Source organism: Corythoichthys intestinalis, chromosome 2 (genome assembly GCF_030265065.1).
Source record: "Corythoichthys intestinalis isolate RoL2023-P3 chromosome 2, ASM3026506v1, whole genome shotgun sequence".
In the NCBI taxonomy this organism is placed as follows: Eukaryota; Metazoa; Chordata; class Actinopteri; order Syngnathiformes; family Syngnathidae; genus Corythoichthys; species Corythoichthys intestinalis.
In genome coordinates, this window is record NC_080396.1 from 47,320,869 (window position 1) to 47,465,047 (window position 144,179).

General features: G+C 40.8%; 3 protein-coding genes across 11 annotated transcripts; 2 read left to right on the forward strand and 1 right to left on the reverse strand.

Moving 5' to 3' along the window:
- The first annotated feature begins 342 nt into the window (after positions 1-342).
- On the forward strand, positions 343-51,796 carry LOC130908541 (kalirin-like). Of its 3 annotated transcripts, none has more exons than XM_057824075.1 (57): positions 343-821; positions 1,926-2,000; positions 2,093-2,207; positions 2,288-2,480; positions 2,629-2,852; positions 2,985-3,303; positions 3,394-3,516; positions 3,612-3,803; positions 4,383-4,514; positions 4,585-4,719; positions 4,796-4,888; positions 5,006-5,128; positions 5,209-5,325; positions 5,467-5,541; positions 5,607-5,729; positions 5,853-5,905; positions 6,119-6,266; positions 6,356-6,525; positions 6,607-6,704; positions 9,899-10,062; positions 10,167-10,286; positions 10,362-10,441; positions 10,758-10,896; positions 11,289-11,423; positions 11,535-11,688; positions 11,797-11,912; positions 13,052-13,174; positions 13,581-13,763; positions 13,891-14,015; positions 14,206-14,272; positions 15,842-15,951; positions 16,025-16,094; positions 16,188-16,277; positions 19,077-19,169; positions 19,240-19,351; positions 19,740-19,930; positions 20,017-20,118; positions 20,186-20,340; positions 22,465-22,567; positions 24,751-24,912; positions 24,994-25,165; positions 30,031-30,084; positions 37,353-37,456; positions 38,682-38,813; positions 41,713-41,826; positions 41,922-41,992; positions 42,079-42,145; positions 42,231-42,334; positions 45,710-45,779; positions 45,875-45,961; positions 46,078-46,170; positions 46,239-46,289; positions 46,365-46,442; positions 46,904-47,089; positions 48,181-48,352; positions 48,421-48,632; positions 49,382-51,796. In XM_057824075.1, exons 1-57 carry the CDS (start codon positions 767-769, stop codon positions 49,565-49,567), a joined length of 7,110 nt encoding a protein of 2,369 aa, XP_057680058.1. In that variant the 5' UTR covers positions 343-766; the 3' UTR covers positions 49,568-51,796. The 3 variants fall into 3 exon arrangements, with proteins under 3 accessions (XP_057680058.1, XP_057680073.1, XP_057680067.1); XM_057824090.1 differs by having other exon boundaries at positions 48,421-48,566; XM_057824084.1 differs by having other exon boundaries at positions 41,716-41,826.
- Positions 51,797-53,782: 1,986 nt separating this feature from the next.
- Positions 53,783-71,462, forward strand: bco1l (beta-carotene oxygenase 1, like). The gene is made up of 12 exons (XM_057829434.1): positions 53,783-53,846; positions 53,954-54,082; positions 54,263-54,392; positions 55,938-56,085; positions 56,151-56,298; positions 56,688-56,690; positions 60,746-60,966; positions 61,035-61,301; positions 63,221-63,326; positions 67,635-67,729; positions 69,423-69,534; positions 69,616-71,462. The coding sequence occupies exons 1-12, from the start codon at positions 53,783-53,785 to the stop codon at positions 69,768-69,770; spliced, it is 1,578 nt and encodes a 525-aa protein (XP_057685417.1). The 3' UTR covers positions 69,771-71,462.
- Positions 71,463-73,474: 2,012 nt separating this feature from the next.
- eif5b (eukaryotic translation initiation factor 5B) lies at positions 73,475-97,970 on the reverse strand. 7 transcript variants are annotated; one of them, XM_057820982.1, is made up of 26 exons: positions 97,660-97,970; positions 94,422-94,532; positions 94,286-94,349; positions 90,908-91,063; positions 90,343-90,820; positions 90,151-90,278; positions 89,987-90,064; positions 89,668-89,836; positions 89,519-89,611; positions 85,602-85,706; positions 85,461-85,520; positions 85,095-85,393; positions 84,920-85,027; positions 84,629-84,739; positions 84,477-84,544; positions 82,694-82,835; positions 82,500-82,631; positions 81,386-81,568; positions 81,153-81,314; positions 80,203-80,334; positions 79,996-80,127; positions 77,523-77,599; positions 77,239-77,403; positions 77,031-77,169; positions 76,683-76,844; positions 73,475-75,404 (listed from the first exon to the last, which is right to left on the reverse strand). In XM_057820982.1, the coding sequence occupies exons 1-26, from the start codon at positions 97,692-97,694 to the stop codon at positions 75,297-75,299; spliced, it is 3,597 nt and encodes a 1,198-aa protein (XP_057676965.1). In that variant the 5' UTR covers positions 97,695-97,970; the 3' UTR covers positions 73,475-75,296. The 7 variants fall into 7 exon arrangements, with proteins under 7 accessions (XP_057676965.1, XP_057676974.1, XP_057676983.1 ...); XM_057820991.1 differs by having other exon boundaries at positions 73,476-75,404; positions 85,095-85,390; positions 97,660-97,969; XM_057821000.1 differs by having other exon boundaries at positions 73,476-75,404; positions 89,686-89,836; positions 97,660-97,968.
- Positions 97,971-144,179: the final 46,209 nt, after the last annotated feature.

The following is a 144,179-nucleotide window of genomic DNA, read 5'->3' on the forward strand; positions in this document are numbered from 1 at the left end:
TTCGACTGCAGTTTTGTCCGGTGATTTTTATTTTTTTTTATTGGTAACATGAAGTTCCTCTATTAATGCACCTTAAAGAGTAATGATAGCAGCGCTACAGTGGAAAATGTCACTAGAGTCGCTACTACCCTTAATTTGTTTTAAAAGTGAGCTTAAGAATTAGTGCTATAACATACGTAGCCAATTCAGTGTCTTCAAATAGCGAATAAATGCTCTGACGATTTTGCCATACGTCGAAACGTCCACGGCATTTTATGTGTGTATGCGCGCGCACGTCCAGCAGCTGGTGCAGCCCTCGTGCACGACTCCTCGTTGTACGCATGCGCACTGAGGCCACTCGCCGACGGACCGAGCGAGGTTATCATCATCAAGAGAAAACCGAGTGGTGGGGAGATACCGGTTCGTGTTATGTTACATGCATAGGGTAACAGTAACACGGCCATTTACAATGAGGAGGCGTGAGATGTAGTGCCGTGAGGAGTCACCATAGTCAGCATCTCCATCATCATCGGCGAGGAGGAGGAGGAGGAGGAGGTGGATCGTCGAGGCTGAACGTGGAGGATGCACCATCACTGACCCACGGATCGTTACCGGGAGGAGGGGAACGTATCCGTCCCTTGCGGCGGACTAATATTAGCTTAGTTCGGGGGACCCCTCTGATGTGAAGCCGCGGATATGGACTGGTAGGCTGGGGAGGAGGCGAACGTTTGCACACAACGGAGGAGAGAGCCCGAGGACGAGAAGGAGTATAGGAGGAGGGAGGAGGATGAATCCGGTGGATGGAATAGGAGAAACGGGCCCGGACGGCCTGGCGACGGCAGGTAGGGCGTGTGAGCCGAGCGTGCGCGCGAACTGCTTTATCGCCATGATGCCTTTACACACACGCCCATTGACTTGGTTGAACGCGCGCGTGCGTGTGTAGTACGCTTATAGTACCATAGACATATGGTCATCGGTCACATGCCCATTTTCGAGTTTTTGTACTCCCAAGCCAATGAGAACGCTGCTGTCTGATTGGCTATAGCACATTTTAATTACCGTGTTGTTGCAACTGCTACTGACTTCGAGGTGATTTAATGAGGATCTCCTTCATTGATTTTAACACAGGAGGTTCTAACGATCACATTTAAACTGGACCTTGCGTATACGGAATGTTTGGCAGTATAATTTTGTCAATACTGCTGCAGCATCGTGGGTGGGCAAATGGTTAGTTTCTACTGGAGATGGTTTGAATCCTGGCTTGGGCCAGAGTGGATTTTACATGTTCTCACTGTGCGTAGGTCTTCTCAGGTTTTTCAGTCTTCCTCCCACATCCCAAGTTATGCATTTTTAGGTTGATTAAATCCTCTAAATCTTGCCCGTAGTTAGATCAGGAGGGAAAATAGTTGTTTGTTAGTTTCAGACTAAACCCTGACTCTCGCCTGCCTAATTGGGCTTCATCTCACCCATGACCTTCGTGTGGATAAGTGGTATAGAAAGTGGATGGCTAAATATTCAAACAGCCGCAGGCCACAGAATCCAAATCAGAGTCAGACAATTCATTATGGTTGTTGTGTAATCAGGGTAATGAGTACTGACAGTTAAAGCAACTTTCTCTGAAGGCCTCCACAACGCAGTTATTTTGGGCTCGGCACTGACTCAGTGTGCGTGTTTGCATGCATGTCTTACTGATGGAATGTGTGCTGCTCAAACTGACAGCTGATAGATCAATCAGGATGATAAATTAGTGTTTTGATGGTTGTTCCTCAAAGATGCATCCATGCTACAAACCTCATTCAGAATGAGTAATTTACTTCAACTCCCACACTTACAAGCCACCCAACTGCTCTAATTTCAGCCACAGTGTCCTGTATGGACCAGGGCAAAACCACATTTAGTGCACTAATGTCACCAGGGCAGCTAAACAATCTGTCTTGGATTTTCAGGGTCCAGTAAAACAGAGTCCGTCCGGGCAGGTGACGTCCTGACAGTGCTCAGAGAGAAAGTGGCCTTTGTGTCTGGTAAAGCTCACATCTAAAAATTAAAACAAATAATAAATTAAATGAATGGCGATTCTCTGTTTGGTCTGGTCATGATCTAGTTACATTTCCAGGTGGACGAGACAAACGAGGAGGACCAATCCTGACATTCCCAGCTAGGACCAACCATGAGCGAATAAAACAAGAAGATCTGAGTCGGCTAGTTACATACCTGTCAACTATTCCTAGGTGCGTTTGTTTGACTTCCAATCTATCTGAATGGTAGGTTGTGTTAGTTGATAGTGTATTTCTTGTTCTCTCTGTCTCAGTGAGGACGTGCGTGCTCGAGGGTTCACAGTGGTGGTGGACATGCGTGGTAGTAAGTGGGACAGCGTGAAACCAGTGTTACGCACTTTGCAGGAGTCATTTTCCTCTAACATCCACATCGCGCTGCTCATCAAACCGGATACATTTTGGCAAAAACACAAGACCAACCTGGGCAGTGCAAAGCTCAGCTTTGAGGTACTGATTCTATTTCTTTCTAAATTACTGCCAATATATTAATGTTCAATGAGAGGTACTTAAAATGATGGTACTGAAAAGTGATTACTTATCAAATATTGCTATATTTCTACTAAAGCAAGTTATGAATCCACTATTTTCTCTATAGACCAGTCTGGTGTCTGTGGAAGGTCTGTCCCGGTTAGTTGACCCCTCTCAGTTGACATCTGACCTCGGTGGCTCTTTGGAGTATGATCATGTGGAGTGGACAGAGCTGCGTCTGGGTCTGGAGGAGTTCTCAGGGGCTGCCACACAACTGTTAACCCAACTGGATCAGCTGGAGGTTGGGCTGACCAGCATACCAGAACCGCAGGATGTAGATGACTCCCGCAAGTGAGAAGCCCACTTAATCATTAGCTGCCTAAACATTGATAGTGTGTGGCAAAAGACAAATGGCAGGGTGGATGGAACATTTCAACAACAGCACCATATTCACTGCTGATGGTAACTGTCTCCTACCTCCAGAATCCTCGAGGAACACAATCGTCTCCGGAACACCATCGCTACAGCCCCAGTTGACGCCCTTGACCGTGAGGGGAAGAGCTTGCTTCAGCGCATGCGCTTGGGCCCCTCCCACGGGGACACATTGAATGAGAGTGGTGGCGGGAGCCATGGCAGCTGGCTGTCTGGCGGGGCTGACTTTCAAAGCGTGGCGCCAAAGGTGTCCTCCTTACTGGATCGTCTGCAAGTGGCTCGTAGTCATCTGCTGCAGAGCTGGAGCGACAGGAAGCTCCATTTAGACCAGGCTCTGCAGTTACACCTTTTTGAGCAGGATGCCACCAAGGTAGGCAGAAGCAGTTCCACCCACCACTGGGTAATAAGTCGTCTGTACATCATGCTCTGTCACATCATGTAAAATCTTGACCCCCATCAGATGTCTGAGTGGATCGCCCACAGTAAGGAGTTATTCGTGCAGTCTCTAGTGGAGGTTGGTCAGAACCATCAGCACGCCGTTGACTTGCAAACACAACATCAGCACTTCACCTCAAATGTGATGGTGAGTATGCAAATTGTGAAGTCACTCACAGTTGTGTTCAACTGTTCCAATCTTTGCTAATGTCCCTGTTTGTGTGGGGATTTGTTTATGTGAAGAACGGTAGTGTGAATGTGGACAGTGTCGTGACTGTGGCAGCCAGGCTTGCAGAAGCTGGTCACTTTGGGGCGGAGAGAATTTCCACAGTGTCCTCAAAGCTTCAAGAAGACTGGAAATCTCTGACCACCGCACTGGAGGAGCGTAGCAACACATTAGCAATGGCAACTGGCTTCCACCAAGGGGCAGAACAGGTGATTAGTCAATAATAAATCAATGATCAGTGCAGTAATACCTTGCTACCTTGCCTTGTGACATAGTGAAAAACTGAGTAAATGGGTCCCCCTAAAATGATTATATCCCCAATTAATGCTTAAATGTTCATTGTTTCCACTGATAGTTTACTGTGTCCCAAATATACTTCAAAGTAATTTAACTCATCTTACAAAATTGCAATTAAATATATACCTTACAGGTGATTTGATTGTGTAAAAGTGCACCACATATGTGTGCATGCACAAGTGCTGGAGACTTTAATTTACACAAAGAAACAATGCTAAACTTAGCTACTACTGACATTTTGATATCTCATTCAACTTGGATCACTTCATATATTTTCTTGACACCAATTACTGTTCTCCTTTTAAACACTGCTTTGGTGCCCTCTTTGCGGCATCTTAGAGCATGATCAAAAGGGCATAAAAACATCAATAGGCTCAGAATAGATTCCACAGAAAAAAAAACTTTCCGGAACAGCGAACTGTGACTGTACGAGGGCCTGCTGTAAATATTCATAGCCATTCCCTTTCTCTCCTTCCTCATGGTTTGTGTAGTTTCTTCAGAAAGCAGAGGCGTGGCTTCAAACCTATGCTGAGGCATCACTGCCATTAGTGACGACTGAGCTTGAAGAAGCTGTAAAAACACATCAGGAGCTGAATGAGGAGATCTCTGCCAACTACACCCAGGTACCTGTCTGTTTCATTGTGCCGGTACGAACATCTATTTGCTTGTCTATAAGCCCACCTGTCTGCGTAGGTCAGCGAAAGCGGCAAAGCCTTGCTTGAGGTCCTAAACCGGAGTGTGGCGACAGACAACAACGAATCATCGTCTAAACCAGACTTCACTGCCACCACACACGGCATCATGGGAGTTCTGCACCAGGTCATGCAGGTACCGCACATCACACCTCTTGTTTCATTATGAGTGGATGATTAGACAAGTGTAGATTAACTGAGCTCTGTTGCAGTGTCACCATGACCTGGAGAATGCATGGCAACACCGCAAGCTTCGCCTCCACCAGCGCCTTCAGCTGTGTGTGTTTCAACAGGACGTCAGACAGGTGCAAAGAGCGCATATTCTGAAAAATTGAGACCTGCTTATTTTATGGCTTCCAACACACTTTGTCTCACAATATTATTTCTATAAATCTGTTGGTCTTTACCTCCAATTGTGTCAGGTATTGGACTGGGTGGAGCAGCATGGTGAGGTTTTCCTCAACAAGCACAGCGGTGTAGGGAAGTCTCTGCACCGAGCGCGAGCTCTTCAGAAACGGCACGATGACTTTCAGCAAGTGGCTCAGGTGAGTACAAGTCTCACTAGCATCATTTAGAATGCATGAGGATTTGTTCACTCTACACGTGTGATTGATCTATGTGCTAGAACACTTACACCAATGCAGAGAAGCTTCTGGAAGCAGCTGACCAACTGGCTCAGTCTGGTGAGTGTGAGGAGGAGGAGATCTACCAGGCGGCCCGTGACTTAGAGCTTCGCATGCAGGTGATTTACCAGGATGTGACAATCTTAATTTTGCACATTGCATAAATATTCCTCCCAGATTCTCTTCCCAAATAAATTGCAGTTATTTAAAATACCACGAAAGAGCTATGCAGGTGATATGCTGTGTTTTGGTTTCTACAGGCATTCATTCAGAAGGTGGAACAAAGGAAAATGCTGCTAGACTTGGCTGTATCCTTCTACACACACACCAAAGAGGTAACGTTTGTAGAATTTGACTGACAAAATCTGATTCTAAGAAAAGCAATCCCCACTGCCCACAGCTATCGTCATGGATGGAAGGGCTACAGAAGCAGCTCTCCGCTGACCTCTGCAATGGATCTGAATCCGTGGAAGCTCTGCAGACACTAATGAACCAGCAACAACAGCAGCAGGCCAACACACAGGTAAGAGCTTATGTCTTCCCTCAGACCTAGACACTAACACGCTCACAAATATCTGGCATCCCTCCCACCTCTGACTCGACTTCTAACTCTCACATTAACCCGGCCTCTAACCCCGCACAACAGGAGGCTGCAATGAGTGTCATCAGAGAAGGGGAAGACTTGATACTACAACTCAGGTAGAGTAGAGAGCATGGATAAAGCTGATTCATGTCTCACTCCTGTCATTTCCGTGGTTATTGGAAAAGAACCTATAGTCCATATACAATAGGCTGGCTCAGGGTAGATTGTTTCTTAAATACTGGAGCTGGATTCGTTGGTTACCAGGTTGGTGCATGACGGTGACTGCTGGAGGTGAATTACAAAGTTAATGGAGTGTGCATTTGTTTTAGGCCCCAGGGCAGCTCAGTGGCCCATGTTGAGTCAGTGCTTCAACAACTGGAGGAGTTCCACGTTCAACTGGAGGAAGTATTCCATCAGAGGAAGATCCGATTGGATGTTTACCTGCAACTGCGTATTCTACAACAGTGCATCTTGGAGGTAAAATTTTGTGACATTGCAAAATTACTGTTAATGTTTTTTCAAACCTACTGGCTCTTGTTCAAAGATGTTTATGTGCTGTTTCCAAGGTCACCGGAGAGATGGATGCCTGGAAGCAAGAGCTCCAGAAACAATCCCAGGACCTCTCTTCTGAGAAGCGGCTCTCTGAACCTAACCAAGACAAGCAAACACTCGGGCCATCACGACTAGCTGAAGCTAGCCCAGAGGCACTTTCATTAGCACAGCAGCGAATTCACAGGTCAGTACTTTGGTGTTATGTTAAAAAGGACAACGTAGCTGGTATAGACTGAAATTTCGACTTTGATTGGTGAATATACAGGCACATGGAAAGGCGGCTCGCTGTGAACAATATGACCTACGAGGTGGTTCAGCAAGGTCACGACCTTCAGCAGTACATCACCGAGGTTCAGGCAACAGGTGAGTTACTTATTTTCTAGGTCATTTCCTTCTCATGTAACTGAAAGATGCAGTTGGACTGTTGGTGACAGTCCTCCAAGTTATTTTGGGTTTCGACATAAACACCCAGGCGAGCACTATACTATTAGCCGGAGTATGAACTGATGAAGACTGCTCTGCGCATATGAGTGGCAGATATTTCTAATATGCCAACCATAACCTTCGTATTAGGATAATTTAAAGTGACCTTAGAGTTTAGCGAAAGTTTTAATATTTGGAAAAAACAGAAGAAAAAAAATAGACAAAATAATCCAATACCTGAGTGATTCATTCATGGCTCCACAGGTTCGTGATGGGTTTTTCCAGATCAGTTCCTTAAAGGGTTCTGTTAACTTGGTCAGTACATGAAATAGTAAAAATTTCGTCTCTTGTGATCGCTTCATCTCTTCTCAGTGTTTCGGACTTTGTAACAAAACTAACAAGTCAAACTCCTAGTTGGTAGAAGTTGGCTCTCCTGTTATCAATTGATCTGTTCATCCATCTTCCAGACTCAAGTCGCCACTCATGTTGTTGTTCTTGTGGACACTATCTTTGAAATCCTACTTCTCTGTCATTCGTGAATCGAGCATCTTGAAACTTGGTAGCTATGTAGCATTGGTCAGTATCTATTGATCGTCGAGCCCGCTTTTTGATTTTTTTGTGTGAGGGCTAATAAATTTATTACTGAATTATAGTTAGGAGTTAGCCAGTAGAGGACAGCATTAAGCCTGTAATAGTACACACGTCCATGTTTTCTCTATCACATGTTCTTGTACCGCTGTAGCTGTTCCCAGCCAACATTCTGTCAGAAGCTGGGTACACACCAACGAGTGATTGTCAAACAGCCATTCATACTTAGATTTAAATAACTTAACATGCTTGCAAATGGTGCGACAGGAAAACTATAAATCTACCTAATGGAGATCATTACGACAAGGATATGCAGCCCAGGTGTAGAGGGTTGGTGTATTGCCTTCTCAACTAACAGCATAGGCGGATCTACTATTCAGGCGAAGTAGACGATCGCCTTAGGCCCCCAACCAGTAGGGGGCCCCCAACCAGCTGCCCTTGCCCCAACGAGCAATGGCTTGGGCCACCGGAGCCAGCAGCACCCCCAACTATTCATCATGTATAATTATGTCAGCATACCAAACAAACAAATAACAAAACAAAAAAGAAAGCCGTTTGAATGCTGCATTTATATTATCTCCCCCTCCCCCACACACGCACTACAATGGACTGTTCCACGATGACAGACTGAGTTTTAGTCGCTTAGCTTCATTTAGTGCTGTTTAGCATCGCTTAGCTCCGCTTAGCTGTTCGTTAGCTTCACTTAGCTCTCCCGCGGTTTTCATGCCACTAAGCTTGCTATTTTTACAGCTCACTTGCTACTTTACACGTCGGCTATCGTTTATTTCGAACACATGAGCGAACGTGCTCTCCATGAGAGCCAAAGTGCAGTGAGGGAGAAGTTGAGAACAGGCCTCTAATGCCTCTTTTAACTTTCTTCTTCTTCTTCACACTGAACATAAAATACACGACAGCACACCCTGTGGCGAAACAATGTAGTACAGTTCCAATCAGTCATACAATAACACTCAACAGCTGGTTAACAGCAAAAGCACGTCATGATCGTCATATAAATAATGATTTCTGGAGTTAATGCCACATACTTCAGAATTAATATTATAATATGTTGTGTAAATACTACATAATGCAGATTCTACACGAAGAATAGCTTTCAAATGACACTCTTCATGACAAATATGATTGGCAATGAATAATTATTATAATTATTATACTACTATTATATATAGTAGTATACTATAATATATATATATATTTTAAAGAATTGTTTTGAATAATGTTGGAAAGGCAAAGTCAGTGTTCTGAATCTGTTTACTTTCCGTTTTTTTGCACTAGTAAATGCGATCAGCATTTAACCTCATTGTTTGTGATTAATTATTGTTATTTACATGATTATTTGTACTTTAATAAAGAATTTAAGTGTTCCAAAATAGTTTTGTGAATTAGTAAGCGTCAACAAAAATTTCATTGCTAAATTAGTCAAAAAAAAAAGAAAATTATTAGATTAGTCGATTAATCGTAAAACTAGTCGGCTGACTAATCAGGAGAAAATTTGTCGTTTAAGACAGCCCTAGTGTACCAGAACATAATTCCTCCACATCCTTCTCACCTTTTTAACCCCTGACCCATGAAGAGGGCCCCTGGATATGTTCGCCTTAGGCCCCAAAATTGTCAAGTCCGCCACTGACTAACGGCATATACTTTTGGTCCTGTTGGCGTCATCAAACTGTTCCGTTCAGCCTTGGGGAGGTACTCGGCTAAGTACGCAAATCAGAGGGCTTGCTTTCAGTTAGATAGGTAAAGTTGCATGAAATAGGGCACTACCTTAGGGCTTATCTTTACCCTAGTGCAACTTAAGGAGTTTATTGGGGACAGGGAGGTCTGGGCCTCCTTGCCTCATTTGCTGCATCCGCTGTGTGGACACGGATAAGCACAAAATAATGGGATGTTCCCGGTGTACTGGTTCGTTCTTTAGTTTTAGTTCTTGAGTGACTTCCTGTCAATACCATTCTGAACGATCAAGTTTGCACCGCCTTACCTTTAGGATGAATTAGCAGCATTGTGTTTCTTGTGTTACGTCATTCTTTCCGGAAACGTGTTTATTTATCACTTCACTTGAGGAATGTAACAGGATGTGAGAGGTTAGGTGGGAGTTGTAAAGTACTATCCAGATTTTCAGTTTGGTGCTTCAATAAACTTGAAACAGCCATTCGATACCAATATTAGTACCCTTGTGGAATTGAATATAACGATATGGAGCAAAATGTGATAGAGCAGAATATGATACTGTCTCATACAGTGACTGATGTAAGTCCGGCAGCTTCTGTAACATACAGATGATTTAAGGGTTGGGGGCAGAGGAGGATAATGGGGGAGGGAGAAAGGGGGATGGTGTAGTCATGGAAACTGCACTCAGCTGGTCCCCATGGAAACCGGCTCATTGACTTTGTCATGGAGACACAGGCACACAAATACACACATACTAGGCACATGATTGTAGATTGCAAATTTGTATGAAACTGTATTTCGTTTGTGCAATTAATTTTTTAATATACATGTGCATGTGTGCGCTTGTATATGTGTGTCAGGAATTGAGCTTTCAGAGGTGGAGGGTGAGCTCTCTTCTCAGGTGGAGGAGCTGCAACGCCTAATGTTGGACAAACAGAAAGAACTGCAGCAAATCGCAGATCACACTCACACACACCTGGAACAGAATCTCCAACTTAGACACCTACAGAACCAGGTTAAACAGGTAACACACACAGGTCTGCAGATCAATAGGTCACAAATACACATATGCAAGCCGGCAATATGCACTGAGCACACTTTTCGATCGGATTCATGTGCGTCGCTTAGGTGCTGGGTTGGATCACGGAGGGTGAAGTCATGTTGTCATCCTGCATGCTGAACTCCAGCTGTTTGTCGGAAGCTGAACAGCTGCAGAGAGAACATGAGCGCCTCCAACAGGCCATAGAGGTTAATACACACACCACCATACAACCATAGGCATATCATCTGCATTGGGTAATGTCTAATTGATGATTTGTCCAGGGGCTCTTACATGCTGACTCCTTGCAGAGGACCCACCAGGTAGCTCTGGCTCTACAGCAGAGAGCAGAGCTACTAGTCAGGTTTGTCCCTTGGCATATTGTGTACGGTATTAAATGTTGGATGGTGGTATCATCGTGGGAATTCACGATGTTTTGCATAAACCGGCTTAATATACTTGTATTATCCAAAGAGTCAGCAAATTCCTTCCATAAAATAATGTTACAATGGCCATTGAGTGTACAAAATTTGGTACATCTACAAGAAGCAAATGAGCCCATCCAACATTGGAAGCATTTTCCATGTCTAATTTAGAGGTTAAATCAGCCTCCACATACAGTATAAGTCTTTGGGTTTGCCCCTATGTCAATTTGGCCTGTAACACTGAGCTCTCTTTAGGTCAGGCCACTATGATCCAGATGCTGTGAGGTCCTGCGCACAAACAGTGGCACTGCATTGGCAGACCCTGATGCTGCGGATTGAGGACCGACTCAAGCTGGTCAATGCTTCTGCCGCTTTCTACAGAACATCACAACAAGTGAGCACAAGTTTGTCCTACCAGTGTTGCAAAGTAACAAAGTACAAATACTTGATGACGATACAAGAGATCTGGCGGAGCAAGATCCATCTCATCCTAGTCATAGGTAAAGGAATAATCTGTGACAAAAAAACACTTTGATTGATATTGTGTAAATTCAATAAGAAATAAACAGATAAATTATTCCATTAATTCAGTGTGAAAATATCACTGAAGCATTTAAGTTGCGTATGTGGGCAAAATAAAATTTGGCGTCTCTGAGAACATTTCAGTATGGGTGCATTTCATGGGTGGTGTTTATTGGAGCGTTTCAGTGGTGCGGTTGAGAGGTAATCCTGAATTATTTCCTTGTCTGCCCCCCACATTGAACTGTGTGTGCACTTTTAATGCAGGTATGCGGAGTGCTGGAGAGTCTAGAGCAGGAGTACCGTAGGGAGGAGGACTGGTGCGTGGGTGGGGATAGACAGCCTGAACATCTCTTGCCCCTCATTAACAAACACATGGAGCAGAAGGAGGCCTTTCTCAAGGTGTTGTGTAAAGTACTTCTTCAACTGGGTTTCCTGGAAGCACAGGAAGCTGTAACTTTGTGGTCCAGATGTAATGAAACATCCATCACCATCTTGTCTCAATGGAAACAGGCATGCACACTCGCCAGACGGAATGCGGAGGTTTTCCTCAAGTACATCCACCGCAACAGTGTCACCATGGCGAATATCTCTGGCCACAATGTCAACGTGCCGGGGGTCACCGAAGTGACTGGGCATTCGCGGGTACCGGAGCAACAGGTCAAAGGTGACAGACCACGCACATCTCGTGAAGTAAAAAAATGAATGGCAGCCCCAAAAGACAAGGAACTGATTATGATTGCGTGTGTATGTGTGTGTGTGTTTGCATGTACAGGTATCCTCAGTGAGTTGTTACAGAGAGAAAATAGAGTTCTTCACTTTTGGACGTTAAAAAAGCGCCGACTGGACCAATGTCAGCAATATGTCATGTTCCAGAACCATGCACAACAGGTATTTTGTTGATGATAATGTACCTATTACTAAGATTGAACACATTTTTTATTGTTGTCGGTCTGGCACCTGTTTTCAACTTTTTTTTTAAATGTAGGATTAGCATATTCTTAAAAAATGTGTAAAATAATATATTAACATATGTGCTTGTTTTATATATTCTTTTTAACCCCTTCAGAAGCACGCTGCTGAAGGACGTGACGCGTTCGTGTCTGTAGACCAATAAATACACTGAATTTAATTGCTATTGCCACTTCTGGGAGATGATTAGCTGAAACTTTACCCATCGAAATCAAATCATGAGGTTTGGCACGCCCTCGTTGCTATTTTTTAGCTATTTGAAAATGGCTGACCAAACGCAACTTCAAAAAGGATCATGTAAAGTACTGATTCCTCATCAAAAACACATTAACATTAACATAAAAAAATAACCAATGAAAGCATGAAATATCACCGACTAAAGAATTGAACTCTGTTCTGGTGTTTGAGTAGAGTAAAAATCAGTGCAGATTTTTTTTTTGCCTAGCAGAAAAAATGCAGGTCTGAAGGGGTTAAATACTGACACGTGACAGGACTGTAATGTTTATTTATTCGTAACACAATTATGTTTTTGCAGAGAATTTGGCCAGTTGCATGTAGAAACAAGATAATAAATATAGAAACTGTGGAGAAAAAAATTTACCCAAGGGCGAAAAAGTGAGATCTTTTTTGCATTGCGCACCGGAAAACTGCTGTACCTAAATCAAGTGATTTGAAGAAGAAAAAAAAAACAAAAACGTATAATTGTTGCCCAGTGTAAATGACTCATTATTAACCCATATTGATCAGATCAATTTATATCTTTTTGATGTTTGACTGACACAAAAATAGCTTTATTTTACCCTGAGATTTTATGATTTCCTATAGTGACCTGCAAAAATGAAGCTGTATTTACCAATTTGCGTGTTAAATCAGAGAAAATGATGGGAAATTCAAAACATTTTTTTAAGGTATCCATACAGTGGTGCTTAAAACAGTCGCACCAAGTGTTTGAGTGTCTTCCACATTTTCACATCTTCTTGCAGAAACATCAATTGTTAGCATTTGAAAGGGCAAAGTTCAACGTTAATTCTGGACTCAAACATGTATTTTCCACACAGGCTCTGGATTGGTTGGCTCAGTCAGGGGACCATTACCTGGCCACGCACACGTCACCAGGGGCTACAGGGGCAGAAACGCAAGAGTTGCTCAACCAACACCGACAGTTTTGCGTTTCGGCCAAAGTAAGCGTGTCCAAGACATAAGCAAACTATTTTCAGTGTCAATTATTTATTTATTTTTGTTTGTTTTTGCGTTTTCATGAATAAAGAATTACTTTAGCTCCTCCAAACTGAGTGGCCCAGATTAACGGTACAAGTAAAGTTGGCCATCTCTTAAACTTTCTTGCAGTGATGTCATAAATGGGGAAGAAAAGTATAACATATAAAAGCTAAATGTTTGGATTAATGTTGGTTATTTAGGATTTGTTCTAATTACCATTTTTAGTGCATTTTTTACCTATTTTAAGTACTCAACTTCATGTATGATTATTTTTACAAACCATTTTTGGGATGCAATCTGAATACATATGTAACTTTTTTTGTCAGATTTAAATACAATCTTTGCTTAACTTGTCTCTCATGTCATCAGCATACCCAGGAAAAGGTTCACTTGCTCATCCAACTGGCTGAGAGCATGCTAACCAAAGGCCACGCTCACCGCATAGAGCTTCGCCGATGTGTTTCCGCCGTAGATAAACGGTATCGGGACTTCACTGTCAGGATGGGCCAGTACCGCCATTTGCTGGAGACGGCGTTGGGAGGCTGCCCACAGGTAAGCATTTTCAATCCCAAATTAGGAGTGCCAAACTTGTTTCACCACAAACCCCAAAGAAACATGTGAAATGGAAAATAGATGAATTGTTAAAGAACATAACCATAAGAGTTTTTTTTCCCATTAGGACAACAAGGACTTGGAGCTGGAGCTAATTCCCAACAGTCTGTCTGACTCAGATCCTGAAGTCAATCTATCAGACCCCAGCCACCAGGTCAGCGATGAAAAGAGACGCTCAGCCCGCAAGAAAGAGTAAGTATCGAACTGATAGTGATTCTGAAATTATAGTAGGCCTATGCGTATCATTATTTAAACCCTAACCTGCGTCTATACCTAGAATTCAAATTGGCATTTGAACCTTTGAGATGTTACTTGGCATAAAAACGTTAAAGAACCACTGCCTTCATGTACTGGAAGTCCACTTACAGGATTTTTGCTGCAGGTACATAATGGCAGAGCTGCTTCAGACAGAGAGGGTCTACGTCCGAGACCTTCAAGAATGCATTGAGGTATCACACAGTTGAATTGCACAACGATATCAGGTTTAAGCACAGGTGCCAAAAGTGCAATCATGCTTTATGAAGGACTATGCAGCATAATTTGAATTCAACCTCATTTCACAAGTATCACCCCCCTCAAGTCCAAAGTTGATGGTAGCCGATGCAGCCATGTTTGTCAGTCACGTGACTTATTTGTAATGGAGAGTTGCAAAAAAAGAAATGTTACCAATATTTGAGGTTAGGGTTACAATCATGTAACAATAAATGCGAAGTGATAGGAAGAACAGGTCTTTGTCTTCGTCTAAAATTTTACAACACTAGTAAACGACAACTGAAAAAATGTTTACTCAACTGTAGGGCTGCAGCTATCGATTATTTTAGTAGTCGAGTAATCGGTGAACTAGTTAGTTCGAATAATCGAGTAATCGGATGGGGAACACGAAAAATTAAAATACCTGAGCTGAGCCTCAAACGATATAAAAATAAACAAATAAATAAGGATCTATGTACAACAAAAGAACAATCGACTAAATTACAAAGCAAAAGTCAGTTAGCTTAAATGCTATAAATGCTAACTTTTTTTTTTTTTTTTTTTTTTACAATGCTCTTAACAAATGGTTCAGACACATATTCCCGCAAAAAAAAAAAAAAAGGCTAAATATACCTATAACTAAATTACAAATTATATGCATTAAAAGAAACATTAGTGCAAACAAAAACTTGGCATATGTTGGTCTTAACATGGAGCAGCTGGATTCAGCCATGTGAAATGAGGCAGACTAGAGGGCAGTGTATCCACCCAAATCAATAAAACTGAATGCGAACAATTTCAAAATAAACCATTACAACGCCACTTCAATTAAACGAATACTCGAAGCAGCAACATTTAATTCGAATTTTTTTTGTAATCGAATACTTGAGTTAATCGATTAATCGTTGCAGCACTACTCACCTGTATTCATTTTTATTGATTAGACGTAGAGGTTTTTTTTTTTGTAATGTTTTTTGGCACAAACGAAGTAGTCACTTTGAATAGTTGTTGTAGTCAACAATATACAACTATTCCCTCGCCATTATTGGCTGAGTACCTAATTGTATTTATAACTTTTTTTTCTAATAATGTGTTGCAAAAGAGCTTGCTGATGGGGTCATGGTACATTTAACTGACTTTGGTGCATAAAGCGTGGGATCGATTTCCACCTAGTGGCAGTTTGATTGTGAGTGCGATTGTTTGTCTGTCTCTGCATGTGCCCTACGATTGACTGGCGGCCAGTTTAGGGTTTAGTCCGTCTTTCGCCCAAAGACAGCTGGGATAGGCTCCAGCAAGGACAAACAATGCTGAAAATGGATGTTGCATTAAAAAGTATTGTAACAAAACAAGGAGTAGAAATTGCAGATATTGCTTTCAAATGTATGGACTAAATAGTTGTCTTGAAAATTGATACTCAAGTAATATATCAGAAAAATCTTTTTGCATACAGTAATAATGAAATATTTGAATTTAGTTACCTTGCACCTCTGTTTTTGTCATATCATAATGCTAGCGCATCACTGATTCTGTGACCTGACCATCTGCAGACATACATGTGGGAGATGACGAGTGGCTCTGAAGATGTCCCATCTGGTCTTAGCAATCGGGACGATGTGGTGTTTGGGAACATCCAGGATATATACGAGTTCCATAACAGGTACAAATGCTAAAAAAAAGTACTTTTGTCTTACTGTGTCTGTATTGCAATGACAGAGTGATATCTGTTTTAGCATTTTCCTGAAGGAGCTGGAAAACTATGAGCAGCTTCCGGAAGATGTGGGACATTGTTTTGTCACCTGGGTAACCAAATTTGCTTGGATAATAAAAACAACAAAAAAAGACAAATTGCATCATCAATCCCACCCTTAAATGTGTTTGTGTTCCTCCTCTCAGGCTGACAAGTTCCACATGTACGTGACCTATTGCAGGAATAAGCCAGACTCCAGTCTACTGATCCAACAGCATGGTGCTGGCTTCTTTGAGGTAATGTCTTTAAAAAGAATAAAATAAATAAAAAACCATTTTTAAAAAATTCACTCGCATACTTTAAACTTTTAAACAAATTACGTCACAATGAAAAAATTAGTGTCTGTAAATCAGTTATGGTTATCTACCTCATAACTATCGATTAGAGCTGAAACGAGTACTCGAGTTGCAAAAAAAATATATCGAGAAAAAAACATTTAAAAGGGAAAATTTATGAAAAGAAAATCTCGATCACTCCTTGATGTCTGCGATTTCTGCATCGCGACCCTCGTTATATTACCATGTTTCACCCATAAAATCCCCCAAAAAGTCCGGCTGTGGCCATTCAAAGCTGTTTCTAGAAACTCGGTGATACATGCTACATGGAGTTTTTTGATCGGACGTTGTTCCTGGTATCTGTTGGAGACATGCAGCCAGCTTGGGGGTTACTGCCCCTAGTGTCCCGATCACTACTGGCACCACTGTTGCCTTCACTCCCCACATTTTCACAACTCTTCCTTCAACCCTTTATATTTCTCCAGTGTTTCGTGTTCTTTTTTCCCGATGTTGCTATCGCTCGGGATTGCTACATCTATCACCACTGCCGTCTTCTGATGTTTATCCACCACCACTATGTCACGCTGGTTGGCCATCACCAGTTTGTCTGTCTGGAAGTCCCACAGGATCTTGGCTCGGTTGTTCTTGACCACCTTTGGGGGTGTTGCCCACCTTTACTCCGGTGTTTCGAGTCCGTACTCGGCATAGATGTTCCTGTACACTATGCCTGCTACCTGGTTATGTCGTTCCATGTATGCCTTGCCTGCCAGCATCTTGCACCCTGCTGTGATGTGCTGGACTGTCTCAGGGGCCTCTTTGCATAGCCTGCACTAGTCCTCGGCCTCCTTCTTTCCGCTTTGTGTAGAGCCTCAAGATGCTGGACTTAGGGTGAAACCCTTCGTCCATTGTAAGGAGCGTCCTTGTCTATATATATATATATATATATATATATATATATATATAGACAAGGACGCTATATATATATATATATATATATATATATATATATATATATATATATATATATATATATATATATATATATATATATATATATATATATATATACAGTGCCTTGCAAAAGTATTCGGCCCCCTTGAATCTTTCGCCACATTTCAGGCTTCAAACATAAAGATATGAAATTTAATTTTTTTGTCAAGAATCAACAACAAGTGGGACACAATCGTGAAGTGGAACAACATTTATTGGATAATTTAAACTTTTTTAACAAATAAAAAACTGAAAAGTGGGGCGTGCAATATTATTCGGCCCCTTTACTTTCAGTGCAGCAAACTCACTCCAGAAGTTAAGTGAGGATCTCTGAATGATCCAATGTTGTCCTAAATGACCGATGATGATAAATAGAATCCACCTGTGTGTAATCAAGTCTCCGTATAAATGCACCTGCTCTGTGATAGTCTCAGGGTTCTGTTTAAAGTGCAGAGAGCATTATGAAAACCAAGGAACACACCAGGCAGGTCCGAGATACTGTTGTGGAGAAGTTTAAAGCCGGATTTGGATACAAAAAGATTTCCCAAGCTTTAAACATCTCAAGGAGCACTGTGCAAGCCATCATATTAAAATGGAAGGAGCATCAGACCACTGCAAATCTACCAAGACCCGGCCGTCCTTCCAAACTTTCTTCTCAAACAAGGAGAAAACTGATCAGAGATGCAGCCAAGAGGCCCATGATCAATCTGGATGAACTGCAGAGATCTACAGCTGAGGTGGGAGAGTCTGTCCATAGGACAACAATCAGTCGTACACTGCACAAATCTGGCCTTTATGGAAGAGTGGCAAGAAGAAAGCCATTTCTCAAAGATATGTATAAAAAGTCTTGTTTAAAATTTGCCACAAGCTACCTGGGAGACACACCAAACATGTGGAAGAAGGTGCTCTGGTCAGATGAAACCAAAATTGAACTTTTTGGCCACAATGCAAAACGATATGTTTGGCGTAAAAGCAACACAGCTCATCACCCTGAACACACCATCCCCACTGTCAAACATGGTGGTGGCAGCATCATGGTTTGGGCCTGCTTTTCTTCAGCAGGGACAGGGAAGATGGTTAAAATTGACGGGAAGATGGATGCAGCCAAATACAGGAACATTCTGGAAGAAAACCTGTTGGTATCTGCACAAGACCTGAGACTGGGACAGAGATTTATCTTCCAACAGGACAATGATCCAAAACCTAAAGCCAAATCTACAATGGAATGGTTCAAAAATAAACGTATCCAGGTGTTAGAATGGCCAAGTCAAAGTCCAGACCTGAATCCAATCGAGAATCTGTGGAAAGAGCTGAAGACTGCTGTTCACAAACACTCTCCATCCAACCTCACTGAGCTCGAGCTGTTTTGCAAGGAAGAATGGGCAAGAATGTCAGTCTCTCGATGTGCAAAACTGATAGAAACATACCCCAAGCGACTTGCAGCTGTAATTGGAGCAAAAGGTGGCGCTACAAAGTATTAACGCAAGGGGGCCGAATAATATTGCACGCCCCACTTTTCAGTTTTTTATTTGTTAAAAAAATTTGAATTATCCAATAAATTTTGTTCCACTTCACGATTGTGTCCCACTTGTTGTTGATTCTTGACAAAAAATTAAAATTTTGTATCTTTATGTTTGAAGCCTGAAATGTGGCGAAAGGTTGCAAGGTTCAAGGGGGCCGAATACTTTTGCAAGCCACTGTATGTATATATATATATATATATATATATATATATATATATATATATATTCAATTTCACTGTTTTTGCAGGAGGTGCAGAGGAGACACGGGCTCACTAACTCCATCTCATCAGCGCTCATCAAACCTGTTCAGAGGATCACTAAGTACCAACTACTGCTAAAAGTGAGCTGGTGTCTGACAGCACACGGTGTTTCCGACATCTGGCTTCATTGATGCATGTTCATGTTTGTAGGAGTTGTTGGCGTGTTGTGAAGAAGGAAAGGGCGAGATTAAGGAAGGCCTGGACGTAATGCTGAGTGTTCCCAAGAGAGCTAACGATGCTATGCATGTTAGCATGCTAGAAGGTAACAGTATTTCCTCAGTTCTTTTCTTCCTTCACTTAGCAAAAAGTACTGACAACAATGACAACACCATTGTTTGGGTTACATTGCCAGTTTAACATACAGTATGGCCAAGTAGTTGATCTTAGTGCTGGGTAATATAGAAAAGAAAATCTATGATAGTATGGGCCATTTTATATCACGATAACAAAAATCATCTAGTGGCCGTTCCACCTCATTGATTTAAGTAATCTCACCAGAGTGGAGTTCAGTGTATTATTATAATACATGATTAAAATTGACAATAGAAGGCATTTATGATGATACATAATTTGCTATCGTTTTGGGGATGATATACTTGTACTTACGCTGGCCTGTTTGGAAGAGAATAATGATGACTTGTCATTATCAGGTCTCGAAGAGGGTCTAGAAGTGCAAGGTGAGCTCTTGCTGCAGGACTCCTTTCTCGTTTGGGAACCTAAGTCCCTCATCAGGAAAGGGCGTGATCGACACCTCTTCCTGTTTGAGCTGTCACTTATCTTCAGCAAGGAAATGAAAGATTCATCAGGACGGACCAAGTATATTTACAAGAGTCGCTTGAGGGTACTTACTTTCCATTACTCAGGCACATAGCGACACAATCAGATTAGGCCTCTGCTAATTACTCTTTTTTTCTCCCTCTATGTCAGACATCAGAACTTGGTGTGACGGAACACATTGAAGGAGATCCTTGTAAATTTGCGCTTTGGGTTGGCAGGACGCCAACTTCGGACAACAAGACAGTTCTGAAGGTAAATAATCAGCCTGTTAGTTCTGTTTCCGATTTGCGGTCCGACTCGGCTTTCGGCCTACCACCAGGCATCATCATTGGAGCTGAAGCAGGAGTGGGTCCGCAGTATTCGCCAGGTGATCCAGGAGAGGCGGGGTCACCTTCGGGGAGCGCTGAGGGAGCCCATCCCGCTTCCGAAAACCCCCAATCTCACTCTTGGACGGCAACGCAGCATGTCACGCAGGTCAGCATGCATGTGACAGTCCAAAGTGTCTTTAATGATCACCTAATCGAGGTTTATTATTATTGTTATTATTCATTCATTCATTCATCTTCTGAACCGCTCATCCTCACGAACGTTGCGGGGCTACTGGAGCCTATCCCAGCTAACAATGGGCAGGAGGCAGTGTACACCCTGAACTGGTTGCCAGCCAGTCGCACATAGAGATACACAACTATCCACAAACATATTCACACTTACTGACAATTTGGATTGATCAATCAGCCTACCATACATGTTTTTGGGATATGGGAGGAAGCCAGAGTACCCGGAGAGAACCCACGCAGGCACGAGGAGAACATGCAAACTCCACACAGGGTGGCCGGAGATTGGATTTTTCCAACAATCTCAGTACTGTGAGGCGGACTTCCCATTATTATTATTATTATTTTCAAATATTAATTTCAAAGTAGTTCATTATTATGACCACTGGTCTACTATGTTGTCCTCACTGCGAGAGAAAAAAGGAAAAAAAAACAATAATTTTTAAAGTATAAATACTGGCAGCTATGGTTACAATTTTTCAAAGAAACAAGAAAACTATAAAAACTGTCTAATAACAAACTACCATTTGAAAAAATCAATTTTACTTGTTGTTCTACTGCAAACACCTTTAAAAAAAATACAGTGGTACCTCGACATACGATCGCTTCGACACATGATCTTTTCGACATCTGACGTAAAATTTGACTCGCCATTTGTTTCTATATTCTTAATATGACGATTTATGACAGCGCCGCAGTTACTTTGTTTTCCCGCAAGACTGACGCACACCGGATTTTCTTGTGAGAGAAATCAACATGGGTTCCAAGAATGTTAGTGCAGGTGGCAAAAAAAGAAAAAAAGGAGAGGCTTACCATGGAAATGATACAAAAATATGAGCATGTTGGGCGCGTCCGCGAACTGACTTGACAATACCGCCGTAGAATGTCTAGAATCTCGACGGTCCTCCTCTGACCTCCTTCCGTCTTTATAAATTGAGGTGATAATTATTATTGTGGTATCATCGCCAAAAAGTCCCCAGCTTCGTCAGGTTTTTAATAATTTATTCCAGAACTTATGCAACAAAACATGCCGGTTGTCCGCTGCAGCTGGACAAAGTGAAAGTAATAAATCCTCCCTCACTCTGCAAAGTCAGCCACGCGGTGCGTTCAGGTACACCACGCAAAACACATTCGCCACATTAGAACCCCATTCCTTACATTATTACAGGGACTATTATTATCATTACTATTATTATATTATTATACAGATTTTTATTCATAACCTATTTCTTTTGCTCTGTGTAATTGCTATTTGCAGTAGTACCAGCAGCATTTATTAAGGATTTAGTGTAGGTTTTCAGGCTGTGGAACAAATTAATGGGATTATAATGTATTCTTATGGAATAAATCCTGCTCGACATATGACCATTTCGATTTACAAACAAGGTCCTGGAGTGAATTAACTTCGTATGTAAAGGTACCAATGTATATGCATTTGTAAGTAGTCTGATGGTAATGTCTTTGCGTCCCCTTTTTTATTCCTACCCCTCTCCAACTGGGCTTGAAATGACACCGTCAATGTGGTAGCGTGCCGAGCATGAGCTCTTAAGTTCTAAATGCACGTGGTTTGCAGTTGCTCAGCAGTTAGCATGTTTGACAAGATAACATTGGGGGTTTGAATCCTGATTGGAGATTGAGGAAAATAAATGAAGGCGCACAGTGATGTCACCACCATGATTACTAGTTACATAACTGTGAATTAATTACAAAATTAATATTATTAACCACGATTTTCATCATTTTAAAAATTCTATAACTATCTACCTTAAAACCTCCAGTTGCTGAAGCACTATACTGGTTTTTATGCGTATTTTGATTTGTACGTTTGTTTGTTTTTCTGGCAACCACAGTTGCCAGTATATTACAGTAAATTTGATGTTTTTGTTGTCTTTACAGTTTATTGCTATAAATGTCATTGCCGTGAGGGGATACAATGCGTCTATGATGCAAATTTCAGGCAATAACCCTCAGCCCTAAGTTCCACTGCAGGGAGACTACACTACACTCGATGTTTCACAGCATTTTTTTACTTTCCTTTTGACAGAGAGACCAGCGAGGATGCCGACAGCTTGGGTGACGCCAGCAGTCAGCCTGACACTGTCTCCATCGCCTCCCGAACATCCCAAAACACCGCAGACAGCGACAAGGTATCCCTCACTCACAAAAACTGTGTGATAGGCGTGTGTATAATGACATCACCACAACTGCAGCTGGGTGTGTGCACTGTGCGTGTCTGTTTGTGTGAGAGGGGGTTTCCTCCCTTGATGGTCTAACTCTGAGAAAGCTTCGTGTTGTTGCTCTTCTTCAGAGGTATGTTTCATTTCTTTGTGTGACTGAGCTTATATGACTTTGAAATTCACTGACTTTTAGATGCATTTACAGCAACTCATAATTGTTAAATAACCATCTGCAGGTTTTACTAATAACCATATATGAAATAGCTAAAATATAGTCTTTTTGGTATTATGCCAAGCAGATTTGGAACCTGTCCTTCACATGTAAATCAGAACCAGGGACGGTTTTACACTGAACGTTTTGCCACAAACTGGGTAAGGACGTATTAGTTGCAACATGCAGTTTATAGTTTAAATGGATATTTTCCTGATATAGCTGCTTTAGAGTGAATTGTTGTAAGCCGTGAGTGCATGCACAGCTTGGAGAGAATAGAAATTGGAAAGCACTTACTGTGTATGGCACTCTTACTTACACAATTACAATACCCAAACCATTCTATAGATTCACATTCACCCACTAGGTACTGCCATTACCATCATGAAAAACTGACACTTGTTACGGCCGCCCTAAATGAAAAATTCTAATAAAAAAGACAAGGCAAAAAAAGCAGATAGAAAAATTCCGACTTTGTAGCTAGCCTGGATTGATCACTCTAGAGCAGGGGTATCCTAATTGCGCCCGCGGGCCAACTACAGCCCGCTGCCCAGCAAATTATGAAATTACTGTATCATTGAATATGGTCCACGCAAGAAACTTAAAATTCAGCTTACATTCTATTGCACTTCTCAGATTTAACACTATATAGAGCTAGTCACGCCATTAGCTTGGGGTCAAAACCTGAAGTGTTCAAATCAATTTAGGAAACTGCAAAATTTCAGTATTCTGTTTTACATAAATAAATTATGCTGGTAGTCGAGTTCCGTTCCTAGGCTGGCGATGTAACCCGAGTTTCCGTGTATGTCGGAATTAACCCTTTAAGTACCCCCCAAAATACACCCGAAACCTCAAAATAACTGTTCAAAAACCTGTATTATATGTCATATCAAAAAGGTTAAGTAAAAAATAAAATACTGTAAATACCAACTATTTGTGCTTTGCTCGCGAGTGAGTCGCCTTGCTGAGAGAAAAGGGTGCTCTGGAAAGAGTAGGGAGGGGAGTTGGGAGTTATCATGGCCGCTCAGGTCGCCAGCGTCACCTCTCTTAACGTGAGCCCGCCGTCCGGACTCACACAACCGAATCAGGACTTGCAAGAAGAGTCGGTGCCGCGGGAGAAGCAGCAGCAGCATGAGAACAAGGAAATGGGACCTGACGCTGTAAGGAACTGCAGGACGGCGGTGACGCTGCTGGGGGAAATGGGGATCCTGACATGGCAAGAACTAGGTATTGGTTGCGCGACTACAAAAAAACCTAGAAACATAATGGCAGACGAGACTCCGGCGTCGTAAAGTCGAAATCACGTGAGTTGGGTACGTCTTAACCCGGGTACTACCTGTATTTAAAAAAAATAATAATAATCCAATGTGGTAAATTAAACTATCTTGGTTGGGATTTTCTTAAATTTTTTGCTTTCACTTGACATTTGTTCTATAAAATCCGTTTCACTAGCGTAATTATGAATATTTATATTGTGATACAATATCCCTATACAGTACCTCTGTATTATTTTGATGCTTCTAGCCCTTAACCCATTCACTGCCTTTGGCAGTTAAATCCATTTCAACTGAGGAGGCTGGCATTGAGTGATCATTTTTCACTGCCATTGACACCCATTGACATCCATTTTGACTGGGAGGGTGGCAGTGATCGTTACATAGTCAAATTGGATTGGACATCTATCGCGATCATGGCAGCCAGTGGGATAATACTTAATAAGAAATACATTTTTTTTTTTAAATGATCTTTTTTTTTTTTTTTTTTTTTTTTTACCCGATTCCGATCCTCTGTTTTAAAAAATAAAAGTGGAAGGATTTCAAGTTGGCCCTTGCTTCGGCGAAAAAAAGTTTGGACACCCCTGCTCTAGACTGATCCGTTCTGTCAGGTTCAGTGAAAAGTGTACATTGCAATAGTCCAACTGCATGTTTTTGTGTCTGTCCAGCTGTCGGGAGGCTGTGAGTTAGTGGTGGTGTTGCTGGATTTCTCCTCTGGTTCACCTGGAGAGCTGAGTGTCCGCTGTGGTCAGACTGTTGAGCTAGTGGAACGCTCAGCTGAGAGACCCGGCTGGTGTTTGGTCCGAACAACCGATCTAACTCCACAACAGGTAACAAGGGCAGGGGCACCAACATTCAAAGGGCTGTGAGTGTGCAGTGTTAAGTGTTAATTGCGAGTGTTTTCCCACCAGGAGGGGTTGTTGCCGATGAGCGCCCTCTGCCTGTCACATTCTCATAGTGCTGCCGACATGGAAACACTGGTGCCGGCTTCTCCTGCCTCTTCGGGCAACGCCCCCTCCTGCATCACCACTACCACCTCTTTCAGTGCCTCCAATTCATCGTCACTCACGAGCTCTGGGAAGGGTGAGTGTCATTTCACCTCCACACCCATTTCCCCCCATCTGCTCTCCCTTTCACTTCCTGTTGAGACATTCTGGTCAAGACGGCATGTATTTTGGTCCTTTCCTGTCTGTCGGTGTCCTCTAAATATTTCAGAGCAGCTCAACATGAAAGATTCATCATGCTTTGTCAAGATCTAACAGATTGGACACGAACATCTCATGTATGCCGTCCATAAAAGAGATAATCACTGATGATGGAAAATATATCCAAGTCTAGCCTTGGATCATGGCAATAATATGGGAATTCTTGTTGCCATTGACAGCAATAGACGTCTCATCCATTTTGAGTGGGAGTGTTTGCAGCGATCATTAGAAAACAGAAATAAATTCTCATGTGATTTTCACAAGTAAAAATATTAAATACAAAGTACATATGAATGTACAGTAAAGAACCTATCAAAAAATACTGTACTTTAAAAAATAAATGTTAAAAAGAGTAGTTTGAAAATTGCTCATGTGTTTTTTTTCTAAATTACTTGTTAAGATACATTTGAATAATGCTGCAACGATTACTCTATTAACTCGAGTAATTGGATTAGAAAAAAGCTTTGAATCAAATTTTGCTGCTTCGAGTATTCGTTTAATTAGAGTAATGGTTTGTTTTGAAAGTGTTTGTATTTAGATTTATTCATCTGGGTGGATACATTGCCCTTTAGTAGCAGCAGTGAATATGACATAACTTATTTAACATGGGTGAATCCAGCTGCTCACTGTTAAGACCAACAAGTTTTTGTTTGAGCTAATATATGTTTTATGCTTTCATAATTTAGTTTATGTGTAAATTTAGCCATTTTTTGTGGAATATGTTTTTAAACGATTTCTTAAGAGCATTAAACATAAAAAAAAACATTAGCAATTTATAACATTTAAGCTAGCGGACATTTGCTAATCAAGTCAGCCAATTGGTCATTTGTTGTACTTAAATGCTCATTTATTTAATTTTTTTAATACCATTTGAAGCTAAGCTCAGGTATTTTAATTTACTTTTAAATGAAAGTGCAATTCTGCATAGTTTAACTAAACACTGGGGATTTTATTTTGTATTAGCATTAAATGTTGAAAATGCAATCTTAGCAAGGCTTTGTTTTACATCTCCTAAAATTCATTCTGCAACGTGTTCCTAATCCGATTACTCAATTATTCGATTAATCATCACTACTAAAATACTTGATAGCTGCAGCCCCACATTCTATCACTTTATTTGAAACATTTTCAATATGTAAAAGCAGACTTAGAGTTTTTTTGTACAAGTTACTCATAAAATGACAAATTACGGCAAGTTACATTATTTTCCGGACTTTAAGTCGCACCGGAGTATAAGTCGCACCAGCCATAAGATGCCCAACGAAGAGGAAAAAAACATACGTATAAGTCGCACTGGAGTATAAATCGCATTTTTGGGGGAAATGTACTTGATAAAATCCAACACATAGAACAGATATGTCATCTTGAAAGGCAATTTAATCTAAAAAATACAATAGAGAACAACATGCTGAATAAGTGTACAGTATGATGTTACATGATGCATTAACAATGAAATGCGAATATACTGTCCTCACCAGGACGCTACGGTTCGTTCCTGGCTATAGACCCTACCCACCGACGTCACAAAATCACGTGCTCGCTGTATGGTTCCGCCCCCTTGTCTGTCATTTTGTGTCTGTATTATCAATGGTCTCAATTGATCGAGCAATTTATAATGCATTTCATGGAAGACCCGGTGCTTTCGGATGCCGTAAACTCACTTGATGCGTTGCATAAAAGGCGTTATGTGGAAAAGCTTCAGTTTATCCATTTGCCAGATCCATATTTGATGCCTAAATCGATGTTTTTCGACCCGCTGTCTCCGCCGTATTTGCCTGACATCTGCTAGCTACCCTGATATGTACAACTATCTTGTCCACACAAGATCAGCCTATTCTCACGAAAGTTTGAAAAACTTTAAGAGCTTGGAGGCTTATAAATACTTCGTTGCTGGTTGGGTGAAACAGGTCCTCGTCCACGAAAATTCGGCAGGAATCTATCTTGTGCTTGGAAAGGTGAGTTACGAAATTTTCAATTCAAAATCTTTTGTTATTGCTAACATCCACTGTCAAGTCTAATGTATTTCATGTCGTTTGTCAATGGAGTTAGGGCTTTTAATGTTTATATGGTTTAGCGATAGCACTCTCACTACATACATACGTGTATGTTGTCGGCGATTAGCCAAGCAATGATCTTAATTGTGGCTGTCAGCCCAAAACCCTCTAAATATATATTAAATGCATCTTACCAGATATAAAATGACTACTACATAATCTGTGGTAATCGTTCGGAGCCCAGTTTTCTCGTCGAATTGCAGCAGCCCATCTCGCTCTCTTCTCTCCGGGTCTCTCGGAATCCGGTAGAACTTCAAGTCTCTCAGTCTTCTCCGTCTATCTTCTCTGTTATTGCAACCGACCACCACACACGCCTTCACCATTTTGATTATTAATGTTAACGAGCAGAAAAACACGTCGTAAATAGGAGGAATGTACGTAGCCGTAACAGGTAAACATGATGTGTTGACGGACAATTGGGCGGCACCAATCAGGAGGAAGGAGTTGTGACGTCACGTGGGTAGGGTCTTTACAGTGAGCTAAACTCCCAAATGACGATGCTGGACGTCCGTATAATTTGCTGAATCAATTTCGTCCTCGATACCAAACAGGTTCGCATCAACATAAATAAATGATAATTAGGTGCTATTACAGCAATGACACGATCGGTTAGCATGCGTTCGCTAGCATTAGCACATCGTTCAAACAACTGGCTCTAAGTGTCCGATCGCGGGTGGAAAACACACAACAACAACAGAAAAGATGATACACACAGGCGTTGCCTCTGTACAAATATTTTACAAGCATAAACAATGAATGTAGGTTCGCAGCCGTCTCTCTCTCTCTCTCTCGCCCACTCGCTCAGAGTCCGTCTACTTCTGGCGTGTGAGCGCTCTTCTTCACGTAAACAAGTGCGAATGCGCCCCCACTTGGGCGTGAAAGCGCCACAAACTAAAAGCATGCATTTCAATATAAAAAAGTAATAATACACTTGAACACACATTGCTAAAGGCAGAACGCAAACGTGGCCATAGCTATTAAGAGTTATTTAGATAAATATAGCTTAATGAACATGCTAACAAGTTTACCAAACCATCAGTGTCACTCCAAAACACCAAAATAACATGTGAAAGGATATCATAATGTGCTAATAATTTCACACATAAGTCGCTCCTGAGTATAAGTCGCACCCCCAGCCAAACTATGAAAAAAAACTGCGATTTATAGTCCGAGAAATACAGTAATCAAAAAGACAACTGAGCTGAGAACGGAAATAAATTTCAGTGTTATAAGATTTTTTCAATTATTCAAAAAAATTGTATCATGTATTTATCACACTTTTTTTTTCAATTGAAATAGTAGATATTATACAAATAGGAATAACTTTGCTCTGTCACGGATAACACTAAGCAGAGTTTTAAGTTTAAATATGCTAACAGCTTGGTGAATATTAACTCACAGCATTATGCGTCTTTTTTTTTTTTTTTTTTGTAGAATATTTCATAAACACAAGATTAACTTCCGCGTCCTTCCTACCTTTTTCTATATATGGTCCTCATTGCAAAGGTGTGAACGCTAGTTTACCCTGGGATTGGCTGCTGATTCATCCTCTGGTTTAGCCCGCCTCTAAGACGAAGTCAGGTGTGATAGGTTCCGGCTCCACTGAAACCTCCTGAAAAAGAGCACTGTATTTCTGTATTTCTGAATTCATGGATGGATGTACGTATTTTACTTTTAGACATTAATATAAATCATCCCTCTAAAGCACTTTATTTGTCTTTTTCGCCCTAAACAACTAATCGGAAGTCAATAAAAAAGAAAACTCTAGAATCCTGCCTCTTACTCTTAGCCCCACCCCATGACTGGTTCTGTTCTGGACTTGTGTCATGCTGTTCATAACAACTGTGTAGCTTCTCTGTGACTCTGCGCTGTCCAAATGGATGCACGTTGAAGCATGCGGCGACGCACAAGTGCATGCTGGGATTGTTCTGTGGTTTGGGGTTGGATTACATGCCAGAACGGACGAGGTGGGTCTGATATAGGAGCGTTTTTTTTGGGGGGGCGAGTGGTTAAACATTGACAGTGAAAAGCAGAGAGTTGATCTCTAGCAGGAATGTTTAAGACATGTTAAACTGGACACGCAGGTTTCTTTCTGTGTGTGAACAATGTCACACATACACCTGATGTATATGGAATGTAGGTCAGCTTTTTTCCGCTTCTTTCAAATCATCAGATTTATTTGCCATATTGAACTTTCAGTGACCAGTATGAGAGAGTGTGGGGAGCAATAACGCCAAATTGAACACACCTGTTCCCCAATTACCTCTGAGACCTTGAAACCTAAGAGTTATATGGCGACAGGGATTGAATGTTGATAACTTGGACCATTATGGAGATTTTCACTTAGGAGTATATATCTTTCACTCACTTTTTTTTGCCAACAGTGTGAAAAGTATTGGTTATGCATTGTTTTTGTGAATTTGCTGTTGCTTCACAATTCAAAATCTTCAAAATTGAATAGTCACATTTCTTCATTGTATGTACAAGTATTTACAAAAACGGTTGTAAGATGTGTATTTGAACTAAGTGCTTTTGAGACCAATTAAGTGCAATTGGTTAATTTACCTGGAAATCATTCACAAAAAACAGGGAATTATTGGTTATGTCTAATGATGTGAGCAACATGCAAATAGGCTTCCCGCCTCTTTGCGCTTCAAGTGTATACATCTGTGTGTGTTTGTGTCGACAGATTCTGGACCATTAACCCCTGAGACAGCTGCTCTACATGTTCAACCCACTCAAAGTAAGATGCCTTACAAATTGCTACTCCCTAGTTACCAGAGGTGTGGAAATTGAGTCTCATGACTTGATTTGACTCATTCTTATCCTGCATGTTTAAGGACCAGGGATACTCTTGGTTAAAACTACAACTCAAATTGACTTACTTGACAAGTCTTACATGTGTCTATTTGAAAATCAGATTTTTCACGATTGTCTTTTTTAATGGGACCCTCCAACTTAGACTTGTAGTCTCTAATAAGCCGTAACTGTTTTCTTTTACAAAAATATGTTATTAGAAACATAAAATATTGCCATTGATTTTAAAAATCTATAATATTTAGTACATGTTTTGACCTACGGAGGGCGCCATGTTTGTATACCTGCAGTGGACACTCGGGGTAATGACGTAAATTGTTACTGTCACTTGGCGAATACTACCGGGTTACTGCAATTCCTTCGTCCAACACATGCGCTTATCGGTTAAAAGCGGCGATTACTTACTATATGAGTTTTTATTGAGTCTTTTATTACCTTCTCATTGCCTCAAACTCTTTTTACATGTGTTTCCCTCTAATACTTTTAAGCATTGTGTTTTCTTGTGGTAGCTTTCAAGCAGATTGTTGATCTGTTGACCACATTTGTCACGTAGCATATTGAAACCACCCTTATTTGATATTACTACATATAAGTATTTTCATAAGACATCTTTAATATCTTCTGTCTGTATGCATCTAAAAAACAAACAAGCTGAAAGGGCACGGTAGTACTTTGGGTGTCAAATTCGCCTCTTGTAGATGTTTCACCGGTGTAGCACATTTTGGCAGAACGGCGTTTTTTTTTCCCTACTCTCGTCTCATCACATCTCGTCTTTCCTGTTCATTTTACTTTTGCTGCTGTTTTGTGAAATATCAACGGTGCCATCATGCTCAATAGTGTTCTTCTCGGTTTCTAATTGAAAGGGTTGAACAGATGACATGTTTATGTCGCTAGTCATACTCTGGAAGCCCGACAGCGTAACCATGTGACGTCACCGCCCTGCGACGTCAACAACAAAGGCAACCTACTAGTTAAACAAATTTTACGAACTGTATAAAAATGAAAACATCAAGAGGGGTTTCTATGTCAAATTATTTCAACTCATAATAACGTTTATCTTTTAAGATCTACAAGTCTCTTTATTGTGGATCCCTTTGAAGGGTTTTTTTATGTAGTATATGCCAACCTGGAAACCAGCATCATTTAGGTATGGCACTTGTGACTTGTCATACCTTAAACAAAAAGTAAAAATTAAACAAAAAATGTTTCTAAAGCTACTCTTTTCTAGGGCGGTGCACGAAACCGTAGTAACAGACCAAATAAAAATGATTTATTTTCCACCTGCTTGTTCTGCTGTAAACATGCGTAACATCAGTAATGTTACCTACTTGCTACCGAAAGCAAAGCGAAAAGTGTAGCTGAGACACTGATGATTTTTATTGCGATTATTTTTTACCAGTCTTTGTCCATACATCAACAACCTAGCCAACTCCGCTTTGCAAACAGCACTAATTAGGAAGTGCACACTGAAATAAAAGTGCAACCGGATGGCACAATTTCATCAAAAATTCCAAAAGTAAAATACAATCGCCACTCTTGTGGGGAAATATGCTATTACAAAAAATTTGGCTTCTGTGTTTTGCTTTAATCGATTTTGATAGTCCTACTTTTACTTCTGGCTTTCAAGTTGCAAGTGTGACTCTTAAACCTGGCCAACAAGGCTGCACTTTGTAAAGGAGAACTGGAGGGAGGGAATCATTGACTGTAAAAGAAAAAAAAAAAAACACAGGCCAGTCATTGATTTGTTGTGATGGGCTTGTTTCCTCATCTTTCAGATTTGTCATTACTCATTCATCTCCACTAGTATACTCTATTTTTTGCAATATTATTTTATTTGATATGTATCTATGTATGTATCTTTCATTTTATATTTCATTTATTATATATTTAGATTTTACATGCTAATTGAAATTATACTGTTGAAAGATTAACTTTAAATTAATATTGTATACTTAATCCTATTCTTCTATTTAGTTACTCATCATGGATGACCATGTTGATGATGAAGACCTCCTGATGCATTGCAACATTTAATAATAATAATACATTTTATTTCTAGAGCGCTTTTCAAACCACACAAAGACGCTTCACAAGGGACATGGAATCACAGTACGATAAAAAAAAAGGTATTAAAAGGATAAAAGATTAAAAGCACAATAGAGAGAAGTAAAGATATAACAGAGCTAGGGGTTATGGTGGGTAAGAAAGAGTGAACAGGTGTGTTATCTGTCTCGATTTGAAAAGTGATAGGGTAGATATGCTGCGAAGATCAGGGGGTAGGGAGTTCCAGAGCTGGGGGGCACACTAACTAAAAGCTCTGGAACCAAAGGTGGAGAGGCGGACACGGGGGACGGAGAGGGGGAGAATAGTGGTAGAGCGAATTGGACGGGTTGGATTGTTTAAACGGAGTAGATTACAAAGGTAGGGAGGGGCCAGGCCATGGAGTGTTTGAAGGTGATGATGAGGATCTTGTAATTCTTTGTTTGACTGGAAGCCAGTGAAGTTGACGGAGGATGGGGGTGATCTGGCGTGTTGCGGGGGTTCAAGTGATGAGGTGTGCTGCTGGGTTCTGGAGGAGCTGCAGTTTCTGGAAGGACTTGTTTGGGAGACCGAAGAGCGGTGAGTTGCAATAATCGAGCCGGGAGGTTATTAGATTACAGACCAGGGTGGAAGCTGTATGGCTAGTGAGAGAAGGGAAGAGACGAAAAATATTGCGGAGGTGGAAATAGGCTGATCTGGTGATGTTGTTGATATGTGACCGGAAGGAGAGCATGCTGTCGAGGATGACACCCAGACTCTTAACCTGAGACTGCGAGATCGGTACATTGTTGATGATAATGGAGAACTTATGACATGAGAGAGCATTGCGGTGGTTCCAACTAGGATGACTTCTGTTTTGGAGCTGTTGAGTAGGAGGAAGTTAGAGGAGAACAAGGAGTTAATTTCATCTAAGCAGAGGATGAGGGAGGAAGCTGGGAGGGAGGCGGTTGGTTTTGAGGAGATGTAGAGCTACGTAACAGTGAAAGTGAATGTTGTGTTTGTGGAAAATGGAACCGAGGGGGAGAATGTATATGATAAAGAGGAGCGGCCCCAGGACAGAACCCTGGGGCACGCCAGCGGAGACAGGGAGGGAATTGGATGTATTGGGGCCAAATTTGACGAATTGTGTGCGGTTGGCTAGGTAGGAAGTGAACCAGGAAAGAGGTGTGTGGGCGATACCAATGGAGGAGAGTCGGTCGAGAAGGAGTGTGTGGGAAATGGTGTCGAAGGCGGTAGTGCGATCGAGGAGGACAAGAATTGATAATAAACCGGAGTCGGATGCTATGAGGAGGTCGTTTGTAATTCTAAGTAAGGCTGTTTCGGTGCTATGGAGAGGACTGAAACCGGATTGAAAGTGCTCATAAATGTCATTGGTAATTAGGTGGTTATGGAGTTGGGATGCAACGGTATTTTCAAGAATTTTGGAAATGAAAGGTAGGTTGGAGATTGGGCGGAGGTTATTGAAAATGGTGAGATCCAGGTTGGGTTTCCGCAGAATGGGTGTGATGGAAGCAGTTCTGAGAGATTGGGGAACCGTACCGGATGTGAGCGAGGAGTGAATGATAGTCGTGATGAGGGGGCTATTGAGGGAAGACAAGTTTTGATGAGGGCAGTGGGAAGAGGATCAAGGTGACTGGTAGTGGGTTTGGATTTGGTGATGATGTCAGGGATTGCAGGGATTAAAGGAAGGGTAAATGAGGAGAGGGTGCTGATGAGAGGAACATGAAAGGGAACAGGGTCAGTCCCAGAAACTGCAGCTCCGTGGTGAGTTAGGGATTGGTGAATGTCAGTGATTTTTTGTGGAGAAGAATGTCATTGTGACGAGAATGTCATTTGTCTGGTATTTGGTGATAATTATTATATACTCTTAATTACGTAAAACTTATGATCTATACTTAGCACCAGGGGTCGCGTGAACCGAATATTTTCCGTCGTTGACCGTTTTTTTTAAAACGGTGACGGAAAAAACTGAAGTCCATTTTGACAGGTTGCAATTCACACCCCAGACCACAGGGTGGCGAGTGAGCATATTAATTAGCTATTGTCTCTCTTGATGCATGCACGCCTTACTCGGAAAAATGTCAAGGCAACTGAGTGTTTGCCTGGCACGGCCAGACTGTTCTCCCTGTATTTTTCAAACACTGAGAGAAAAGTCAGGGACACAGCCTCTCGAGTAGGTACAAAATCAATCGACAAATCAGATTTGTTTATTTGCGTGACGTGTTCTTCACGAGCAACATCACTCTTGCGCGCCGAAAGTCGTCTCTACCACAACACGGATGGCGAACGGGAGAGCCGAGAATATGCTCCAATCCGCGGTAAATTCAGTTTTAAATGAGCTAAAACACATCGACACGAGACATTGACAACAGCCTGTCTCGCGCTAGCCATGTTGAATAAACTCCGTTCTCTTCGTATGTTTACTTCCGCGCGCAAGTCCCTCGTCCTGCCCTCGTCGCTTTGCTAACGGCACGTCTGCCCGTCGCTGATTGGTGCACTCCGCTGTCTGTTTGCCTCTTGTTATGCTTGTTCGGACAGAATATTAATTAAAAATGAATGAAAACTAAATACTATTGAATATGTCATTATTATCATTTTAAAAATGTAAGTGACGGGTAAAAATAGATTATGACCGGATTTTTATGACACTGTCAGTCAAAATGACAGACAGCGAAAAAGTCTAGCGCAACCTCTGCTTAGCACATTTCACAAATAGAACCTCATTTAAAAAAAAAAAAAAAACTCTTACAATGCCTCGTTTCTTTAGAATGACAATAATAACTTAAGGTCTTTGTTTCCACCGGCTTTTATTATGAAATTTCAACAATGCCTCGTTTCTTTAGAATGACAATAACAACTTAAGGTCTTTGTTTCCACCGGCTTTTATGAAATTTTAATAAATTTCGGTTATTATTTAATTAAAGTCCGTGCGACAGGATACAAAAGTCTTAAATAGCATTATTATGTGAATTTGAATCATATTTTGAGACGATTCAACTATATACAACAATTTGGGAAAGCGCAGATACCGAAAAATTAGTCTTTTAATCCGTTGTTTAGCCACGCCTACCTTTACAGGGGTCCAGCGTTCCCAACATGAGGATGACGTCGTCAGGGTCATGGTTTTATCTGATTTAGAATTCAGCCCATTGAGTGGGAATTATTCAGAACGAGGAAAACGCGACGAAGAGAGCCGCAAAATGTAATTGTTTCAGTCTCTCTTCTCCAATATTTTTACAGGATATTCTTTTTATCGAAGTATTTTTCCCCAATTGCTAAATAAATGGTATGGTCATGACAAATAAGTCTTGTGCTAAATGGAATATGAAATAATAAAAATGCATTTATTCAGTACGACATGGAAAAATTACTCCATAATAGTCAAAACGGTCGACTTTACCTTTACTCTCGCACCTCCCGAACGATATTTTACGCCACCATAGTTAGTCAGGCTTTTGTCATTTCCCTGCCCCGGCTTAGGAGAATGTAAACAGACCAAGAGGCTTGACACCTTGCCGACATGCTAACCCTAACCAAGTGACGTCTCAAAATCTTATTTTCGCTTTTCGGAGCGAAAAATCACACAAAACTAGCCCGGATCATATTACACGGCAGCGAGCAAGTTACAGCTCGTTCCCCTGTTACGGACTGGAGAGCTCGCCGGGGAAGCAGCTGAAGAGTACCGCCGGACAAACCGGCCGACATCGGAGGAGCGTGTAGCTGCCACATGGTCAGCACGAATATGGCATAAAATAATGCTTTACTACATGGCGAAGACGTAAACAGAGAGCAATGTGTAGTTGTTGTGAAGCTAACATGGCAGGGTGTGTCTGAGTAGAACTTTTTTTATATGTCGGTCAATGATCAAACGTAAGTAAATAGTCCTTTATTTAAAGAAAGTTTGTAGTGTTTACTTTGTAATCGCTGTATTCGTGGCCGTTTTTAACACAAAGTTGCAATTTCTGATGGGGTTGAAAATTTGACAGAACACCGGGCACACTGAGAGGCCAAGAAGCCGAGTATAGAGGGGGGTGTGCAAACAAGCCGCCGGTCATCGGCCGAGTGATATTCTCGGTGGACAATCAGCTACAAAATGCAAGCCACCTCTGTATTAAAATGTGTGCCATGATCCCAGTATTTGACATAATACAAAATACGATGTTTACTCACTTCCTCGTAATTCCAATGGTCCCACAGTAGTAGGTCCTGTTTTGGCCAATATCCGCGGTGAACAGGAAGCATTTGAAACCCAAAAAGGCTCACGCGCCTCTCCCTGGTGCAGCAACAATTTTTTGCAGCCGTTTGGCTGGCGTAATGCGAAAAATAAACAAATTAATCCGCAAAATCAGCTGAATTTGCAGACCATCTGCATGCTATTAAGCAATGCTGTATTGTGAGATGCTGACGCATGTAACGTCACATTCGCATTCGTCCTAAACCTGAGACTAAAGCCAGAAGTCACTCATTTTCATAGTGTGGGATTCAAAAATTGAATATATAAAACGATCGCTTCCACTTACATCCAAGCGGTCCATTTCCTTCAGGAGCATAAAACACCGCGGGAAATATGAAATGAACATGCTTTTTGGTGTAATACGCACTTAAATTATTCTAAGGTACCTTGCCATAATTTGGCTTTTGCTGAAATGACGCTGCTGCTGGCAGCGATCCAGTATGCTATTTGCAGAGTCCATTTGATGAAGCAAATATCCGAGAGAGAGTGTGACAGATGTTTATATTTGGAGTCAATATTTTTGTTGTTGATTAGGTCAAGTATAATATGATGGCAACACATAAGGTTGGCAACTGAAAAAAAAGGGGAAACAACATCTCTATTCCATCACTAAAAAACCCCACAATTACATAAAATTAGCAATATAGCTGACAAATACGGTGACTAATTTTTGAGCCATAAAAATATGTGATTAACACTAATGTTAACTGAGCAAGAGACACTTCTCCCAAATTATAACTGGACTTGATTTTGCCACAAAAATTTGGGACTTAATATCTAAGAGGTAGGATTTGAGACTTGTAGCGCTTTTACTTGCATACACAGTTAAAGCCAGATGGTTTCCAATGTGTGTGACCGATTCCCACTTCTGCTTTTTACAGCCGCAAAGCCTACCTATGTTTCTCTGTCTTCCCTCTAAGGTGGGACAACCACTGTGGTCTCCAGTCTGGGTGGAGCTCCAGCGGGTGCTGCCAGTTCACCAGCACCAAAACGTAGTGGCTCAGGGACAGGAAACACATTAAAGGTAATAAGGAATTGTGGTCAGTTATGGTGATACCAGTCTCCAGTAACTCGCCGAGTCGCCAGACAAGTGATCTAAGTCTACTTGATTCTTAGAATAGAGTAGTTCATCTCTGTCTGCGTTTATAGTTTTTATGAATCCAACTCAAGTATCAATTTCAAAATAATCATAAAATAAATTGATTATAGAATATTTGCAAGGTTTATGTGGGGTCTTAAAAAACATTAAATGTTTGAGGCATTAAAAATTATATAAACTTGGTTTAAAAAAAAGTTTTTACATAGGAGTTTTTACATAGTTGTCTGATATCATCGGGTGTCTGATATTATCGGGTAGCTGATAATATCGGCCGTCAAGAGCATTTTAGAATTATATCAGATAATATCAACATTGGTTTAGAGCCAATATGCATGTTGCCTTCAAAGTGAATATAGAAACCTTCTGCCTTTGTACAAGGGCTGGTCATATCTTAGCACAGCAGTTATGCAAATTGACCAATAGGGGTCTCCAAACTAAGATGCTTGGGATTTGTTATGTGTGTTATGTTTGCATTCATGGTGCAAAAATTAAATGAACAATAAATGATTGAAAAATAATGAATTATAAACTCATGACATACCTCATATACTGTACTGAATCTGTGTGACTTTGTTATTTTGAGCCAGAAGCACTGTGTGAGCCATATGTGATATGGCAGTCCCTTATTCACCCTTTGTACTCACACTTGATCCAAAAAACAGATGTTTGTATTATTTTGATTTCAACAATAGATATAGAAGTGAAATATAAGCACTTTTTCCCATAACTTCACTTAAAATTGTTCTTATATTTCACAGAATGTTTATTAGAAAACCTTGAAGTTGTTACATTTATCATTATTTAAGTATCCAATGGGGCATCAAAATACAATTAGCCATAATATGCTTAGTCCACGTTTGCATATATCTGTATCGGTTCGATATCTGTATCGGATTTTTGGAGTTGGACAATATCGGGAGATCTGTTAAAAAGCCATTATTGGACGACTCTACCTACAATTTTCATGTGTGAAAGTCTAGCATGAGCATTAAATTAGTTTAAAGTGGCATTGAAAACCATTAAATAAGATTTGCTGATACCTGTAGGAACCCTGATTTGATTTCAAAATTCCCCAGACCAATACCATGCTTGTTTAACTAGCATTAAATGCCATAATTGTAATGATTAACTTAAAGGTAATGTGTCACAGCGCTGGTTGACCAGTCCCGTTAGGCGGCTGAGTCAAGGAAAAGCTGATGGACAGAAGAAAGCTCCGATCCGCAATAGAAGGCGGGATAACCGGACAGAAGTGACCATGCCTCTCACGGGAAATTCAACAATGGTAAGAATGCAGACAAATAAGCATGTTTGAGCACATAATACAAAAATTGTTGTATTATTCTTACTTGGCTAAACTATTATATATTAAATACACGGATTTTGATTTTATTCTATTCAGCTTCAGTCAGAATCAGTTTGAGAATGTTTTTCTTTTATTTCTTTTGTCTATTGGCATCATACCGTCTTCACTCTCTGGGCCCACATCCTACAACTGAGACATACAGTGTCAGTGTACAGTACACACACTGTTCCCAGTGTATCATTGCACAATAGTGGTGGAAATTTTGAATGATTTTATTTATTTATTTTTGTTTTTGTTTTTGTTTTTTTAACTTTGATATTGTGCATTAACACTGAACAAGAATGATTTGTTTTGCTCTATTAATTCACATACACAAAGTGTTACACAAAAATATCTATGTAGTAAAACACTATCAGAAAGGACCATTATTTTTAAAATGTTTCTGTGACAGTATTTCACCCCTTCATGACGAAAAATAACAAATGGCAGATTATAACGAACTGTATAGGATCATTCAAAAATATTTTCCTGCGATGTAACTATTAGTGCCATTTACGACTCTCAACTTTCAAACAAGTGCCTGCGAACTGCGGCTCAGATCTGCCTATCATTCTTTTCATCCTTTTCCTGTAAATTTGAATTAGTCACTACGTAAATATACGCCCAGTTGCTGCCAGCTCTTGCATTAAGAAAGACTTGGACGTCTTTTGTCATCAATGGCAGTCAATTAGTTAGAAATAAAAACAAAACAAAAAATTTAAATTGAAATAAAAAATAGGTTCCTCCCAATCACGCCCCTCCAGGTCTCACTGTCATTGCCCACGTAAGTGTTAAAGTCCCCCAGGAGAACGAAGGAGTCCCCAGAGGGGGCGCTCTCCAGCATGCCCTCCAAGGACTCCAAAAAGGGTGGGTACTTGGAGCTGTTGTTCCGTGCAAACAACAGTCAACCCGTCCCCACACCCGAAGGCGGAGGGAGGCTACCCTCTCATCTTCCGGGGTTAACCCCAACGTACAGGCGCCAAGCCGGGGGGCAATAAATATGGCCACACCTGCTTGGCGCCTCTCACTGTGGGCAACTCCAGAGTGAAAGAGAGTCAAACCCATCTCGACAGGATTGGTACCAGAACCCAAGCTATGTGTGAAGGAGAGTCCAACTATATCTAGTCGGAATTTCTCTGCCTCACACAGCAGCCCGGGCTCCTTCCCTGCCAGAGAGGTGACATTCCATGTCCCAAGAGTTAGCTTCTGCAGCTGGGGGTTGGACCACCATGGCCCCCACCTTTGGCTGCTGCCCAACTCCCTACGCACCCGACCCCTTTGACCCATCCCACAGGTGATGAGCCCATGGGAAGGGAAAACCATGTTGCCTTTTTGGGCTGTGCCCGGCCGGGGCCTTAAGGAGACAGGCCCGGCCACCAGACGCTTACTTTCGAGCCCAACCTCCCCGGGCCTGGCTCCAAAGGGGGGCCCCAGTAAACTGCGTCCGGGGCAAGGGAAACTCGAGTCCATTTATTTTATTCATTATAAGGGGTCATTTTGAGCCATACTTTGTCTGGCCCCTCACCTGGCCCCAAAACAGGTTCCCCGATCAGAACCCGAGTGGTGTTCTGTAATTGGACTTCTGTGCTCATCATGGTTTGTCCATAACGAACACCATGTTCAAACATAGGGGTGTCCATATGTGTACTTGGCACCAGGACACACTAGGCCGTAGTTCGATGATCGACTTTGTAATCGTGCCATCGGACTTGCGGCCGCATGTTTTGGACACTCGGGTGAAGAGAGGGGCAGAGCTGTCAACTGATCACCACCTGGTGGTGTGTTGGCTGCGATGGCGGGGGAAGATACTGGCCAGACCTGGCAGGCCCAAACTTATTGTTAGGGTCTGCTGGGAACGTCTGGCAGAATCCCCTGTCAGAAAGAGCTGTAACACCCACCTCCAGCAGAACTTCTCCCTTGTCCCGGGGAGGTGGGGGACATTGAGTCCGGGTGGGCCATGTTCCGCACCTCCATTGTTGAGGCGGCCGATCGGACGGTTCCTGCCGTCGTGCCAATCCCCGAACCCGCTGGTGTCCTCCAGCGGTAAGGGATGCCGTCAAGCTGAAGGAGGAGGCCTGTTTGGCCTGTGGGACTTCAGAGGCAGCTGACAGCTACCGGCTGGCCAAGCAGACTGCAGCTTAGGCGGTTACTGAGGCAACAACTCTGACATGGGAGGTGTTCGGTGAGGCCATGGAAAACAACTTGGGACTGCTTCGAGGAAATTCTGGTCCACCATCCAGCGTCTGAGGAGAGGAAAGCAGTGCACCATTTCGGTTGTAACCGAAAGAACAAGAGCCCTGATACAAGCAGCCGAAATGAATGTCCTCCGCAGGGTGTCCGGGCTCTCCCTTAGAAATAAGGTGAGATTCGGTCATCCGGGAGGGATTCTGTGTCGAGCCGCTACTCCTCCGCTCTGAGAGGAGCCACCTGAGGTGGCTCGGGCATCTGATTCTGATGCCTCCAGGACGCCTCCCTGGAGAGGTGTTCCGGGCATGTCCCACCGGCAGGCGGCCCCGTGGACGACCCAGGACACGCTCGGCAGAGTATTTTTCTCGGCTGGCCTGGGAACGCCTTGGGATCCTGCCGGAGGAGCTGGTTGAAGTGGCTGGGGAGAGGGAAGTCTAGGCTTCCCTGTTAAAGCTGCTGCCCCCGCGACCCAACCCTGGAGCAACCGGAAGATAATGGATTAATGGATGGATGGATAAAAATAGGTGATATGAATCGATGGTTTAAAAAAAAAAAAAAAGATTTTATTTTATTTTTTGTCATTTTTGCCAATTTAAAGACTGGAAAAGGAATGATACATGACACAAAGAATGACTTGGTTTTCTGTGGACAGAAGGCAAAAAAGGAGGATGCGGGACAAAGTGGAGGGGAGGAGGAGCCAGAGGAAGAAAGTCACACCCCTTTACCACCACCTATGCAGATAATTAAAGATCCCAACAACAGTGGGGTAACAATAAATGATCGCTTTTTTTTTTTTTTTTTTTTTTTTTTAACCACTCCACAGTGTGTTTTTCTATTCATATACCTGTGGTTGATCTGCAGGCACTCGACTCTGACCAAAGTTCCAATGAGTCGGATAGTGAGCAGCAAAACAAAGCAATGAGAGGGCGCATGTGAGTCCAACGCACCCTTCAGTCGAGAAAGATTAATTCAGCACTCCGGATGTATCCAGCTGAACGTTGAGTGTCTCTGTGTTTAGGTTCGTAGTAAACGAGATGATTCAATCGGAGAAGGACTACGTGAAGGACTTGGGAGTAATTGTTGAGGTCAGACAACCAATATGTACCATGTAATTTAACAATTTATAGAAGCCATTCGGATAGTTGACAACAATGTGTGTGTGTGTGACAGGGTTTTATGTCAAGGTTGGATGTCAGGGGGATCCCAGAGGACATGAGAGGAAAAGACAAGATTGTATTTGGCAACATTCAACAGATCTATGACTGGCATCGCGAGTGAGTGTGCCATTTTGTTTTTATGTGTTTTCATGATAAAAGATAATAATCATCTAATTTGCGACAACCTGCTCAACAATCAACAGTAGCTACGAGTTCCAACTTTAGAATGTAATTTTGTAATGGGTGTTCAGGCACCTGAAAAATATTGCTTAGTAAATCTTATAAAATATAATTAAAGAGACGGACACAAGGTTTAGTATAAATGACCTTCATGTGAAAAATGGTTGCTCAAAATATATTTAAATATGATGGCAAATCATGAATTTGTGAGAACTGTGATAACTGAGAAAATAATTTGAAATGCAGAAAATGACACCGTTCAATGAGGGGCTGTAATTTAGGGACAATGTGATGTTAGTTTTACCCACGCTCCTTTGTGCTGCATGTAACTTACGCACTGCCAGTCGGTATTAGGCATGTGCCAGTATGAGATTCTGTCGGTATGATAACCTTGAGCAAAAACGTCACAATATCACTGTATTGCAATTAAAGCTCTAAAATGTGTTAGTTTGAGATGTCTGGGATTTTTTAAAAAAATTCCATTGAACAGGATTTAATTTTCAAAACATACTAGCAATTTGCAACATAATAATTTTAATATAATTTTAAAATGAAAAAAATTAACAAATATTCTAAATAAAATCAAAATAAATGCAGTCCTTTAGTTAAGAGTAAACCCACAACCACAGCTCAACACTATTATCATCAGTACAAAAATAATTGAATTTATTTTCCATAAAAAATACGTGTGTATGTCTCATGTCATGTTCACATTTTATACACGCTTTCTCGACAAAAAGTTGCCAAAGAGAAAAAAAACACATTTACCACCACTAGACACACTAAACACGCTGGAGTTAACTCTTGTAGCTGGTGGGAAACGTTCATGAACGTGTTTACTTACCTTTAATTTTGTATAAATGTAAAATCTCATTGGAGGTATTGCCTCCTCGGCAGCCAAACATGAAACATAAAAAATAGCTAATACCTAGGGACAGTATGACAAAAGATTTCTGCGGTTTTGAAACCATGACATTTTCATACCATGGTTAACCTTGAAACCAGTTATCGGCACATGCCTACTCGGTATATATCAGAATGCCATAGAAGGCTGTGGGTGGTGGTGTGGTGTGAGGCAAAATAAAATGGAGGATGAAGTTCCTGACTCAGATAGCTGAAATAATGAGTCATTCTCAAGTTAATTGTTGAAAAGCCAGAGCCATCTTCAGGCTCAGAGTTCGAGTCGAGGCGTGATGACCATTGAATTTCTTTATTAGGAGAAGAATCAGTGTGTCATCATAACCAAGCGACAAAGACATCAATGTAGGGACAAATTGTTTATCATACTTATGTACTTATATTACACATTGTTACATATCAATGGCAAAATTTCCTGATGTATGTGCATTCTTCGCAATAGGCTACAATGTTAGCAGGGACTGTTAGCGCACAGCACATAAACACTAATACTCGAACACATGTAAAAAGTAAAAAAAAGAAAATGTGCACTTTAAGATTTTCTGTTATTGTGCTTTGTTTTGTTTTTTAAACATGTTTCCCATCTTGCATGAAGACCAAGGCTGTTTCATATTTTGGCTAGGGCAAATTGCAACTATCCTCCTTAAACGAGCAGCCCTTTTCCTCCTTCGTCTTTTCTTTGCTCCCGTTTTTTCGGCTGGCCTGAACGCACTGTTTGACTTGTTCACAATCCACAATGAAACACTTGGGCAGAAAACGTGCCAAACAAGACTTTTGAGGCTTTGGTAGGCGTGAATAGTATGCAGACAACTCTTCAACAAGCCCTCGGCAAACTGAAAGGAAGGTTCGGGGCGGTGGACTACTATAGTTACAGCCGAAAGCCGAACACTATGACATACTTTCTCCTTCTCTTTGTCGTTTTGAGTAAAATACAAGGATGAAATGTCATTACACTACTACTCTCGGAGCAGACTATGAGCCGCAGATACCCTACACCAAACCAAACTACGGCAAAATTGACAATCCAACAGCCACAGGGATAGGACAAAAGGCATATCTTGCTCCATTTTTTTTTCTCGAGCAAAAGCTGTCTACAACTGTTTAGGTCAGGGGTCCTCAAACTTTTTCCTGTGAGGGCCACATAACTTTTCCCTTCTCTGATGAGGGGCCGGGTCAGTTTGTAAAAGAAAAAGTCTGACAGTTGCAGGAGTGCCTAAATTAAAAAATTTATTGTTTTTCCAGAAAGCCACAATCAAATAACCCTTTCTGAATTCTTCACGGAACAAAAGTAAATAAAATAAAAATAATTATAATATAATATAGTATAATAAATAATAATAACACTATTAATTAAATAGATAATAACCCTCTCTGGGTTCTTGACAGAAAAAAGCCAGGAAATAAATAACGCTATCGGGGGCAAAAAAAAAAAAAAAAAAAAAATTGTTCAGGGGGCCGGACCAAATATGGAGGCGGGCTGTATCCTAGGAAAATGTGGCTATAAAGAAAGTTACGGATGTAACTACGGTTGTACGATGAACTGACTTCCCGATCAATTATTGCCTGGTACACCACCAGACTCACCGCTGTTCCAGCTATTGAGTCTGGCCACCATTCAACGGATACAATTTCCAGGGCGGAGCAAGCCACAGCAAACAGACAGCAGAGTGGACCAATCAGCGATGGGCAGACGTGACGTTAGTAAAACAACGGGGGCAGGACGAGGGACTTGCGTGCGGAAGTAAACATACAAGGAGAGCAGCGTTTACGTTATTCAACATGGTTAGCGTGAGACAGACTGTTGGCAGTGACTCGTGTCGATGTGTTTTTGCTCATTTAAAACTGATTTTACCGTGGATTGGAACATATTCTCGGCTCTCCTGTTCACCATCTGTGTTGTTGTGGAGACGACTTCCGACGCGCAAGAGTGACGTTGCTCGTTAAGAACACGTCACGCAAATAAATGAATCTGATTTGTCGATTGATTTTGTACCTGCTCGAGAGGCCGTTAATGGGCTGGTTCCCAGACTTTTCTCTCAGTGTTTGAAAAATACAGGGAGAACAGTCTGGCCGTGCCAGGCAAGATCAATTACACGCGCATCTAATTTTGATTGTCGAAAAAATTTCTGACATTTTAAGATGTCTGATCTCAGCAATTTTGTCTACCTCTTGGAAATATTAGCTTTTATCAATGTTTTTCTCCACTATTACCCTACATAAAATATTTTTTTCCTCCCCCTTATTGTTAAACAAGATTCTTTTTGCTCAGACACACTTGATCAAATCTGTCTGTCCCTTTAATGTTACATTTTACTTAAATATTTGTGCAAAGATTCCAATTTTGGAATGAATCCACCATGCACACATTTGGACCTAATGTTTATTGTACTCTAGCTTCTTCCTGGTCGAGTTGGAGCGTTGCATTCAAAACCACGACCTTCTGGCCGACCTCTTCATCAGACATGTGAGTTGCATCCATGTGGTGAAGGATACATTTTTGTGAGTGTTAATGAACAAATAGAAATAGACATTTTGCATGTGTGTGTTTCTGCACTGCAGGAGCGCCGCCTCCACATGTATGTGGTTTACTGTCAGAATAAACCGCGGTCAGAGTACATCGTCATAGAGTACGAGACCTTCTTTGAGGTACATCATCTGGCTTGTACCCAATCCATCAAATCAGACATTCCCAGTCTTGGCTGAATAAAATTTATTGAAAACACCGGTTTAATAATAACATTCATATTTAATCACATGTGCAGGAGATCCAGCATGAGATCAGCTGCAGGATGTCTATCAGTGATTACCTAATCAAGCCCATCCAGAGGATCACCAAGTATCAGCTCCTGCTGAAGGTTACTCACATGACACATCATGATTACAGAGCTTTTCACTATATAAAGCTAATTTGTGTGCTTTTCAGGATTTCCTAAAGTACACAGCCAAAGCTGGTTTGGACTGCGAAGAGATCGAGGTGGGTTTTGGAAGCGCTGACTAGTCCACGCTGTTGGACACATTTTAGTCACTACTTCATGCGATTTGTATGTAGAAAGCACTGGAGCTGATGTCGCTGGTGCCGAAACGCTGCAATGATATGATGAACCTTGGCCGCCTGCAGGGTTACGAGGTATGCTAATACACGAGAAACTGCTCAATCACTTACAAAATCAGAGGTGGGAGTAAGAAAGAGTCTGGTCCTAACCTTCTCTTGACAAATCCGCCCCCCCCCCCCAAAAAAAAAAAAAAAAAAAGATCTAGCAGGTTGAGTTCCCACTAAGTGTCAAATTCTGACAGCAACACTGTTATAAGCTATTGTATCCCCTTATTTCCATTTAAATAACTCTGCACTCAGCAGACCACAATGTACGTCTACTATTAGAGGAAAGACAAGAACTTTGCAACAGTACCACTTTCGCCAATAATGTTTTTTTTTTTTTTTTTGTTAAATTAAAAAAGCAGCTGAGATTTGTCCTAGGTTCTCTTCCGCTTCGCAGGCAGTGGCAGGAAGGAGAGTAATGATCAGGATGTGGAGTGAGAATGTCAATTATGCATGCATGTGGATCTCAAGAGTTGTGTGTCTGTCCTCAGGGTAAGCTGACCTCTCAGGGTAAGCTGCTGCAGCAGGAGACCTTCTGCGTGTGGGAGCAGGATGGTGGTGTACTATCTCGGAGCAAAGAACGCCGGGTTTTCCTGTTCGAGCAGATCATCATCTTTAGCGAACTCCTGCGCAAAGGATCCAGCAATCCAGGATATCAATTCAAGAACAGCATCAAGGTTAGACTGGTTAAAGTGGTAAAACGGTAATCCAGTCAATTGTAAATTGAAACTTTCAATTTGAGTTGATTCTTAGGTTAGTTTAGGTCAATTAGATGATTGAAATGGGCAGTATTGGAGACAATGTAATGCCATATTTGCTCTTGAGGCATTGCACACAGTCAATATACCGTATTGGCCCGAATATAAGACTGCCCTGATTATAAGACGACCCCCTCTTTTTCAGTCTTATTTCAATGCAAAAAAACACAGTCTTATATTCGGGCCAATACGGTATGTTATTAACATTAAATGTCTGCATGCCACTTTGGAGGTTTTCTGAAAAAGATTTGGTCCTTTTCTTAATCTGCCACCAAAAGTCTATGCAGTAGTCCTGGCAAAAGGGACACATCAATATTTCAACATGCGATGGCTTCCCCACAAATGGCAGTAAAGAGAAAAAAAATATTCAAAAAGCCATGCTCACTTGTTACACACTGTGAGACTTCTTTTGTTCCAACAGAAAATGATGACTTGATTTCCATAGACGAGTTTCTGGTTTTAGAGAGGCCTTCAAGTTTAGATTGAGCTTGAAAAACTTTACAGATTGGAAGGACTGAACTTGTATGGCCTCGTACTCCTTAAAAAAAAATATAAGAATCAAGTTATTCCTTCATTGGCTCCAGTAGAGCAGTTGCTTTCATTTAATGGACTTATAAATAGTACCCATAAATGTCAACTGAACACCAGCCTGTTTGAAAAATTTGTTGATCATTTCATAAAATAGACAGCATAGTTCCCTAATCCATGGCTGGTGATGACTCACTCTTTTGGTATCATTAGTATGCAAAGATGGGTGGAGTAACCAAACATTTAACTCAAGTAAGAGTAGCGTGACTTCAAATAATAAAACTCAAGTAAAAGTAGGAAACCACCTTTGGGAAGAATGTATTTTGGAGTGTTTGTGAAATACAAAATTAAGTATATTTATTGGTAAAGATACCGGCTGTGTATTTTGTAGTTTGCTTTGACACAAGTATAAAGTATTTGCTATTCTATTTGGAAACCCATTAAATGTATTTTCTGACCATCCCTGGCTTCGCTGTCTTCAGGTGAGTTACCTGGCCATGCAGGAGAACGTGGAGGGAGACCCCTGCAAGTTCATGTTGTGGTCTCGCGGTTCGGCTGAGCGCTTCACGCTGCAAGCGTCCTCCACTGGCATCAAAACCACCTGGGTGGAAAACATCACCGCCCTGCTGGATGCTCAGAATAATTTCCTGTCTGGTGAGTGAAGCGTCGAAAGCATCGCATCCATCCAGGAAATTTATTGACGTTCAAATGCTACCCATTAGCACTCCAGTCTCCTATCGAGTACCAGAAAAAGGAGGGCGGAATATCGGTGACCCGCCCACTGTCGTCGGGGAGGTCACCTTCAGCTCCACCCACACCTAACGGCCACGCCCCTCAGTCGTTGCCAGATAGCGATCAGGATGTCCAGGTGGGAATCAACACACCTACCAGTGCTTTAACAACTTTGGAAGGGCCACTGAATGCAAAGGCACAGGTTTGATTTTGAGATTTTGTTTGTTTCGATAGATTAGATACGAGAATAAATTTTATTTTTATGAGCCACAGTTTGAGCATTAACACTGCACTTATATTTTAGGGGAAAAATGAAATTGCAATGTACGTAACGATTAAGTTAAATATTACACCAAAAGGTTCTTTAAAAAGGAAAAGTTTTATTTTTTGCTGGACTACAACTGGACTGTAATTTATTAACCTTTTCAGGGACAGTGGTCATTACTGTGGACAGCTATTCAAAATTTTATAAGTGGGACCTGTAACCCTTTATAGAGCAAGTGACTATTTCTAGCCAATAAAAAAAAAACTTAAATATTACCATTTTTATTAAAATATTAAAAAAAAAAAAAAAAACTTTTACGGCCCATGTAACACTTTTTTTTTGTCATTGCATACAATTAGCAGCAATAGCCATATGATTAAAAGAAACTGGGCACAATGGCCGTGAATGCTCATCTACAGTCCCATTGATGCCGCTGGGTGTCTAATCCATTTTGATTGGGAGGGTCGAATGAGCAAATGTTATGAGAAAAACAGTCATAAATCGTACATGAACGGGTTAATGAACTGTAGTTTATTAAGGGTTGTTTGAATATTTAGTTCATTCAGTCGTTTGTGTACCACTACAACCACTGTTTTATTGCATTTATTAAGGCACTATTTTTATCTTTCATCCATCGTACTTTCTTTCATCCACTGACACTGAACTAAGACTTTTTCATCTGTTAGGAGTTGGTGCTAGTGCTTCAGGACTTTGTGGCCGTACGCGAAGACGAGATCTGCGTCTTCCGGGGGGAGAAAGTTCAAATTCTGGCCTCCAACCAACAGGGTCAGAGTCTGGTGTACCGCCCGGCCAACAGCGACTCGCCGGCGGCCGAAGGCTGGGTGGCACGCAGCGCACTCGACACACAATGACAAACGCACATGCACATACTCAGACTCCCTGTAGCAGGTAATGTTAGGCCCGCCCTCCTTCCTGTGGTTTCAGTGTAAAAACACACCGTCAGACATCATCCATTCAGGACTGCCATCCAATTGGTCAGTGGATCAATCGCAGAAGACATCACAAACTTTTGAATCCGGGAACCTGCCGTTGCCTAGCAACTAGAGACGGTTTAAAAAAAAAAAAGAACCGGCATTCCTTTAGATGTCTCTGACTCTGCCTGTCATGATGAGGATGCACATATACTGTACTGCATACATGCCACTGTTTGGATGAAGGTAATGAAGATGCTCAATATGAAGAATAATAGAATCTGTTTTTCACCTTAATAGAGAAACTGTTTGTCATATTCCTGTGTGCGTGAGAGAAAGTGTGTATGTGTCAGAGTGTGTCTTAGTGGCGCCTTCCTGTTTAGGTTTTGATCCGCTGACTGTAGCATTACCATGTACACCAAATTGTGTTGGCGGTAAAGCGTTCATCTTGATTTTGTCGGTTTGTCTGGGCAAATCAGAATAGACCTTTTCAACGCGACGTCACACGCACTTTTGGGTGGTCACTAGGAAGCAAACTCTTAAGACTGCACTGGAGAAGAGCAAGAAGTCATTAGAGACCAACAGTTCAGATGATCAGTTGAGATTAAAATGACTTGGGCGGGGGGGTGGCGGAGGAAAATGGTTAAATGATTTTCATCGCCTTCTCCACACAATTTAGATTAAATGTGCAATGGCATTGTGCCACCCGGAAGTAACCTGGCGCCTATTGTTTACAAACTTTCTGAAAAGGTCTGTTGGCCAACGCCATCATTACCATCCCAAACTGTGGTGGTGCTAGCCTGTTGACTTCATACGTGCAGCTCTGCTCACTTTGGATATACTGATTATGCATTTTTCCTTTGTGTTCATCTAAAACATTGTCTGTCCTGCTTCCTGACAGTCATCTGGTCCACCGTCCCGCCTGGTGTCCTGTCCCACTTCCTGTTTCTCTGTCCGACTTCCTGTGTTTTACACTAATGTTGCTCCCTGTACGACCTCCTCCCTGGCCAACTTCTCTTTCCTTTATCCCAAATTCCTGTTTCCTGTCACCTAGGTTTTCTTCTGGTGCCATTCTCAGACAACACCCTCGTCCTTAAGGAACTATGCAGCCTGAGAAAATAGTGCTGGGTTTAAGTTGGAATGTAGCGCTTCGATTTTGGCAGGTTTACAGAGATGCGTTGTGTATGACTTGAGCTCAATGTTGTGGGCCATTACTAAGGAATAATGTTGCAAAATGAGTTATGTGTTTTCACTGCGTATGATGGGGCATTTTAGAAATAATTCAAACACTAAACTTCCCTTGGGAGTGCACTCATTGGCTGCCATTGATGACGATAGATGTCCGATCACGTGGCTCGTATATCGCCTTCAAGGGCAGCCAATGAGGTAAGTCGGAATTGTTGATAATGAAAAGGAAAGGTCATCACGTTCAAGTGTGAATATAAACACAACTCAATACAATTAAACAATTTGATGTTTCAAAATATTGGTTTTAGATGGAATTATCATGTATGTCATTGAACAAAACCTACTGTTAATGCGGAGTTAATTATGACTCAACCCCTCAATCAAACCCGTTTCACAATTGGAAACGATTAAGACCTTTTGTGAATACCTCATTTCTTCTCTTTCATTCCAAGGGAAAGTTTCAATTTTTGAAATTTTTCTGAATTGTTCAACCCTTTCGAGAAATCAAATCGACAATACAGACCCTGAAAGCCATATATGGGTACATTACAGTCTGAGGCAGGGGTGGACAAAATATGGCCCTCTCTTCTTTAATCTGGCCCACTGAGTGTTTACATGATCAATGGCCTGGAAATATTTACAACTAGTTATTGATTTGGATTTATCAAATGGAATAATTATTTGAAGGGGTATTTGCAATTAAAAAAAAAAAAAAAAAATCTTTCTTGGGATTTGGTGGTTTCTAATTAAAGGACAAGATGGGGCCAGATAGGGTTTGCGGGGGCAAAGGGGTGAGGTCATTTTAATCATGCACGATTTAATCTTAGTTTTAACAAATATCAGTATTTTTTTCAATTGCAAACCCACCCACTCAAGAATGCATTATTTCCATTATAAATGGTCAATTATTTGAAATATGATTGATTTATGATTTTTTTTTTACCCCTTTGACGTAATTTCCTGGTATGTGTTTTGCTTTTTTTAAATCTCCGAATAACCTGTTTATTTTATAACTCAAATGTGGCCCTTGATTGCAAAAGTTTGCCCACCCCTGTTCTAAGGTGTTAACAGTTGGGCAAAATTGCACGACACGGATCTAAAAATAAACTCCAATGGACCCTGAAGGTATGAAAGTGCACTACTCCGTTTTGAGGCCTCAGCTAGAGCACTAATAAAGGTAATAAAAAGCACACAATGAATGGTTAAGATGGGAAGCGAGAGAGTTGGTGCTGTTTGAGTGTCATTAGACCGAACCAACCAATCAAACAGTGTTATTTCTACAAATCTAACAGCTGCTAAGTGACCACTAACAGCTCTGTGTCAAATGTTTGTAATAAACTTCATTTTTCATCCAAGACTGTCGTAAGAATTCTTTCATTTATTAGATATCAGCTTTTGTTTCAGAGGCTCATTTTGTGTCATTAGATCCTCTATTGTTGAAGTAAAAAAACGTATTTTTGTCTACGACTATATTTTTAGTTGAAAGTATGAAAGTCTGAAATTTATAGTTATTCATCTACTAATTGTCAAATAATATACTTCTATATATTATACCGTTACATTTTTTAAAAAGAAATTGGGGGGAAAAATTCCTTTCATGCACAAATTAGTGGGTTTTTGTTTGACTGTTTATTACATTCAAATAGGACAAGTGTCTTAAACTTAAGGCCCAGGGGCCAGTTGTGTCCCACGAGACAATGTTTTGTGGACGTCAAGATTTGGGCACTGAGATCTTTGGGTCTTTTATAGTGGGGGGGGGGGGGGGCGTCAGTTTCATAGGAGAACGTTAAAAACGGTTCATTAAAGCAGATGATTTGGAGAAACAGAACAGTTGGCCCAATGTTTTTTTTTTGTTTTTTGCTACCCCCCCCCCCCCCCCCCCCCCCAATGTGTAAAGTTATAATCAAAGTGTACTCATTATTTATGTCTTTAATATTTCAAAGTCTGTACTTCTACTTGGCCAAGAGCTTGACTCAGCATTTGTCTCACTAAAATAGTGTACTCAAGCCACATCTGTAATTTTTCAGCATTCAGAACATTAAGGGGTCAAAGGACGCATGTTGCGTGTAATGTTGATAAGAGCAGCTATAAAGCCATAAAACAATTTAGCCAATTAGAAATAAGTTTGAAGTTCATTTGTGCTGATTCTTCCCTTTCATTTCAACATGTAGCACACACAAAAAATGTCTTTTTGTAAATGGGACTAATAGACTCAAATAATTAAGGATGATGATCCACATGTTGACACTTTATAAAACAGTATTTTTTCATTGTATATTTGGCTGTTTCCCCAACACTTTTATTGCCTGTAGCTACTTAGACACCTTAAAAAAACATTTTTAAAAACTTGCTGGATAAATCGATTAACAAAAATAAACATGAACCTAGTAATACAATTATTATACAACTACAGTTTAAACATTTTTGTAACAGGAATATCAGAGTGGTGATACTTGGTGAAACACTCCATTATTATTGAAAATATTTTAATGATAAAAAAAAAAAAAAAAAAAACTGACAATAAGACTTAGTGTCCCTTTGGTTAAACCTCCATGAAGTTTGGTTAACCCATAGTAACGGCATGAAACCGATGATGTCATTCCTGGTTAGCATAGCCCACTTTTTTTGTCTTGTTATCGCTAACCCTTACACTGTTTTAATAAAATTAAGTTTCTGAACAATTACACAAGTAATAACCATACCATACAGTTGAGAAAAGAGAAGTTTCATAACTATTTAATCATCAGTTATACTACAGCTACAAACAATAAATTATACAAGTTCAAGTTTATTTTGTGAATGCATTATTTCAAACAGTAGTTCAGGTCTGTAATGACCCAGCAGCTCTTATGTAACATTTACAGGACGCCCACAGACAGATAAGTGGAAGCATGCATAAGTCGCACAACGTCCGCACTTGCTGGAGTGACGGCAGCAGCTGTGGGAGAGTCCATCTGATCTGTTAAAATGCAATCATTATTCATTCAAAATGGAAAGGAAACACCTGAACCTGTGAAAGCTCAAATAAAAGGTGAGGAGGAGGAATAAAATAAAAAATCACTGCAACATCCAGTTGTGTTGTGTTTTACTTTTAAGTTCAATACATTTGCATGTCTTTTTTTATAAATTGCTTTGCAGGTCACATGCCAACATGGCTTCAGGGCACGCTGATGAGGAACGGGCCTGCTCTGTTTACTGTGGGTGACTCTGAGTACAATCACTGGTTCGATGGGATGTCCCTCATTCACAGCTTCACTTTTAAAGACGGTGGGTAATGTTGACAAAGTGGCAGCCATAATCTACCTTTTCATACCGGCACTAACAATTAGGAGACCAGTTTGATACAAAAATGCGATGTAACGGCAGAAAACTGTGCCAAATATTACATATTGTATGGTATCGGGGTCATCATGGTCTAACATTGATGTTGAGATTTTGTTTCTCCAGGTGATGTGTTTTACAGGAGTAAATTCCTGAAAAGCCACACTTATAAGAAAAACATGAAGGCGGGTAGAATCGTTGTCTCCGAGTTTGGCACCATGGTCTATCCTGACCCCTGCAAAAACATCTTTTCCAGGTACATTATAAAACTGCAGTGGTATCTTGACTTGTATGAAAAATAACAGCAAATTAATAGATATGGCGCAAAACACTCAGGTGGCTTGAAGTTCCCCTCTGAGACAACCAATTCGGCCAACTTTTAAAATTGTCTGATGTGCACGTGTGATTCATCATTGGAAAGCTTAAAATCTCAATTTTCTGGGGGATGAAAAATTTTGAACAGGAGGGCATTTAAAAAAAAAAAAAAAAAAAAAAAATTAAACAGCACAACCCTATCTGGAGGTGAGAGCACCCGAGAGCAGAATTACAGATGCCATGACTTTAACAAGATATTATCGCGCACTTACCTTGTTTCGGTCCAAAAACTCCACGTAGCATGTATCACTGAGTGTCAAGACACAGCTGTGAACGATTTTTGGGGGATTTTATGAGTGAAACATGGTAATATAACAAGGATCGCGACGCAGAAATCGCAGACATCAAGGAGTGGTTGAGATTTTCTTTTTCATGAATTTACCCTTTTAAAGATTTGTTTTCAATTTTCTTTGTTTGGATCGATTATTTATCATCTAACATATCGAAGAAAATGCGACAGCAACAAGAAAATACATTTAAGCGATAGTTATGAGGTAGATATCCGTGACTTTTTTACAAACGCCATTTTTATCATTGTGACGTAATTTGTTTAAAACTTTAAAATATGCGAGCGAATAATTTAAGTCGTTTTATTATTTTTTTTTTTAATGAAAGATTAGACATCAGTGAATGAAGAAATGACGGACATTTTGAATAATAAATATAATTAATTGCCTTCGTTTTATGGCTGGGTTGAAACAAAAGCAGTTGCGCGACGTCTGTAAACGGGGATTTCCAGGGTAAAACGAACAGATTAAAAATTATTTGCCCCCCCACACAAATAACACACCGTACTTGGGGGGACAGAGCCTTCTCCGTTGCTGCCCCCTCACTTTGGAACGCACTCCCTAAAACCATCCGCACCTGTTCTGATCTTCCCACATTCAAAAAATTGTTAAAAACTCACCTTTTTAAACAGGCTTTTAATTTGTATTTTTTTTCTCTATTGGTTTGTACTGCCCACGTTGTGTGAGCCTTATTTATTTTTTTTTTCCCTCAACTGTAAAGCGCCTTTGAGTACCGGTACAAGCGCTCTACAAATAAAATGTATTATTTATTATTATTATTAGTTTGGGGGCTTAATGCGCCATGAATCTGCTATGGCAGCATAAAAACATTTTGTTCTATTAAACACAACAGTTGTTTTGGCTTAAAATACAGCTGTTTCTTTAAAGAGGAGTGCAAGAGCAGAAACAGCTTTTTCAGTCATGTCTGTTTTCCGCCATATGCATTTTAATGAAGAAAAAAATTATTTGGACAAGATTCTAATTAGAATTTAGCCAATGGACTAAAAGTGTAAAAAAACTGTATTTAAAAAATCATGTAAATCATGCCATGATCATGCAGATCTTGGCAATAAACAACAATATGAAAACCTATATTGATTCTGATGTGTTTTTCTTGCTTAACATACCTTCCTCGCCAGGGCATTCACACATCTCAGCAATGTCATTCCCGACTTTACCGACAACAACATGATTAACGTCATCCGCTACGGTCAAGACTACTACGCCTCTTCCGAGATCAACTATATGACCCAAATTGATCCTGCTACTTTGGACACCATCGGAAGGGTAAATCTTGCAAATTCTGCTAAATAACATAAGATACTTTTGTTTGAACCACTCACTCTTATCAGATCAACTACAGGAATCATATTACCATCAACTTGGCGACAGCTCATCCTCACTATGATGATGAAGGCAACACATACAACATGGGCACCGCCATTGTCGGCCTTGGTCCGCCAAAGTATGTCATCTTTAAAGTCCCAGCTCATGTTGCAGGTAAGTTATTTGTTAGCTGACATCCTGGTGGTCCAAACTATGGTCTGGGTATTTTAGGGCAATATAACATAAAAACAATTGGTTTTCCGATATTTTTTGCTTGAATTTTTTAATGAATATTGTGCTGCTTTTTGGAGCACTTTATTAGCACTAAACTTTCATGAGATAAAGGTTTAGTTAATTACTCAACATGTCATTTTCTTTGTTCTAGATCAGCTTTACATGAAACGTTAACCAGGAGTAGCATTGAACGAAGTTTTTTTGTAGAAGATTTTAGGAATTTCAGGAATTTACCAGACTCCAAAAAAGTTAGGAAGCTAGATACATTTTGATAAAAACTGAATGCAATGATGTGGAAGTGCCTAATTCCAATATTTTATTCTAAATAGAAGGTAGATGACGGATTAATATTTCTTAGTAAAAAAAAATATATATGTAGTTATGTGTGTTGGTATATGTAGTAATATGAAAATAGAAAAGTCAGTTACGCATATAACATACAGATGACAAAACAATTACCACTATTTAGGTCCACTGTGAACATGACCGAGTCTAAAAAGAGCTTCTCAGAGTGGCAGTGTATCTTAGAAGTAGGGTTGGGCTTTCTTTTGAATTTGAACGGTTCTGATTCCGATTCCACGTTTCGATTCAGGTTCCATACGATTCTTGATTCCGATTCTTTTAATAGGCAGGGTAAAAACAATTGCATAGTTTATAATAATTTCTTATCTTCTTGATTATTTTTTAAATTATATGAACTTTCAATTAACTTTGCAATTAATTTCCTACAGGACTGTTTTAGAATTTAATATAAATATCAGTCTTTGAACTTGAATATGATGAAGTTTCTCCACAGGAATGCACTTTCACATAATGTTTATTTTTCAAAAGCTCATGGAGAAAACATTTACTGATATTCTTTTGCCTATCTTTAGAGTGTCTTATGCTGCAGGTACTTTTACATGTTATTGAGCTCCCACTAATAGGCTAACCTGGTGCAGAATATCAAACAAACAAACAAAAAAAAACAACTTGTATAAACCAGTCCAGATTAGCAGCGGGTACAATATAAAATCAGAAACCATTTTTGTTTAGGAAAATCATATCTGATCAAATCTGCCTTCTCAGGAAGTAAGCGTGAGCGTTCTGGACAGATAGTTTCTCCTGCAGTGGAGAACACATGTTCATTGGGTGTAGATGAAGCTTGGCCGCATAAATATGAGAAAGCGTGATCTGACAGCAAAGGATAAGTCTTTTGTTCCACCACAATGCAGCAGGGTCCTCAGACAAAACAGCAGGTGGCCGGTGCTCACAGCAGAGTATATAAATAAATGTCACGTATCACTGAGGTGAAGTACATGAAAAAACAAAACTTAATGATGCATGCTGATACGACGGAGTATTAGGGCCTAATAAATACATTTTAAAAAAGGACTAAGAGATTAGTCGTACTATTGCTACGAGAAAAGGTTGCACATATTACGTAGGGGTAAGGTAGCTGTAAGTCGCTACACACTTTACATACATGTACCTTAGCTGAGAGCTACGACGAAGCATTAGTATAAAATGTTCTATTGATTATAATTTGGTGTAGATTAGGCAAAATAATAAGGATTTAATTATTTGTAGAACCGATTCTAAAACAAAAGATGCTTTCAATACTGTTGATGTCACACTCCATCTCTATATTTAAGAAAAAACTCCAAACTCACCTCCTTGCAATGTATGCTTAATACGCTGATTCTTTGGATAACATAACTAAGGTATCTCATGTCAAATCTGATGTAACCAGATTGTTAAAATTTTCCATAGTTAATTGTATGTATGTGTTTGGGTATGTGTATGTGTATGTGTGTGCTATCCAACTGGGCCCCTACTAAAAGCTTGAAATAACTCATTCGGAGTGTCCCAGATGAACTGTTTGTACACGACCATGTTTTTGTGTGCACCTTGATATGATATGTGAATAAACTAAACTGAAACTGATTTTAACGGCGGCGGCAACGCGCTACGCAAAGCACGTAGCTGCTGATATAGCTACATTAGCCCGACGTAAAAATGACTTATTCTCGTACTTTCACGAGACTTTTACATAATTCAAGGAAAGGTAGAGGGTCGACGAAAAAGGGGAAGACCAAGAATGGCATACTTGGACAACATCAAGAAATTGCGTAACAGCACAATACAGGAAGCTTTTAGAAAGGCAGAGGACAGAAAAACCTGGAGACAGTTAACCAAGGAGGCAGCACGGTCAGCAAGCGACAAAGTCGACGCTGGATAGAGAGATTCTCGTACTATTCCATCTATCCATCATCTACTGCTTAATCTGGGATAGGGTCAAGGGGGCAGCAGAAGACGGACGTAATTTATTGTTTTACTTACCTGGTTCTGACTGGTTAGAGGACCAGTGCAGCATGTCAAACACGCGGCACTCAGCTATGCACTACTCAGCACTTGTATTCCATTAAGCCGGAGGTGTTTAACCATATTGGTCGTGCAGCCACCTTTGCATGATATACTGTAGCTGTGTTGCAAATGTTGCACTGAGCCGACTGGTCATTTTTCTTTGTGAAGTTGAGCCAAACTTTTGAGCGCCGCCGCATACTATATACGATTGAGACACACACTTCATGTGGCTTCTTCTTCGTGGTGTTCGGCAGCTATTTTTTCCCGGTCGGTGGTCAGGGCATCGAAACAGAGAATTGAAATTAAAAAATTGGAATGGTTCCGGGCGAATCTGAGTGTTAGTCTCGGATCCCATCGATGCTCGATGCCCAGCGCTACTTAGAAACCAGGATGGCTAAAGGATCACCAATTCCTCCCAATATTGCACAGAAAGACAGTAGAGCAATATCAGTAAGGTGTTTCCCAGTGAAGAATTTAGAAGAATTTGAAGTTATCATCATCTACAACGCATAAGATCTTCCAAAGATTTGGACAATCTGGAACAATTGCTGCGCGTAAAGGCCGAAGGCACTGCACAGTAATCAGGAATGCTACTGTATAGGAAATGATAGAATGGGCTCAGCAATACTTCCAGAAACCATTGTCGGTGAACACAATCGGTCGTGCCAGCTGAAACTCTACATTGTGAAAAGCTATTTGCAAACCTGACCCAGAACGGCAGGAAATTTCTCTGGACCAGGGTCATATAAAATGGAGTGTGGCAAAGTGAAAAACTGTTATGTGTTTAGATCAGACATGTTCAAAGTCTGGCCCGGGGGCCAAATGCGGCCCTAGGTCAAATTTCATCCGGCCCCCAGCCTCTGTCATAAAATCAATAACGTCTAGCCCGCACACAGACTTAATAAATTGGTCAGCAGTACTAGAAATACCAGCATATGAAGTCGCGTACACACTAAATTTACCCACTAAAAGTCAGCAGCACTCCAAGCAACATTACCCCTTGTGACCCTTTTCTTCCAATTTTCTAAATTGGCGACAATAAACCAAAAAACAACAACTGAGCAACAACTTTGTCCGCCTCATTTGCAAAGAGACAGTCGCTGTTTTTAAGGAGTTCGATGTGAGGCGATATTACCAAACAAGACACGCTGACATGTACGACTAGATTACAGGGAAGATGCGCAGCGAGAAGATGAAGCAACTTGAAACTAGTTTAATTTCACACCAGCATTATTTCGCAAGAGCCCGAGAGTCGAATGAGAACGCCACAAAGGCTAGTTGCGAGACTGTTGAAATTATGAATTAAAAAAAAAAAATAACAGAATGGCTTCCTAAAATTTGCTTAAATATATTGTTCTACGTAAAGGACGTCAGCCAAGGTCGGCCCCCCACATTTTTACCACACCAAATCTGGCCCCCTTTGCAAAAAGTTTGGACAACCCTGGTTTAGATGAATCACGATTCGAAGGTCTTTATGGAAAACTGGGACGTCATGTCATCTGGACTAGAGGGGACAAGGACTGTCCAGATTTTTATTACCGCTTAGTTCAGAAGCTTGCATCTGTGATGGTTTGAGGTTGCATTAGTGCGTGTGGCATGGGCAGATTACACATCTGAAAAGGCCCTGTCAATGCAGAAAAGTATATTCAGGTTCTAAAACAACATATGCTCCCATCTAGACATTGGAGAAAGGGAGCATTGCGACACACGTCAGAGCAGAGAAGAAAATTGGGTAAAAAGTCGTACGTAGTTGCCACTGAGCATTTCAGCAGCTGCCACCGGCAGACAGGGGACATTCGATGAGTTCTCAAACATAGGTGACTGGTCCAAAAAACCTTCCTGACTGTGTTTTTAACCCTGAAATGACCCTATAGCATAGTTAAAAACTCAAAGTTTAAAGGAGAAGAATGTCAAAAATGCCTTTGCATCCTTTCTTTTTTCTAAAAGCCGCTGTTAGAGAAAATAGTTTTCTCCAATCTCAGACATTGTTGCATGACAGACATTGTGGCATGTTGATTAAATCACAATTCCCCACTTTCAGGTTCTGAGCAGAACAAACCCGCCCTCCAGCAGGTACAGCAAGTCTGCTCACTTCCTTTTCGCTCTACACTGTACCCGAGCTACTTCCACAGCTTTGGCATGACCGAGAACTTCATCGTATTTGTGGAGCAACCATTCAAAGTGGATATCGTCAAACTAGCGACTGCCTACTTTCGCGGCATCAATTGGGGAAGCTGCCTCAAGTTCGACAAGGACGACACTGTGTGTGGACGCTTTCGGCCGCAGTCGCCCTGGCACCGACCAGCAACTCACCCTTTTCTCTTTCCTAGACCTTTTTTCACCTATTCAACCGCAAGACGGGCAAAAGGGTTTCCACTTGTTTCTATGGTGACGCTCTAGTAGTCTTTCATCACATTAATGCCTACGAGACCGAGGACCACGTAGTGTTCGACCTGATTGCCTATACAGACAGCAATCTTTACGACATGTTCTACTTGAAGAACTTAAGGCTGGACACTAAGAGCTTCATTGAGGCCAATGCCAACTCCTCGCCCCCAGTCAGCCAGCGCTTTGTCCTGCCGCTACATGTCAACAAGGTAAGGCATGAGGACTTTGAATTTCACCGGGGAATCAATCTAAAGTATATACAGTTTCCTGTATACTTTAAATCCAAAAAGGCCATCGATCTACTTAATACCGTATTATGTACACGTTTAACACAAGGGCGTAGGTTTACATAGGGATGGTAGGGACATAACACTACAAACTTTTCAGGATGCTCAAATTGTCCCCACCAACTTTTAAGCAAACTTATATGCATTACATAATGGGTTAAGTTATAAAGGTAATTTAGATTGTCATTCCATACGTTGCAAGAAAAGAATTGACCCTACCATTATTAAGCGAATTATTTTCATTATGTTAAAGCTTCCATTTAGCCCTTTTCACTTGCTGAATGCGACGGTCCATTTTTCCCCCTCAAACACACGTCTGATTGGCTGATGACTTCACCCGCCCCCGACACACATGTACGCTCGCACTCGCACAGCCCCTATGTCGACAACATGCCGCCTCCTCCGTCCCCTTCGAAGAGGAGGGAAATTAGAAGGTTTTTTTTTCGGCCAGCAGCAGCCACTGTAAGTAATTTCGGAAGACACAAATGTTGTGAGGATGGGAAACACACCACTATTTTTGCTACTGAAAGTCCAACCTGCATCAGAGTTAGCGTAACATTAAACTGTGTGAACTTACTAACCTGCAAAACTCGAGTAGGAAGCTGCTTAAAGAGAAGTGTCCTTCTGTTTGTGTTTTCTACTGTTAACGATAGGCAAGGCAAGGCAAATTTATTTATATAGCACAATTCAACACAAGGCAATTCAAATTGCTTTACATCACGTGAAGATCATAAAAATCACATTAAAAGCAATAGAGCTTAAAAAAAAAAAAAAGACAATCGAAATAGGAAATAAAATTACACGTAAAAATCACATTTAATCATGAATAGAATAAAAAAAGTAATAAATAATAAAACAAATACTACTGCTACTGCTAATAATTGAAATCAGCAATGGCGATAAGAATAGAAAGCAAATAGAATGAAATATAAAGACAGTTATGGATATGCAGTGCTAAACAAAAGCGTTTTTAGCCCTGATTTAAAGGAGCTAACAGTTTGAGAATACTTCAGACCTTCAGGTAACTTGTTCCATAGGTGAGGAGCCTAATAACTATATGCTGCCTCACCCTGCCTGGTTCTTGTTCTTGGAACATACAGGAGACTGGTTCCAGACGATCTTAGGGGTCTACATATTTCATAGGAATCTTACAAATCAAGCATGTATTTTGGTCCACGATAATTAAACTATGAGAAATGTAGGGAACTCTGCTGGAAACTATAGAACCAGAAAAACTTGAGCAAGAAGCTACTAAGAGAGAGACGGGTGCTGCATGAACTCATATGTTGCTCACACAACACAATATACACACAACATAATCATAATTAACTATGTACATTAAAAAATATAAAATCTTGGGATGTCGCGAGCTACCCGCAGTAGTGTTGCGATCGACTGGTCGATCGTGATCGACGTAATGAGCACCCCTGATTTAGCCTATCAATTAATTAGGTTCATATTCGTAATAAATGTAGCCGTGACCCCTATTCACCCAATTTGTTTGGTCCTTTTTATGCCCCATCCCGAGCAAAAAGTGTACATGAAGGTTATGCTGCTACATTATCCCTACAAATGTTGAGCCCAAACCTACGCCCTTGGTTTAACACAGTTATATTTCACCTAAAGCAATAAAATATACAAAGCAATTTTAACATTTTCGACAATTTTGTTGCCAAAACATTTCAAACATTCTTATGAAAGCCATTCTTTTTGTCCAAAAAAGCATATCTAAAATATTACTATGTAAATGATGTTTTGAATTCCTATTGATTTGACTGTTGATTAAACAATTGATGTATCTATCCATATTGATTCATCTATACATGCTCAATGTCGTTCAGGACTCAGCAAAAGAAACCAACCTAGTGACTCTGGCAGACACGACTGCCACCGCAGTCATGAAGGACAATAGTCAAGTCTACTGCCAGCCAGAAACGCTGTTCCAAGGTTAGTAAAGTCAGTTGCTACATTTATGTGTACACTGCCTGAGATGTTGCATGCAGTTTAGGCATTTATTCTATATCCAGTGATATAGTCAACGACATAGACTACTGCTTCACATAAACTATGTGAGACGCAAGTACTGTATATGCAGTACTGTATACCCACTGGGAAAAGTCAATTTCACTTTTCAGCCTACATGACACGCAAATGCGTATATGCCCTATACCTGCTAGATTTTTTTTCTTCCTCCTATACATCGACTTGATGCGCGAGCATACGAGACAACATTAATTTCTGACAGTTTTAACACACTTTTATTTTGTCACACACACACACACACACACGATTATTTCTCTCGGGAGGTATCGGCTCACTGCGCCGATGGTGCCTCGTGTGGCCTTTTTAGACGAGCGGTAGCTGTGCATACCCTGCTGCAGAGAAAATCATTTAATGTGTATGTGGTCGAGGCTGTTCCATAAATTCACTTTCTTGAAGTTTCCCGAAGGTTGGAACTAGGAGTGGGAACCTCTTGGTACCTCACGATACAATACGACTTGTGATACAAAGCTTACGATAACGATGATCTAACAATATGGCGATACAACGATTTTTGATATATTGGTCGGGAAATTGTTTTACAAAACAACTAATACATATGAAACTATACTTCTGCTGTGTGTTTATCATTGGTAGATGTCCGATTTGTTTGAAGTGGGAGGGTCTATGGCGTTCAATGCAAACAATGATTTTATTTTGGGGGCATTTTCGGTCATTTGCTGGTATATTGGGGCCTTTATGGGTCACTTCCTGTTCATTTTGGGGCATTTCTGACTCACTTTCTGTTCATTTTGGGGCCTTTCTGACTCACTTCCTGTGGATTTTGCGTGGCATAACAGGAAGCTGCCATGGAATGTTGCCAAATGAATAGGCAGTGACTCAAACTCAACAGGAAGTGACCTGTAAATGCTCTAAAATGAACAAAAAGTGACTGAGAAATGCCCCAAAAATCTTAAAACTGGCTGCAAATGCTCTGATTTCAAACATTGACCTCTTCCAGTCTAAATGGCGTCGTCAATGGCAGCCTGAGTTAACAGAGACACTATTTTGGTGAAAGATTTTGGTGGCAACTTTTTGGTTTCTTTTTTTCTTTTCTTTTCTTTTTTTTTTAAACATTGGCACCTTTTAAAAACGATATATCGATTCTTGGCAGAAACTTATCGATAACTTTTTGGGATACAAAGTATCACGATATATCACCATTTCGATATTTTGTCACACCCCTAGTTGCAAAGTGGCTCATACACCTCCAAGTTCTCGACGAAAATAGTAAAACCCTTTTCACAGCTGATATAATCTCACCCTCCTCATTGAAATAAGAAAGGTTGTAGTTTTCTTTTGCAGCAATGAAAAATGTGTCATCACTACCTTCAGCAGTTGTGTTGCGAATTGCCGCCGTCCTCAGACCGCAGGAAAAATTATCGTGTGTTGACAGGTTTGCTGTGATAAAGTGTTGGGGACCACAGAGTTAAGAGTCTAAAGCAGGGGTCGGCAACCCAAAATGCTGAAAGAGACAAATTGGACCAAAAAACATATGTCTGGAGTCACAAAAAAATTAAAAGCCTTATATAAACCTTATAATGAAGGCAACACATGCTGTATGTATGAATATTAGCCTACTATGAAATGTAGGCTATCCAGTAACTTGGCTACAAATACATAATGAACCCTCAAGATTAAATGTATATTTTCCCGGCAGTGCATCCTACAGAGAATGACACTTCACGTGACTACACTATTGTACGAAGCCACCTCAAGTTTAAGTTCAATATAATATTAATGAATTAGAATCATGTTTGTCCTCCTACAGAGACCGTATTAAAACAAAACATATATTTACCTCCTCCATCTTTTGCATTTCCAAACATTTTTGAAAATGCTTTAGGGATCCACTCGGGCAGTGCTAAAGAGCCCAGGTTGCTGACCTCTGGTCTAAACGAACTAGACATGCAAAAAAAAAAATCTAGAGTAGACTGTCCATACTCTACTCAACTTTCCATTTACTAATAGAACACCCTTTGTTTTCCCTCGTCAGACAATTAATTTCAAAAGCAGAACGAGAGCTCCCTACTAGTCTTCGGTTGCCATCAATATTCATCTTGAGAATTCGTTAATCTGTGTGGAAAAAACATATATACAGTATGTTGCAATTGACACACTGAGTCATTCAATTGCCATACAGTAGTAGAAGGCAAAGGCAGCAGTAAAAACATACCTGTGCAGCAAAACTGTACTCTAGTTGATAATAGTTTTATTTCTGACATTAAATCTATTTAATATCTTTGCTTAACTGCAGATGTCCAAAAATGCAGCTTTGCCACACTAGTAACATATACAATTGTACTTGTTCAAACTAATCACTTCTCAACTACCTCAGTGCCCTTGTTATTCTGCAAGTGCACTGAATTGTCTTAGTACTACCACTACAGTAATTTGTAATAGTACAGTGCCTTGCAAAAGTATTCGGCCCCCTTGAATCTTGCAACCTTTCGCCATATTTCAGGCTTCAAACATAAAGATATGAAATTTAATTTTTTTGTCAAGAATCAACAACAAGTGGGACACAATCGTGAAGTGGAACAAAATTTATTGGATAATTTAAACTTTTTTAACAAATAAAAAACTGAAAAGTGGGGCGTGCAATATTATTCGGCCCCCTTGCGTTATTACTTTGTAGCGCCACCTTTTGCTCCAATTACAGCTGCAAGTCACTTGGGGTATGTTTCTATCAGTTTTGCACATCGAGAGACTGACATTCTTGCCCATTCTTCCTTGCAAAACAGCTCGAGCTCAGTGAGGTTGGATGGAGAGTGTTTGTGAACAGTAGTCTTCAGCTCTTTCCACAGATTCTCGATTGGATTCAGGTCTGGACTTTGACTTGGCCATTCTAACACCTGGATACGTTTATTTTTGAACCATTCCATTGTAGATTTGGCTTTATGTTTTGGATCATTGTCCTGTTGGAAGAGAAATCTCCGTCCCAGTCTCAGGTCTTGTGCAGATACCAACAGGTTTTCTTCCAGAATGTTCCTGTATTTGGCTGCATCCATCTTCCCGTCAATTTTAACCATCTTCCCTGTCCCTGCTGAAGAAAAGCAGGCCCAAACCATGATGCTGCCACCACCATGTTTGACAGTTGGGATGGTGTGTTCAGGGTGATGAGCTGTGTTGCTTTTACGCCAAACATATCGTTTTGCATTGTGGCCAAAAAGTTCAATTTTGGTTTCATCTGACCAGAGCACCTTCTTCCACATGTTTGGTGTGTCTCCCAGGTGGCTTGTGGCAAACTTTAAACGAGACTTTTTATGGATATCTTTGAGAAATGGCTTTCTTCTTGCCACTCTTCCATAAAGGCCAGATTTGTGCAGTGTACGACTGATTGTTGTCCTATGGACAGACTCTCCCACCTCAGCTGTAGATCTCTGCAGTTCATCCAGAGTGATCATGGGCCTCTTGGCTGCATCTCTAATCAGTTTTCTCCTTGTTTGAGAAGAAAGTTTGGAAGGACGGCCGGGTCTTGGTAGATTTGCAGTGGTCTGATGCTCCTTCCATTTCAATATGATGGCTTGCACAGTGCTCCTTGAGATGTTTAAAGCTTGGGAAATCTTTTTGTATCCAAATCCGGCCTTAAACTTCTCCACAACAATATCTCGGACCTGCCTGGTGTGTTCCTTGGTTTTCATAATGCTCTCTGCACTTTAAACAGAACCCTGAGACTATCACAGAGCAGGTGCATTTATACGGAGACTTGATTACACACCGGTGGATTCTATTTATCATCATCGGTCATTTAGGACAACATTGGATCATTCAGAGATCCTCACTGAACTTCTGGAGTGAGTTTGCTGCACTGAAAGTAAAGGGGCCGAATAATATTGCACGCCCCACTTTTCAGTTTTTTATTTGTTAAGAAAGTTTAAATTATCCAATAAATGTTGTTCCACTTCACGATTGTGTCCCACTTGTTGTTGATTCTTGACAAAAAAATTAAATTTCATATCTTTATGTTTGAAGCCTGAAATGTGGCAAAAGGTTGCAAGATTCAAGGGGGCCGAATACTTTTGCAAGGCACTGTACCTTTCAAAAGGACACATTCCAGATGAACAATAACAAAAAACAAAGGGAGCTGAGCATTAATTGAGGGAACGATTACCCATACCGCTGTAGAAAAGAATCAAACTAGTACATGGAAAAGTCAGTGCATATTGAACCCATGCTCAAACAGCTTGATGTAATTGTCTAATCTTTCGCTAGGGCTGGAGTTGCCCAACATCAACTACAAGTTCAACGGCAAGAAGTACAGATACTTCTATGGCTCCAAAGTGGACTGGTCACCACAACCAAACAAGGTCAGTACCGCATCCGTTCCAATACTCAGTACTTGCGCAAGATTATAAGAAACAACAACTTTTAAAACAAGTGCAGTGGGGCAAATAAGTATTTAGTAAACCACTAATTGTGGAAGTTCTCCCACTTGAAAATATTAGAGAGGCCTGTAATTGTCAACATGGGTAAACCTCAACCATGAGAGAATGTGGGAAAAAAACAGAAAATCACATTGTTTGATTTTTAATGAATTTATTTGCAAATGATGGTGGAAAATAAGTATTTGGTCAATACCAGAAGTTCATCTCAATACTTTATGTACCCTTTGTTGGAAATAACGGAGGCCAAACGTTTTCTGTAACTCTTCACAAGCTTTTCACACACTGTTGCTGGTATTTTGGCCCATTCCTCTATGCAGATCTCTAGAGCAGTGATGTTTTGGGGCTGTCGTTGGGCAACACGGACGTTCAACTCCCTTCACAGATTTTCTATGGGGTTGAGATCTGGAGACTGGCTAGGCCACTCCAGGACCTTGAAATGCTTCTTACGAAGCCACTCCTTTGTTGCACTGGCTGTGTGTTTGGGATTATTGCCATGCTGAAAGACCCAGCCACGTCTCATCTTCAATGCCCTTGCTGACGGAAGGAGATTTTCACTCAAAATCTCTCGATACATGGCCCCAATTGATTCTTTCCTTTATACAGATCAGTCGTCCTGGTCCCTTTGCAGAAAAACAGCCCCAAAGCATGATGTTTCCACCCCCATGCTTCACAGTGGGTATGGTGTTCTTCGGATGCAATTCAGTATTCTTTCTCCTCCAAACACGAGAACCTGTGTTTCTACCAAACAGTTCTATTATGGTTTCATCTGACCATAACACATTCTTCCAGTCCTCTTCTGGATCATCCAAATGCTCTCTAGCGAACCGCAGACGTCCCTGGACGTGTACTGGCTTTAGCAGAGGGACACGTTTGGCAGTGCAGGATTTGAGTCCCTGGGGGCGCATTGTGTTACTGATAGTAGCCTTTGTTACTGTGGTCCCAGCCCTCTGTAAGTCATTTACGAGGTCCCCCCGTGTGGTTCTGGGATTTTTGCTCCCCGTTCTCGTTATCATTTTGACGCCACGGGGTGAGATCTTGCATGGAGCCCCAGATCAAGCGAGATTATCAGTGGTCTTGTATGTTTTCCATTTTCTAATAATTGCTCCCACAGTTGATTTCTTTACACCAAGCATTTTACCTATTGCTGATGCAGTCTTCCCAGCATAGTGCAGGTCTACAATTTTGTCTCTGGTGTCCTTCGACAGCTCTTTGGTCTTGGCCATAGTGGAGTTTGGAGTGTGACTGACTGAAGTTGTGGACAGGTGTCTTTTATACCGGTAATGAGTTAAAACAGGTGCCATTAATACAGTGGAGCCTTGTTAGACCTCGTTAGAAGAAGTTAGACCTCTTTGACAGCCAGAAATCTTGCTTGTTTGTAGGTGACCAAAGACTTATTTTTCACTCTAATTTGGAAATAAATTCTTCTAAATCAAACAATGTGATTTTCCGTTTTGTTCCCCCCCACATTGTCTCTCATGGTTGAGGTTTACCATGTTGACATTTACAGGCCTCTCTAATCTTTTCAAGTAGGAGAACTTTTGGTGGTTGACTAAATAGGCTACTTATTTGCCCCACTGTAGAGATCTGTAACATCACAACAACTTGCGGCTTCCAGATCATCAAGTTTGACACTGTAACCAAGACCCACATGGAATGGCATCAGGACAACTGCTACCCATCAGAACCCGTGTTTGTTGCATCACCCGGAGCCGTGGATGAAGACGACGGTGAGTTTTCACAGTTGCTTTTTTTTTTTTTTCCAGCTCTCATAAAAATGTACTTGTAACGATTCTGCCACTTCCTCTCAGGTGTTATCTTGTCATCAGTCATCTGTCCCGACCCGAACACTAGGCCATTCATGCTTGTTCTCGATGCCAAGACATTGGCAGAGCTGGCACGAGCAGACATTCCTGCCAGCGTTCATTTGGACCTTCATGGACTTTTTATTCCCAGCGCCAACTGACAGGGAAACTACCAAAGTACAAAATTTGTACTCTGCACTAAGAGGACTGGCAGTGAATGATCACTGCCAGTCCTCCAACTTCAAATGGAGTCGAAGTCTATTACTGACAATGGCAGTTAATGAGTTAATATGGCATTTCTACAATTAGAATTGAACAGAATAGGTAATCAATAATCCCCAAGCGTGGTGGCAGAGCCACAATGTTGGACAATATTACCCTCTGCTGGTGACCAAAATAAATGTCACACCTGCTCTCAGGTTGCAGAGTAGTGAATGTCATGTGACCAAATGTGGGAAACCGGGTTATTGGACTTCATGTGTAACCTTGACAGATTGGACTCGCACCCTAAATAACGGTTTGTTATTCATGATGGAAGTAGTGAATGACGTGCGATGGATTATTCGTTCAGTATTTCTGGAGGGGAAAAAACTATAAATGAAATATCCTCTTAGATTAAAATGGTAAATATTAAATTGGTTGAAATTCATTTAACTTTAATCATAATAAACACCTACAATGCTCCAAATTTACCTGAAGTATCTGAAAACTGCCTTTGAACGTATACGTTTTGCCAGCTACTTCGACCTACAGTTCTGTACTTATTCTTTTTTTCAAGTTGAAAAATGTCTTAATTTTAAGCCTTTTATATAGGGCAAGTAACTATTGAGAGTAATTAAAAAAGCTGTAATTACATCACCACATAAAGACATGGGCATCCCAATACAGTATGTGGACATGACATTTTGCATCACTTAGGCCACAATATTGACATTTGGTATGCGTGTGGCCAACAAAATGTCACACCCACATACGTGGACGCCAAGTGATTGTCATCAATGTCAAACTCTGTGCCGAGGGCCGACCACAGCGGACCAGGTCCGCCCACCGAATTGCTTGTGCGGCCCCACTCAACGCAATGATTGCATGGTTGAATTTTTCTTTTTTCAATTAAAACTTAATTTTGTGGTTAAAAATACTTATGCAGGTTACATACAATGAAAAACAAACAAATATATATATGGCGGATAACACTCAGGTGATTTAAAGTTCCGCTCTGAAACCCTCAATTTGGCCAAATTTCAAAGTTGTCCGATATGCACATGTGATAGATACATCATTGGAAAGCTTAAAATCTTAATTTTCTGGGGGAAGAAAAATTTTGAACAAGAGGGCATTTTTAGGAAAAAATAAAAATTAAACAGCGAAACCTTATTTGGAGGTGAGAGCACACGAGAGCAGAATTAAAGACGCCACGACTTTAACGAGATATTATCGCCTACTTACCTTGTTTCGTTCCAAAAACTCCATGTAGCATGTATTACTGAGTGTCAAGAAACAGCTGTGAATGGCCACAGTTGGATTTTGGGGGGATTTTATGGGTGAAACATGGTAATATAACAAGGGTAGCGATGCAGAAATCACAGACATCAAGGAGTGGTCAAGTTTTGTTTTACATATATTTACCCTTTTAAACATTTTTTTCATTTTTTCTTTGTTTGGATCGATTATTTATCATCTAACATATCGGAGAAAATGCAACAGTAACAAAAAAAATACTATTAAGCGATAGCTATGAGGTAGATATCCGTGACTTTTTACAGACACCATTTTTTTGCATTGTGACTAAATTTTTAAAAAAGTTTAAAATATGCGAGTGAATAATTTTTAAAAGTTTTTTTTAAAAAATGAAATATTAGACATCAATTAATTATTCTAAGCTAAAAATGCATAAAAATTTGCATAATAAATATAATTTATTACCTTCGTTTTGTAGCTGGGCTGAAACAAAAGTTGCGCGACATCTGTAAATGGGGGGTTTCCAGGGTAAAACGGACAAATTAAAAATAGTTCAGGGGCTTAATGTGCCATGAATCTGCTATGGCAGCATATAAACATATCGTTCTGTCAAACACAATAGTTGTTTTGGCTTAAAATACAGCAGTTTCTTTTAAAGAGGAGTGCAAGAGCAGAAACTGCTTTTTCAGTCTTGTCTGTGTTTTCCGCCATATATATATTACATATATAAAATTTAGTTTGACAATGCAACAGCCTATCACGGTGTTACATGGCCGTCTACATCATTGTTGCCATCATTAATGTATTAAATTTCATACACGCTTTAAATTTTGATTTATTTGAACATTGCCGCCAGATCAAGACCATACCTCAATATTAAATTAAAATCAGTGAATGTTAATGTAATTTAAATTAATGTATTTTCCGCACTATAGGGCGCATTGGAGTATAAGGCTCACCTTCAATGGATGGCCTATTTTAAAACTATTTTCATACAAAAGGTCTACTGCATTATAAGGCGCAGTAGTAGTGGTTGTTATGCATTCACTAGATGAAGCTGCACTAAAGGGAATGTCAGGCCATGATTACCAATTATTGGTCCATATATAAGGCGTATCAGATTATAGGGCGCGCTGTGGGCTTTTGAGAAAATTGATGGCTTTTAAGTGTGCCTTATAGTGCGTAAAACACATGAATTGTAATTGTTTACTTGATACAATAAAATATTACTTTCAAATGCTTGAGTTTCCAATTTCATTTAATTCTTACACTTTAAATATAAATGCAGTAAAACGACATAAGGGAACGGCTGTGACACTCCAAGGCAATACACCGAAGTGTAGACCTTTACATTTGGTTACCGAGGAGGAGTAGCACACATGTCATGTGTAGTAAGCAATTTGTCAAACTAGTACGATGTGAATGACAGCTAGTATCCCAAAAAAATTACCCAGTGCAACAAGATTACCTACATGGTCGATGTTTGTTGCACTTGTTGTGCAGTCACTCACTACTGTAGTGGTGCTAAACAACTTAAGGGCCCACTAGTTAAAAGCAGAGGTGGGTAGTAACGCGTTACATATACTCTGTTATATTTACTTATGTAACTTTTTGAGAAAAATGTACTTCTAAGAGTAGTTTTGCTTAGCCGTACTTTTTAGCTACACAAGTTGTTAAATTTTACCTTTCGTTGCCAGTGATGCCAAGAGTAGCGCTACTAATTCCACCAATGAGATGTCGCAATAATAATCACGACTCCATTACACCAATCAGACGCAAGCTTGCCGTTCTATGATCACGACAGCCAGTTAAACAATGTGGCGTCTTTAGAGCTCAGTAAAAAAAATAAGTATTTGACATAGAGCACTGCCCTCAACATGACTCGAACGTGCGGATTCAAACCTCTCTCCCAGTTTTCATTTGGCACCGATTGACCATGGAAAACCGGAGATAGTTACTGTTATGAAATTAAAAAGATCCTATGAAGAAACCACAGCACAGTATTCACTATTCTAACTAGGAACTATTTTCTCGCCTAGAGGGTACTCATGCTCTTTGGACAAATAATGCTTCATTTCTGTCTTTTTTCTCACTGGAATTCAATGATTTTTTAAATTTTTGTATTTCTTTCACTTAATGTGGTTTTGTAATGGGTAACTGTACAGTATCATTATAGCAACTGTTTATATAGATAAATTTGTGCTTAAAGAAAATACCATTGTTCAAAAAAAAAAAAAAAAAAGTAACATTGTGAGTAACTGCTCGAGTTTTCTTTTCAGTGGATACTTTTTTTTACAAGTACATTTTTTGGGTGACTACCTTTACTTTTGAGTAGTATTATTTTGAAGTAACACTACCCTTACTTGAGTGGTTAAATGCCCAAAATGTAGGAAAAATCTCAAACGTTCAGTCAAATCTTGTGTTTATTTCTGAGTCTGACTAGTTGAATAAACATTATTGTCACAAGTTAACTAGTGAGTCACTTTGGAACCAACAAGTTCACGAGAAAGAAAACATTTTGTTTTACTTGTTAACAAATGAGGTCAAAATGAGCCCAACTAGTGTACAGTTCAAGTTTACATACACTGCAATATACATTTTTTGTCTCACTGTCTGAAGTCACATCAGACTAAATCACTCCGGTTTAAGGTCAGGATTATCGAAATTATTTCAATTTGTAAAATGCCACAACATTAAGATAACTTCTTCGAAAATTGTACGTTATTTTTTTTTTTAGGTCAAAAGTTTACATACATTTCCTTAGTATCAAGTAGCATTCCCTGTGAACTGCATAACTTGGTCGAAAGATTTTAGGTAACCTTCAACTAGCCTTTGATAGTCCTCTGCTGGAATCCTGGCCAATTCCTCCTGACAGAACTGGCGTAACAAAGTCAGGTTTGTCGGTCGCCTTGCTCACACATCTTTTTACATTTGCCCACAAATTGTGGATGGGATTCAGATCGGGGCTTTGCGATAGCCACTCCAAGACATTAACCTTGTTATTATCAAGCCACTTTTTAACCATTTTAGCCATATTGTTTGGGTCATTCTCCAATTAGTAAGACCCATTTGCACCCAAGTTTTAGCTTCCAGAATGATGTCTTGTCATTTCCATGTAATGTTCTTTCTTCATGATGAAGATTTTAAGAAGAGCTCTAGTTCCAGCTCCTGCCTTGATTTCAACTTGCAATCTTTGACCCCTGAGCTAATGGAAAGGCATTGTTTAAGTGACTATTTCCATCAAGTGCTAAAGACGAGAAGTGCAACAGAATGTAGGCTGAACCCAAGCTTCTTGTGTGCACATTACTCCATATTTTTAGAATTTGCAATAAAATGGGCCTATGCGGCCGTAGTTTGGACACCCCTCCCCTGACTGAGAGCAACAATTAAAATCCCATTTTCTTCAGGACAGTGGATGTTGGAACAACTTCAATTAACAATCAGACCCAAAATACACCATGTGTTTTTTCAGATTAGATTTACGAATACCATTAACTTTTTTTTAGGGTGTCACATTTGGAGTCAAATAGGTGGCAGAGACAATTCGCATTCACAAAAATAATGTGTGCTCCTAATGAAAATTTGTGCATTCGCAAAAAAAAAAAAAAAGTGCACTTGCAACAAAACTATAGTCTTCCTTCCTTGTTCGAACGTCAAGAATGTTAGGTATCAATATTTTCTCTAGAATTTCCAATAGATGCACAGCACTTTTATATTCCACAGCTTATTGAGATCGAACTCATGACACACGTGCCACACACATACGCACACATTATACAAGTTTAACGGGAATTTATTACATCAGCACTTCAGTAAAACGTTTCCGAGGGTTGTCCTTTTTCAACCTCCAACCACTGCCGACACGGCCAGAAAAACGCACAGCAAAAGGTTTCAACTTAAGTTGTCTTTGTAACCGGCGACTGGCACCACTGCTGTTTGCTGTGTATTGTAGTGTCCCACAACGCACCTCGGCAGGCCCAAAAACCAAGGGCCTGTTAAGCTCGTCAGAGTCCGTCTGTTTGGAGGCGGAGACAGGAAGCAACAGCAGCCAAGAATCAGAGCAGAGAACAAGAAAGACAACAGGCACGTCGGGATACTGAGAGTGAAATGTTTCAGAGTGGCACTTTTTCACCCGGGGCACGCTGAACAAGAGCGTTCTCACGAGGGAAAACCATTCATTCCGTGTCGTGACGGGAAGAGAAGTGCCTCCCTTTTGATGTAAGAGCTACTCAGATGATTTCAAAGGTCTTTTTCAGTTCCATGATCAGCTGCCAGTCCGACTTCTGCATGTCATCCCGGAACCAGTTCTTCAGCGCGTCGATGGATGCCCGTGTGATCTGCAAAATTGACGATACAATTGGCAATTAGCTTTGTGAATGACACTGGACCACAAATTAGTAGCAATTGCTTCGTGTAGTGCTGGGCGCTATGACGAAATACATATATCGCTAAACCACAAGTAAGTGTTGAACATACATAGCCACTTTTGTTACTACATTGTTAGTGACAATTTCTCTCCCAAAGACAGAAACACAGTCATTAATAATTATTAATAAAATGCAAGGCATACTGGGATTCTCAGTGTCAATTCCAACTTTTTTATCACGAACCGCTCAGAACTGCCACTTCCATATAAAGTGAGGCCATGGTGCTGTATAATATGATGATAAAAAAATTATGAAAAGAACACATGGCTACTGCTCGACTGAGAAAGAATTAGCCACTATTAAAACCAATAACACATGTAATTGCTTGGGATGCTTTGCAAGCATTTTTTATGGTGCTGTGCGTAGCTAGCGGCCATGTTGGGTAGGGCAACTAACTATTGGACATTAGAGCTCAAAAAGAACATATTGCACAGCATCAGCATGTTATTTCTTAGTACCCGTATTTTTCGGACTATAAGTCGCACCTGAGTATAAGTCGCACCAGCCATAAAATGGCCAACGAAGAGAAAAAAAAAACATAAGTCGCACTGGAGTATAAGTCGCATTTTGGGGGGAAATTTACTTGATAAATTCCAACACATAGAACAGATATGTCATCTTGAAAGGCAATTTAAAATAAAAATACAATAGAGAACAACATGCTGAATAAGTGTACAGTATGATAATGTTATGATAATGTTATGTTATGATAATGTCATACATCAATGACATGATGTATGAACAACAAAAAGCGAACGTGGTTGGTATGTTAATCGAACATAGTTATTCAGATAACTATAGCATAAAGAACAAGTTAACAAGTTTACCATACCAGCAGTGTCACTCCAAAATAACATATGAAATGATTTAGTAATGTGTTAATAATTTCACACATAAGTCGCTCCAGTGTATAAGTCGCACCCCCAGCCAAACTATGAAAAAAAAAAACTGTGACTTATAGTCGGAGAAATACGGTACTCGCCAATACTGATGACGTCATCTTAGTGCCATATCAATACCGATGCCAGTATCATTGTATATTTTTTCATCAAATGACTAAATAATTCTATATTGTAACATATCGTTATCATGAAAAAAACGGAACATCTCTTGACCTATCGGCATCTGCTAATTTGTGCTGAATAATTTTGCCACAGCAATGACACAATCTGATTGAGGTACACTCACCTTGCTGACAATAATGTCGGTGGCCTCAAAATGGCGGCCGTACATCTTGGGCGACTCGCCGGGAATGGGTTCGATCTTGATACAGATCTCTTGACCTTTCTTAGCGATGTCCACAGTCTTGTGGTTGATCTCGATGCTGGTGACGATACCGATGTCCACAAACTAAAATGCACATGTACACGTCATGATCAACAAATGACGTTGTAAATCTCTGAGCGTGAGTTTTGCTGGTGTCTCGAACAGATCAGCATTGCTGACATTTGTCTCTCATGTAAAAGGCTTAGAATTTAGTCATGGCACTCGCTTTGATTTTGATAGCCTTCTAACCTACTTTGCGGCTTTACTCACCCCTTTACTGGGAACGCAGAGTGGTGTCCCTTGCCGAAGGATGCCCGCTTCCACAGAGACACCCATTACAATTGGATCTCTTGAGTTGAATATAAATTGCGGAAGTACACGAATCTTCACAGGAAATACTGCTACATGTCTGAAATCACATAGCAATGTCAACCCGCAGGCGCACATTGAATGTTCACCTCAAAATGTGTGGTCTTACTTGAACTCTTCCTGTTTGGATTTTTTGTAGTCGTCGCGGTACTTGGTGAAGGCGTCAAAAAGATGGTAGATGATTTCCGCGGAGAAAATGCGGACGCCGAAGCTGTCGGCCATTTCCTGGCTATCCCGTTCCACCTTCACATCAAACGCCAAAATCACAGCGTACCTGTGAAGAAGCCGCGACGTCAGAGCAGACATTACTGCATTCGACAATAAAATCATCAGCTTCCATTGACGACAGTAGAAATCCAATCCATTTGAAAAAGTGAAGGAAAGCGGACGTACTGGGGGTCGTGCTCCAGCATGGCTGAAGCCTTCATCACGTCCTTCTTGTGGACAGGACCAATGTTAATTCCAGCGTACTGCACAAACAAACACATCGCACTAATTTCAGCAATTACATTTAGTGTCGTAGTGAGTTGTATGTTTAGTGCTGCAACAACATCGATTTAATTTAGCAGTCATTTTCAATTTATGGGCCTAACTTTTAAATAATGGATAAATGTACATGCATAGACTCCATAATGGTATTAACGGGGCACGGGGCCGATAAATAGGGGGCTTATCTCCATCAAACCTGACCGAGTGAAAACACAAACTAAGAGCTTTTTATGTTGAAAATTCTTGTGAATAAATGCTTGAATCTCCAAGTTCTTTATAGTTATGGACATAAAACAGTCTCGTTTTTTTTTTTGGTTAAAAGCACACACACAAAAAAAAGTGAAGGTAGAATTTATTTTAAGTGAATATGTCCAATGTGCTTTTCATCTTCAAGTCACACTGTGGTGCCGCCTTACGACAACAAAGAGCTTTTTATGTTTAAATTCATTTGAATACATACTTAAATCCCTGAAGTCTTTATATATATGGACGTAAAACAGTCTCGATTATTGGTTAAAAGTAGGGGTGTCAAATGATTAAAAATTGTAATCGAGTTAATTACAGCTTAAAAATTAATCGCAATTAATCGCAATTCAAACCATCTATAAAATATGCCATATTTTTTTGTAAATATTGTTGGAATGGAAAGATAAAACACAAGCTGGATATATACATTCAACATACGGTACATAAGTACTGTATTTCTTTATTATAACAATAACTCAACAAGATGGCATTACCATTATTAACATTCTGTTAAAGCGATCCATGGATAGAAAGACTTGTAGTTCTTAAAAGATAAATTTTTAGTACGAGTTATAGAAATTTTATATTAAAACCCCTCTTCATGTTTTCGTTTTAATAAAATTTGTAAAATTTTCAATCAAAAAATAAACTAGTAGCAGCCATTGTTGATGTCAATAATTACTTACACTATGCTGATGGTTGCTGAAGCCTATAAAATCAGTCGCACCCAAGCGCCAGCAGAGGGCGGCAAAACTCCGAAAAACACAACAAGTACAGCTTTCACTGTGCTGTCATTTTAATCTGTTTGAGCAGGGCATTTGTGCGTTAATTGCGTCAAATATTTTAACGGGATTAATTTAAAAAATTAATTACCGCTCGTTAACGCGATAATTTTGACAGCCCTTGTTAAAAGCAAAAAAAAACAAAACGTGACAGTAAAATTTATTTTAAGTAAATGTCGAATGTCCTGCTCGTCTTCAGGTCACACTGTGGCGCCGCCTTACCACAACATTGAGCTTTTTACGTTTAAATTCTTGTGCATAAAAGCTTAAATCCTTCATTTCTTTATAGATATGGACATAAAACGGTCTTGATGATTGGTTAAAAGCAAAAAAAAAAAAAAACGTGCAGGTAGAATTTATCTTAAGTAAATGTTGAATGAGCTGCTCGTCTTCAAGTCACACTGTGGCACCGCCTTACCACAACAAAGAAATTTTTACATTTAAATTGTTGTCTGTTCGTCTTCAAGTCACACTGTGGCGCCGCCTTACCACAACAAAGAAATTCTTGTGAATAAATGTTTAAATTTGAAGAATTTGAAGTTTTATGAACATTGACATGAGTGTCTATAACAGGGGTGGGCAAACCGGTCCTCAAGGGCCGCGGTGGGTCCTGGTTTTTATTCCAACTGATTCAGCACAGACAGTTTACCAATGAGGTTTCAGCGGAAACAAGAACACCTGACTACAATGAACTGATTGCACTTGTAAAAAAAATCAGATTGGTGAAAGGCTGTCCTCATGATGGGTATGAACAAAAACTCGCACCCACTGCGGCCCTTTATGGAATAGTTTTCCCATCCCTGGTCTATAAAGATGTTAGCTTTGTTAGAAGTATGGAAAACAGGAGAAAGCAGCCTAGCTAACTTTGTCCTCTTCTAGCATAAGTGAGCTAAGCTAATGTGGCATAATACTATCAGGCTTGATACCTAATTGAACAAACATAAATAAAAAAACAACAACACTATTTTGCCCTTTGAAAGCATTTTAAGTATCACGCTTTTCAGGAGTTAGTTCATTTATTGTCATCCATACCAGGTAGACAAAAATGTTGTTAAGCAATGTCTGACCAAGCCATGATAGCACTTACTTCACATTCAAGTGAGTAAGCAGTAAGTTATTAAGAAAATGGGTGGAAAAAATCTGTTTTCAAATGAAGTGTGGAATCGGTACAGTACCGGCATCGGCCAATATCACTCAGCCGGGTGGCGGAATTGATATTGGAAGGCAAAAGGTACTATCGGTGAAACACTAATTTTTTAATCATTTCTTGGGGTTTTCCCTCTAAAATGATGCTTTAAGGTATGTGAAACCGAGGTAAAATCATACAGTACAACCATGATGATACTTACGGGTACTTTGGATGTGCGCAGAAACTCTAGCAGAGCCTCGAGTGATCCCAGCGTGGATGCCTGCACGTAAACCCCTTTCTCCTCCAGCTTGAAGGAGCTTAGAGTTTGTTTGAGCTCATGGATAAGTTCATCCTAAAAACAGCACATAACAGCTGAGTAGATTCTGAAAGTTTCTGTGTGTGTGTGTGTTGAGATGCAAGAATATACCCTCAAAACAGGTATTTCGTCGTCTTTGTGCGCCACCAGCAGGGGGAGCCCCGCCAACGTCTTTTCCAAGTCTTTGCCCAGAATCTTCACACCCTGAGATGTTGAGACCTCTTTGTGCTTCTCATACTGGTTCTGCATATTCAATGAATCATTGATTAAGATGGAACCAAACTGCTGGCCAAAACAAAAGTCGTCGTTGGTAGGGAAGAAGTAGGGACCGACCGAATATTATCGATGCCAATACTGGTTTTTTTTTTGTTTGTTTTTGAACTACTGTTTCTGATGCAACTCCACCTTTACAGTATAGTTAACTTCAATAAATAAGATATTGACCCTGGGGTTTAGAAAAGGTTTTTGTTTATAATGAAATTTAAAACAAAAATAAGTGGAAATAATAATTTTGTTATACAATATACAAAAAATTTCAGCAAGACATTTCACGTGCATTTTCCGATAAAAAAGAATAATTTCAACGACACATTTTTTTCACAAAAAGGTGAAAAGAGGCATTCTTCCAGGAGAGCTGTACTCCAAAATCTTATTAATGGAAAAAAGAAACATTCCTGGAGTAAACATAAATGACTGTAAAAGGAACCGAAAATGTGAATAGTAAGAAAAAGGTGGATAATGGATATCTCTTGACTTAAAAACATTTGATTTGAAACCAGTGGTGGCTATCAAGAGAGTCCCTTTGCCTTGGAGGCAAAAAAAAAAAAAAAGGTGGGATGCAAAAAAGTTCAAAGACTTGTTTTAAATTAAAATACTGGATCGTTTGTTTCATAATCTCATTTTATTTTAAGTGAACTTTAAAATATTTTCGTGATTTATTTTATCTATGTTCTTTCCTGAATGACCAGCATGTTGCTGAATATATACAAAATGCATGTTATCAGGCGAGGCGGTCCAAGTCCATGTTAACACGTTTATGTGCCAGGCAACGACCTACGTACCTTGACCCGGAGCTCCTTTAGAGGAGGCGGCAGGAGCAGCCCTCTAATCTGTGTGATAATTGGTCCGTCCACTCCAGGGACAATGATGGTCTCACCTTCACGTAGGCGCCCATTGATCAGGATGACGTCTATAGTGGTGCCCATGCCAGGCAAAGCTTTCACCTAACACAACCGCAAAATGAGCCAGTGTTCGTCTTCACATTGATTCATGTATTTTGGGTCAACTCATTTACCTCCATGACCTGAGCTCGAAGCTCGTCACAATGCGCGACCCGTCGGGCCAACATGGTCTGCGTCAGCTCGACTAGAAGCGCAATGAGATTTCCGATTCCATCGCCGCTGTGAGCTGACGTGGGAACCAACGACACAAACGTCCTGGGGTCCTTGTTTTCGTAGAACAGGGAGGCGTTGAGACTCTGGGAAATCAGCGACGTAGTGTTAGACAACACATTGGTGCATCATTGCCTGTTTTTAACCTGGTTTTCAAAATTCCGTGAATTCCAATTCACAAGCTCCCTGTGGAATTTAACCCGGTATAGGACAAGTAACTCTTTATGGTATCTGTCATCCACATAGGTGGACATCACATTTTGGGTTATGTAGGCCACAATATTAACATTTGGTATTAACATTTGGTAAGCAAGTGTGGCCTCCATGAGTCATAGTGTGATATCCATTTAGATGGATGCCATTATTAATCATTTAAGCAACACTTACCAACTTTCAGCTTTTGGTGATTTTGTTGACGCCAGTGGACAAAAGCGAAAAAAACGTTTTGCCTAATGGCAGATCACATTTCTCAAGAGGATCTGCACATTTCCCATTAGGACCTGTGCAAGTTTCGTAAAATCCTAATGTTCCCGTCGCCCTGAACTACATTCGTGTTTCCAGTGGCTGTGCGAAGGATAAATAGCGATGAGGTAATGAATCTAATTGTGGCTAAATGATCCCATATGACAATGTAAGGAATGGGGAAAGGGAGAAGTGACATATGCCGTAAAGCAGGCAACACATTTGTAGTTTTTTTTGTGTGTGTGTGGCAGGGTTCCTACTACCCGCCTCGAAGTTGCTTAGCGAAAGTGACACATTCAACTACTTGTAAGTCGATATTTAATCACAAAAGATAATAACTTTTCAACGTTCATTTAAACATATTCTTAAGTGTGCTTTAAAATGGTTAACAAAAAAATTGTTGCAGTGATTCAAACACTTGTCATTACGTAACTACCTAATAGTCTACTCCAAATCTGACTTTAGGGTTTTTCTGTAAACTCAAATGCAAAGCGATATTTTTATTTCATTGACCTATAATTAACCATATACCTAGTAGAGATCATCAAACTTCACCTGCTGAGCAAACTCCACAATGATGGCCTTTGCTCTCTCATCAAACTCGTCCTTGGTGTTTTTCTTCTGTTTCTTAAGCGTTGCCAAGACGTCAGTCTCAGGACTTCTCTTCCAGTCGTATAAACGGTCAATCTGAAGAGCAGAATGTTCACTAGCCAGTATCGCTAAGATAATGGCAGCTGATGGGAAGTCACCTTGTTGAGCGCCACAATAAAGGGACACTTCTTTTCCTTCAGCAGGTTTATGGACTCGATAGTCTGAGGTTCCAAACCGTGCATGATGTCCACCACCAGGATGGCAATGTCACATAGGGAGCTACCTCGGTTCCTCAAGTTGCTGATCAAAAACAAGGATTTGTTAGGCCAAATCAGATCGGCTGATATGAGCCTATTTTTCCATGCTTCTCATATAGAGTGGGGCAAATAAGTATTTAGTCAACCACCAATTGTGCAAGTTCTCCTACTTGAAAAGATTAGAGAGGCCTGTAATTGTCAACATGGGTAAACCTCAACCATGAAAGACAGAATGTGGAGAAAAAAACAGAAAATCACATTGTCTGATTTTTGAAGATTTCCAAATGAGAGTGGAAAATAAGTATTTGCTCACCTACAAACAAGCAAGATTTCTGGCTGTCAAAGAGGTCTAACTTATTCTAACGAGGCTCCACTCGTTACCTGTATTAATGGCATCTGTTTTAACTCATTATCGGTATAAAAGACACCTGTCCACAACGACAGTCAGTCACACTCCAAACTCCACTATGGCCAAGACCAAAGAGCTGTCGAAGGACACCAGAGACAAAATTGTAGACCTGCACTATGCTGGGAAGACTGAATCTGCAATAGGTAAAACGCTTGGTGTAAATTAATCAACTGTGGGAGCAATTATTAGAAAATGGAAGACATACAAGACCACTGATAATCTCCCTCGATCTGGGGCTCCATGCAAGATCTCACCCCGTGGAGTCAAAATCCCAGAACCTCAAGGGGGGACCTAGTCAATGACTTACAGAGAGCTGGGACCACAGTAACAAAGGCTACTATCAATAACACAATGCGCCGCCAGGGACTCAAATCCTGCACTGCCAGACGTGTCCCTCTGCTGAAGAAAGTACACGTCCAGGCCCGTCTGCGGTTCGCTAGAGAGCATTTGGATGATCCAGAAGATGACTGGGAGAATGTGTTATGGTGAGATGAAACCAAAATAGAACTTTTTGGTAGAAACACAGGTTCTCGTGTTTGGAGGAGAAAGAATACTGAATTGCACCCGAAGAACACCAGACTCACTGTGATGCATGGGGGGTGGAAACATCATGTTTTGGGGCTGTTTTTCTGCAAAGGGACCAGGACGACTGATCTGCCATGTATCGAGAGAATTTGAGTGAAAATCTCCTTCCATCAGCAAGGGCATTGAAGATGAGACGTGGTTGGGTCTTTCAGCATGACAATGATCCCAAACACACAGCCAGGGCAACAAAGAAGTAGCTTCTTAAGAAGCATTTCAAGGTCCTGGAGTGGCCTAGCCAGTCTCCAGATCTCAACCCCATGGAAAATCTGTGGAGGGAGTTGAAAGTCCGTGTTGCCCAATGACAACCCCAAAACATCACTGCTCTAGAGGAGATCTGCATGGAGGAATGGGCCAAAATACCAGCAACAGTGTGTGAAAAGCTTGTGAAGAGTTACAGAAAACGTTTGGCCTCCGTTATTGCCAACAAAGGGTACATAACTAAGTATTGAGATGAAGTTTTGGTATTGACCAAATACTTATTTTCCACCATGATTTGTAAATAAATTCTTTAAAAATCAAACAATGTGATTTTTTGTTTTTTTTTTTCTCCACATTCTCTCATGGTTGAGGTTTACCCATGTTAATAATTACAGGCCTCTCAAATATTTTCAAGTGGGAGAACTTGCACAATTAGTGGTTGACTAAATACTTATTTGCCCCACTGTAAGTTCACCTTTGACAACTGCTCACCTGAACGACTCGTGACCTGGGGTGTCGATGATCAACATGCCAGGAATCTTCATGCCTTCTCTGTCAAACTACAAGTGCACAAAAAATGAAGACATGATATCGCAACAGTGCTTGTGTGTGGGTGGGGCGCATGTGTGTTGGCGTTATCATACATTTTTCACCATCTTTGTTTGCTCTTCAATCGTCTCTTTAGGGACGTTTGTGGCTCCAATCTGCTGGGTGATTCCTCCTGCCTCCCCATCCTGAACGTTGGTGCGTCGCAGCTGTGTAAGTGAAAAACCAAAAAGACCAAGAACCAAGTTAATAATCAGAAACAATTCAGCAATTATGCACTATAATAAAAATACAGTGATTCCTCCTGCAACAGCGACACAATGTAAATTGAGCATTTATTGATAGCATCTATTGATAGCTTCAGAGTCAGAGATAGGTCTACTGTGTACCTTATCAAGGATTTTCGTCTTCCCTGTATCGACGTGACCAAGCACGCACACAACCGGTGCTCTCAGCCTGTTTGTGTCGATATTCTTGAGATTTTCCGCTCTCCGTTTCTACAAAGACACAAAAATGTGAGTAAAAAGAGTAATGGCTCACTTCTCATGTGCTGCAGACACTCACCTCAATCCGCCTCTTAGCTCGGTCGTACAGACGCTCGTCTTTGGTCCTGTCATCATCATCATCCTCGCTCTCGCTGCTCTCGTCTTCACTCTCCTTTGCCTGCTGCTTCTTCCCTTGGCCTACAGCAGCCTCCTTTGCTATTTCTTCCTCCTGCGCTTCCTCGCTTTCCTCCTCTTCCTCCTCATCGTCCTCATCATCTTCCTCTTCTTCCTCCTCCTCCTCCTCCTCTTCGCTGACAGTTGGCTGAGGTTGGCTGATGGGCTCCTCTTTCACCTCAATGTGTACTTTTTTCAACTCTGCTAGAGAGTCACTCAAACAATAAGTAGGGCCAATGGATAAAAGATACTTCCGACCGTAATCACTAACCTTTCTCCTCGTCACTGGCGATAGCCTCCCAATCATCCACAGCAAAATCTCCCTTGACCTCTAAGCAAAAAAAGCCGGGAGCCACCAAAGTTAAATCTTGCCGCATCCATCCTTCACATGTACACACCTCCTACCTCTCACCTGGCTCTGGAGGTTGTGTCACCGCCTCGGGCTCCGGGGCAACAGGTTCTGCCGTCTCTGAAATCGGTGAGGTCACTGAAGATGTTTCTTTTAAAGAGAGGACAACTGAATGAGAAATGTAGTGGGAAAACAAGACAAAGAATTCAGACAAAAAAATAAACGTAAAATATATTTGATTGAGCATACAATGTCACTACTGAGATCAATGATAGACTACAAACTTCTAGCCTGACAAGCCAGCATGATTTTTGCCTTGCACAAGATAGATGAAGAAGAAGATGTGGTGGTATAGGGAGGCATGAGTGCATGTGGCAAGGCCAGCAGCACATCTGGAAAGGCAGTGTCAATGCAAAAAGGCACATTCAAGGTCAAGAGCAACATATGCTCTCACAAGCAGCATTAATAGCGTACTGCATGAATACTATTTTAAGACCGTGACGCTGCCATCGTAACGCAGAATTGGGGGAAAAAAAAAAAAAAAAAAAAGAACATGTCGATCGAACACTGCTGCTATGGAACTTGTAGAAACGACTCAAGACATTATAGCATAAGAAGGATGTTTTCTTCATACGTTTCCAGAAACCAAAAAATGGGAGTTAAAAAATTAAGAATGGATCGACTTGCGCGGACGTCCAAAAGACCAGTGTAACGCCAGCAAGGTGAAGCCAATTACATTTCATAAGCAGTAAACGTTTTGTTGGGGGCCATGGTCCTACAGAGGACAGAGAGGTAAGCCATTTTGATATTTTTTTGCAAGGCGTTCTGCCGTGCTGCTTCTGTCTGACAATAAATGGTCTTAAAATAATTAAAATGGTATCTGACTGTCACTGTTACCTTTTCTGTTGCAAAAAAAAAACTTTAGTAAGGGGGAAGTGTAAATAAATTATAGAATTAAAATTTGTTTTCAATTAAAAAATTAAAAGGGTTCGTTGGCTGTCACTGGGCAGCATTTGCGATTGCTACAAAAAAATAGCTATGTAAATTGCCCCCAAGAATGGTCAGAGATGTGAGACAACCAGAGGATATAATATATATGACCGGCCATATGGTGGTAACGGATACATTGTTGAAACAGGAAAATGTCATTGTCAGTGGTGTAAGGCAATGCACACAAGAAAAAGGTGTCGATAAAAAAAACCCCTCTGGATCAGGTCAGCTCTTTTTCCCGTCTTTTTCAGCCCTCGACACTCAAGCCATCTATTTAACTGAAGATTTGTATGTTCCTCCAAATCTTTACCAGTGAAATTGGCACCAGGGACATCATTTTTAGCCAGAATTGGTAGGTTTAGCTCAGTAAACATCTCGTTCTTATACTATTTCCATTCATTTACAATTAAGGACAAACGGGATGTTGACCCGCCTAGCAACAACTGCTAACGTCATGAATATAAATGAGCAAAAGTGACGTATTGCTTGCAGTACGCCATTACAACATCATGGGTATGTAATAAAAGAGCCAGGTATTGCAATGACCAGCCTGCAGTAGGAACAATGAACAGCTAGAAGCCTGTATTAGACGAGAATGGGACAGCATTTCTCATTCTACACTTGAGAAACTTTTCTCCTCAGTCACCAGACGCTTGCAAAGTGTTGTAAGAAGAGGAGGAGAAGCCTTACAGTGGTGAAAATGGGCTTGCCACAACTATGTTTGAGATTTGTTGATACCATGGAATTTATACTCAACATATTTCTCTCTTAAAATGTTACATTTTTTTCAGTGTTCTATTTTGAATTTTTAAAAAATGGCACTTTCACATTATTGTATTCAATTTGTAACTCTTTGTATAGTGTCCTGACTTTTTGGGAATCTGGCTTGAATTGAACTCATCAGCATCCTTAGCTGATGAATGAGATCTGCTCTAAAAATGAACTGTTTTTACCACACAGTAACTGGCATTTTACCACCTACAACACTCAAACTCAACCCAATAACTAGGGATGTCTACCATCCGATCCGAAATCGGGCTGATCGGGCCATTTTTCATTTTTTTTGTTTTGTTTTTTTAACTTGCCATGTTCCGCTACTTTACATGGAGAACGGGAATCTGAGTGTCCTATTGGGCTGAACAGTTTTAATGTACCACATGGGAGTATGGTATACAGGTGATGAAAAAAGGAAACACCTGATACTTGCCATTGAAATTAATAAGGGAATGATAGAAAAATATGACTGTGGTGTGCGCGTCAGTTAACTCGCTCGACAATACGGTCGGAATATGTCTACAATCTCAGGACGACTCTCATTATTATTATTGTAACATCTGCAAGGAAGTCACCAGTTTCGTCAGGTTTTTAATAATTCTTTTCACAACTTGTGCAACACGGCTACTGTCCGCCATAGCCGACGCCAAATACAACAGAACATGAAAAGAGAAAGTAAAAGCTTCCCACGCTAACACACCTCTCACTCTATCGTCAGTCACACGGTTGCGTTCAAGGACAGCATGCGGAACACAACCACCACATATAACCCGATTCGTTACATTATTATTATTATTGTATTATTCCGATTTGTATTTATATTTTATTTGTTTTGTTATGTGTAGTTGCTATTTGTAATTGTACCTGCAGTATTTATTAAGTATTTAGTGTAGGTTTTTAGTCTTTGGAATGGAATTAATCGAATTATAATGTATTCTTGTGGAAAAATCCAGTTCGACATACAGTACAGGCCAAAGGTTTGGACACACTTTCTCATTTGTGCGTTTTTATTTTCATGACTGTTTACATTTTAAATTCTCACTAAAACTATGAATGACCATGCGTGGAATTACTGACTTAGCAACAAACAAAAAAAAGGTGAAATAAAAAAAAAACATGTATTATATTGTAGTATCTTCAAAAAAGCCACCCTTTGCTCTGATTACTTTTTTGCACGCTCTTGCCTAGGGCTGCAACGATGAATCGATTAACTCACGTATTCGATTAGAAAAAAATATTCGAATTAAATTTTATTGCTTCGAGTATTCGTTTAATTAAAGTGGCGTTGTAATGGTTTATTTTGAAAGTGTTTGCATTTAGTTTTATTGATTAGGGTGGATACACTGCCCTCTGGTCTGCCTCATTTCACATGGCTGAATCCAACTGCTCCATGTTAAGACCAACATAAACTCAGTTTTTGTTTGAGCTAATGTTTTTTATGCATTCATGATTTAGTTTATAGGCGTATTTAGCCATTTTTTTGTGGGAATATGGGTCTGAACCATCTGTTAAGAGCATTGTAAAAACAAAACATTAGCATTTTATAGCATTTGAGCTAGCGGACTTTTGCTATTTAAGTTAGCCAATTATTCTTTTGTTGTGCATGGATCCTATTTTTTTTAAATACTGTTTGAGGCTCAGCTCAGGTATTTTAATTTTTCATGTTCCTTATCCGATTACTCGATTATTCGAACTAACTACTTTCATCGATTAATCGACTACTAAAATCATCGATAGCTGCAGCCCTACTCTTGCCATTCTCTTGATAAGCTTCATGGTTTTTGACTTCACAGGTATGCATTTTCAGGGTTGATTAGTAGAATTTATTGCTTTATCAATGTAGGTTTTGACCTTCATTTGTGTTTTATGTGTTTTAATATATACGTTTTATACTATGCAACACTCCTGGAAAGTGGAAGAGGAATTACTGTAAATAGTACAGCACTGTAATATATTTGTAACTTTAGTTAAAATGAATAAATATTAAAAAAAAAAAAAAAAAAAAAAAAAAAAAGACTTTTTTCGGTATCGGATTGGGACTCTGTATCGGCAGATTCTCAAAATCAGGTGACTTGGACGCAAAATATGTGATTGGGAAATCCCTACCAATAACTTTGCTGCTCTAATGCTATGAACTCATTGGCTTCTAAAGATGTTGAAAGACATCCATTCTTTTTTGATTGCGAATGTGTGAATCATCAATTGGTTAATCATACCTTCTGGAGTTTGAGCAATCGGCTTCTTCTTTCTCCTGTCCATGTAAACAGGTTTCTTCTTTGGCACAGAGTCTTTGGATGGCACCTCCACACCTGCATAGTGAAACAGGTCAGCTAATGACAAATTAAGCACTTGTGCTTGTGGCAACCTAGCTTGGCCAACACGCCTTGAGCCTGGAGCAATTTGAGCGTCGCCTCGGCCCGAGCCCGTGCCTCCCTCTGGGATTTGGTCATCAATTTGCCCTCTTTCTTCAGACGCTCTTTCCGTTCCTTCTCCTTCTGTTTCTTTTTTTCCTTGCGCTCCTGCTCAAGACGCTCCTGCAACACAAAGTGTCCATGTTATTGAATTTATTGATGGCAATAGAAATCCAATCCATTTGAAATGGAAGACGCTGGCAGCAAATTACCGCTGCCAGCGCTCCCAGTTCAAATGGATTAGACGTTTAGCGCCTTCAATAGGTTTTCTACCTGCTCCAGCCTTTGTTGCTCCAGCTCTTCCAGCCTTCTAATCCGCTCCTCCTCCTCCTTCTTGGCGCGCTCCTCCTCCTACAATGCCAAAGAGGTGCTCTGATATCTAAGGAGCATAGCAAAGTACCAAGTATGTTCCCCTCCACACACTTTTAACAGCCCACCTCCTTCATCTTGGCCAGAGCTTCCTGCATGGCTTTCACCGTGGCCTTGCTTGGACCCTTTTTCTTCTCCTTCTCATCTTTCTCTCCTTTCTTCTTCTTCTTGTCCTTTCTCTTCTTGTCACCGTCGTCTGATTGAACGAAAACAATGAACTTGACTTGTTTCTTGCTTGTGCGTCGGGGCAGATAACTTACCATCACCTGCCGCCTCTACTCCTTCCTGCTCATCCACATCTAAGTCCGCAACAGGGAGCACCTGTGGGGGTGTGGCCTCTGTAGTCTTCTCTGGTTCTTTTTTTGCATCTGTGCTGACCTCCTTCTCCTTCAGCTTCCTTTGCTTGAGCCTCTCCTCCTCTTTTTTCTTCTTATCTCGCTCCTTTTTCTCTGCCTTCTTTTGGGCTGCTGTTTTCATTTTAAAGTTGCCATCTTCCTCTTGCTGGTCCTCATCCTCACTCTTCGCAGCTTTCCCTTTGTTCTTATTTTTTCTATCTCTCCGAGAGCTGAATTCCTCGTCGTCATCTGAATCAACCTCTTTGTCTTTTCTAGCTGCACTGTCGTCCTCGTCTTCATCAGAGCCAGTAGATCTCTTGGTAGCTTTCTTGCCTTTTTTGGTCTTCAAACGAGAACGTGAGCCGCTTTCATCATCAGAGTCAGACAGAGCAGTAGGTCCCACCTTGAGGTGCAAGACTGACATCATTAACAACAGGCAGGTTTAAAAAAAAAACACCACAAACTAGCAACGATTCCTTCGTCTCCACACCTTATTCTGCTGTCCATTCCTCAGCTCGTCATCAGGACCTTCTGCTATATTGCTCTCCACTTCATCAGGGCTGGCACCCTGTGCCTTCCCCTTCCTGGTTTTTTTCTTCTCTGCTTTAGGAGGCTCAACAACATCTTCCACTGCAATGTCATCTTTCTGCATACAGAAAATGCAACAAGACTTTCAATTTAAATATCACTTACTAGGGGTGTGCAGTCTTAGGCACCCCACGATTCGATTCGATTATGATTCAGGGTGCTACGATTTGATTATTGAACGATGATCATGTTATCACGAATATCAATGCATCGTACATTACTAATTAATAAAGTAGTCAAACAAATGTATGTCCATTATTTATTTATAATATCCTAATGATTCAACAGGAACAATGGAAACATGCCCATACAACAAAAAGCTGCCCTTAAGCTGGTTTTTTATCTATTCATTTTTACAGGTGCAAAAACATTAACCATTTTAAAGGGAGTACTTATTTCTCTCAACAATACAATAAAATTTACACAGGTGGAATGAATTGAATCCACATTTTCTGGGTAAAAAGTGTCTTTAGAAATTTGACTTCTTTTAACCAATATACCGGTACTTTGTTTTCACAGATTTCTGTACTATTTCGCATGTTTGTAGTGTTACCGCTGCACTTAATCATGGTTGTACACGTTCTGCATATGAAATACACGTTAGCGAATTAGCTAATTAGCTTAGCGCTCAGCGCTAACTATTAACATCTCAAAAACAACAACAATAAAGGCTACAGTACAAGAGGGTTCGTGTACTCACCTCTTATAGACGCACACGGGTCTTAGCAACACACTCAGGACATTTTTGAATTGACATGACTAGAAACTACTGCTCCACAACTGAAAGACAAGGAGCAACTCTCTCTCTCTTCCCCTCTTGCTCTAAAAAATAAGTTGCGCACTGAAGCGCAACCGCCTGTCTCATACCTGCCTGTCTCATACACAAATTTATTTTCCAGTCTTTTAAAAAGGAGTAAATCTCTCACTCAGTAACCGGCAGCATCCATCATAAAGTTATGCGTGCATCCGTTAAAGGTGTCCGGGGGGCAGATGTGTCTTGATTTCCGTTCCGCTACAAGCGGCTGTCAAAGTTATGAGGGAAAATCATTGTTTTTTAACCTTAATGAATCGTAATCGAATCGTCACATGTCGAATCGCGATGTGTGTAATGATCAATTTTTTGGAACTCCCATATTACTTACACTAACCCAAACTTGAAAAATTTTACAAAAGTCCATTTTTTTTCAAACAAGTAGACAAGAGAACTTGCGAACAATCACTAACAGCCCTTTCCAGCAAAGTATACTGAAAAGAAACATTTTTGCAACCTTTTTTGCTCTGATTCAGTAGACTCACTCCAGTGTGCTTCCCTCAAGCATAGTGACAGTACAACACATAGAGCTAGAGTAATTAACTAGCAGTAAATATGTAAACAGTTGAAACTAAGCAGCAGTAATACGTCATTTCTCTTACAGAACAGGAACAATATACTGTATGCTTGTGACTTTTGTTATATGAATTTGTTGCTACCAGTTTGTGTTCAAATCTGTGTTGTTTACGTTCAAATTAGTGTTGTTTGCGTCAACAATGACGATAACGAAAATATTTCGTCAACGAACAATTCATTTCGTGACAATGACGGGCTAAAAACATGGCTTCGGAGTCGAGAGCATAACGCAACGAATGCCAGTTTTCGTTAAACAAGACGACAATGAGACGAAAATGCAACATAGAAACGTAACCATCATATGTTCACAATGCGTAAGTCAGCGTGACATTTTCATATTGTACGCAGAGTATGTCAGCTTGCATCGTAGCAGTGTTTGGGTCGTGTCACTCATGTGAGATGTGCTGCACCTCTCCCTCACTCTCCTCACCGGAGTTCAGGATGCGTTTCTTGTTTGTTTGAAAACACATGGTAAGATTTACTTTCTTATCTTGGCAAGAGAGAATATGCAATTTTCCTTTAGCCTTTAAAGGTCTGTGGTGAGTGATCATTACACGCTAAATGCAACTTGTTGTGTTAGCATAGCATTAGAATCAACTTTAGCGTGGCGAGCATCCTCATAAACGCTCGGAAAACTTATTTTTTAACTACATACAGTTCACATACAGTTCGTGGCTTCTAGGTGGTTTTAGATAAAAATCATTTACTGTTTTTCCTGTTGAGTGTGTATTATCATCTCGAAGTTGGCGTTCTCCTTGTAGACGCTACGATATGTGCTAGTTTGTCTATGGCTACGTCTACACTCGGACGGATAATTTTTCTGCCTTGTAAGTCGGACAATATTTTATACCTGTTCGCACTATGTTTAAGGTGCATTTATAAACGCCACGCTACTGCAAGGAACTCCTGCATTTGCATAGACTACGCCAGCGCAAAAAGGAGCAGCCTCATGTGTGACGTCATCGACATATTCAAGCGTAAAATTTACAGGCTCTTTCAGTTGTAAAAAGACGAGCAGGAAAGCCATGTCTGTACCATTCGCCTCCATTGTTTACAATGCCGTAATGGGTAATGGCGATGGCGTGCTCAATGATGTCACTTCCTTTCTATCCAATTATTATACAGATAGCCTGGCTATACTTGGCGGCTTAGGCTCCTCTACCCAATGTAATCAAATCTCCAGGCAAGAGGTACATTAGTGTAGCCCACATGCCGTATAATCTAACTAATTACACGCAAAAACGCCATTATCCGTCCTAGTGTGGACACAGCGTATGTTCATTCAAAATGGTTGCAAACATTTATTTTTGGACTGGGTTTTTTTATTTCACGGACAAAAACATTTTTGGGTAACTGTCGACTAAAACTAGACGAAGACAAACACATTTTGAAATGACTGAGAAAAAAATGAAAAGGACTGCAAAAAACGCTCGTTCAAATATTTTTTGAAAGGTTGATATTTACCTCAATGTCAAAGCTAGTTTCATTAGACTGTCTATGGCGCTTCATATTGAATTAGCATGAAGCTAATGGACTTTGGTGAGGTTATTTCATCAAATACAAAATGTATAATTATTTTTGTGTTAGGATTAGTTTTACTGTAAAATTTAACTCTGAATAGCAATGAACAGCTTGAAGCAAGCACACACGGCCAATTTATAAGATAAATGTTTCCTGTCTACCAAACTGTATGCTCAGGTGAGGGCTTTACAAGTCAAATTTTTACATGCTACACTTGGCAATTAAAAAACAATCCCTCCAAAATTGAGTACTTATAAGTCATGGTACTGCTTTTTAACTGCCATGGAATGTTTCTATTCTAACTTTAAATAGTCTCAGAATTTTGCAGGCTAACTAAAAATTAATGGGCATCTGAAGACTGATATTTCTTACCATTCCCTGCATGCCATGTGTCTCCAAGGATAATTCCTCCAGCTCCTTAAGGATGTCATCCTCACTGCAGCAATTGACAAAACACTAGTGATGAGTAAAAGGGGTGAGATAAGAGGTTAAAAAGAATGTTACATACTCATAGTCATCCTTCTTGGCTCCCTTTTTCTTCTTCTTCCCTTTTGAGTCCTTTGAGGATCCAGCACCTTCAATCTCTGCAGCCAAAGCATCGATGTCGTCATCTTTAGTGCTGAGGGAGTCAAAATCAGTCGGTCAAACCACCACTCTCAAAAGGGGTATAAACCTGTTCATTCTGGTCCAGCTGTCAGAACAAGCAGACATGCTGACTCGACAATTTGCTCACAGCATCCCTACCCCTGTATCAGCCCCTGGCAGAATTTACTTACTCAGTGTGAAATTTGGGCATGCTTACTTAAACAGGTAGCTAGTGTTTGGTTGTATAAATGTCACTGTTGGATACAGAGGTTAACCCTTTATCGGTCACTCATTGAACTCATTGGCTGCCACAAATGACGTCCCATCCATTTTGACTGAGAAGGCTAGCAGCATCTAGCGCCGTCAATGAAACTGAAAAATTAGCATTCACAGCCAGTCTTTCTGTATAATTTGGACGTCTATCGTTGTCAATGGCAGGCAATGAGTTAAATTTAAATTTAAAAATTATGTATATCAATTTTAGAATGTTGCTTGGGGCCATAACCAGAGTGCATTTCTGTTTTCATTGATTCTAATTTGATTTTGTGTTTGACATTTTATCAAGCCATAATTTAATTACTTCATAAAAACATTTAAAAAATAATTAAAAATTAAAAAATCAAGAATAACGATAAAATAACATGTGGACATGACATTTTAGACACTTGTGTACGTATCATTGTGGCCTACGTGACCCAAAATGTGATGTGCACAAATGTGGATGACAGGTCTTTATGGGGTAAAAGTAAATTACATTTTTCCCACTTCATAATTACAAAAAATAGTTATTTGCCCAATAAATTGTGAATTGCATTTTATGCTTTACAAAGAAAGCCCATTTTGTTTAGCGTCACTCTTCATTGCAAGCGAAAAACATCATAATCGGTACAAATAAGTAAATTGGATCATTTCCCATGGCACAGCTGTTGATTTCTCACAGCACACTTGCACACAACTGCAGTGGTGGTCAATCTACTACCTACAGTTGATGTTAAATGTCTACACACTCTTCTCAAATGATGATAACATGGTTTCACAGAGACCCTCTTATAAATGGCGAGTGTGGCAACAGCACATTCTGAATCAATAAATCAAATTCTAAACTCATGTCAAATGGTAATCGGAACACACCAGTCAGCATTTAAAGTGTTTTTGATTTGCCCAAATAGAGTTCAGTTGTTCTAATATGATTTTCTTGAAATAAGATTACTTCTAGCAAAACTATGGTATCAGAAACAGTTCATAATTCCCTCCAACTTGACTGCGCTCTCAGTTCTTACCAAACGGCCAACAGGTTTTTGGGTCCAATCATAGGTACCGAAAATGGCATTAGGTGTGTGATGTGGACTAGGGAGAGGATGACACTCAGTTTGGTATGCCAAGCATGGGACGGGAAGCCCAAATGGACTGCACTTTTTCAGTTTTGCAATAGTGGTTGTGGTACAGACTTCTAGTTTCAAAACCTAATCTGCCTCTGATTCATCCTTTGTTCTTGCAAGATTTCGCAAGTCCTTCTAAAAACATTAGTCCTATATTAAAAGAATAAAATACAAACATGACATGGAATTTCATCATACCATCAAAACATTATAGATAATAATGCAGGGACCCTCAAGTGTTATGCAGTCCTTTTAAGTTCATTCCTTGCTCCCATACATAGAGTATCTGAATGTTAATTTGTTCTATATACAAAATATATTTTTCACCAAACACATTCTAACATTTGCCCTAATGTAGCTGTTTATTGTACATAAATTGTATGAAAACACATTATATATTTTTGGTCATTGACTAACTGCATCAAACAAAGAAGATAAAAATTCATATCATGGGATGAATTGATCTGTTGTGATCATTTTATAGCAAGTATTTTTTCTTAATGCGCCATTAAAATGTGAAAAGTAAATATTTCCTGTTAAAAATTGCAGAAACCCCCGTGAGGATGAACGGCTTGTGAAATGAATGAATGAAAAGAGTTGCAGAAATTAGCAGAATTACTAGCATAACAGACAATGGGTCAGTCAAAAAAAAAATTTTTTTTTACCTTGGTAATTTTGAAATAGTGACTCCTAAATTCATGCTTTCGATGTAAAATCAATCTTAGTCTAGTCAACAAGTAAATATTTTATATTGAAATTAATGTCACGGCATGTGATTTACAAAAATGTCAACAAACTGTGGAAAACTGGTTAAATGGGTGCTGGTCTAGCTGAAAAGCATTTAATGGTTATGTCTGTTACTATTTGGGATTAGGATAGGTCAAGTGTATGTTAACAAAAATATTGTTTGTTGTAGCTTTTTGCGCATTGGGTCATTTACACCTGATCTTGTTTTCCTGCATGGCCTTTTTCTTTCTCCTGTCCAACCTAAAATTAACTAAATGGGGGGCTGGTTGACCTCAGATTGACCTATAATAAATTGTAAATATATAATAAAGATAGCAGCCCAAACCATTGACATATTTTCTTATATATATATATATATATACATATATATATAAATTTTCGTCTGATGAGGGGCCAGCTTCACTGGTTAGCTGGGAATATCTGATGGACTCAACTGTCGACAAGGCTGAACTTCTGACGACACTCACTTGGTCACGCCCCTTAAAGGCACACACAAACACGAATTTACTCCAGACTTTCGGCGATATTTGCCTCCATAAAATAAGTTTTTTTCCCTTATAAATGTCTTTTATTACAGTGCAATGTTAACCATCGAAACCATGAAAAACAAACTTTATGGGAGTTTGAGGGGACCAAAAAGCATCAATGGTCACGGAACAAATGAGAACACGTAAGTCATGGTACCAGTGTACTCTTGAGCTGACTTTATGCTAGCGGGAGTGCTAACATGACGGATTGTCAGCTAACACACACACACAAGCAGACAGACCTTCGACGCTGCTTTTAAAGTTTGGGAGCAGAGCGCATAAGCAGCCTAGCTTATTGTGTAACATTTGCTAAGATGCGCTATTTCGAAAAATACCTCGGAGCTCCACTCTCGCACCACACCGACTCGTGGTTAGCTACTAAGCTAACCGAGGTAGTCTGTGGTAAAAGGGTCCACGTTTTCGTGACGGCTGAACAAACAGAGGCCCGGTGGCGCTGAATGCCAGCTAGGACAAGCCCATAGTTAATACTCGCGGATGCTTTTTCTACCTGTCCTCCCCGGATTTCTTCTGTTTCTTTCCCATCACTAGAGCTGAGGTTCTCCGCTTCTCCACGCACGCACACTGTACACGAATGGCTCACATCGATCAAAGATTGTCCGTTGTTTCCGCCGACAAGAGGTCACACTGTATTTGCTTTTCCAAAATCATCAAAAGAGAACGAATTTGAAATTGCATAATATTATACATCGGGAATTGGTTTCGAACTCAGAACTGTCTTGTGATGAACACAGCAAGATGAAGTGGAGCGTAAAAAAATCGTTGTTTAAATTGGTCCCTAGAAAAAGCACAAAGCGGGACAATTTTTGACTCTTTGAAAAACAGTCCAATGTGGGCATTGGCGCCTGAGGCACGTCATGGGTTGAGTCTTCGGAGAAAAAAATGTAAAACGAGGTTTTTTTTAGAGGTGTGCATCGGCACTGCCCTCACGATTCGATTCGATTACGATTCGGAGGGCCACGATTCGATTCAGAGGGTCACGATTCGGTTCGATTTGGCAATGCATCACGATGCATTAAAGCCTGGGATGCATTAAAATTCTAAAGCAAAGCATATTTTTCGTGAATCATGAGGCAACACAAGCGGTCAGACATTAAACAACTTTTTATTGGCTCTTGTGTCACTCCTGGTTGAAGTCAAATGAAAATACTTTCATACATATATATATATATATATATATTTTAAAAAAAAACGGATCACAGCATTTAATTAGTGCTTTGAATGAGACCAGGGCTTTCTCTTTTTTTTTTTACACACAGTAGCAGCCTTTCACACAGTGCAACATCTGAACTCCTGTGCAAAATCACTAAAAACAGTCACTGTATTTTAGTCACAACGACTCATCAATAAAAATATTCAAGTAAATATTAAAGAAAATATTGTAGTGCAGCAGCATCTTTATCGCAATATCAATCCTGGGATCAGTTCAGTTGCAAACAAAACATCAACTAAATTGCAATGTAGAACAAAAGTAAAATGTAGGCCTAGCCCACTATATATGTGCAATCAGTTTAGAAATGCAATCAGTAATTACCACACAACAATAAAAAATAATGAATTAAAATGAAGTGCAGCAGCATTTTAGCAGCCATAACAATCTGTTTCAACATGAGGAAATATCAGTTTTTTGCAATCGAGAGAGCAGAGAGATAGTAGAGGTTTGATCGGGCCTAAAAAATCCAGCCCGACCCCACACGGCCCGCTGGTATTGAAGCCCGACGCGAAAAAAAAAAACGCAGCAGCAATTTATTTTCATTTCTTCAAGTTGGCAGAAAAAAACACAAGTAAAAAATGAAACATGAGAATAATAATACAAATGGAGAAACCAAATCCACAGCGCATCTCCGGAATTGCGCAGGGAAGATTTTTGAACGTACTTATATAGTTTAAAAATGCGCTGAATCGATTCGGCTTGTTGCCCGCATCGAACCGAATCGTCCATGCCCCGCATCGGGATGCATCGCCGCATCGATTATTGTTGACACCACTAGGTTTTTTGATTTTTTTTTTTTTTAATACAAGGAACGCTGTAGTCCCAAACTTTAGTCCAAGTCCAATTATAGCGCTAGATGTCAAATCCATTTTGACTTGGAACCTCCCAGTAGGAGGGCTTTCAGCGATCATTCATTGCCAGCGTCTTCCTGTCAAAATGGATTGGACGTCTAATGCTATGGAGCCAAGGAGTGCTGTATAGAAGATCAAAGAGTTCATGTGTGAATGATCACATTATCAACTGAGCTCGAGTGTAAATGATAACACTACGTGAACAATTTTAGGAGTAAAGGCTAAAGAATAAGTATTTTACAAGAAATCTGCCAATTTACTGGTCACCCAAGTGCCAGTAAATTAAACAACCTCAAATTAACTACGACGGTCCGATACCTAAACAAGACAGAGCGCAGTTCTGACATTTTTTTAACATGTCCTGTTCAGCTGCTTGACACGGACAATGGGAATCTGAGTGTCCTATTGGTTTGAACAGTTTTAATGTATCACATGAGAGTATGATATACTCCCATTGTGATGATTATTCATTGTATTTCATTTGTTAGGAGAAAGCAGCAAGCAGAGGGGGTAAAGGGGAGACAGACAGGAAAATAGAAGAAGAATAGAAAAAGAGAAGAGAAGAACAAACAAGTATTCATCAGGTATTCATTGAGCACCTACACTAACTATGAATACTGTTTAGTAGTGCCATCGTTAACTAATTGTATTCCCGGTTGACACCATGTGGGGGGCCTGTTGACCAAGGTGAAAAAGGAGGAGGGGGTGAGTCAGAAAGAGAAGTGATTAGGTGGAGTGGAGCGGAGCGTACACAAATCAGCAATGTAAGGTGAAGCACCCAGTATTATGTGAATCACTTGTAAGTGTGGATATGTGGACATCCTGTTCTATGCTGCCTGATTGCTAATCCTGGCACTGATGGTTTCTCTTCTTGAGTGCGTCTAATTGCACCCAGTCATGCATGAATCAAACCAGATGCAGACAAGTGGAAATGCTGCGCGTGGGCCACCCCCCAGCCAATGACATGCCAGAGGAGCCCGTCCCTCCTCCCGCAGTTCCAGTAAGGGGACCACCATCATCCCCCCGGGACCAAGGGTGGTCCCCCGTACCATCCACACTCCCATTAACCAGCCTTTGGGGAAGGGATGACAGGACGTGCCACCACCTCCCACCACCGCCAGCCCACCCGGCCCACCAGCCACCACCGCAACCCCCCCGGCACCTAGAGTGGGATACACCCTGACGACCCACCGGCACCCGGCCAGCGACCTGTGCCGTGGCCCAAGGAGGATACCCGGGAAGAACAGAGAGGGGAAGACGGAAGCAGGAGAGCACTGAGAAACCACTGCGGGGTGGTGCGGGACTGGAGCCCCAATACCCGCCCACCCCCGCAACCGGCAGCCAGGCGAAGAGGAGGTCACGCCCTGAGTGCCACGCCATAGAGAAAAAGTGTGGGACCCACCTTCCGCCCTATTCGTGTGGCTGCCAGATACATGACTGGGAGCCATTATCACCCAACACCGTAATGAGATTGTGTGGGGAAGGTAGTGCAGTGTGTGCATCAAAATATGAGAGCAGAGGGACCGCCACATGGAAGTTCTTCCCAGCCGCACATCCTACTGCCCATCGCCGAAGCCCCCCTGTGAAGTATGATGTATGTGGTGTGTTAAAAGAGGTGCGGGAATGACTGGACCAGCGGCGAGGAGGCAACTGTCACGTCCCCCAAACCGGTCCGCGCCGCCCCACATTCTTGGTGTATGTTGCATTAAAATCAAGGGGAAGCCAGCCAGCCCAGGACTGTACAGCCCTGTTCTGATTCTCCCTGAAGACATGAATGAGTGTGTAGGTGCCAAAGGTGAAAGATATTTACAGTGCAAAGTGAAGAGTGCGTGATTTAAGAGGCAGGCTCCCGCAGGCCCCGCCCACCAGAACCCCCGGCTGTTGGGTGTGAGAAGCACCATGGCCCCGGCCACCCCCCCACCCCCCGCCCATAGACTTCATAATACTTGACATGACATGTGAAACGGGGCCAATCTGTAGGGGGCCTATTTTCAAAAACTTCAAATTCAAATATTTTCAAAACCAAAGCTGCTACTGACCTAAAACTAAAACAAGCACCTTGGCAGCCATATACGGTATGAGTCTCCATGAGCAGCGGCATCAAATAATTCAGTTGTTCCCTTATAAAATCCCGATTAATTATTTTTTATATAACAAAACTTAAAAGGGCTATACAATTATCAGAATTTACACTAGATGCACAAAAATCACCAAATGCAGAGATAATTACCTATATTTTCAGGATCAATCGCAATATTTAACATATAAGTTTTTGAGAAAAATAGCAACTTATTATTTTTTATTTACTGCAAGTTTTCAACAGGTAATAAGTCACTCAATTTAACATCAGAAACTTAATACTTAAGAAAAACATGCATAATCGATTATAAATGATATATAGATTAATAAATTCTATATACAATCACAACTTATTATAGAATAGAATAGCCCTTTATTATCATCATACAGTTATACAATGAAATTGTGGAGCATCCCTTTACAGTGCAGGATAAGTTACAATCTCAAAAGCGACGTGCAAGTTTGAAATCTAAATAAATATAAATATAAAATAATCCTATAATTCAGGCAGAGCAAATAATCGATGTGATGTTACCAGGATGTGAGCCTCGTCTTTCAACAATCACAAAGCCTCTTTCTATGCCTTGCATTTTCTGGTCAGCTTTCACGACTTGTACAAGTCCCTGTTCCTCGCCGTCTCCTTTCTGCTGACGTCTCCTCGACTCTGCTCCTTTTCCTGTCCTGTCGGTCGTGCACTCCAAGGCCTTGTTCTTCCTCACTTCTGAAGTCACATCCTTGGAGAAGTTCACTCCCAAAAAGTTGAAGAGGGACCGCTGGGAACTCCCGTAGGTGCTCTTGTGCATACTGCACATCAGGGAGTCCCACAGCGACATTCTGAAGGACACCATATGGGCTATGGGGTGAGATGGCCCCTTAAGGACCGCCCAGCCTGTCTCCGTGTCCCTGTGTTCCTCGTGGTCATGGCGAGGAGCCTCAGCCCGGCGACAGTGTTGGCATTGACGACCGCCATGATGAGCCCGACGCTCTGCAACTCAATTGATGAGCGCCCCAGCACCTTCTGGGTCAACATGTAGTCGGCCTTGACGGACTTGTAATCCTCCCACCTGGCCAACACCTTCAGGCTTGAGAATCGGGCCGTCCTCATCCTCTCAGGCTCCTAAAAAATGTTTTAGAAAGATAGGTGTTTTGATTAATCTTTTTTATAAAGTGAATAATACTGGCCACTTACTTCAACTCCAGGACACCTGGGGCAGCACCATACAGCCATTGTTGTGAAAGCTATTGTAGATGTTCTTCCAAAGGTGCATGTGGTCAAAGTAAAAGAAGATCTGCTTGTTGTCGTCGGCGTAGGGGTTGGTGTAGGACAGGGGTGGGCAAACCGGTCCTCGAAGACCGCAGTGGGTCATGGTCTTTGTTCCAACTGACCCAGCACAGACAGTATAACCAATGAGGTTTCAGCAGAAATCAGAAGGACCTGACTGCAATCGACTGATTGCACTTGTAAAACAGCAAATTGGTGAAAATGTGTCCTCTCAATGGGTTTCAACAAAAACCCGCAGCCACTGCGGCGCTTTGTGGTATAGTTTGCCCACCCCTTGTATAGGACCAGGTGCCCTCTGGGAGCGCAAGGCTGGCGTAGTAGCCAGCATTGTTGGCGTGGCTATCAAAGCTGAATGAGTGGAAACATAGACAAAGAGCTTTTTCCGTCGAAAATTCTTGTGAAAACAAAAAGTGCAGTTTGTGTTTATTTTACATACAGTGGGGAGAACAAGTATTTGATACACTGCCGTTTTTGCAGGTTTTCCCACTTGCAAGCCATGTAGAGGTCTGTAATTTGTATCATAAGTTCTCTTCAACTGTGAGGGACGGAATCTAATACAAAAATCCAGAAAATCACATTGTATAATTTTGAAACAATAAATTTGTATTTAACTGCATGAAATAAGTATTTGGTACATTACCAACTAGTAAATATTTCGGCTCTTAGTTCTTTTTTAAGAACCCCTTCTGTTCTCCACTCATTACCGGAAGTAAATGCACCTGTTTGAACTTGTTACCTGTATAAAAGACACCTGTTCACATGCTCAAACAAACAAACTCCAACCTCTGCACAATGGCCAAGACCAAAGAGCTGTGTAAGGACATCAGGGATAAAATATAGACCTGCACAAGGCTGGAATGGGCTACAGGAAGCAACTTGGTGAGAAGGTAGCAACTGTTGGAGCGATTATTAGAAAATGGAAGAAGTTCAAGTTGACGGTCAATCTGCCTCGTTCTGGGGCTCAATGCAAGATCTCACCTCGTTGGCCATCACTGATCATGAGGAAGGTGAGGGATCAGCCCAGAACTACACGGCAGGACCTGGTCAATGACCTGAAGCGAGCTGGAACCACAGTCTCGAAGAAAACCATCGGAAACACATTACGCCGTCATGGATTAAAATCCTACAGCGCACGCAAGGTCCCGCTGCTGAAGCCGGTGCATGTCCAGACACGTCTGAAGTTTGCCACTGACCATCTGGATGATCCAGAGGAGCAATGGGAGAAGGTCACGTGGTCGAGTGAGACCAAAATTGAACTTTTTGGCCTAAACTCGGCTCGTCGTGTTTGGAGGAAAAAGAAGGATGAGTACAACCTCAAGAACACCATTCCAACCGTAAAACATGGAGGAGGAAACATCATTTTTTGGGGCTGCTTCTCTGCCAAGGGTACAGGATGACTGCACCGTATTGAGGGGAGGATGGATGGGGCTATGTATTGCCAGATCTTGGCTGACAACTTCCTTCCTTCAGTGAGAGCCCTGAAGATGGGTCGTGGCTGGGTCTTCCAGCATGTCCAGCATTTTTGTATTAGATTCCATCCCTCACAGTTGAAGAGAACTTATGATACAAATTACAGACCTCTACATGCTTTGCAAGTGGGAAAACCAGCAAAATCGGCAGTGTATCAAATACTTGTTCTCCCCACTGTAAATATATCAAAGTACAATGCTATTCTGTTAGTGAATGTAGCTCGCAACCGCGTGTTGTAAACAGAGCTTTTCTGATGAAAATTCTTGTGAATAAATGCTTAAATCACTCAATTCTTTATCGATATGGACGTAAAACAGTCTCGATTCTGAGTTAAAAGCAAAAAAAAAAAAAAAAAAAAAAAACGTGCAGTTAGCGTTTATTTCACGTAAATAAGTCAAAGTACAAAGCTATTCTGTTAGTGAATGTAGCTAGCAGCCGCCTGATGTAAACAGAGCTTTTCCGGTGAAAATTCTTGTGAATAAACGCTTATATCCGAATTCTTTATAGGTATGGACGTAAAAGTCTCGATTCTTGGATAAAAGCAAAAAAAAAATGGGCAGTTTGAATTTACTTTACGTAAATATGTTGAAGAATGATGCTAGTCTGTTAGCTCTTTGTTATGATAAGGGAGCTGCCACAATGGCTTTTTTCCGTTCAAAATTCTTGTGAATAAATACTTCAATCACTGAATTCTTTATAGGTATGGACGTAAAACAGTCTCGATTCTTGGTTAAAAGCAAAAACCGGGAAGTTGGCAGTTATTTTACATAAATACTGCGAGGTACGGAGTGGCTAGTTTCTCCCACTGATTTTTTTCACAACATTTAAAAATTCATGCAAGGTAATAAAAATATAATAATTTTCTTGAATCCTCAAACAAATCACTCCTGAGACAATCCATCTTGTTAGTATGCGGTCCAGCTTTCGTACTTATTAAATTTAAATCCGGCTTTGTGCTTAGAAGCATGTGTGAGAGTTTCACTCCCACCAACATTTATAAATGAAGCTGAGTCACACAGCCAGAGCTTTCAGGTCAAGTATTTTGATGTCAATGCCCCGCCCCAGACTACCCCCACTGCCCCCTGAGCACCCACCCCGCATCCTCAAATGGGCAACATGCCATGCACCAGAGAACAGGGGACAACCACCCCCCAGCAGGGACAACAAGCTCTACTGCAGATCCCACAGGCCCCAGGAGGGCCTGTCGATGACCCCACTGATAGAAGGGCAGTGGCAGTAGCCACAGGCCTAGAGAGGCGGGCGGGTCCGGAGACAGGCCCAAGAAGCGGAGGCGCACCACCCAACCCACGGGCCGAGAGGGGTGCACAGTATGGTACCAGGAAGCACCCCCCTGGCAAGAAGACGCGGCCCAGGCCAGGCCGACCCGGGAGGGCACCGTGACCGCCGCACCCACCCCACGGGGACCCACGCAGCACCTATGAAGCTGCTATAAGAAGAGATAGGCTTATCGAGAAGCCACAGATATGTGCCGCGGACCAGTGAAGGGAATTACTTAATCCTTTGTAATTAGGGCCCGAGCACTCTCAGCGTGCGAGGCCCTATTGTTCTTCGAAGGATTATTATTAGGGCCCGAGCACTCTCAGCGTGCGAGGCCCTATTGTTCTTCGAAGGATTATTATTAGGGCCCGAGCACTCTCAGCGTGCGAGGCCCTATTGTTCTTCGAAGGATTATTAGGGCCCGAGCACTAGACGTGCGAAGGCCCTATTGTAATGCAAAGGATTATTAGGGCCCGAGCACTAAGCGTGCGAAGGCCCTATTGTTTTGCAAAGGATTATTTTTTTTTTTTATTTTTTATTTATTTTTTTTTTTTCAGGGCAAATGAAAACGGCCAATTTGGAGGCCTGAACATGCACGAAAAGTCACCAAAATTTGCACATACGTCCGTAAAATTGTAAATTTCGATAATTTTGCAACGTTGCAAAAAAATATAACAAAATGGCTCAGTGGCGCCCCCTTGAAATTTTAAAATTGGCCTATAACATTAGGGTCTGTCAGCGTAGAGCAATGAAATTTGGGGGGTCTATACCTTGTCCAAAACCGCTCCAAAAAAGCATTTACACGCATATTCCAAACCCAACAGGAAATCGGTTATTTTGGATCAAATATGAAATTTTTATCGATTTACAGGGTGCACATTTGAGACCTTTTCGCCGAGGGAGTTAGTTGGATCATCTTCAAAATTGGTGAGACTGTTCAGGAGACATATGAAATCATAAGTTTTGAAAATGGTGCGTTTTCATTCACGGGTCTGACCTGGGCGTGGTGCCAAAGTCGACCATTTTTTCGGCAAAATGACAAATTCAGTAAATGACTTATAGTTCCTTGACACAACGTTCAATCTTTTTCATATTTGGCATGTATGTGTGGTATCCCACCCTTAACACGAGTGCATTGAAATATTACCCATTAGGTCTAGCGCCCCCTAGTGAGAACAGGAAATGCCTTTTTTTACGAGACAGGTTCCTCCTCCAAGGGAAAAAAATCTGTTGACCTCAAACCTGCATCAGGGGAGCCTTAAGACCTGTGTTCAGGTGCCTGATGAAAAATATTGAGGTTTCGTTGAGGCGGAGGGGTCCAAACAGGAAAGTGAAAATGAACGTCAACAATTTGTCACGCAAAAAACTTTGAACAGTCATAACTCGGCAGATATACAACATATCTGCGCCAAACTTCCCGTGTTTGTTGAGAGTCATACCCTGAAGGTTCTTGTAGGGGTCATTTGCATAAACTCTACAGTGCCAACTAGTGGCGACAGAAAGAAGTTTTAAAAAAGGCCTTTCCTATTGGGTTTTTTCAACATAGAGCAAGGAAATTTGGGGAGTAGATACCTTATGCAAAACTGATCCAAAAAGTCTCTTGCACCCATATTCCAAATCCAACAGGAAATCGGGTATTTTGGATCGAATGTGAAATTTTCATGGGTTCACAGTAGGAGTTTACATTTGGAGGCTTGAATATGCACAAAAACTTGTACAAATTTGCACATACATGCGGCTTTAGATAACGTTCGATAATCTTGCAATGTTACGAAAAAATGTAGCAAAATGCCTCAGTGGCGCCCCCTTGAATTTTTCAAAAAGGCGTTTCCTATTAGGTTTTTTTAACAGAGAGTGATGAAATTTGGGGAGTCGATACCTTGTGCAAAACTGCTCCAAAAAGTCTCTTGCACCCGTATTCCAAATCCAACAGGAAATCGGGTATTTTGGATCGAATGTGAAATTTTTATCGGTTCACAGTAGGAGTTTACATTTGGAGGCTTGAACATGCACGAAAACTCACAAAAATTTGGACATACATGTGGCTTTGCATAACGTTCAATAATCTTGCAACGTTACGAAAACATGTAACAAAATGGCTCAGTGGCGCCCCCTTGAAATTTTCAAAAAGGCCTCTCCATTTAGGTTTTTTCAACGTAGAGGGATGAAATTCGGAGAGTCGATACCTTGTACAAAACTGCTCCAAAAAGTCTCTTGCATGCATATTCCAAACCCAACAGGAAATCGGGTATTTTGGATTGAATGTGAAATTTTTATCGATTTACAGTGTGCACATTTTACACCTTGGCACCTAGGGAATTAGTTTGATCATTCTCAAAATTGGCGAGACTGTTCATGAGGCATATGAAATCTTAAGTTATCAAAATGGTGTGTTTTCATTCACGGGCCTGACCTGGGCGGGGTGCCAAAGTCGGCCATTTTTTCGGCAAAATGACAAATTCAGTAAATGACTAATAGTTCCTTCACACAACGTTCCATCTTTTTCATATCTGGCATGTATGTGCGACATCCCACCCTTAACACGAGTGCATTGAAATATTACCCATTAGGCCTAGCGCCCCCTAGTGAGAACAGGAAATGCCTTTTTTTACGAGACAGGTTCCTCCTCCAAGGAAAAAAAATCTGTTGACCTCAAACCTGCATAAGGGAAGGCTTAAGACCTGTCTTCAGGTGCCTGATGAAAAATATTGAAGTTTCGTTGAAGCGGAGGGGTCCAAACAGGAAAGTGAAAATGACTGTCAACAATTTTTCTCTCCAAAAACTTTGAACAGTCATAACTCGGCAGATATACAACATATCTGCGCCAAACTTCCCGTGCTTGTTGAGAGTCATACCCTGAAGGGCCTTGTAGAGATCATTTGCATCAACCCTACAGCGCCAACTAGTGGCAATAGAAAGTCACTCGTTTTTCCAATACATGTCCAGTTCTTTTCAGGTTGGTCATTGTAATTTGAAGACCTATTGTAATACTTATTTACAGCCCATGTCCACGTGTCTCTGTCTGTTGCCGTGACGACCCTTTATTCGCCATTTAAAGGAAATATTTTTTTTCAAAGACTCAGGCAGCTTATATAGCCACAATATTTGGCACACTTCGTCGAATTGGCCCAGTTAGAAGATTAATTTTGGTTTTGAATAAGGGCTTGGCTGCACAGCTCAGTAGTGGCTCCTTTTTTGTAGTACTCTCTCCAATAGGGGTTTTTATCTCTTGGGTGTGGGAATGTAAATAGGCGACTTTCGAGCATGTTATGTTCTAATGAGATGATTAGAGAGGAGCATCTGCCAACACCCTGACCTGCACACAGTCCGAGTTGCGTGACGTCCGAGTTGCGCTAGATTGCGAGGGCCCGTTCAGTCCTGCTTGCAGGCCTAGTTAGGGCCCGAGCACTAGGCGTGCGAAGGCCCTATTGTAATGCAAAGGATTATTATTATTAGGGCCCGAGCACTAAGCGTGCGAAGGCCCTATTGTTTTGCAAAGGATTATTATTATTATTATTATTATTATTATTATTATTATTATTATTATTATTATTATTATTCTTCTTTTTTCAGGGCAAATGAAAATGGCCAATTTGGAGGCCTGAACATGCACGAAAAGTCACCAAAATTTGCACAAACGTGCGGCTTCGCGTAAATTTCGATAATCTTGCGTCGTTTTGAAAAAATGTCAAAAAATGGCTCAGTGGCGCCCCCTTGACCCTTAAAATTTTCAAAAAGGCCTCTCCTCTCAGGTTTTCAACGTAGAGCAATGAAATTTGGGGAGTAGATACCTTATGCCTAACTGTTCAAAAAAGCCTCTTGCACCCATATTCCAAATCCAACAGGAAATCGGATATTTTGGATCAAATGTGAAATTTTTATCGGTTCACAGTTTGAGTTTACATTTGGAGGCCTGAACATGCACGAAAACTCACCAAAATTTGCACATACATGCAACTTTGCGTAAATTTTGATAATCTACAAAAAAATTTAACAAAATGGCTCAGTGGCGCCCCCTTGAAATTTTCAAAAAGGCCTTTCCTATTAGGTTTTTTCAACGTAGAACGATGAAATTTGGCGAGTCGATACATTGTGCAAAACTGCTCCAAAAAGTCTCTTGCACCCATATTCCAAACCCAACTGGAAGCCAGAAATTTTGGATCAAATGTGAAATTTTATCGATTTACATTTGAGACCTTGTCGCTGAAGAAAATAGTTGGATCGTCTTCAAAATTGGTCAGACTATTCAGGAGACATATGAGATCTTAAGTTTTCAAAATGGTGAGTTTTCACTCAAGGGTCTGACCTGGGCGTGGTCCCAAAGTCGGCCATTTTTGGGCAAAATACCAAATTCAGAAAATGATTAAAAACTCCGTGATACAACGTTCAATCTTTTTCATTTCTAGCATGTATATGAGATATCCCAGCCTGAACACGACTGCATTGAAATATTACCCATTAGGCCTGGCGCCCCCTAGTGGGAACAGGAAATGGCCTTCTTTACGAGACAGGCTCCTCCTCCAAGGGAAAAAAATCTATTGACCTCAAACCTGTTTCAGGGGAGCCTCAAGACATGTGTTCAGGTCCCTGATGAAAAATATTGAGGTTTCGTTGAAGCGGAGAGGTCCAAACTGGAAGTGAAAATGACCGTCAACAATTTGTCTCGCCAAAAATTTTGAACAGTCATAACTCGGCAGATATGCAACATATCTGCGCCAAACTTTCCGTGTTTGTTGAGAGTCATACCCTGAAGGTTCTTGTAGGGGTCATTTGCATCAACTCTACAGTGCCAACTAGTGGCGACAGAAAGAAGTTTTAAAAAAGGCCTTTCCTATTGGGTTTTTTCAACATAGAGCAAGGAAATTTGGGGAGTAGATACCTTATGCAAAACTGCTCCAAAAAGTCTCTTGCACCCATATTCCAAATCCAACAGGAAATCGGGTATTTTGGGTCGAATGTGAAATTTTCATGGGTTCACAGTAAGAGTTTACATTTGGAGGCTTGAATATGCATAAAAACTCACCAAAATTTGCACATACATGCGGCTTTGGATAACGTTCGATAATCTTGCAACGTTACGAAACAATTTAACAAAATGGCTCAGTGGCGCCCCCTTGAAATTTTCAAAAAGGCCTCTCCATTTAGGTTTTTCTAACATAGAGTGATGAAATTTGGAGAGTCAAAACTTTGTGCAAAACTGCTCCAAAAAGTCTCTTGCACACACATTCCAAATCCTACAGGAAATCGGGTATTTTGGATTGAATGTGAACTTTTTATCGATTTACAGTGTGCACATTTTACACCTTGGCACCTAGGGAATTAGTTTGATCATTCTCAAAATTGGTGAGACTGTTCATGAGGCATATGAAATCTTAAGTTATAAAAATGGTGTGTTTTCATTCACGGGCCTGACCTGGGCGGGGCGCCAAATTCTTCCATTTTTTCGCCAAAACACCGAATTCGGAAAATGACTGATAACTCCCTCATACAACGTTCAATCTATTTTAAATCTGGCATGTGTGTGAGGTATACCAGCCTGAGCAGGACTGGATTGAAAATTTACCATTTGTGCCTGGCGCCTCCTAGTGGGAACAGGAAATGCCCTTTTTTACGGGACACACTCCTCCTCTAAAGGGAAAAAATCAATCTACTTCAAACCTGCATAAGGGAAACCTTAAGACCTGTCTTCAGGTGCCTGATGAAAAATATTGAAGTTTCGTTGAAGCGGAGGGGTCCAAACAGGAAAGTGAAAATGACTGTCAACAATTTTTCTCTCCAAAAACTTTGAACAGTCATAACTCGGCAGATATACAAGATATCTGCGCCAAACTTCCCGTGCTTGTTGAGAGTCATACCCTGAAGGGCCTTGTAGGGGTCATTTGCATCAACCCTACAGCGCCAACTAGTGGCGATATAAAGTCACTCGTTTTTCCAAAACATGTCCAGTTCTTTTCATGTTGGTCATTGTAGTTTCAAGACCTATTAAAATACTTTTTTACGGCCCATGTCCACGTGTCTCTGTCTGTTGCCGTGACGACCCTTTGTTCGCCATTTAAAGGAAATATTTTTTTTCAGAGACTCAGGGAGCTTATAGAGCCACAATAGTTGGCACACTTGGTCGAATTGGCCCAGTTAGAAGATTAATTTAGGTTTTGAATAAGGGCTTGGCTGCACAGCTCAGTAGTGGCTCCTTTTTTGTAGTACTCTCTCCAATAGGGGTTTTTATCTCTTGGGTGTGGGAATGTAAATAGGCGACTTTCGAGCATGTTAGGTTCTAATGAGATGATTAGAGAGGAGGATCTGCCACCACCCTGACCTGCACACAGTCCGAGTTGCGTGACGTCCGAGTTGCGCTAGATTGCGAGGGCCCGTTCAGTCCTGCTTGCAGGCCTAGTTATTATTATTATTATTCTTCTTTCTTCATGGCAAATGAAAATGGCCAATTTGGAGGCCTGAACATGCACGAAAAGTCACCAAAATTTGCACATACGTGCAGATTCGCGTAAAATTTGATAATCTTGCGTCGTTTTGAAAAAATTTCAAAAAATGGCTCAGTGGCGCCCCCTTGACCCTTAAAATTTTCAAAAAGGCCTCTCCTCTCAGGTTTTCAACGTAGAGCGATGAAATTTGGGGAGTAGATACCTTATGCCTAACTGTTCAAAAAAGCCTCTTGCACCCATATTCCAAATCCGACAGGAAATCGGATATTTTGGATCAAATGTGAAATTTTTTCGGTTCACAGTTGGAGTTTACGTTTGGAGGCCTGAACATGCACGAAAACTCACCAAAATTTGCACATACATGCAACTTTGCGTAAATTTTGATAATCTACAAAAAAATTTAACAAAATCGCTCAGTGGCGCCCCCTTGAAATTTTCAAAAAGGCCTTTCCTATTAGGTTTTTTCAACGTAGAATGATGAAATTTGGTGAGTCGATACATTGCGTAAAACTGCTCCAAAAAGTCTCTTGCACCTATATTCCAAATCCAACAGGAAGTCGGAAATTTTGGATCAAATGCGAAACTTTATCGATTTACATTTGAGACCTTGTCGCTGAAGAAAATAGTTGGATCGTCTTCAAAATTGGTCAGACTATACAGGAGACATATGAGATCTTAAGTTTTCAAAATGGTGAGTTTTCATCCAAGGGTCTGGCCTGGGCGTAGTCCCAAAGTTGGCCATTTTTGGGCAAAACACCAAATTCAGAAAATGATTAAAAACTCCGTGATACAACGTTCAATCTTTTTCATTTCTAGCAAGTATATGAGATATCCCAGCCTGAACACGACTGCATTTAAATTTTACCCATTAGGCTTGGCGCCCCCTAGTGGGAACAGGAAATGGCCTTCTTTACGAGACAGGCTCCTCCTCCAAGGGAAAAAAATCTATTGACCTCAAACCTGTTTCAGGGGAGCCTCAAGACATGTGTTCAGGTGCCTAATGAAAAATATTGAGGTTTTGTAGAAGCGGAGAGGTACAAACTGGAAGTGAAAATGACCGTCAACAATTTGTCTCGCCAAAAACTTTGAACAGTCATAACTCGGCAGATATACAACATATCTGCGCCAAACTTCCCGTGTTTGTTGAGAGTCATACCCTGAAGGTTCGTGTAGGGGTCATTTGCATCAACTCTACAGTGCCAACTAGTGGCGACAGAAAGAAGTTTTAAAAAAGGCCTTTCCTATTGGGTTTTCCAACATAGAGTGAGGAAATTTGGGGAGTTGATACCTTGTGCAAAACTGCTCCAAAAAGTCTCTTGCACCCATTTTCCAAATCCAACAGGAAATCGGGTATTTTGGATCAAATGTGAAATTTTTATCGGTTAACAGTAGGAGTTTACATTTGGAGGCTTGAACATGCACGAAAACTCACAAAAATTTCGACATACCTGCGGCTTTGCATAACGTTCAATAATCTTGCAACGTTACGAAAAAATGTAACAAAATGGCTCAGTGGCGCCCCCTTGAAGTTTTCAAAAAGGCCTCTCCATTTAGGTTTTTTCAACGTAGATGGATGAAATTCGGAGAGTCAATACCTTGTACAAAACTGCTCCAAAAAGTCTCTTGCATGCGTATTCCAAACCCAACAGGAAATCGGGTATTTTGGATTGAATGTGAATTTTTTATCGATTTACAGTGTGCACATTTTACACCTTGGCACCTAGGGAATTAGTTTGATCATTCTCAAAATTGGCGAGACTGTTCATGAGGCATATGAAATCTTAAGTTATCAAAATGGTGTGTTTTCATTCACGGGCCTGACCTGGGCGGGGTGCCAAAGTCGGCCATTTTTTCGCCAAAACACCGAATTCGGAAAATGACTGATAACTCCCTCATACAACGTTCAATCTATTTTAAATCTGCCATGTGTGTGAGGTATACCAGCCTGAGCAGGACTGGATTGAAAATTTACCATTTGTGCCTGGCGCCTCCTAGTGGGAACAGGAAATGCCCTTTTTTACGGTGACACACTCCTCCTCCAAGGGAAAAAATTAATCGACCTCAAACCTGCATAAGGGAAGCCTTAAGACCTGTCTTCAGGTGCCTGATGAAAAATATTGAAGTTTCGTTGAAGCGGAGGGGTCCAAACAGGAAAGTGAAAATGACTGTCAATAATTTTTCTCTCCAAAAATTTTGAACAGTCATAACTCGGCAGATATACAACATATCTGCGGCAAACTTCCCGTGCTTGTTGAGAGTCATACCCTGAAGGGCCTTGTAGGGGTCATTTGCATCAAACCTACAGCGCCAACTAGTGGCAATAGAAAGTCACTCGTTTTTCCAATACATGTTCAGTTCTTTTCAGGTTGGTCATTGTAGTTTCAAGACCTATTAAAATACTTTTTTACGGCCCATGTCCACGTGTCTCTGTCTGTTGCCGTGATGACCCTTTGTTCGCCATTTAAAGGAAATATTTTTTTTCAGAGACTCAGGCAGCTTATAGAGCCACAGTATTTGGCACACTTGGTCGAATTGGCCGAGTTAGAAGATTAATTTTGGGTTTTGAATAAGGGCTTGGCTGCACAGCTCAGTAGTGGCTCCTTTTTTGTAGTACTCTCTCCAATAGGGGTTTTTATCTCTTGGGTGTGGGAATGTAAATAGGCGACTTTCGAGCATGTTAGGTTCTAATGAGATGATTAGAGAGGAGGATCTGCCACCACCCTGACCTGCACACAGTCCGAGTTGCGTGACGTCCGAGTTGCGCTAGATTGCGAGGGCCCGTTCAGTCCTGCTTGCAGGCCTAGTTATTATTATTATTCTTCTTTTTTCAGGGCAAATGAAAATGGCCAATTTGGAGGCCTGAACATGCACGAAAAGTCACCAAAATTTGCACATACGTGCGGCTTTGCGTAAAATTCGATAATCTTGTGTCGTTTTGAAAAAATGTCAAAAAATGGCTCAGTGGCGCCCCCTTGACCCTTAAAATTTTCAAAAAGGCCTCTCCTCTCAGGTTTTCAACGTAGAGCAATGAAATTTGGGGAGTAGATACCTTATGCCTAACTGTTCAAAAAAGCCTCTTGCACCCATATTCCAAATCCAACAGGAAATCGGATATTTTGGATCAAATGTGAAATTTTTATCGGTTCACAGTTGGAGTCTACATTTGGAGGCCTGAACATGCACGAAAACTCACCAAAATTTGCACATACATGCAACTTTGCGTAAATTTTGATAATCTACACAAAAATTTAACAAAATGGCTCAGTGGCGCCCCCTTGAAATTTTCAAAAAGGCCTTTCCTATTAGGTTTTTTCAACGTAGAACGATGAAATTTGGCGAGTCGATACATTGTGCAAAACTGCTCCAAAAAGTCTCTTGCACCCATATTCCAAACCCAACAGGAAGCCGGAAATTTTGGATCAAATGTGAAATTTTATCGATTTACATTTGAGACCTTGTCGCTGAAGAAAATAGTTGGATCGTCTTCAAAATTGGTCAGACTATTCAGGAGACATATGAGATCTTAAGTTTTCAAAATGGTGAGTTTTCACTCAAGGGTCTGACCTGGGCGTGGTCCCAAAGTCGGCCATTTTTGGGCAAAATACCAAATTCAGAAAATGATTAAAAACTCCGTGATACAACGTTCAATCTTTTTCATTTCTAGCATGTATATGAGATATCCCAGCCTGAACACGACTGCATTGAAATATTACCCATTAGGCCTGGCGCCCCCTAGTGGGAACAGGAAATGGCCTTCTTTACGAGACAGGCTCCTCCTCCAAGGGAAAAAAATCTATTGACCTCAAACCTGTTTCAGGGGAGCCTCAAGACATGTGTTCAGGTCCCTGATGAAAAATATTGAGGTTTCGTTGAAGCGGAGAGGTCCAAACTGGAAGTGAAAATGACCGTCAACAATTTGTCTCGCCAAAAATTTTGAACAGTCATAACTCAGCAGATATGCAACATATCTGCGCCAAACTTTCCGTGTTTGTTGAGAGTCATACCCTGAAGGTTCTTGTAGGGGTCATTTGCATCAACTCTACAGTGCCAACTAGTGGCGACAGAAAGAAGTTTTAAAAAAGGCCTTTCCTATTGGGTTTTTTCAACATAGAGCAAGGAAATTTGGGGAGTAGATACCTTATGCAAAACTGCTCCAAAAAGTCTCTTGCACCCATATTCCAAATCCAACAGGAAATCGGGTATTTTGGATCGAATGTGAAATTTTCATGGGTTCACAGTAAGAGTTTACATTTGGAGGCTTGAATATGCATAAAAACTCACCAAAATTTGCACATTCATGCGGCTTTGGATAACGTTCGATAATCTTGCAACGTTACGAAACAATTTAACAAAATGGCTCAGTGGCGCCCCCTTGAAATTTTCAAAAAGGCCTCTCCATTTAGGTTTTTCTAACATAGAGTGATGAAATTTGGAGAGTCAAAACTTTGTGCAAAACTGCTCCAAAAAGTCTCTTGCACACACATTCCAAATCCTACAGGAAATCGGGTATTTTGGATTGAATGTGAACTTTTTATCGATTTACAGTGTGCACATTTTACACCTTGGCACCTAGGGAATTAGTTTGATCATTCTCAAAATTGGTGAGACTGTTCATGAGGCATATGAAATCTTAAGTTATAAAAATGGTGTGTTTTCATTCACGGGCCTGACCTGGGCGGGGCGCCAAATTCTTCCATTTTTTCGCCAAAACACCGAATTCGGAAAATGACTGATAACTCCCTCATACAACGTTCAATCTATTTTAAATCTGGCATGTGTGTGAGGTATACCAGCCTGAGCAGGACTGGATTGAAAATTTACCATTTGTGCCTGGCGCCTCCTAGTGGGAACAGGAAATGCCCTTTTTTAAGGGACACACTCCTCCTCTAAAGGGAAAAAATCAATCTACCTCGAACCTGCATAAGGGAAACCTTAAGACCTGTCTTCAGGTGCCTGATGAAAAATATTGAAGTTTCGTTGAAGCGGAGGGGTCCAAACAGGAAAGTGAAAATGACTGTCAACAATTTTTCTCTCCAAAAACTTTGAACAGTCATAACTCGGCAGATATACAAGATATCTGCGCCAAACTTCCCGTGCTTGTTAAGAGTCATACCCTGAAGGGCCTTGTAGGGGTCATTTGCATCAACCCTACAGCGCCAACTAGTGGCGATAGAAAGTCACTCGTTTTTCCAAAACATGTCCAGTTCTTTTCATGTTGGTCATTGTAGTTTCAAGACCTATTACAATACTTTTTTACGGCCCATGTCCACGTGTCTCTGTCTGTTGCCGTGACGACCCTTTGTTCGCCATTTAAAGGAAATATTTTTTTTCAGAGACTCAGGGAGCTTATAGAGCCACAATAGTTGGCACACTTGGTCGAATTGGCCCAGTTAGAAGATTAATTTTGGTTTTGAATAAGGGCTTGGCTGCACAGCTCAGTAGTGGCTCCTTTTTTGTAGTACTCTCTCCAATAGGGGTTTTTATCTCTTGGGTGTGGGAATGTAAATAGGCGACTTTCGAGCATGTTGGGTTCTAATGAGATGATTAGAGAGGAGGATCTCCCACCACCCTGACCTGCACACAGTCCGAGTTGCGTGACGTCCGAGTTGCGCTAGATTGCGAGGGCCCGTTCAGTCCTGCTTGCAGGCCTAGTTATTATTATTATTATTATTATTATTCTTCTTTCTTCATGGCAAATGAAAATGGCCAATTTGGAGGCCTGAACATGCACGAAAAGTCACCAAAATTTGCACATACGTGCAGATTCGCGTAAATTTCGATAATCTTGCGTCGTTTTGAAAAAATGTCAAAAAATGGCTCAGTGGCGCCCCCTTGACCCTTAAAATTTTCAAAAAGGCCTCTCCTCTCAGGTTTTCAACGTAGAGCAATGAAATTTGGGGAGTAGATACCTTATGCCTAACTGTTCAAAAAAGCCTCTTGCACCCATATTCCAAATCCAACAGGAAATCGGGTATTTTGGATCGAATGTGAAATTTTTTCGGTTCACAGTTGGAGTTTACGTTTGGAGGCTTGAACATGCACGAAAACTCACCAAAATTTGCACATACATTCAACTTTGCGTAAATTTTGATAATCTACAAAAAAATTTAACAAAATGGCTCAGTGGCGCCCCCTTGAAATTTTCAAAAAGGCCTCTCCTATTAGGTTTTTTCAACTTAGAACAATGAAATTTAGTGAGTCGATACATTGTACAAAACTGCTCCAAAAAGTCTCTTGCACCCATATTCCAAACCCAACAGGAAGCTGGAAATTTTGGGTCAAATGCGAAATTTTATCGATTTACATTTGAGACCTTGTCGCTGAAGGATAAAGTTGGATCGTCTTCAAAATTGGTCAGACTATTCAGGAGACCTATGAGATCTTAAGTTTTCAAAATGGTGTGTTTTCATTCAAGGGTCTGGCCTGGGCGTGGTCCCAAAGTCGGCCATTTTTAGGCAAAATACCAAATTCAGAAAATGATTAAAAACTCCGTGATCCAACGTTCAATCTTTTTCATTTTTAGCATGTTTATGAGATATCCCAGCCTGAACACGACTGCATTGAAATATTACCCATTAGGCCTGGCGCCCCTAGTGGAAACAGGAAATGGCCTTCTTTACGAGACAGGCTCCTCCTCCAAGGGAAAAAAATCTATTGACCTCAAACCTGTTTCAGGGGAGCCTCAAGACATGTGTTCAGGTGCCTGATGAAAAATATTGAGGTTTCGTTGAAGCGGAGAGGTCCAAACTGGAAGTGAAAATGACCGTCAACAATTTGTCTCGCCAAAAACTTTGAACAGTCATAACTCGGCAGATATGCAACATATCTGCGCCAAACTTTCCGTGTTTGTTGAGAGTCATACCCTGAAGGTTCTTGTAGGGGTCATTTGCATCAACTCTACAGTGCCAACTAGTGGCGACAGAAAGAAGTTTTAAAAAAGGCCTTTCCTGTTGGGTTTTTTCAACATAGAGCAAGGAAATTTGGGAAGTAGATACCTTATGCCTAACTGCTCAAAAAAGCCTCTTGCACCCATATTCCAAATCCAACAGAAAATCGGGTATTTTGGATCAAATGTGAAATTTCTGTCCATTTCTAGTACAGTTTACATTTGGAGGCCTGGACATGCACGAAAACTCACCAAATTTTGCACATACATGCGGCTTTGTGTGGATTTCGATAATCTTGCAACGTTACAAAAAAATGTAACAAAATGGCTCAGTGGCGCCCCCTTGAATTTTTCAAAAAGGCGTTTCCTATTAGGTTTTTTTAACGTAGAGCAATGAAATTTGGGGAGTCGATACCTTGTGCAAAACTGCTCCAAAAAGTCTCTTGCACCCATATTCCAAACCCAACAGGAAATCGGGTATTTTGGATCGAATGTGAAATTTTTATCAATTAACAGGGTGCACATTTGAGACCTTGTCACAGAGGGAATCAATTGGATCATCTTCAAAATTGGTTAGACAATTCAGGAGACCTATGAAATCTAAACCTTTCAAAATGGTGTGTTTTCATTCATGGGTCTGACCTGGGCGTGGTGCCAAAGTCGGCCATTTTTTCGGCAAAATGACAAATTCAGTAAAGGACTAATAGCTCCTTGAAACAACGTTCAATCTTTTTCATATCTGGCATGTATGTGCGGGATCCCACCCTGAACACGAGTGCATTGAAATATTACTCATTAGGCCTAGCGCCCCCTAGTGGGAACAGGAAATGCCTTTTTTACGAAACAGGCTCCTCCTCCAAGGAAAAAAAAATCTATTCACCTCAAACCTGCATCAGGGGAGCCTGAAGACATGTGTTCAGGTGCCTGATGAAAAATACTGAGGTTTGGTTGAAGCAGAAGGGTCCAACAGGAGAAGTAAAAATGACTGAAGCCATTTCGTCTCACCACAAGTTTTGAACAGTCATAACTTCTACAACATATCTGCGCCAAACATATCGTGCTTGTTGAGTCATAGTCTGAAGGGTCCTGTAGGGGTCATTTGCATCAACCCTACAGCGCCAACTAGTGGCAATAGAAAGTCACTCATTTTTTAAAATATATGTCCAGTTCTTTTCAGGTTGGTCATTGTAGTTTCAAGACCTTTTAAAATACTTATTTTACGGCCCATGTCCACATGTCTCTGTCTGTTGCTGTGATGACCCTTTATTCGCTCCTTTTTTGTAGTCCTCTGTCCAATAGGGGTTTTTATCTCTTAGGTGTGTGAATGTAAAGAGGCAACTTTCGCGCATGTTAGGTTCTAATGAGATGATTAGAGAGGACGATCTGCCACCACCCTGACCTGCACACTGTCCGAGTTGCGTGACGTCCGAGTTGCGCTAGATTGCGAGGGCCCGTTCAGTCCTGCTTGCAGGCCTAGTTATTAGGGCCCGAGCACTAGACGTGCGAAGGCCCTATTGTAATGCAAAGGATTATTATTATTATTCTTCTTTTTTCATGGCAAATGAAAATGGCCAATTTGGAGGCCTGAACATGCACGAAAAGTCACCAAAATTTGCACATACGTGCAGATTCGCGTAAATTTCGATAATCTTGCGTCGTTTTGAAAAAATGTCAAAAAATGGCTCAGTGGCGCCCCCTTGACCCTTAAAATTTTCAAAAAGGCCTCTCCTCTCAGGTTTTCAACGTAGAGCAATGAAATTTGGGGAGTAGATACCTTATGCCTAACTGCTCAAAAAAGCCTCTTGCACCCATATTCCAAATCCAACAGGAAATCGGTTATTTTGGATCGAATCTGAAATTTTTTCGGTTCACAGTTGGAGTTCACATTTGGAGGCTTGAACATGCACGAAAACTCACCAAAATGTGCACATATGTTCAACTTTGCGTAAATTTTGATAATCTTTGAAAAAAATTAACAAAAAGGCTCAGTGGCGCACCCTTGAAATTTTCAAAAAGGCCTTTCCTATTTGGTTTTTTCAACGTAGAATGATGAAATTTGGTGAGTCGATACATTGTGTAAAACTGCTCCAAAAAGTCTCTTGCACCTATATTCCAAATCCAACAGGAAGTCGGAAATTTTGGATCAAATGTGAAATTTTATCGATTTACATTTGAGACCTTGTCGCTGAAGAAAATAGTTGGATCGTCTTCAAAATTGGTCAGACTATTCAGGAGACATATGAGATCTTAAGTTTTCAAAATGGTGAGTTTTCATCCAAGGGTCTGGCCTGGGCGTAGTCCCAAAGTTGGCCATTTTTAGGCAAAATACCAAATTCAGAAAATGATTAAAAACTCCGTGATACAACGTTCAATCTTTTTCATTTCTAGCATGTATATGAGATATCCCAGCCTGAACACGACTGCATTGAAATATTACTCATTAGGCCTGGCGCCCCCTAGTGGGAACAGGAAATGGCATTCTTTACAAGAGAGGATCCTCCTCCAAGGGAAAAAAATCTATTGACCTCAAACCTGTTTCAGGGGAGCCTCAAGACATGTGTTCAGGTGCCTGATGAAAAATATTGAGGTTTCGTTGAAGCGGAGAGGTCCAAACTGGAAGTGAAAATGACCGTCAACAATTTGTCTCGCCAAAAACTTTGAACAGTCATAACTCGGCAGATATGCAACATATCTGCGCCAAACTTTCCGTGTTTGTTGAGAGTCATACCCTGAAGGTTCTTGTAGGGGTCATTTGCATCAACTCTACAGTGCCAACTAGTGGCGACAGAAAGAAGTTTTAAAAAAGGCCTTTCCTATTGGGTTTTTTCAACATAGAGCGAGGAAATTTGGGGAGTAGATACCTTATGCAAAACTGCTCCAAAAAGTCTCTTGCACCCGTATTCCAAATCCAACAGGAAATCGGGTATTTTGGATCGAATGTGAAATTTTCATGGGTTCACAGTAAGAGTTTACATTTGGAGGCTTGAATATGCATAAAAACTCACCAAAATTTGCACATACATGCGGCTTTGGATAACGTTCGATAATCTTGCAACGTTACGAAAACATGTAACAAAATGGCTCGGTGGCGCCCCCTTGAAATTTTCAAAAAGGCCTCTCCATTTAGGTTTTTTCAACGTAGAGTGATGAAATTTGGAGAGTCGATACTTTGTGCAAAACTGCTCCAAAAAGTCTCTTGCACACACATTCCAAATCCTACAGGAAATCGGGTATTTTGGATTGAATGTGAACTTTTTATCGATTTACAGTGTGCACATTTTACACCTTGGCACCTAGGGAATTAGTTTGATCATTCTCAAAATTGGTGAGACTGTTCATGAGGCATATGAAATCTTAAGTTATAAAAATGGTGTGTTTTCATTCACGGGCCTGACCTGGGCGGGGCGCCAAATTCTTCCATTTTTTCGCCAAAACACCAAATTCGGAAAATGACTGATAACTCCCTCATACAACGTTCAATCTATTTTAAATCTGGCATGTGTGTGAGGTATACCAGCCTGAGCAGGACTGGATTGAAAATTTACCATTTGTGCCTGGCGCCTCCTAGTGGGAACAGGAAATGCCCTTTTTTACGGGACACACTCCTCCTCTAAAGGGAAAAAATCAATCTACCTCAAACCTGCATAAGGGAAACCTTAAGACCTGTCTTCAGGTGCCTGATGAAAAATATTGAAGTTTCGTTGAAGCGGAGGGGTCCAAACAGGAAAGTGAAAATGACTGTCAACAATTTTTCTCTCCAAAAACTTTGAACAGTCATAACTCGGCAGATATACAAGATATCTGCGCCAAACTTCCCGTGCTTGTTGAGAGTCATACCCTGAAGGGCCTTGTAGGGGTCATTTGCATCAACCCTACAGCGCCAACTAGTGGCGATAGAAAGTCACTCGTTTTTCCAAAACATGTCCAGTTCTTTTCATGTTGGTCATTGTAGTTTCAAGACCTATTAAAATACTTTTTTACGGCCCATGTCCACGTGTCTCTGTCTGTTGCCGTGACGACCCTTTGTTCGCCATTTAAAGGAAATATTTTTTTTCAGAGACTCAGGCAGCTTATAGAGCCACAATAGTTGGCACACTTGGTCGAATTGGCCCAGTTAGAAGATTAATTTTGGTTTTGAATAAGAGCTTGGCTGCACAGCTCAGTAGTGGCTCCTTTTTTGTAGTACTCTCTCCAATAGGGGTTTTTATCTCTTGGGTGTGGGAATGTAAATAGGCGACTTTCGAGCATGTTAGGTTCTAATGAGATGATTAGAGAGGAGGATCTGCCACCACCCTGACCTGCACACAGTCCGAGTTGCGTGACGTCCGAGTTGCGCTACATTGCGAGGGCCCGTTCAGTCCTGCTTGTTATTATTATTTTTTCATGGCAAATGAAAATGGGCAATTTGAAGGCCTGAACATGCTCAAAAACTCACCAAAATTTGCACATACATCCGGCTTCGCGAAAATTTTGAAAATTTAGCAACGTTTAAAAAAAAAAGCAACAAATGGCTCAGTGGCGCCCCCTTGCAATTTTAAAAATGCTCTTTGCTTTGATGTTTTTCAACGTAGAGCGATGAAATTTGGGGAGTGGATACATTGTCCAGAGACGCTTCAAAAAGTCTGCAGCACCCATATTCCAAACCCAACAGGAAATGGGATATTTTGGATTGAATGTTGAAAAACATAGCATTTTGGGCGAAAACCAGCATGCACGTTTCAGACCATTGCGCCGAGCCAGTACGTTGGATCTTCCTCAAAATTGGTGAAAGTGTTGATGAGACATATGAGATACTAAGTTGTGAAAATGGTGAGTTTTCGTCCACGGGCCTGAGCTGGGCGGGGTACCAAAGTCGGGTGTTCTTTTGGCAACGCGCCAATTTCATTAATGATTAATAACTTCCTGATACAAGGTCCAATCTTTTTCATATTTGGCATGCGTGTAAGGTGTCTTAACCTGAACACGACTGCATTGAAATATTTTCCATTAGGCCTGGCGCCCCCTTGTGGGAAGAGGAAACACCCTTTTTAATGAGAAAGGCTCCTCCTCCTGGTGAAAAACATCAATTGACCTCAAACCTGCATCAGGGGAGCATTAAGACATGTCTTTAGGTATCTGACAAAAAATATTGAGTTTTCGTTGATGTAGCAGTACCCAAACAGGAAAGTGAAAAGACCCTCGGTATTTTGTCTCAAAATGGCCAATTTCAAGGTCTGAACATGCTCGAAAACTCACCAAAATGTGCACATACATGCGGCTTCATGTAAATTTCATGAATTTAGCAACATTGCCAAAAGATGTAATAAAATGGCTCAGTGGCGCCCCCTTCAATTTTTAAAAAAGGCCTGTCCTATTAGTTTTTTTCGACGTAGAGTGATGAAATTTGGGGAGTGGATACGTTGTGCAAAACTGCTCCAAAAAGTCTCTTGCACCCATATTCCATACCCAACAGGAAATCAGGTATTATGGATTGAATCTTGCAGAACATGGCATTTTTTGTCAAAAACCTGCGTGCACGTTTGAGACCATTACGCCGAAGCAGTAAGTTGAATGCTCCTCAAAATTAGTCAGATTGTTCATGACACATATGAGATGTTAGGTTATCAAAATGGTGACATTTCATTCACGACCCTTTCCTGGGCAGGGGAGCAAATGTGTCTTATTTTTGACAATACAATTCAGTAAATGACTACTGTATTTTTCGGACTATAAGTCGCGGTTGTTTTCATATTTTGGTTTGGGGTGCGACTTATACTCAGCAGCGACTTATGTGTGAAATTATTAACACATTATGATAAAATTTCCCATGTTATTTTGGTGTTTTGGACTCATGGTTTTGTAAACTTGTTAGCATGCTATAGTTATCTGAATAACTCTTAATAGCTATGGCCACGTTCGCGTTCTGCCTTTGGCAATGTATGTTCAATTGTATAATTGACTTTTTTATATTGAAATGGATGCATTTAGTTTGTGGAGCTTTCACGCCCACCTGGGAGCGCACTCGCACTTGTTTACGTGAAGAAGAGCGCTTGCACACCAGAAGAAGACAGACAGCTACGTAGCTCTGAGTGAGTGAGTGAGTGAGTGAGTGAGTGAGTGAGTGAGTGAGTGAGTGAGTGAGTGAGTGAGTGAGTGAGTGAGTGAGTGAGTGAGTGAGTGGGCGAGTTAGCGAGAGGGAAAGACGGCTGCGAACCTAAGTTCATTGTTTATGCTTTCAAAATATCTCTACAGAGGCAACGCCTGCGTGTATCATCTTTTCTGTTGTTGTTGTGTGTTTTCCACCCGCGAGCGGACACTTACAGCCAGTTGTGTGGTTGTTTGAATGGTGTGCTAATGCTAGCGAACGCATGCTAATCTGTTACGTTATTGCTGTAATAGTATCTAATTATCATTTATTTACGTTAATGTCAACCTGTTTGCTATCGAGGACCAAATCGATTCAACAAATTATGCGGACGTCCAGCATTGTCTTTTTGGAGTTCGCTGTATATAGCCAGGACCGAGCGGTAGCGTCCTGGTGAGGACAGTACATTCGCATTTTGTTGTTTATGCACTGTACACTGTACATTTATTCAGCATGTTGTTCTCTATTGTATTTTTATATTAAATTGCCTTTCAAGATGACATATCTGTTCTATGTGTTGGATTTTATCAAGTAAATTTCCCCCAAAAATGCGACTTATACTCCGGTGCGACCTATATATGTTTTTTTTCTCTTTGTTGGGCATTTTATGGCTTGTGCGACTTATACTCAGGTGCGACTTGTAGTCCCAAAAATACGGTAATAACTTCCTGATTGAAGGTGCGCTCTTTTTCATATTTGGCATGAATGTGAAGTATTTCAGCCTGCACATGACTTTATTGAAATATTACCCATTACGCCTGGCGCCCCCTAGTGGGAACAGGAAACACCCTTTTAATTAAATAGAAAGGCTCCTGCTTCTCAGGGACAAAAATCAATTGACCTCAAACCTGAATCAGCGGAGCCTTAAGACATGTGTTCAGGTGCCTGATCAACAATTTTGTTTCGTTAAAGCAGAGGGGTCCAATAGGAAAGTCATAATGACCGTGTTCAGGTGCCTAATAAACAATTTTGTTTTGTTAAAGCAGAGGAGTCCGATAGGAAAGTCATAATGACCGTCGCCATTTTCTCTCCCCACTAATTCTGAACATTCAGACATGCAATATATCTTTAGGGCCCGAGCACTAGACGTGCGAAGGCCCTATTGTTTTGCAAAGGATTATTATTATTATTATTATTAGGGCCCGAGCACTAAGCGTGCGAAGGCCCTATTGTTTTGCAAAGGATTATTTTTTTTTTTTTTATTATTTTTTTTTTTTTTCAGGGCAAATGAAAACGGCCAATTTGGAGGCCTGAACATGCACGAAAAGTCACCAAAATTTGCACATACGTCCGGAAAATTGTAAATTTCGATAATTTTGCAACGTTGCAAAAAAATATAACAAAATGGCTCAGTGGCGCCCCCTTGAAATTTTAAAATTGGCCTATAACATTAGGGTCTGTCAGCGTAGAGCAATGAAATTTGGGGGGTCTATACCTTGTCCAAAACCGCTCCAAAAAAGCATTTACACGCATATTCCAAACCCAACAGGAAATCGGTTATTTTGGATCAAATATGAAATTTTTATCGATTTACAGGGTGCACATTTGAGACCTTTTCGCCGAGGGAGTTAGTTGGATCATCTTCAAAATTGGTGAGACTGTTCAGGAGACATATGAAATCTTAAGTTTTGAAAATGGTGCGTTTTCATTCACGGGTCTGACCTGGGCGTGGTGCCAAAGTCGACCATTTTTTCGGCAAAATGACAAATTCAGTAAATGACTTATAGTTCCTTGACACAACGTTCAATCTTTTTCATATTTGGCATGTATGTGTGGTATCCCACCCTTAACACGAGTGCATTGAAATATTACCCATTAGGTCTAGCGCCCCCTAGTGAGAACAGGAAATGCCTTTTTTTACGAGACAGGTTCCTCCTCCAAGGGAAAAAAATCTGTTGACCTCAAACCTGCATCAGGGGAGCCTTAAGACCTGTGTTCAGGTGCCTGATGAAAAATATTGAGGTTTCGTTGAGGCGGAGGGGTCCAAACAGGAAAGTGAAAATGAACGTCAACAATTTGTCACGCAAAAAACTTTGAACAGTCATAACTCGGCAGATATACAACATATCTGCGCCAAACTTCCCGTGTTTGTTGAGAGTCATACCCTGAAGGTTCTTGTAGGGGTCATTTGCATCAACTCTACAGTGCCAACTAGTGGCGACAGAAAGAAGTTTTAAAAAAGGCCTTTCCTATTGGGTTTTTTCAACATAGAGCAAGGAAATTTGGGGAGTAGATACCTTATGCAAAACTGCTCCAAAAAGTCTCTTGCACCCATATTCCAAATCCAACAGGAAATCGGGTATTTTGGATCGAATGTGAAATTTTCATGGGTTCACAGTAGGAGTTTACATTTGGAGGCTTGAATATGCACAAAAACTCGTAAAAATTTGCACATACATACGGCCTTGGATAACGTTCGATAATCTTGCAATGTTACGAAAAAATGTAACAAAATGCCTCAGTGGCGCCCCCTTGAATTTTTCAAAAAGGTGTTTCCTATTAGGTTTTTTTAACATAGAGTGATGAAATTTGGGGAGTCGATACCTTGTGCAAAACTGCTCCAAAAAGTCTCTTACACCCGTATTCCAAATCCAACAGGAAATCGGGTATTTTGGATCGAATGTGAAATTTTTATCGGTTCACAGTAGGAGTTTACATTTGGAGGCTTGAACATGCACGAAAACTCACAAAAATTTGGACATACATGTGGCTTTGGATAACGTTCAATAATCTTGCAACGTTACAAAAACATGTAACAAAATGGCTCAGTGGCGCCCCCTTGAAATTTTCAAAAAGGCCTCTCCATTTAGGTTTTTTCAACGTAGAGGTATGAAATTCGGAGAGTCGATACCTTGTACAAAACTGCTCCAAAAAGTCTCTTGCATGCATATTCCAAACCCAACAGGAAATCGGGTATTTTGGATTGAATGTGAAATTTTTATCGATTTACAGTGTGCACATTTTACACCTTGGCACCTAGGGAATTAGTTTGATCATTCTCAAAATTGGCGAGACTGTTCATGAGGCATATGAAATCTTAAGTTATCAAAATGGTGTGTTTTCATTCACGGGCCTGACCTGGGCGGGGTGCCAAAGTCGGCCATTTTTTCGCCAAAACACCGAATTCGGAAAATGACTGATAACTCCCTCATACAACGTTCAATCTATTTTAAATCTGGCATGTGTGTGAGGTATACCAGCCTGAGCAGGACTGGATTGAAAATTTACCATTTGTGCTTGGCGCCTCCTAGTGGGAACAGGAAATGCCCTTTTTTTACGGGACACACTCCTCCTCTAAAGGGAAAAAATCAATCTACCTCAAAGCTGCATAAGGGAAGCCTTAAGACCTGTCTTCAGGTGCCTGATAAAAAATATTGAAGTTTCGTTGAAGCGGAGGGGTCCAAACAGGAAAGTGAAAATGACTGTCAACAATTTTTCTCTCCAAAAACTTTGAACAGTCATAACTCAGCAGATATACAACATATCTGCGCCAAACTTCCCGTGCTTGTTGAGAGTCATACCCTGAAGGGCCTTGTAGGGGTCATTTGCATCAACCCTACAGCGCCAACTAGTGGCAATAGAAAGTCACTCGTTTTTCCAATAGATGTCCAGTTCTTTTCAGGTTGGTCATTGTAGTTTCAAGACCTATTAAAATACTTATTTACGGCCCATGTCCACGTGTCTCTGTCTGTTGCCGTGACGACCCTTTATTCGCCATTTAAAGGAAATACTTTTTTTCAGAGACTCAGGCAGCTTATAGAGCCACAATATTTGGCACACTTGGTCGAATTGGCCCAGTTAGAATATTAATTTTGGTTTTGAATAAGGGCTTGGCTGCACAGCTCAGTAGTACCTCCTTTTTTGTAGTACTCTCTCCAATAGGTTTTTTTTTTTATCTGTTAGGTGTGTGAATGTAAAGAGGCGACTTTCGAGCTTGTTAGGTTCTAATGAGATGATTAGAGAGGAGGATCTGCCTCCACCCTGACCTGCACACAGTCCGAGTTGCGCTAGATTGCGAGGGCCCGTTCAGTCCTGCTTGCAGGCCTAGTTAGGGCCCGAGCACTAGGCGTGCGAAGGCCCTATTGTAATGCAAAGGATTATTAGGGCCCGAGCACTAGGCGTGCGAAGGCCCTATTGTTTTGCAAAGGATTATTTTTTTTTTTTTTATTTTTTTTTTTTTTCAGGGCAAATGAAAACGGCCAATTTGGAGGCCTGAACATGCGCGAAAAGTCACCAAAATTTGCACATACGTGCGGAAAATTGTAAATTTCGATAATTTAACAACGTTGCAAAAAATTGTAACAAAATGGCTCAGTGGCGCCCCCTTGAAATTTTAAAATTGGCCTATAACATTAGGGTTTGTCAGCGTAGAGCAATAAAATTTGGGGAGTCTATACCTTGTCTAAAACCGCTTCAAAAAAGCATTGGCACCCATATTCCAAACCCAACAGGAAATCGGTTATTTTGGATCGAATATGAAATTTTTATCGATTTACAGGGTGCACATTTGAGACCTTTTCGCCGAGGGAGTTCGTTGGATCATCTTCAAAATTGGTGAGACTGTTCAGGAGACATATGAGATCTTAAGTTTCTAAAATGGTGTGTTTTCATTCACGGGTCTGACCTGGGCGTGGTGCCAAAGTTGGCCATTTTTTCGGCAAAACACCGAATTCAGTAAATGGCTAATAATTCCTTGACACAACTTTCAATCTTTTTCATATCTGCCATGTATATGCGGTATCCCAGCCTGAACACGACTGCATTGAAATATTACCCATTAGGCCTAGCGCCCCCTAGTGAGAACAGGAAATGCCTTTTTTTACGAGACAGGTTCCTCCTCCAAGGGAAAAAAATCTGTTGACCTCAAACCTGCATCAGGGGAGTCTTAAGACCTGTGTTCAGGTGCCTGATGAAAAATATTGAGGTTTCGTTGAAGCGGAGGGGTCCAAACATGAAAGTGAAAATGATCGTCAACAATTTGTCTCGCAAAATACTTTGAACAGTCATAACTCAGCAGATATACAACATATCTGCGCCAAACTTCCCATGCTTGTTGAGAGTCATACCCTGAAGGGTCCTGTAGGGGTCATTTTTATCAACTCTACAGTGCCAACTAGTGGCGACAGAAAGGAGTTTTAAAAAAGGCCTTCCCTATTGGGTTTTTTCAACGTAGAGCAATGAAATTTGGGGAGTAGATACCTTATGCCTAACTGCTCAAAAAAGCCTCTTGCACCCATATTCCAAATCCAACAGAAAATCGGGTATTTTGGATCGAATGTGAAATTTCTGTCCATTTCTAGTACAGTTTACATTTGGAGGCCTGGACATGCACAAAAACTCACCAAATTTTGCACATACATGCGGCTTTGTGTGGATTTCGATAATCTTGCAACGTTACAAAAAAATGTAACAAAATGGCTCAGTGGCGCCCCCTTGAATTTTTCAAAAAGGCGTTTCCTATTAGGTTTTTTTAACGTAGAGCAATGAAATTTGGGGAGTCGATACCTTGTGCAAAACTGCTCCAAAAAGTCTCTTGCACCCATATTCCAAACCCAACAGGAAATCGGGTATTTTGGATCGAATGTGAAATTTTTATCAATTAACAGGGTGCACATTTGAGACCTTGTCACAGAGGGAATCAGTTGGATCATCTTCAAAATTGGTTAGACAATTCAGGAGACATATGAAATCTAAACCTTTCAAAATGGTGCGTTTTCATTCATGGGTCTGACCTGGGCGTGGTGCCAAACTCGGCCATTTTTTCGGCAAAATGACAAATTCAGTAAAGGACTAATAGCTCCTTGAAACAACGTTCAATCTTTTTCATATCTGGCATGTATATGCGGCATCCCACCCTTAACACGAGTGCATTGAAATATTACTCATTAGGCCTAGCGCCCCCTAGTGGGAACAGGAAATGCCTTTTTTACGAAACAGGCTCCTCCTCCAAGGGAAAAAAATCTATTCACCTCAAACCTGCATCAGGGGAGCCTTAAGACATGTGTTCAGGTGCCTGATGAAAAATACTGAGGTTTGGTTGAAGCAGAAGGGTCCAACAGGAGAAGTAAAAATGACTGAAGCCATTTCGTCTCACCACAAGTTTTGAACAGTCATAACTTCTACAACATATCTGCGCCAAACATATCGTGCTTGTTGAGTCATAGTCTGAAGGGTCCTGTAGGGGTCATTTGCATCAACCCTACAGCGCCAACTAGTGGCAATAGAAAGTCACTCATTTCTTGAAATATATGTCCAGTTCTTTTCAGGTTGGTCATTGTAGTTTCAAGACCTTTTAAAATTCTTATTTTACGGCCCATGTCCACATGTCTCTGTCTGTTGCTGTGATGACCCTTTATTCGCTCCTTTTTTGTAGTCCTCTGTCCAATAGGGGTTTTTATCTCTTAGGTGTGTGAATGTAAAGAGGCAACTTTCGCGCATGTTAGGTTCTAATGAGATGATTAGAGAGGACGATCTGCCACCACCCTGACCTGCACACAGTCCGAGTTGCGTGACGTCCGAGTTGCGCTAGATTGCGAGGGCCCGTTCAGTCCTGCTTGCAGGCCTAGTTATTATTATTATTATTATTATTATTCTTCTTTCTTCATGGCAAATGAAAATGGCCAATTTGGAGGCCTGAACATGCACGAAAAGTCACCAAAATTTGCACATACGTGCAGATTCGCGTAAAATTTGATAATCTAGCGTCGTTTTGAAAAAATTTCAAAAAATGGCTCAGTGGCGCCCCCTTGACCCTTAAAATTTTCAAAAAGGCCTCTCCTCTCAGGTTTTCAACGTAGAGCGATGAAATTTGGGGAGTAGATACCTTATGCCTAACTGTTCAAAAAAGCCTCTTGCACCCATATTCCAAATCCGACAGGAAATCGGATATTTTGGATCAAATGTGAAATTTTTTCGGTTCACAGTTGGAGTTTACGTTTGGAGGCCTGAACATGCACGAAAACTCACCAAAATTTGCACATACATGCAACTTTGCGTAAATTTTGATAATCTACAAAAAAATTTAACAAAATCGCTCAGTGGCGCCCCCTTGAAATTTTCAAAAAGGCCTGTCCTATTAGGTTTTTTCAACGTAGAATGATGAAATTTGGTGAGTCGATACATTGTGTAAAACTGCTCCAAAAAGTCTCTTGCACCCATATTCCAAACCCAACAGGAAGCCGGAAATTTTGGATCAAATGTGAAATTTTATCGATTTACATTTGAGACCTTGTCGCTGAAGAAAATAGTTGGATCGTCTTCAAAATTGGTCAGACTATTCAGGAGACATATGAGATCTTAAGTTTTCAAAATGGTGAGTTTTCACTCAAGGGTCTGACCTGGGCGTGGTCCCAAAGTCAGCCATTTTTGGGCAAAATTCCAAATTCAGAATATGATTAAAAACTCGGTGATACAACGTTCAATCTTTTTCATTTCTAGCATGTATATGAGATATCCCAGCCTGAACACGACTGCATTGAAATATTACCCATTAGGCCTGGCGCCCCCTAGTGGAAACAGGAAATGGCCTTCTTTACGAGACAGGCTCCTCCTCCAAGGGAAAAAAATCTATTGACCTCAAACCTGTTTCAGGGGAGCCTCAAGACATGTGTTCAGGTCCCTGATGAAAAATATTGAGGTTTCGTTGAAGCGGAGAGGTCCAAACTGGAAGTGAAAATGACCGTCAACAATTTGTCTCGCCAAAAATTTTGAACAGTCATAACTCGGCAGATATGCAACATATCTGCGCCAAACTTTCCGTGTTTGTTGAGAGTCATACCCTGAAGGTTCTTGTAGGGGTCATTTGCATCAACTCTACAGTGCCCACTAGTGGCGACAGAAAGAAGTTTTAAAAAAGGCCTTTCCTATTGGGTTTTTTCAACATAGAGCAAGGAAATTTGGGGAGTAGATACCTTATGCAAAACTGCTCCAAAAAGTCTCTTGCACCCATATTCCAAATCCAACAGGAAATCGGGTATTTTGGATCGAATGTGAAATTTTCATGGGTTCACAGTAAGAGTTTACATTTGGAGGCTTGAATATGCATAAAAACTCACCAAAATTTGCACATACATGCGGCTTTGGATAACGTTCGATAATCTTGCAACGTTACGAAACAATTTAAGAAAATGGCTCAGTGGCGCCCCCTTGAAATTTTCAAAAAGGCCTCTCCATTTAGGTTTTTCTAACATAGAGTGATGAAATTTGGAGAGTCAAAACTTTGTGCAAAACTGCTCCAAAAAGTCTCTTGCACACACATTCCAAATCCTACAGGAAATCGGGTATTTTGGATTGAATGTGAACTTTTTATCGATTTACAGTGTGCACATTTTACACCTTGGCACCTAGGGAATTAGTTTGATCATTCTCAAAATTGGTGAGACTGTTCATGAGGCATATGAAATCTTAAGTTATAAAAATGGCGTGTTTTCATTCACGGGCCTGACCTGGGCGGGGCGCCAAATTCTTCCATTTTTTCGCCAAAACACCGAATTCGGAAAATGACTGATAACTCCCTCATACAACGTTCAATCTATTTGAAATCTGGCATGTGTGTGAGGTATACCAGCCTGAGCAGGACTGGATTGAAAATGTATCATTTGTGCCTGGCGCCTCCTAGTGGGAACAGGAAATGCCCTTTTTTACGGGACACACTCCTCCTCTAAAGGGAAAAAATCAATCTACCTCAAACCTGCATAAGGGAAACCTTAAGACCTGTCTTCAGGTGCCTGATGAAAAATATTGAAGTTTCGTTGAAGCGGAGGGGTCCAAACAGGAAAGTGAAAATGACTGTCAACAATTTTTCTCTCCAAAAACTTTGAACAGTCATAACTCGGCAGATATACAAGATATCTGCGCCAAACTTCCCGTGCTTGTTGAGAGTCATACCCTGAAGGGCCTTGTAGGGGTCATTTGCATCAACCCTACAGCGCCAACTAGTGGCGATAGAAAGTCACTCGTTTTTCCAAAACATGTCCAGTTCTTTTCATGTTGGTCATTGTAGTTTCAAGACCTATTAAAATACTTTTTTACGGCCCATGTCCACGTGTCTCTGTCTGTTGCCGTGACGACCCTTTGTTCGCCATTTAAAGGAAATTTTTTTTTTCAGAGACTCAGGGAACTTATGGAGCCACAATAGTTGGCACACTTGGTCGAATTGGCCCAGTTAGAAGATTAATTTTGGTTTTGAATAAGGGCTTGGCTGCACAGCTCAGTAGTGGCTCCTTTTTTGTAGTACTCTCTCCAATAGGGGTTTTTATCTCTTGGGTGTGGGAATTTAAATAGGCGACTTTCGAGCATGTTAGGTTCTAATGAGATGATTAGAGAGGAGGATCTCCCACCACCCTGACCTGCACACAGTCCGAGTTGCGTGACGTCCGAGTTGCGTTAGATTGCGAGGGCCCGTTCAGTCCTGCTTGCAGGCCTAGTTAGGGCCCGAGCACTCAGCGTGCGAAGGCCCTATTGTTTTGCAAAGGATTATTATTATTATTATTATTATTATTATTATTATTATTATTATTATTATTATTCTTTTTTCAGGGCAAATGAAAATGGCCAATTTGGAGGCCTGAACATGCACGAAAAGTCACCAAAATTTGCACATACGTGCGGCTTTGCGTAAATTTCGATAATCTTGTGTCGTTTTGAAAAAATGTCAAAAAATGGCTCAGTGGCGCCCCCTTTACCCTTAAAATTTTCAAAAAGGCCTCTCCTCTCAGGTTTTCAACGTAGAGCAATGAAATTTGGGGAGTAGATACCTTATGCCTAACTGTTCAAAAAAGCCTCTTGCACCCATATTCCAAATCCAACAGGAAATCGGATATTTTGGATCAAATGTGAAATTTTTATCGGTTCACAGTTGGAGTTTACATTTGGAGGCCTGAACATGCACGAAAACTCACCAAAATTTGCACATACATGCAACTTTACGTAAATTTTGATAATCTACAAAAAAATTTAACAAAATGGCTCAGTGGCGCCCCCTTGAAATTTTCAAAAAGGCCTTTCCTATTAGGTTTTTTCAACGTAGAACGATGAAATTTGGCGAGTCGATACATTGTGCAAAACTGCTCCAAAAAGTCTCTTGCACCCATATTCCAAACCCAACAGGAAGCCGGAAATTTTGGATCAAATGTGAAATTTTATCGATTTACATTTGAGACCTTGTCGCTGAAGAAAATAGTTGGATCGTCTTCAAAATTGGTCAGACTATTCAGGAGACATATGAGATCTTAAGTTTTGAAAATGGTGAGTTTTCACTCAAGGGTCTGACCTGGGCGTGGTCCCAAAGTCGGCCATTTTTGGGCAAAATACCAAATTCAGAAAATGATTAAAAACTCCGTGATACAACGTTCAATCTTTTTCATTTCTAGCATGTATATGAGATATCCCAGCCTGAACACGACTGCATTGAAATATTACCCATTAGGCCTGGCGCCCCCTAATGGGAACAGGAAATGGCCTTCTTTACGAGACAGGCTCCTCCTCCAAGGGAAAAAAATCTATTGACCTCAAACCTGTTTCAGGGGAGCCTCAAGACATGTGTTCAGGTCCCTGATGAAAAATATTGAGGTTTCGTTGAAGCGGAGAGGTCCAAACTGGAAGTGAAAATGACCGTCAACAATTTGTCTCGCCAAAAATTTTGAACAGTCATAACTCGGCAGATATGCAACATATCTGCGCCAAACTTTCCGTGTTTGTTGAGAGTCATACCCTGAAGGTTCTTGTAGGGGTCATTTGCATCAACTCTACAGTGCCAACTAGTGGCGACAGAAAGAAGTTTTAAAAAAGGCCTTTCCTATTGGGTTTTTTCAACATAGAGCAAGGAAATTTGGGGAGTAGATACATTATGCAAAACTGCTCCAAAAAGTCTCTTGCACCCATATTCCAAATCCAACAGGAAATCGGGTATTTTGGATCGAATGTGAAATTTTCATGGGTTCACAGTAAGAGTTTACATTTGGAGGCTTGAATATGCATAAAAACTCACCAAAATTTGCACATACATGCGGCTTTGGATAACGTTCGATAATCTTGCAACGTTACGAAACAATTTAACAAAATGGCTCAGTGGCGCCCCCTTGAAATTTTCAAAAAGGCCTCTCCATTTAGGTTTTTCTAACATAGAGTGATGAAATATGGAGAGTAAAACTTTGTGCAAAACTGCTCCAAAAAGTCTCTTGCACACACATTCCAAATCCTACAGGAAATCGGGTATTTTGGATTGAATGTGAACTTTTTATCGATTTACAGTGTGCACATTTTACACCTTGGCACCTAGGGAATTAGTTTGATCATTCTCAAAATTGGTGAGACTGTTCATGAGGCATATGAAATCTTAAGTTATAAAAATGGTGTGTTTTCATTCACGGGCCTGACCTGGGCGGGGCGCCAAATTCTTCCATTTTTTCGCCAAAACACCGAATTCGGAAAATGACTGATAACTCCCTCATACAACGTTCAATCTATTTTAAATCTGGCATGTGTGTGAGGTATACCAGCCTGAGCAGGACTGGATTGAAAATTTACCATTTGTGCCTGGCGCCTCCTAGTGGGAACAGGAAATGCCCTTTTTTACGGGACACACTCCTCCTCTAAAGGGAAAAAATCAATCTACCTCAAACCTGCATAAGGGAAACCTTAAGACCTGTCTTCAGGTGCCTGATGAAAAATATTGAAGTTTCGTTGAAGCGGAGGGGTCCAAACAGGAAAGTGAAAATGACTGTCAACAATTTTTCTCTCCAAAAACTTTGAACAGTCATAACTCGGAAGATATACAAGATATCTGCGCCAAACTTCCCGTGCTTGTTGAGAGTCATACCCTGAAGGGCCTTGTAGGGGTCATTTGCATCAACCCTACAGCGCCAACTAGTGGCGATAGAAAGTCACTCGTTTTTCCAAAACATGTCCAGTTCTTTTCATGTTGGTCATTGTAGTTTCAAGACCTATTAAAATACTTTTTTACGGCCCATGTCCACGTGTCTCTGTCTGTTGCCGTGACGACCCTTTGTTCGCCATTTAAAGGAAATATATTTTTTTCAGAGACTCAGGGAGCTTATAGAGCCACAATAGTTGGCACACTTGGTCGAATTGGCCCAGTTAGAAGATTAATTTGGTTTTGAATAAGGGCTTGGCTGCACAGCTCAGTAGTGGCTCCTTTTTTGTAGTACTCTCTCCAATAGGGGTTTTTATCTCTTGGGTGTGGGAATGTAAAGAGGCGACTTTCGAGCTTGTTAGGTTCTAATGAGATGATTAGAGAGGAGGATCTGCCACCACCCTGACCTGCACACAGTCCGAGTTGCGTGACGTCCGAGTTGCGCTAGATTGCGAGGGCCCGTTCAGTCCTGCTTGCAGGCCTAGTTATTATTATTATTATTATTCTTTTTTCAGGGCAAATGAAAATGGCCAATTTGGAGGCCTGAACATGCACGAAAAGTCACCAAAATTTGCACAAACGTGCGGCTTTGCGTAAATTTCGATAATCTTGTGTCGTTTTGAAAAAATGTCAAAAAATGGCTCAGTGGCGCCCCCTTGACCCTTAAAATTTTCAAAAAGGCCTCTCCTCTCAGGTTTTCAACGTAGAGCAATGAAATTTGGGGAGTAGATACCTTATGCCTAACTGTTCAAAAAAGCCTCTTGCACCCATATTCCAAATCCAACAGGAAATCGGATATTTTGGATCAAATGTGAAATTTTTATCGGTTCACAGTTTGAGTTTACATTTGGAGGCCTGAACATGCACGAAAACTCACCAAAATTTGCACATACATGCAACTTTGCGTAAATTTTGATAATCTACAAAAAAATTTAACAAAATGGCTCAGTGGCGCCCCCTTGAAATTTTCAAAAAGGCCTTTCCTATTAGGTTTTTTCAACGTAGAACGATGAAATTTGGCAAGTCGATACATTGTGCAAAACTGCTCCAAAAAGTCTCTTGCACCCATATTCCAAACCCAACAGGAAGCCGGAAATTTTGGATCAAATGTGAAATTTTATCGATTTACATTTGAGACCTTGTCGCTGAAGAAAATAGTTGGATAGTCTTCAAAATTGGTCAGACTATTCAGGAGACATATGAGATCTTAAGTTTTCAAAATGGTGAGTTTTCACTCAAGGGTCTGACCTGGGCGTGGTCCCAAAGTCGGCCATTTTTGGGCAAAATACCAAATTCAGAAAATGATTAAAAACTCCGTGATACAACGTTCAATCTTTTTCATTTCTAGCATGTATATGAGATATCCCAGCCTGAACACGACTGCATTGAAATATTACCCATTAGGCCTGGCGCCCCCTAGTGGGAACAGGAAATGGCCTTCTTTACGAGACAGGCTCCTCCTCCAAGGGAAAAAAATCTATTGACCTCAAACCTGTTTCAGGGGAGCCTCAAGACATGTGTTCAGGTCCCTGATGAAAAATATTGAGGTTTCGTTGAAGCGGAGAGGTCCAAACTGGAAGTGAAAATGACCGTCAACAATTTGTCTCGCCAAAAATTTTGAACAGTCATAACTCGGCAGATATGCAACATATCTGCGCCAAACTTTCCGTGTTTGTTGAGAGTCATACCCTGAAGGTTCTTGTAGGGGTCATTTGCATCAACTCTACAGTGCCAACTAGTGGCGACAGAAAGAAGTTTTAAAAAAGGCCTTTCCTATTGGGTTTTTTCAACATAGAGCAAGGAAATTTGGGGAGTAGATACCTTATGCAAAACTGCTCCAAAAAGTCTCTTGCACCCATATTCCAAATCCAACAGGAAATCGGGTATTTTGGATCGAATGTGAAATTTTCATGGGTTCACAGTAAGAGTTTACATTTGGAGGCTTGAATATGCATAAAAACTCACCAAAATTTGCACATACATGCGGCTTTGGATAACGTTCGATAATCTTGCAACGTTACGAAACAATTTAAGAAAATGGCTCAGTGGCGCCCCCTTGAAATTTTCAAAAAGGCCTCTCCATTTAGGTTTTTCTAACATAGAGTGATGAAATTTGGAGAGTCAAAACTTTGTGCAAAACTGCTCCAAAAAGTCTCTTGCACACACATTCCAAATCCTACAGGAAATCGGGTATTTTGGATTGAATGTGAACTTTTTATCGATTTACAGTGTGCACATTTTACACCTTGGCACCTAGGGAATTAGTTTGATCATTCTCAAAATTGGCGAGACTGTTCATGAGGCATATGAAATCTTAAGTTATAAAAATGGTGTGTTTTCATTCACGGGCCTGACCTGGGCGGGGCGCCAAATTCTTCCATTTTTTCGCCAAAACACCAAATTCGGAAAATGACTGATAACACCCTCATACAATGTTAAATCTATTTTAAATCTGGCATGTGTGTGAGGTATACCAGCCTGAGCAGGACTGGATTGAAAATTTACCATTTGTGCCTGGCGCCTCCTAGTGGAAACAGGAAATGCCCTTTTTTACGGGACACACTCCTCCTCTAAAGGGAAAAAAACAATCTACCTCAAACCTGCATAAGGGAAGCCTTAAGACCTGTCTTCAGGTGCCTGATGAAAAATATTGAAGTTTCGTTGAAGCGGAGGGGTCCAAACAGGAAAGTGAAAATGACTGTCAACAATTTTTCTCTCCAAAAACTTTGAACAATCATAACTAGGCAGATATAGAACATATCTGCGCCAAACTTCCCGTGCTTGTTGAGAGTCATACCCTGAAGGAACTTGTAGGGGTCATTTGCATCAACCCTACAGCGCCAACTAGTGGCGATAGGAAGTCACTCGTTTATCCAAAACATGTCCAGTTCTTTTCATGTTGGTCATTGTAGTTTCAAGACCTATTAAAATACTTTTTTACGGCCCATGTCCACGTGTCTCTGTCTGTTGCCGTGACGACCCTTTGTTCGCCATTTAAAGGAAATTTTTTTTTTCAGAGACTCAGGCAGCTTATAGAGCCACAATATTTGGCACACTTGGTCGAATTGGCCAAGTTAGAAGATTAATTTTGGTTTTGAATAAGGGCTTGGCTGCACAGCTCAGTAGTGGCTCCTTTTTTGTAGTACTCTCTCCAATAGGGGTTTTTATCTCTTGGGTGTGGGAATGTAATTAGGCGACTTTCGAGCATGTTAGGTTCTAATGAGATGATTAGAGAGGAGGATCTGCCACCACCCTGACCTGCACACAGTCCGAGTTGCGTGACGTCCGAGTTGCGCTAGATTGCGAGGGCCCGTTCAGTCCTGCTTGCAGGCCTAGTTATTATTATTATTATTATTCTTTTTTCAGGGCAAATGAAAATGGCCAATTTGGAGGCCTGAACATGCACGAAAAGTCACCAAAATTTGCACATACGTGCGGCTTTGCGTAAAATTCGATAATCTTGTGTCGTTTTGAAAAAATGTCAAAAAATGGCTCAGTGGCGCCCCCTTGACCCTTAAAATTTTCAAAAAGGCCTCTCCTCTCAGGTTTTCAACGTAGAGCAATGAAATTTGGGGAGTAGATACCTTATGCCTAACTGTTCAAAAAAGCCTCTTGCACCCATATTCCAAATCCAACAGGAAATCGGATATTTTGGATCAAATGTGAAATTTTTATCGGTTCACAGTTGGAGTTTACATTTGGAGGCCTGAACATGCACGAAAACTCACCAAAATTTGCACATACATGCAACTTTGCGTAAATTTTGATAATCTACAAAAAAAATTAACAAAATGGCTCAGTGGCGCCCCCTTGAAATTTTCAAAAAGGCCTTTCCTATTAGGTTTTTTCAACGTAGAACGATGAAATTTGGCGAGTCGATACATTGTGCAAAACTGCTCCAAAAAGTCTCTTGCACCCATATTCCAAACCCAACAGGAAGCCGGAAATTTTGGGTCAAATGCGAAATTTTATCGATTTACATTTGAGACCTTGTCGCTGAAGGATAAAGTTGGATCGTCTTCAAAATTGGTCAGACTATTCAGGAGACCTATGAGATCTTAAGTTTTCAAAATGGTGTGTTTTCATTCAAGGGTCTGGCCTGGGCGTGGTCCCAAAGTCGGCCATTTTTGGGCAAAATACCAAATTCAGAAAATGATTAAAAACTCCGTGATACAACGTTCAATCTTTTTCATTTCTAGCATGTATATGAGATATCCCAGCCTGAACACGACTGCATTGAAATATTACCTATTAGGCCTGGCGCCCCCTAGTGGGAACAGGAAATGGCCTTCTTTACGAGACAGGCTCCTCCTCCAAGGGAAAAAAATCTATTGACCTCAAACCTGTTTCAGGGGAGCCTCAAGACATGTGTTCAGGTCCCTGATGAAAAATATTGAGGTTTCGTTGAAGCGGAGAGGTCCAAACTGCAAGTGAAAATGACCGTCAACAATTTGTCTCGCCAAAAATTTTGAACAGTCATAACTCGGCAGATATGCAACATATCTGCGCCAAACTTTCCGTGTTTGTTGAGAGTCATACCCTGAAGGTTCTTGTAGGGGTCATTTGCATCAACTCTACAGTGCCAACTAGTGGCGACAGAAAGAAGTTTTAAAAAAGGCCTTTCCTATTGGGTTTTTTCAACATAGAGCAAGGAAATTTGGGGAGTAGATACCTTATGCAAAACTGCTCCAAAAAGTCTCTTGCACCCATATTCCAAATCCAACAGGAAATCGGGTATTTTGGATCGAATGTGAAATTTTCATGGGTTCACAGTAAGAGTTTACATTTGGAGGCTTGAATATGCATAAAAACTCACCAAAATTTGCACATACATGCGGCTTTGGATAACGTTCGATAATCTTGCAACGTTACGAAAACATGTAACAAAATGGCTCAGTGGCGCCCCCTTGAAATTTTCAAAAAGGCCTCTCCATTTAGGTTTTTCTAACATAGAGTGATGAAATTTGGAGAGTCAAAACTTTGTGCAAAACTGCTCCAAAAAGTCTCTTGCACACACATTCCAAATCCTACAGGAAATCGGGTATTTTGGATTGAATGTGAACTTTTTATCGATTTACAGTGTGCACATTTTACACCTTGGCACCTAGGGAATTAGTTTGATCATTCTCAAAATTGGTGTGACTGTTCATGAGGCATATGAAATCTTAAGTTATAAAAATGGTGTGTTTTCATTCACGGGCCTGACCTGGGCGGGGCGCCAAATTCTTCCATTTTTTCGCCAAAACACCGAATTCGGAAAATGACTGATAACTCCCTCATACAACGTTCAATCTATTTTAAATCTGGCATGTGTGTGAGGTATACCAGCCTGAGCAGGACTGGATTGAAAATTTACCATTTGTGCCTGGCGCCTCCTAGTGGGAACAGGAAATGCCCTTTTTTACGGGACACACTCCTCCTCTAAAGGGAAAAAATCAATCTACCTCAAACCTGCATAAGGGAAACCTTAAGACCTGTCTTCAGGTGCCTGATGAAAAATATTGAAGTTTCGTTGAAGTGGAGGGGTCCAAACAGGAAAGTGAAAATGACTGTCAACAATTTTTCTCTCCAAAAACTTTGAACAGTCATAACTCGGCAGATATACAAGATATCTGCGCCAAACTTCCCGTGCTTGTTGAGAGTCATACCCTGAAGGGCCTTGTAGGGGTCATTTGCATCAACCCTACAGCGCCAACTAGTGGCGATAGAAAGTCACTCGTTTTTCCAAAACATGTCCAGTTCTTTTCATGTTGGTCATTGTAGTTTCAAGACCTATTAAAATACTTTTTTACGGCCCATGTCCACGTGTCTCTGTCTGTTGCCGTGACGACCCTTTGTTCGCCATTTAAAGGAAATATTTTTTTTCAGAGACTCAGGGAGCTTATAGAGCCACAATAGTTGGCACACTTGGTCGAATTGGCCCAGTTCGAAGATTAATTTTGGTTTTGAATAAGGGCTTGGCTGCACAGCTCAGTAGTGGCTCCTTTTTTGTAGTACTCTCTCCAATAGGGGTTTTTATCTCTTGGGTGTGGGAATGTAAATAGGCGACTTTCGAGCATGTTAGGTTCTAATGAGATGATTAGAGAGGAGGATCTGCCACCACCCTGACCTGCACACAGTCCGAGTTGCGTGACGTCCGAGTTGCGCTAGATTGCGAGGGCCCGTTCAGTCCTGCTTGCAGGCCTAGTTAGGGCCCGAGCACTAAGCGTGCGAAGGCCCTATTGTTTTGCAAAGGATTATTATTATTATTATTATTATTATTCTTCTTTTTTCAGGGCAAATGAAAATGGCCAATTTGGAGGCCTGAACATGCACGAAAAGTCACCAAAATTTGCACAAACGTGCGGCTTTGCGTAAATTTCGATAATCTTGTGTCGTTTTGAAAAAATGTCAAAAAATGGCTCAGTGGCGCCCCCTTGACCCTTAAAATTTTCAAAAAGGCCTCTTCTCTCAGGTTTTCAACGTAGAGCAATGAAATTTGGGGAGTAGATACCTTATGCCTAACTGTTCAAAAAAGCCTCTTGCACCCATATTCCAAATCCAACAGGAAATCGGATATTTTGGATCAAATGTGAAATTTTTATCGGTTCACAGTTTGAGTTTACATTTGGAGGCCTGAACATGCACGAAAACTCACCAAAATTTGCACATACATGCAACTTTGCGTAAATTTTGATAATCTACAAAAAAATTTAACAAAATGGCTCAGTGGCGCCCCCTTGAAATTTTCAAAAAGGCCTTTCCTATTAGGTTTTTTCAACGTAGAACGATGAAATTTGGCGAGTCGATACATTGTGCAAAACTGCTCCAAAAAGTCTCTTGCACCCATATTCCAAACCCAACTGGAAGCCAGAAATTTTGGATCAAATGTGAAATTTTATCGATTTACATTTGAGACCTTGTCGCTGAAGAAAATAGTTGGATCGTCTTCAAAATTGGTCAGACTATTCAGGAGACATATGAGATCTTAAGTTTTCAAAATGGTGAGTTTTCACCCAAGGGTCTGACCTGGGCGTGGTCCCAAAGTCGGCCATTTTTGGGCAAAATACCAAATTCAGAAAATGATTAAAAACTCCGTGATACAACGTTCAATCTTTTTCATTTCTAGCATGTATATGAGATATCCCAGCCTGAACACGACTGCATTGAAATATTACCCATTAGGCCTGGCGCCCCCTAGTGGGAACAGGAAATGGCCTTCTTTACGAGACAGGCTCCTCCTCCAAGGGAAAAAAATCTATTGACCTCAAACCTGTTTCAGGGGAGCCTCAAGACATGTGTTCAGGTCCCTGATGAAAAATATTGAGGTTTCGTTGAAGCGGAGAGGTCCAAACTGGAAGTGAAAATGACCGTCAACAATTTGTCTCGCCAAAAATTTTGAACAGTCATAACTCGGCAGATATGCAACATATCTGCGCCAAACTTTCCGTGTTTGTTGAGAGTCATACCCTGAAGGTTCTTGTAGGGGTCATTTGCATCAACTCTACAGTGCCAACTAGTGGCGACAGAAAGAAG

Bases quoted from the DNA above. Each gene is read 5' to 3' on its own strand.
- bco1l (XM_057829434.1), top strand. From the start codon at position 53,783: ATGCAATCATTATTCATTCAAAATGGAAAGGAAACACCTGAACCTGTG. The intron at 54,393-55,937 runs GTACATTATAAA...CTTCCTCGCCAG, and splicing joins TGCAAAAACATCTTTTCCAG to GGCATTCACACATCTCAGCA. The intron at 60,967-61,034 runs GTGTGTGGACGC...TCTCTTTCCTAG, and splicing joins AGTTCGACAAGGACGACACT to ACCTTTTTTCACCTATTCAA.
- eif5b (XM_057820982.1), bottom strand. From the start codon at position 97,694: ATGGGAAAGAAACAGAAGAAATCCGGGGAGGACAG. The intron at 90,821-90,907 runs GTGTGGAGACGA...TTGCACCTCAAG, and splicing joins GGAATGGACAGCAGAATAAG to GTGGGACCTACTGCTCTGTC. The intron at 77,600-79,995 runs GTAAGTATCATC...TTGTTTGTGCAG, and splicing joins TGCGCACATCCAAAGTACCC to TACGCTGGAATTAACATTGG.
- LOC130908541 (XM_057824075.1), top strand. From the start codon at position 767: ATGAATCCGGTGGATGGAATAGGAGAAACGGGCCCGGACGGCCTGGCG. The intron at 2,481-2,628 runs GTACTGATTCTA...TTTTCTCTATAG, and splicing joins GTGCAAAGCTCAGCTTTGAG to ACCAGTCTGGTGTCTGTGGA. The intron at 45,780-45,874 runs GTGAGTTGCATC...TCTGCACTGCAG, and splicing joins CCGACCTCTTCATCAGACAT to GAGCGCCGCCTCCACATGTA.